Consider the following 144179-nt stretch of genomic DNA (forward strand, 5'->3'; position numbering starts at 1 on the left):
CAGTGGAATTGCTGGGTCAAAAGGCAGATCCATTTTTAGTTTTCTAAATTCTACATCCATTTTTAAATTGGTTTGTCTTTTATTAGTTAGTTGTAAAAGTTCTTTATATATTCTAATATAAAGTTTCATAACATTGTATATATTATACAATACTCTATTATAATATACATTATTGATGATAAAAGTACATTATCAGATTGAGATTTGTAAATATTTTTCTCATTAATTTTGTCAATTGCCTTTTCATTTTATAGTGTTCCTTTTTTTTTTTTAAAGATTTTATTTATTTATTTTTAGAGAGGGAAGGGAGGGAGATAGAGAAAGAGAGAGAGAAACATCAATGTGCAGTTGCTGGGGGTTATGGCCTGCAACCCAGGAATGTACCCTGGCTGGGAATCGAACCTGGGACACTTTGGTTCCCAGCCCGTGCTCAATCCACTGAGCTATGCCAGCCAGGGCTATATAGTGTTCTTTTATTTTATTTTATTTAAGAATAATTTTTATTTTTCAATTGCAGTTGACATGCAATATTATATTAGTTTCAGGTGTAAATCCCAGTGATTGGACATTATGTGACTTACTAAGTGATCATTCTAGTAAACCTAGTACCTCTCTGTACTGATGGTGTGTCCTTTGAAGCACAAACATTTTCAATTTTGAAGTCCAACTTATCTATTTTTTTTGTGGCTATGTTCTTGATGACACATCTAATAAATAAACTCTTTTAAGATGTATTGCTTGTTAGAAATAAATGAATAATTGATGTGAGAAATTTTGGGGTAACAAAGCGATGGTGGATAAAAAGTATTATGTTTTCTCAAATGACAAGATAATGTACTATTTTAGGCTTTCCTTTTAGGGTAATTTTTAAAATGTTTTTACTTAGGATTCTTGTTCTTACATGGGAGGAAAAATTATGCAGGCTACCATTTATTTACATTTTTACTGTTATATATTATTGTTGTGGTTTCCATTTGGACAATTAACATTTTTGTTTAATAATGAGGTATCACTTAAAATCATGGTTTATTACTTGTATAATTCCTAACTTGGTCACAGGTAAGTAAAAAGAAGATAATTAAGCACTAACCAGTGCAGTTCAATTGGTTGGGCATCATCCCACAAAGTAAAAGATTGCCTGTTCGATTCCTAGTCAGGGCACATGCCTGGGTCGTGGAACTAGTTCCAGGTTTGGGCGCATGCAAGAGGTGACTGATCAATGTTTCTTTCCCACATTGACTGATCAATGTTTCTTTCCCACATCGATGTTTTTCTCCCTCTCTTCCTCCCTCCCTTCCCCCACCTCTAAAAATAAGTAAATAAAATCTTAAAAAAAGAAGATAATTAAACTGGTATGAAATTTTACCTCCCAAAGCTAATTCAAAGTTAAAATTTGTTTTAATAGAAAGACCCTTACTATAGTTTAAGTAAAAACAGAAGAATTACAAAATGTTTAGTACATTCCTATTTTTATAAAAAATTGTATAGATATTTGCTTGGGAATAATTCTGGAAGAATGCTAGCAAAAAATTAGTGGTGGCTATCTGTGGAGAGAGTAGTTTTCATGTTTTTGGAAAAAAATTTAGCCTCATTTGATATCTAAAATAAAAGTAGATTATAAAAATAAAGAAGGAAATAACTTCTATACTTTTCTGTACATAACTAAAATTAAATATTTTACAAAATCACAGTTGTCCTAAATAATGTATTACATCATGCTGTTATCCTGCCTTTCTTTTTACTTCATATGCTATCATGCCACTGAATATTCTTTAAAAAGATTATTTGCGCTGGCTGACTTATAATTTATGGATTAGTTACCTTATTTAGCTATGTCTGTTGTTGTTTACAACTTTCACCACTTAAAAATTGTGTTTAGCATTATTATAAATAAATTGTCTGAATATCTTATTATTTCCATAGAGAAGATTTCTAATACAAACACTATTGGACCAAAAGATGTGACTATTTTAAGATGTCTTATTGAATGAATTCCTTTGAAGATACAGTAACACCGAACTGTGTATTCTTTTCGGATTCAATTCTGCCAGTATCACTGCCTGTTTCTACACTTTACTGTCTATGGAAGCAGCAACAAAAAGGGTTGAACCAGCTTGGAATGCACACCACCCTAGAAAACTCCTAAATGTCCAGAAACTTCACTTTCCTTATTTTTAAAACCAATGAAGGGGTTTCACAGCACTGAAATTCTTTAGTTCTCCTCAGGCTATCTGTGGAAGACGTGTTTTCATAGTCTGTTGTCCAGAGATATGTTTTTTAACAAATGAAATGAACTCCTTAACAACACTGTTAAGCATGTGTTGTTGCCTCTGTCTTATAGGTGAAGAAGCTGAAGCCCAGAGAATTTAGGTAATTTGCACCAAATCAGTCAACCAGTAAGGGGCAGAAGTAAGAATCAAACCCAGGGGTATGTGGATCTGAAGCCTGTGCTGTTGAGACTTTGCAATGTTGGACAGAAACAGTATTTTTATGGGCTTGATTATTATTAACCACAGACACTCTTACGTATTCTATACCGACCATTTCTCTCCTAAGAACTTTTATTTCAAATGGACTATGGTGAAGCACTATTAATACACTAACTCCAATATGAGAAAAACAGTATAAACAAACCCACTGGGGATATGGCACTATAATTTTATGAAAAATTTAAGCCCACAAAAATAATAATCTTAGAAACTATAGGAATTCTCTTAAAAATGCTTTCAACTATTATGGCAACTTTTTTTCCTACCTGAAGTCTGTATTGCTCAATCCTGTACTTTCCTAAGTTTTTTTCCTCAATATGTGAAGAGACACCCCATGAATCTGAAAGTATAAGGAAGTGCAATATTTTAACACAACTTTATTATGTGAACTGTTCCCGGGGGATCTCTATCCTTCACAGCCTTTTTGCTAGTTTTCTTGGTCTCTTCTCTCTCTCTTTTTTTTTTTTTGTGAGTGGCAACACTCCACAAAGTCTTGTAGAGCCACTGAGAAGCAGATTTCTCCCTCTCATAACAAAATATCTAAGACAATTCTTTTGTATCTCCACTCATATACTACCAGCTGCAATGTCTTTTGGTAAATTCATCTTTCCAGTTTCAGCAACATGGAGTTAGATCAATTTTAAGTGATGACAGCATAGCCATCTCTGCAGGAACATATGTTTGCCAGACAATGCATATTTAAAACCCTCTCATTTCCAAGGGATGTATAGTTTGGCTGTTTTTATAGAAATCAAGCCATCCATTATAAATTGTTAGTATTTTTATTTTTCTACTTTATTGAGTTGGTTGTTTTTGCTATTTATTCCTGTAGCTTTTATTGAATTCCTACTCAGCTCCATGAAGACAGGGCGATATTTGTCTCACTCATGATTGAATCCCTATCACCCAAGACACAGCTGGTGCCCTATGAATATTTGCCCCCCCCCAGCTTTATTGAGAAGTAACTGATACATAACAGTAAATATCTGTTGAATGAGTGACTGTATTCTTTCTACACTGATCTGAAACAACTTTTATCATTTTAAATATAGCAATTCCTTGCAAAGCTTGGAGGCTTTCCACAAATACTGCCTTGCAGTTGGCAGGACAAACCAAGGTGCTGTAGGAAGTAGGGTGCTGGGGAGAGGAAATAAACAAAACCCTTGACAAATAAAAATTGGTGGGGGGGGATTTGCTTTTAAAGTGAGCCAGATTCAGTGGTTTTAAAGATCTTCTTTGGCAGGGAGGAATGTTTTTTGTTTCCTGAATCACTTTTTAAATTTTTTTTCAGAAGACAACATTATCTACTGACGTACAATCCCTTACAAATGTTATGCTATGCTTATACAGACTACCTTATTGTGCTGGAAATATACTTTTTGCTTTTGCATTCTTTTTGATTCATTTTCTGAATCCATGTTGGGAAATAAATCTGTATAGATTTATTCAGAATTATTCTATTTAGTGAGATATTGAGGATCTATGTCTAGGTCTGTATGACCCAAGGGACAGTTTTTTCTCTTGGTCAATCATAAGGCAATTAATAGGATTAAACTACCATCTTTAGATTCAGTATTAAATCTGGCTCCAATAGGCATAACCTGTGCTGTAACTTTGTACCTACTCATTGATGCAAGAGGGTGTCCTTCACTTTTTTTTTTTTTGCTATGCCCACTGTTTTGTTTTTTTGTCAAGGATGAAGGTATAGCCTTCCTCCACTTATTTTCAGTATCTTCTTTCGTGATTTATAAACGGTGAAATAAATCAGCAATCTCTTATTTGCCTGGCCCTCAAGAATACATATAGGATTCAGAGATGCAAAGCAAAAATGCAACATTAAAGTATATTACATTACTAGGACTGAAAAGAACACAACTGGAAAATACTGTATCAAGAATTGTTAAAAATCATGACGATTTTTGTGTGGGCTCAGCCAACACTTTTTAAATTGGACACCTTCGTCTCCTTGATTACACTTCTGAGTTTTCTCTGTTCTTCTCTTTCTAGTCTAAATAATTCTTATCAGTCTCAGGGACAGAACCTAAAATAATTTTATTTGTGTAGCAGCTGGACAGGTTGGGGCTGAAGTGATAGTGGGTGGTGAGGCTTTTTGTTTGTTTGTTTGTTTGTTTGTTTTTCCTCCTCTTATTCGTTTGGTATGAGAAACACCATCTCTTCCTTCAGAAACACTAACGTATTTCCAGGCTTTTTTTTTTTACTGTATGCAACTTGACCAGGATTCTTTTCATCAGTTTTTTTTTCTCTGCACGCCAACGAATTCCTGTGTCAAAGCAGCAAATCAAACAGCCTTATATAAACACAATCATTACTGAATGTTGCGGAGTCACCCACTCCGTTTTTATGGCAATGTTGGGGCATTCTGCTCTCACAGGCTGAGTCCTTTCTTTGGACACGTGGATTTTCCCTGTGGTACTGTGAAGGATGGAATAACTGGGGGTGAGTGGGGGTGGTGGGGGCAAAGGCACCTCTCCCTGCATCCCAAGAGTGCCCATCTAAACCGCCACTGGCTCAGGCTCGGTTTAACTGGCAATTCTACAAAAGGCACGCGGCCCCCTTCGAGTGATCGAAATCACCTGTTCGAGGCCGCACAGGCAATTATTACTGTTTGCAATCAGCAAGGTCCCGCGGGGCGTCGGGGTCTACGGCGGGTCGGCTCTCCGCGTCACACCGGCCCCATCAGGTGCCCCTCGATCTGCGCAACCGCGGGCAGAACACGCCCTCTCGCGACCGATTTCCCGGCGCAGCTGGAATTGAAATAAACGCCCCCAGGCCGAGGCCGGCCGCGACCAAGGCGGGGGGCACCGGAAAGAGGCGGTGCGGGGCCGCAGGGGGCTGCGGGAGCATGCGCGTGCGCGTTCAAGGGAGCGCGCCTATAAAAGCCTAGCGCGGCGTGAAGCGCTGGCCTGGGCGAGAGCGCTGAGTCGGCGCAGCGCGGGGCGCCGCGGACGCCGCTGGCGGGGCGGGGACGCTAGGGCGGGGTGGCTGCCGTCCACCACCGCGGCTCTCCTGGCTCCCTCCCGCGTTCGAAGGCGGGCCGGGTCTGCGGCAGCCGCAGCAGCCGCAGCGGCCTCGGCGGCCTGCGGAGGTGAAGCTGGGCGGCTGGAGGAGGCGGCTGGCCTGGCGAGGGTGGGCAGGGCTGGGTGGTCGCCGCTGCGGTGAGGTGGAGAGACGGCTCCCCGTCCTCGGGGCGGGTCCCTCAAGGCAGGTGGCCTGCGCGCTTTTTTCTAGGTACGCCTCTCCTGAGGAGGCACCTGCAGAAGTGGCTTCCGTCCAATGCCTCGGCGTCCAAAGGGCTGAGGGAGGACCGGGGTGGGTGCCCTCGGGGTGTTGGGTGGAGGCGCTTCTCGCGCGGGCCCCTGCGGGGATTTGGGATCAGCGCTGATGTGCATGGGACCCGTTGTGCCCTTACTTTGGGGATGCTCCAAAGAGGGGTGGGATGGGTACCTTCTACGCGTGAGGAGGAAGGGTGTGCAAGGGCCACTGACCAGGGCCGTGCCAGGCTCCCCAAGATGACCCCTAAAACCGGGTGACTGTGAGTGGTTATGGGTTAGTTTAAAAGAGAACAGAAAACTAGCTTGGGGCGCTCGCAGCTTGAGAGAGTACCTCACTGCAAATGTACAGTAGGGACAGACTTGCCTTGTAGACCCCAGAGCAAGCAAAGGGGAGTTAGCATTCTTGTTCAAGAAGCTACTTTTCAGTTAGTGGGTGAGAGCTCTAAAAAATTGTGTGTTCGGGATTTTAAAAAATGTTAGTGATAGGGGTTGAGCCTGGTGGTGGGGGATAATGTAAAGAGGTTGGAATGGCTGCCTTACGGTCCCAGTGGGGAAAGCTTATTTTTTTGTGCCATCACCTGACCGTAGAAATTCGGACTGCAGACTACTGTTATGAGAACAGAAGCTCTGAAGCCATTGCTTGATGAGCAGTTCTTCCTCCGTATGTGGAAAATTGAATTTCTGGAAATGTTGCCTGTGTTGTAGATTTTGCCTGCATAAAGGAGCTAGTCCTTGGCACTGATTGCATTACAGGTAGTGAGGTAGAAGCCGGCTGTCTAAAGCACCATTTAGCTCGCTTCTGTGGAAATTTTGAAGGAGTGGGTCTGGATTTTTCAGGGAAGTTAAAGCCTGGATGTGCCCCTATAGTCTTAGTTTACTTTGATGCTTAACTTTTTTCCTTCCCTCCTTCAGGATCCACTGTTTCAATGGTGCAGCTGTCTTCTTTTGGTTGCCAGTCACCTTCAGGCTGTTCAGAGGAGGGAAGAGAGGGGAATATGAAGTCTGCCAAGCCCCAAGTGAACCACAATCAGCATGGGGAAAGCCAGCGAGCCGTCAGCCCCCTGCAGTCTCCTCTCGGTTCTGTTTCCTCTCCTTCTCAAGCGTATGAGACCTATATTGATAATGGACTCATATGCCTTAAACACAAAATTAGAAACATTGAGAAAAAGAAGGTAACTTACCCCCATCCACTCCCCCTCCCAGCTAGGTATATGTACCATTTTAAATATGGATTAAGGGACTGACATTTTGGCATTCAGTAAGGGCTCATAGATTACTTCCTAAAGAATTAACTAACTTTGGGATTTAGCTGGCTGAAAACATATAAACAGGCCAAATATTGGATATATTAAACATTTTCTGTTTGATTTGTCAGCATAAGTGAATAAAAATATTCTTCATAGTAGAATTATGCATGCTACTATTGAAATACTTGAAAAGCTAGCTACCTTGAGTCATATTAATTCCTTGAGTGTGGTATTAATGTTTCTTTTCATAGATTGCCTGATTTTTTAGCTCATTTTCCTGTGACTTTCTGCAGCAGTTGATATTGCAGTATAGACGCTGCAGTCATTGGAAGCTTTAATGATGGTAGAGCCAGAAAATGTTTTAGCACCAATTTTTGTGTTGCTAGGTGATGTTTTAAGATTGGTAGGTGAAGGCATTGTTGAGAGCCTTGTAAAGGGACTCAGGGGTTATAATCAGCCTAACGTTATAGTAAAGATCCAAATCATTCTTCATTTCCTGAGTCATGTGGCCTGTGAAACAGTACTGCATGTTGCTTTGTTGTGTTGCGGTTCTCTGTGCTTGTGATAATAAGGTGAGTCATTACCTCTCTGACCTAGGAACTCTTAAATATTTTTATTCAAGACCTAGTTAAAGTGAGGAAAGTTGCTTTTAATGGAGGAGCTTAAAGAGATTTTTTAAAAGAGTTTGATTAAAACTGCTTCTTTAAAAAAATTAAAAAAAATATATATACAGGGAGGTAGTGCAGAAGGGCCAGTCACTGGTAGCTTCTCTGTAGCCCTGGCTGTGCCAGCTGTCTTTGGAATGCATGCAGTTGATCACAAGTGTGATAAGGCGAGGGTGCCTGGGTCAGCACAAATTCCCTGCCACTAATGGGAAACTAGTTAGCGCAGGATCTGTTGATGGAGACTCATTAACGTCTTCTCCCAGGTGGAGGAACTACGTGTACACGTGTACTTACACTCTCAGGCTTAATTATGCTGCCTCCTTGAATACCTGTCTGACAGTACCAAACGTTTTGTTTCAAGCTTCTAGGAAAGCATTTTAAAACTCTAAAAGTCAAATGGGAAGAGCCTAAACATTGTGGCTCATGTCATTTTTATGGGGACAATTGTGTTTACTAAATATCAAATTTAATATAAAAATAGCTTTATTTTGAGGCTACTATAATGCTAGAAAAGAAATCTTTTACATTTCTGTACTTCCATTAGGAAGTTTCCTATCCAACTAATGCCACATAAATCAACAGGTAACTAATGGTTTAAGCATGAGGTTAAAGCAGGGTTTCTCAGTCTCAGCACTATTGACATTTTGTGCTGGATAATTCTTTGTTGTGTGTGGCTGTCCTGTGTGTTTTAGGATGTTCAGCAACATCCCTTAACTCTACCCACAAGATGCCACTAACACTGTGCATCTTTCTGCCATCCCCCAAGTTGTGACAACCAAAAGTATCTCCAGACATTGCCAGATCTCCCTGGGGACAAAGCTGCCCCTGACTGAGCACCACTCAGTTAAGGGAGTATGACTGACTAGTTAAGTCTCTGTAGTCCAAATACATACAGAAGCTAGTATGAGAAAAGGGTTTTACTACTTAACTTTTGTAATTCCAGTCTAATGTTCACGTGTATAATGTTTTTTCCCCCTTAACTGGAACTCACATGCTCAGTCGCTGCCTGTTTTGCAGTGAAACGGTACTTTTGCAGATGGATAGCTTACTTCAAGAACTTTGTTTTCATAAGAAATAAAGTCTGGTATTTAGTTTATTTGCTTCAGAATTTTATATCAGTCTATAATAGATACAAGTCTCTTTTGTAGCTCAAATTGGAAGATTACAAGGATCGCCTGAAAAATGGAGAACAACTTAATCCAGACCAATTGGTAAGTGATTTTATAATTTTTGGTCAAGCTTGCTGGTTTCCTTTTCTTAGTAAAACTGAAGCTAGACTTTATGAGACCAAAAATTGATAGGCCAAAAAAGAAGAGTGATATCTGGTTTTTTTAAAAACCTTACTATACATATTAGACTATTTATAACTTTGAAAAATGTTATTTAACTTGTCCATACTATACTTGGTAATTGCAAATTATATCTAATTTGGTGGAGGAGAACTTTTGCAATATGGAAATGTAAAAAAAAAGTGTCATTGATGTTTGCCATTTTGACTTGACCACATCTCCTGGCTGAGAAGGGACAAATTAATCTAAAAGTTACTTGCCCTAGCTTGTACATCTATTGTCTTCTCTCTTTTCCAACAAAGATTTTTAGTTGTGTATCATAGACACTGAAAGTCAAGGACTTCTCCCTTGCCACATTGACTCTTCTTCACTGGCCTTGAATTATTGTGATGCAGTAAATTATAATTTTGCTGAGGCACAGATTTGAATTGTGTGAGCTCTGAGAATGATGTGCTCACATAGCTGGTGAGAGGACTTAGCTGGACATTCAGCATTTTAACATGGCTTTGTTTACGAGTAGTCATGGTATGTTCAATAACTTTTTAAGTGATACAACTCTTCTCTGTGTAAATATTATTGAGGAATGTGTTCTATTATGGCAGTATTGTTGACCTGGTGGGAATATGGGAGATGAGGGTGGGGAGATTGGTGATTCTCATGCTAGCTCTCTGAGAAATGTCAAGGACATGTTATATTTCAGAGCTCCAGCCAAACTTTAGTCTCAATATTTTTTTTTCTGTCTTCATAACTACTTGTTGTTCTGTAGTATTAACTTTGATTTTTGTTTTGAGAAATATGCTGCCAACTGCCAACTTTGTATTGCCAATAGAGTAGTTTTCTGAACTCCGGATCCCTATGTCCAGTTGTGTATTTGACATCTGGTTTCACCCTGTTCCCCAAAACCTGTGTCCCCTTTAATCTTAGTTTATGTCAGTTAATGGCTTGATGGTTTAGCATGGAGTTGCCAAGAAACCTGGGAGAATTTCTTATTGTTCTCTTGATACTTTACATCTAGCCCATTGGCAAGTTCGATCAGTTCAACCTTCAAAATAAATTTAGGAACTGACCATTTTTTATAAATTTCTGCTTCTGTTACCCTGGTTCAAGCCATGTCCTCTTTCATCTGCATTGCTGTAATGGCTTCTTCACAGGTTTTTCTGTTCTGCCCTCTCTCTTCAAGTCTATTCTCAATATAATAGCCTCAGGAATCTTGTTCACATGCAAGTCAGATGGTCATTGCTCTGCTCAGAAGCCCCCATTGGTTCCCATCAGGGTGACTATGGCCTAAGCCCTGTAAAATGCTCCCCACTTCCTTTCACATCTTTATTGCCTTTCTTATACTTCTCTCTCCCAGTTACACGCCTTCTTGCTGTTCCTCAGATACTGCAGGTACACATCCACTTCAGGGCTTTGCATGTGCTGTTTCTACTGCCTGAGATGGTTCTCCCCACCCCCCCAGATGTCTAAATAGCTCAATTCCCACCTTCAGCTTTTTATATGAAGGTCATCTCAGTAAGGCCTGTCCTGACAACACTGTACCTCCATTTTCCCATTCATAATCCTTACCTACTTTCCTTGTGTCAGCTTTCTTCATAGAAGCGCTTCTCTGACAAACTAAAGTTTCGTCTATCTCTTCTTCCCTTACCAAATTCCATTAGAAATTTTTGTCTGCTCACTGCTGTTCTTCTAGTACTTAGGATAGTGTGTAGTATAAAGCAGGCATATGGATTATTACATACAGATTTACTAAAATATAAACTGACTGAATATTGGGTTTCTAGATGTTTGTGTACTTTTGAGAAATAATATCTCATACAAGCATTAAATGTTTAAGATAGAAATTTAGAAAATGCAGATGAATCAGAAGCAGAAAAATTATGTAATCTGACCTCTCAGATAATAGCTCTCAGGAGTGTAGTATTTAATTAAGAAGATCTAAGTTTAGGTTTAAAAATTGCTAATAATTCACAGAGTTTAGAAATTAGAAAATATTAAAAAAGAGTTTTTTCACTCCTTTGTTCAGTCCTGATCTTACAAAATAATGGTTTCTAATAGATTCTTATATATCTGTTCAGTTTCGCTAAGCCTATATAAACAAATATTCTTCCTGCTTTTTTCCATTTTCTATAAAACTTGGTTTAATACACATACTTTTGGGGCCTTTACTTTTGCTTTTTCCTTTTTTTTAAAACAAAAACAGACCTTATTTTTTGAGCAGTTATAGGTTCACAGCCAAATTGAGCAGAAAGTATAGAAAATTTCGTACACTCCAACCCCACTTTTGCCCAGCCTCCTTCACTACCAACGCTCCTTACCTGAGGGGCGCACTTGTTGCAAATTCGGTGTTTACCCATCCTCATCACTTCAAGTCCACAGTTTACATTTAGGGCTTACTTTTGGTGTTGTGTAGTCTGTGGGTTTGGAGAGATGTGTGAAGGCATGTATCCACGATTACAGTATTGTACAAAATACTATCACTGCTCTAAAAATCCTTTGTCCTCTACCTGTTTATCCACCCCTTTCTTTTACTGTCATGTTAGTGCTTCCATAATGCATGGCCTTTCAAATTTGGTTGAATTGTTCTGTGAAACTATCTGAACATGCTTTTCTTTTGAGGAGGTGTGAGTTTGGAGTAATACTCTCTATTTTTTTTCTTTGAAAATTGATAGGTTAAATTTTGGTGGGGAGTCAACTTTTCAAACTTTTCCTTGAAATTTACTTATTTCATCCAGTTTCAAAAATTTATTGGCACATATTGGGGCAAAGTAATTTTTTAATAAAATTCTGTTTGTATTTCTGTTTCTAATTTTTGTATAGTTGTATTTCCTCAGGTGACTCTTATTTAAGTTAGGTAGTCGTTTTTTAAAAAAAATTAAGCCAGATTTTAGACTTACTTTGTTTTTTCTCTTTTCCTTTTATCTTTCTGCTTTTCTTGGTTTATTTGCTTCATTTTCTGAGTTGAGTGATTTATTCATTTCCTCTTCCCCAACTGATTCATTTTTAAGGCTGTGATTTTTCCTAGTACATTATTCTAAAACCGTTGAAGCTCCTTAGTAGTACTCTTTCCTGTAATTTGACCCTGAACTTTTCCCCCTTCTTACTTTGCTTTTAACAGCACTTGTGTGTTACCCTTTAATCTGTTAGAGTTGCTTTTTTGTACCTTATCATAAATACTGTCATATATTCTGCAGTTTGCCTTTTTTACTCAGGGTCAGGATTTTTTTTATTGATGCAAACAGCGATATATCATTTGCTTTTCTCTTCTCAGTCTGTAAAGAGGTGGGTGTTTGAGCCCTGACCAGTGTGGCTCAGTTGGTTGGACATCGTCCTGCAAGGTGAAAGGTTATCTGTTCGATTCCCGGTCGCTTCACATACCTGGGTTGCAGGCTCCGGTCCCAGTCTGGGCCTCTATTGATTGATGTTTCTCCCCCTCTTTTTCTCCCTCCCTTCCCCTCTCTCTACAAATAAATAAATAAAATCCTTAAAAATATGGATGGATGTTTGAATTGTTTGCTGTCATGTTTTGGTATTCTACTTTGAGCAATCTTACATGTGTTATTGAGACATAGGTGCAAGATTTTTTCTGGGTACATACTTATAGTGAATTTCAGAGCTAAAAATGCCAAACTGTTTCCCAAAATTATTGTACCAATTTAGTCTAATATTGTTAGTAAATAGGAGTTCCCATTGCTTTATATATTTGTAAAGACTTAATATTATCGGACTTTAAAAAAACAGCTTTATTGAGGTATTCTATACATATCAGGAAATTAACCCAGTGTAACTAGAATTCAATGAATTATAGTAAATTTGTAGATTTATGCAGCTATCATAACAGTTCAGTTTTAGGACATTTTTATAACCCCTCCAAGTTCTCTTTTGTGCCCTTATTTGCTTTCTGTCTCTATAAATTTGATTTTTTCTGGGTATTTCTTCCACATCTGGCTTCTTTGACTCAGTATTATGTCTATTTAGGTTCATCTGTGTTAGAGCATATTGAATAATTCATTTCTTTTTATTGTTGATGAGTATTTTTTTGTATGGTTATACCACATTTTGTTTACCCACTTACCAGTTGCTGGATTTTGGGGTTATTTCTGTTTTGGGCTATAATGAATAATACTAATAATACTGTTATATAAATTTGCCTCTTTAAATTTTATATTTTTGTTACAGTCTCATCTAATTTTGTCTGTTATAGGTAATTGTTTATAAGTCTCTTCTACCATAGTATAAATTTCTTTTTTTAAAGTATATTTTATTGATTATGCTATTATAGTTCTCCCATTTTTTTTCTCCTCTTTATTCCTCTCCGCACGGTACCGCCATTCCTTCTAGCATTCTCTTGCTTAGTTCATGTCCATTGGTCGTACATATAAGTTCTTTGGCTTCTCTATTTCCTATACTGTTCTTAACCTCTTCTGTCTATTATGTACCTACCAATTATGCTTCTTATTCCCTGTGCTTTTTCCTGCATTTTTCTCTCTCCCCTTCCCCGAAGATAACCCTTCGTGTGATCTCCATTTCTGTGATTCTGTTCCTCTTCTAGTTGTTTGTTTAGTTTCTTTTTTTTTTTTTCAGGTTCAGTTGTTGATGCTTGTGAATTTTTTTGTCATTTTACTGTTCATATTTTTGATCTTCTTCTTTTTCTTAAATAAGTCCCTTCATGTATTAAGGGCTTGGTGATGAAGAACTCCTTTAACTTGACCTTATCTGGGAAGCACTTTATCTGCCCTTCCATTCTAAATGATAGCTTTGCTGGACAGAGTAATCTTGGATGTAGGTCCTTGCCTTTCATGACTTGGAATACTTTCTTCTAGCCCCTTCTTGCCTGCAAGGTTTCTTTTGAGAAATTGGCTCATAGTCTTATGGGAACTCCTTTGTAGGCAACTGTGTCCTTTTCTCTTGCTGCTTTTAAGATTCTCTCCTTTCATCTTGGGTAGTGTAATTATGATGTACCTTGGTGTGTGCTTCCTTGGGTGCAACTTCTTTGAGATTTTCTGAGCTTTCTGGACTTCCTGGAAGTTTATTTCCTTTGTCAGATTGGGGGAGTTCTTCATTATTTTTTCAAATAAGTTCATAATTTGTTGTTCTTCCTCTTCTCCTTCTGGTACCCCTATAATTTGGATGTTGGAATGTTTAGAGTTGTCCCAGAGGCTCCTTAGCCTCTCCTCGTTTTTTTGAATTCTTGTTTCTTCATTCTGTCCTAGATGGATGTTTGTTTCTTCTTCTGGTCCAAACAATTGATTTGAGTCCCAGTTTTCTTCCCTTCACTGTTGGTTCCCTGTGTATTTTTCTTTATTTATTTTTGTATAGCCTTCACTTCTTCCTTTATTTTGTGACTATACTCAACCATTTCTGTGAGCATCCTGATTACTAGTGTTTTGAACTCTATCTAATAGGTGGTATATCTCCTTGTTGCTTAGTTCTTTTTCTGGAGTTTTGATCTGTTCTTTCATTTGGACCATATTTCTTTGTCTTGTCACACTTGTTATGTTGTAAGGGGCAGAGCCTTAGTTATTCACCAGGATGGGACAAGTCACTTCACTGTGACTTGTACTGGAAGCACACACTGTGTGCTGTGTACTGTGGTGCTGTATAGGGAATAGTGCTGCTTGCTCAGCTCTCTGCTGGCTTTCAGTCACTTCCCCTGCTTCCTACAGGAGAATTGTACCCTTTCAGGTGCTGCCCTGTTGCTGAGTTCTTGGGTGGGTGGGCTTGTGTATGTTTTAGGACTCCATAGGCCCCTCTAATGTACTTTTTTTGTGAGATTGGCAGTTTTTCCCACTGTAGCAATCCCCACAGATTTTTATAGTCAAGAAGTTTTTGTGCTGGAACCCTGGATTACTCAAGTCTGTCTTGCTCCCCAGTTGTTCCTTCTGGTTTATCCACATGAGAATGTGGGACCACCCTGTCTGCCAGCCACAGCCTTGCCTTCCCAGTCTGCCTGCTGCTGCTTTGCCGCATGTCTTCTCTGCCCTGGATGTCCATCTTTGCCCCTCCTACCCATCTGGATGAATGTTTGTTCTTTAACTCCTTGGTTGTTGGATTTCCATACAGTTCGATTTTCTGGCAGTCCTGGTTGTTTTTTGTTTTTAAGCTGGTTGTTTTCCTTCTTTTGGTTGTGTGAGAAAGAGAAGCGTATCTGCCTATGCCTCCATCTTGGCTGGAACTCCCCCATAGCATGTTTCTTGAAGTTGCTTATTCATACCTGTGATCCTCATTTTGCTACTTGTGTACTATATTTGTATAGTAAATGAATATTGACGGAAATCCTGTTGCTTCAGCAATCTTGAAACTCAGTCCCCTTAGACTCTAGTGATAGGGACTCAGTCCTATTATTATTTTTATCATTATTATTATGGCTCAGATTTCTAGTATAAAATAAAATTTTAAAATTTAATTTTAACTTCTAAACACTCTTTCTACTCTTTTTAAATTTACTTTTTAGAGGGAGGGGAAGGCAGGGAGAAAGAGGGGGAGAGAAACATTGATTGGTTGCCTCTTGCAGGCTCCCAGTTGGGGAACCTGGCCAGCAACCCAGGCATGTGCCCTGATGGGGAATTACACTGGCAACCTTTTGGTTTGCAGGCCAGCACTCAATCTGAGCCACACCAGCCAGGGCTACTTTTTTTTTTATTATATATAGGAAATGGCTAATTCGTAAAGTCTTAAATCTCTTACGTTTTTAAGAAACACTTATTTTGACATATTTGTACTTAGAAGTTAACAGAATTGGTGTTTTCTTCTCTTATTTGGTAGGAAGCGGTAGAGAAATATGAAGAAGTGCTACATAACTTAGAATTTGCCAAGGAGCTTCAGAAAACCTTTTCAGGACTGAGCCAAGATGTGAGTATACTTTCTTTGCTTTTTCTAAAACCAGTTCAACTACAAATCCTGAAGAAAATCTCAGGGTCTACTGATGGTATTTGGTTACCATTTATCTAATTACTGCTGATATTTTATTGTGTTTGGGGGTTGAGGATAGTTACTCCAAAACTAGTGTTTTCAGATTTCCAGAGCCTGAAGAGAACCCACACGCCATCTGAATATGAGGCATTGTGAATAAAGTATTAGTTATCAGACTAATGTGTATTATTTCACTATGGAATTATAGAAATCACTGAGAAGGGAATAAACACTATTTTTACAGATATATTTATTAAAGGCATTTTACAATGTAGGGCAGTAAATTTATATAGGCTATGCTTGTAAATTCAGCATTATTTAACATATTAGGAAACAGAGTATTGGTAGACTCTTTTTCAGACTATGGCAGTTATTACCAGGAAAACTTATGATTCATGTTAGAGTTAGTCTGGTCTCACTTGTTAGGTTCTCTATGCTGGCAATTCAGACTTTTATCTTTGACAAAGTTAATCAGTAATTCATGTGAAGCCTAGAGCATTCAGAATTAATGAAGTATTCTTCACTGTCTTAGAATTTTAGGAGGCCCCTGAAAGATCATGTTCTAACAATTGAAATTTTTTTATAAATTCATTTCTGGTTTGGGGAGCATGCCTCATAAGATAGTCTCTTGTACTTTTTGGTTATTTTCTTCTTGTACGGCGAACTGAAATTCTCTTCTGTGGCATCACAGAAATTCATTCCTGTGGCATCAACCACTTATGCACCACCACTCTCCACACTGCACTCCCCTGCCAAAATCACCCTGCTGCTAAAAACCTAAAACATAATTTCTAGGCTGAAGATATCTACCACCTTGTAATGTAGTCCTGAGTTGCTGTCTTCTGGATGTCTGCCTTAATTAACTCTTAAAGGTAGTGTGCAATTTAAAATAGCCTAGTGTAGAGCCTTCTGTTTTCTGGATACTTCTGTTAATGTAAGTTTAAGATGATATTAGCTCTTTTTGTCAGCCATAGCATATTTTAACTCATGTTCACTCATATATCATTTAATTTTAGTACTTACTGTTAATCCCACAGTTATTCAATATTTATAGTCTATTTTAGATACAGTACTTTTAAGTCAATTTTTTTTTCTTCTTTGATTGACTCTCCCCTCCCCTCTACCCCCAAAGATGTTAAGTTTATTTAGTTTTGGTCCATTTTACTATAAAAAGAGCATATCATCCTTCTGTTTGGATGGTTGGAAGTATATGGTTTATAATACTTAAAAATTCTCCATTGACACTTTACTCAAAGTTACCCTATCAGATTTTAGTTTTCCAAATAGGTGTTTATTTTTTAATCTTGTGGTTTTTTTTAAGACATCTTTTTAAAAAATGCTTTCCATGTACTAGGCACCTATGAAAGTCCACTTAATTTTTATAGCAACCTAGAAAATAGATATAAATTGCCCCATTTCTCAGGTAAGGAGTCTGTGGCTCAGAACAAAAGGAACTTCTTTAAAGTCGCATGGCCACTTACTAGTGGTAGAGTGAAGGTAGGGCCGTAATACTTTTCATTCCTAAAAATGGTGTTCTCCACTTTATACCATGGATATGGTACCTATTATTACATGTTTTTCCACTGCTATAGTCTAGGGGTAAATTCCAACCCATCAAATTTTGTTGTTATGTATGAGATTATTTTTCCTTGTTTGTTCTATAGATTTATTTTCACTTTAGGTGACATGCTTAAGTACTTTGGAGTGTGCCTTCATGAATCAAGACCCTAGAAATGCTTGTCAGTACCATCCGGCCTACTAATTTTTGGTCTTTCCTTTTACTTAAGTGTTTCTTTTGTCAAACTTCTTCTGTGATAGCCAGTTTCACAGTTTGTGTAACGTTTTCTTCCTTCTCTTCAGATGAAAGTTGAAAGCCTTCAGTTCAGCCCAGCCACATCTCTTTGTTTTCGTGATGTGAGCTCTGTCCCCCTTAGTGAGGATTTATCATTCTATTTCATGGTTCACAAAATAAATTTTATTATTCAATATTATTGGTCGATAGCAGTTTAAACTTCCTATCTTCTTTCCAAACCTGTTCTCAACTGGAAGATGAGAAGAAAATGTAATCTGACTTTTTAGTTTCTAGATAAATTTGGAGAAATAGGCTGTTGTCAGTGATTTTTGTGACACGAACATCTGATTATAATCTAGGAGACAGCATGGTTTCTTACTTGATACTTGATTGAGTCAGCAAATATAAGAAGTCCTGTCACTCGGCAAGCTCTGTGCTGGGCACTGGTGCTACATCGGTGAACAACAGATATATGTAGTCCTTGTTGCCGTGGAGCTGAAGCCCAAGGTGGGGGGTGCAGATAAATAACAAGATGATAATTTAATGTTGTCGATACTGTGATAGGGGAGATTCAGGGTGCCGGGAGCCCATAAGAACACCTAATCCAACCTTAGGAGATGGCTACTGAGAGATCTGAGGAAATCATGTGATACAGTCCTGAAGATGTCCTCAACATCACGTCCCTTTCCCTGTACCAGCATGAGACCGTGTCCAAGAGAATCCCACTGTCTTGGGTAGCTGGACTTGCCATCTCTACACTTTTTCTTCTTCTCAAGCAGAAATTGGGAATCCTGTAGTAGTTTTGGTTAACAATTATTGCTGTAAGTCCATACTGAAGTCTTGGAAAAGCTTTTCTGAGCCTTTACCATCCTGAAGACAATATTCTTGCCCATATAACCCCTGGCCAGCCTGTTTCTCATTCTCAGAATTTTATATTCATCCTTTGTCTCTTGTCCCTGATAGTGGCACAAGGCAAATGTGTTGTTATTTTCATATCCTCTAGAAACGAGTTTATACTGCCATAATGAGTCTTTTTCCTGAGGTTTTCCCCTCCAATCTTTATCTGTTAGGATTCATGAACATACAAACCCCTCTTGTAGAGTTTTAAATGCTGATGCTGTATCTAAGTAATTTAATCCATCTATAGGAAAAATCTTGTAGATTTTTCTTTTGTTCTTTTAATCTTTATACCTTAGAAAATATTCCATGTGAAGGAAATATTAGAATCAGAAAAACAACTTATTGGAAGAAAATAACTTTAGGTTTCTTAGTGGAAATAGTACTTTTTATTTTTTAAATGGGAAGCCACTTCTGGGACCGATGTGTTATGCCAGACTTAAGGTAGTATAGTTCTGAGCCTTAGAGTAGACACTAATTTTCTATGTGTTCTATCAGTTAAGTATTGGAAGATATAGCTCCATCCAGACTGGCAGACAATTATGAAAATATCTCTTAATTTTACTTTTAAAATAAACCTGTTTGCTGTGGCTGCTTTTGGCATTTTGTTTGTAAGACATCTTATTCCTGTTTGGTTTTCAATTCCTTATGCTTTAGCAAGTTGTCTTTGGTTGGTTGAAAACTACTGACCAATATAATTTGAATATTCTTTTCTTGGAATATCAGATTTTTAAAAAAGTGATTTATCTTTTTTAAAAAAATATTTATTTTTTTTAAGAGAGGGGAAGAGAGGGAAAAAGAAAGGGAGAGAAACTTCAGTATGTGGTTGCCTTTCATGCGCCCTCACCTGGGGACCTGGCCCACAACCCAGGCATGTGCCCTGACTGGGAATCAAACCACCATCTTTTTGGTTCATAAGCTGACACCCAATCCACTGAGCCACATCAGCCAGGGTGAAAAACGAGATGTTTAAAAATCCCAAAACAAAGTGAAGCATTTCCTTTAAATGTTTGGTCTAAAAGGCTTGATATACATAAATATGGAAAAGTAAAACCTTTTGATTAATATGGACATCAATGATAGGTACTTTGCTTCTCATCATGGTGACATTAGAAGTACTTAGATACAGCCTGGAGTTGGGAGTCAGATATTTGGATTCCCTTGGCTCTGGTTACCTGAGATAAGTTTATTACTCAGTGACTTCTTAAGTAGAAAAAGGAATCAGGTTTAAATGAATTTATCAATTTCACAGTCAGTGTTATATACAGGAGTGGGCAAAAATAGGTTTACAGTTGTAATACAATAATTATTTAATAACTAATAATGCAAGAATAAACTCTGCATTTTGGGTACTCATAACTGTCACCCTACTTTGCCCACCCTGTATATGAGATTTGGGATTAGATTTAGGCAACTCTGGGATTAGATTTAGGCATTTTTAGACTACAGTTGGTAATACGGGGTGGTGGAGAATATCAACCTTAATTAGCATTTGTTTTAACAGCTGCTTAAAGCTCAGAAGAAGGCCCAGAGAAGGGAGCACATGCTGAAACTTGAGGCTGAGAAGAAAAAACTTTGCACCATACTTCAAGTTCAGTATGTATTACAGAACTTGATGCAGGAGCATGTACAGAAAGACCTGAAAGAGGGCTTGAATGGTGCAGTGTATTTGCCTTTAAAAGAACTCGACTACCTCATTAAATTTTCAAAACTGACCTGCCCTGAAAGAAATGAAAGTCTGAGGTAAGATAATGAAAATATTTTTCTGAAATAGAACACATAACACTTCAGCTTATATAAATATAAATATATATATTTAGTAATTAAGAAAACATTAGTTTGATTCTACATGAGAAATGTGGACCTTCCTAGACTCTGACAGGGTTGATAGACTATCTGGGAGGAAAGTGGATTTGAATGACTACATTAACATACTTATTGTGAACTAATTTAAAAAGTAATGTGTGATCATCAAGTTTTAATCTTTATGCAAGTATTAGCCATAACACTAATTATGTATATTCTTAAAATTTATTTTTGTAATTATCTTAGACTGTTGTATTTACCTAAGAGTCTTTGCTTTTTTATTGTTGTACTTAAGTGGAGGTAAATAGAATTTAACTTGGCCAGTATCATTAAAGTATTAAAGTGAGAATTATTTGGTGTTCTTGTGCTGTGAATAAGTATGGAGAAACAAACCTGATGATTTAAAATATAAAACCAGCAAATTGAGGTTACTCATCGTTTCCCCCTTCCAGTTATTTATTTTTTTTAAAGGTTTTATTTATTTTTTTTTTTAAGAGTGAGGGGAAGAGAAGGAGAAAGAGAGAAATATCAAATGTATGGTTGCCTCTGATGTGCCCCATACTGGGACCTGGCTCGCAACCCAGGCGTGTGCCCTGACTGGGAATTGAACTGGTGACCGTTTAGTTCACAGTCCATGCTCAATCCACTGAACTACACCAGTCAGGGCCAGTTATCCATTTTCTATTCTTGCTTTGATGAAATAAATGAGCTGATGAACAGATAATCTGTGCTCTTGCTTTGTTAGATACATATTATTTCAATGTTGTGTCTGTTGAGCCATGCTAAAGCAGAGATTCCAACTGTTATTAGAAATCAGCTTTGTATCAGGAAGACACCTAATAAAACTTTTACCTATACATAGCTTTATTTATTTATTTATTTATGGATTATTTGTATAAAAAGTACTGCCCCCACAGATGTGTGTGCCTCTGAAGCCACTTTGTTCTGCTTCTGCTTTTCCCTGTCAGTGTTGAAGACCAGATGGAGCAGTCATCCTTATACTTTTGGGACCTTTTGGAAGGAAGTGAGAAAGCAGTGGCAGGAACGACATGTGAGTTTTCTCCTCTTTGGACTTATGAAGTGAAGCCTAACCTTTATGTCTAAAAGTTTAGAATGATACTGAGGGTTGAAACTGTGTCAGTCCATCAGAACTACGTGTCTGACTGTACTGTATTCATTGGAGGAATGATCTCTTGGTTTAGTTCTGTTAAAAGCAGCTGTTGTATAATTGCACTGATTAAAATGGAAACTAGGGAGAGTTTTGAAGTAGAAAGTCACTGTGATTTGGAAAAAAGAGCTAAGGTCTAGTGCCAGCTTTCCCAGTAGCTTGACCATTTTGGAGTCCAGTTCTTTATTCTGCATAGTTGTACCTGTTCTATTTAAGAATCTTAAATTTACACGTTGTTAATGTCAAGACTTATCTACTACATCTGCCTAAGAAAATAAGAATAGTTTGGCTTCATAGTTTATTGAAGCATTGTTGTCTGTTGATCTGGAAATAAACTGAAGAGAAAGAGTTCTTTTGACTTCCTAAATAGATATTTGCCCAATGACCAAGTTCAAATGGCTAGACATTAAGTACAGAGTTTTATGTGCCAACTTCACATAATGAAAACTCATTTGAAGATAGTGAACAGTTTTGCTAATAGCGATTGCTTTTTTAAAAATACTTGAAGTATGTGTAACTGTAACAAAATTTCTACGTCCTTTCAAATTACAATCACAGAAATTTATTTCTTGGTTAGAGTGCAAAGAGATGCAAATACTTTGGAAAATAGGTTGGCAGTTTTTATAAAATTAAGGGTACACTTACCAAGCAATTCTAGTACCCAAGAGAACTGAAAACATGTTCAGATAAGCATTTGTACATGAATGTTCATACCAACTTTATTCATAAAAGTCCCAAACAGAACACAGCCCAGATGTACATCAACTGATACTTGGTAAACAAAATGTGGTATATCTGTACAGTGGAACCTACTCAGCAATAAAAAAGGAATGAAGTATTCATATATGTAACAACATGGATGAATTTCAGAATAATTATGCTGAGTGAAAGACGCCAGACAAAAAAATGAGTGCATGTTGTATGGTTCCAGTTATGTGAAATTCTAGAAAAGATATAACTAGAGTGACAGCAGGTCAGTGGTTGCTAGGGAGTGAGGGGAGGGGATCGATTACAAAAGGGACATGAAGGAACTTTTTGAGTTGATGCAAATGTTCTATGTCGTTGTTCTGGCGGAAGTTAACATGACTGTCCTGTGCTTTAAAATGGGTGAATTTTGTTGTTTGTAAATTATATCTCAAAGTTGATTTTCTTAAAAAAAAAAAAGACAAAAATCTATGCCATAGTGCTCCTGTGAAAGGAAAAATAGACCCAAATCAAATATGGGAACTCTGCTTAACTTGGGAATTACATTTTTAGCGGATATTAAAAATAAAATAGACTTTAGACCTATTTATGGTTACAATGACTTTAACATCATTTTAAGATTTCTCTTGAGCACCAAAGAGTGATGTGCTGGGAGTGACATAAAGCATAACTCAAGAGTAAAGTCTTAATCATGGGATTTTTAAAAATCCTTTAGAGATTGCCCACGATAGGGTTTTCTGATGGTTATGTTTGAGGAGCTTTTACTTCTCTAAAGTCTTACTTACTTGGGGAAGATAGAATAATTGTTAGTTGTGATATCATGGGAGCAGATGGGAGAAATGAATTTTTCTTAAGCTCATGGAATAGTGTGTACTTTTGTGACGTTTTTGAGTCTTTGATAAGGATCTCTGATTTTTAGTCATTTTTCAAATAGTGGAAATGGAAACCCACAGAAACTTAAGTGACTTGCTAACCTTTGGGATTCTGATCTTTAAAATTTATACTGATTCAGCCTGACATGAAGATGGACTGCGTGTGTTTACTCTTCATGGGACTGACCAGTTCTTTGAATCCCCTCCAATGCAGAATGTTGTAATGGCACTATGGTTAAGATAACATTATATTAGGATTTCTATTGCAAGTAATTTCCCTGACCTTTTAGGTTATATGATAACTAAGTCTTCATCACTCTTTCTTAGACAAACATATGAAAGATCTGCTGTCTGAATTGCTGAACTCAGGCTATTTTGAAAGTATCCCAGTTCCAAAACACGCTCAGGAAAAAGAAGTGTTGTTGGAAGAGGAAGTGCTAATAAAGTCAGAGAAGAAAAAACAATTGTTGAAGACTGAATCTGTCAAAGAGTCAGGTTTGTTGTGATCTCAGAAATTCTGTCTAGTGGTTGCATTTTTAACACCCAGACTGAGTCAAATCATTGGGAAAGGACTGCCCTACTTTAATTTGTCCGTGTCTACCTGCGTGGACATCTTTACTTGCTGTAGGATGAGCCTCTGTTTGGAAAACATGTCTAGACTTTATTATCATGATTTACCTTCTATTAAGAGTGGACCTTGATAGACACATTAGGTTACACTTTGTTACGAGGGTACTGCACACTGTTAAAATGAGACATTTATTGAGTTTGAATCTCTGTTAAACTATTAGTAGGATAATTCCATTTGAAATTATTTAAAATGTAAGTTATAATGGAATAAATACTATAGTAGAAGAGTCTAAATAACCTAATGTTAACATATTGACTTGTGAAAAAACTGCCAAAATAAATCCAATATTTCCAGTAAAGAAAATGGATTTCTTCAGAATTCTACTTTTCTTGGGTAAAAAATAATTTGAATAAGTGGCATGTTTGCTTTTGTTTGTTGGAGCTGGATTTATTTAAGAAACATCACTTCTAAGGTGGTAGTCCAGGAATGCTTCACAAAGCCAGTAGCAAGATTCAAGTCATTTTTCATGTTCACTTTGTCTTAGTTCTTAATACTAAATCCAGTGTGTCAGTACCTGCACTCCCTTACTCTCCTCCCAACCTTCACCTGACTTGTAGGAGGCCTTTAAGGGCTATTTTTCAAGCTGAGGTAACTAATTTTTACCCCATGGAACTGGAGCTGTAATTCCAACTTGAAGGAAGCTGTGTTTGTGGGTAAGAGGAGACAGTCTTATTTTCTTTTTTTTTTTTTAATATTTTATTTATTTATTTTTAGAGAGGGAAGGAAGGGAGAGAGAGAGAGAGAGAGAAACATCAATGTGTGGTTGCTGGAGGCCATGGCCTGCAACCCAGGCATGTGGCCTGACTGGGAATTGAACCTGTGAAACTTTGGTTCGCAGCCCGCACTCAATCCACTGAGCTACGCCAGCCAGGGCGAGATAGTCTTATTTTCAATCAGGATTGAGTTTTTAATTATAACTTGACTTTAGAGAGTATTGTGTATGAGGAGAGCTGTTAGCTTCAACCAGCCTTTGGACCATAAGCTTTTGAACAACAAACAATAGTGAGAATTATTCTTTCTATGAATATACTCAATTTTACTATCCTTTTTCTATAATTCTTCTGAAATATGCTGCTAGAATGAATTAGTTGTAATCAGTTTGAGAACTTAAGAGTTTAACTAATATTTATTCAATATTTCTTTTATCTTCCCAGAGTCTCTTGTGGAACTTACACATCCAGAGATACAACCACAAGAGGTAAGGTACAGAAAGGTAATTTGCTAATTTTGGTTTTTGAGTGTTTGTGTCGTGTTGTGGTTGGGAGTTAATGCCTTGGAGCTAGGCTGCTTAAACTTGAATCCTGGCTCTGCAGTTTACTAGCTTGGTGACTTTGGGCAAGATGTCTATGTCTGTTATCCTCATGTGTAAGGTTGGGGTAATAGTAATGCCTGCTTCATGTGGTTACTGAGAAGAGTGAAGGAGTCAGCTTGACTTCTGAATCACACTTAGAAGCTGTTATTGTTGTTATTTTGGGCCCTTGTGTTAGCTCTTAAAAATGGGTAGACTTTTGCTCTTTCCAAAATTTACTCAGATTAGTAATAGAAGAGGGTATTTGTTTGTTCCCAAGTGACACTGAAATTCACAGAAGCTGAAAGGAATGAAAGAGGCAAAATCATAGTATTGATTGATATATAATGGAAATAAAGAAAATCTGGTAATTCAGGAAACGTAAGGCTTAAGGTTAAACAGCATAACTTTGTGCAGTTGGATTGCCCTCTGCCTTAATGTTTAAGGGTGTCAGGCGGGCAGTTACGGACACAAACTTTGATACTGTGAGAGCAGTGATCTGTACTTGACTCACGGCTGCTAAAAACTGCACATCGTGGTGCCACATTTACTTGATTCAGGCTCTTTTACCAAGGCTATTCCAATGCTGCCAGTCAGATATAAATCGCTGTTTTTCAAATATCAAAGTTTGTATTTCTGTTAATTGAGGGAAAAGGAATGGACAAAAAAGTAGGACAGTCTTTTCAAGTAGAATAAGGATGGACATTTCCTGTTAGCACAGTGGTACAGACTAATGGATAAAGGAATACTGAGAGGGAGTTCACTGTTCCCCTCAAGGTCTGCTATAAATTCTGTGACTCAGCACATTTTTCCCTCTGGCCTAGTTTCTTAACAGACGCTACATAACAGAAGTAGATTATTCAAGCAAGCAGGATGAAGAGCAGTCTTGGGAAGCAGGTTATGCTAGAAAACCAAATCTTCCCAAATGTTGGGATGTGCTTACTGAACCAGAGTGTGAGGAGAAGAAACAGGAACCCTTTAAATCCTGGGAGTCTTCTGTTAAGCACCAGGAACTAGCAAAGCCTGCAGTTTCCTTAGAACAGAGGAAACAAGAGTTTGCAGATCTCAGGTCCCCTTTGCAGGAAGAACAGAAGAAGCAGGATGTCTCTAAACCCAAGCTAACTCCTAGCCAGTGGAAGCAAGAAGCTTCTAAATCCAAAGCAGGAAATGCTCAAGAGGAACAGAAGAAGCAGGAGACACCAAAGCCTTGGCCAGTTCAGCTACAGAAAGAACAGGATCCAAAGAAGCAAACTGCAAAGTCTTGGACACCTTCTGTGCAGAGTGAACAGGACATCAAGTCATGGAGCACTCCCATGTGTGCAGAACAGGATTCAAGACAGCCAGAGACTCCTAAATCCTGGGAAAAGGATGCTGAGAATCAAAAACACACTTTAACACCACCACCACAGATGTCCCCACAGTCCTGGGGGGTAGCTTCGGGAAGCCTCATGCCAAATGACCAGCTCCTGCCCGGGAAGTTTAATGCAGAACCCAAAGATGTGAGTTGATCTGTATCAGTTTGCGTCTGGCAATGTAGACATAAATGAGCTGTGGTAATAATAACATTTTAGTTTTCTTTTAAAAAAAATCAAACCCATGTTAAATTAATGTACACAGTACTTCACTTAATTCTTTACTGTGTAAATTATTTTTCCCTTGAAAACTGGAAGTAGACCTAGTCCATCTGTCGAACCTGGCCTGAGATGAAATTTCCACAATGAGATGCTGTTTTAATGCCAAAAATTTAATGATGTGATACAGCATCAGCATGGTGAGGAGTTGAGGCAAGCCCATAATGTCAACAAGTGAGAAATGTAAATGCGTGTCACAGGGTGGGAGACTTGTTAATATTATATTTCACTTGTTATTTTCCACCTGGCACATGGGTGGCTTTTTCTGACAGAAGTTACACTTCTTGCTTCTTTTTCACTCATTTGTAGTCACTCAGATTAGCCTGTACTCTTTGAAGAAGGTACATGATGGTTGCAGATATTCCAGTAGTTGGGGAACAATCTGAATTAGTTTTCCATTTCTTTCAAAATAAGAATTTTCAGGAGTTGGAAACTATATGCATTAAATATTCTGGAATTAGCCCTGGCTGGTGTGGCTCAGTGGATTGAGTGCTGGCCTGCAAATCAAAGGGTAGATGGTTCAATTCTCGGTCAGGGCACATGCCTGGGTTGCAGGCCAGGTCCCCAGTTGGGGATGTGTGAGAGGTAACTGATGGTCAATGTATCTTTGCACATTGATGTCCTTTCTTCCCCTCTAAAAATAAATACAACTGTTTAAAAAAACACTTAAATATAAATAAATATTTCTGGAATTAGGTTTTAAGATTTCAAATATAAGGCCTCATTCTGTAAATGATAACCTATTTCAGGAAGATAACCTGGCTTGTAATGAATAATCCTTGGATACAATACTAGTTAGTGTTAGTAAGTTATTTTTATAACTTTTTGTTAAGTTATAATTTATATACTACTATTTAAATGCAAACTTGGCACCACCTTATTTGCTGGGAGATGGGACATTTTTATATTCCCAGTGTTCTTCATCTCTAGTAGTGTTCCTTGCACTTCTGTGCCCTTTTAGCAAAAGTTTTCTGTTAAACCTTTGGTTCTGTAATGGTGTGAAAAACATTTTGCTTGGGGAAATTGAAGCATTAAACTTTATAAATAAATTACTCCTACCTCCATTCTGCCTGGAAGAGAATTTTAGAGTTCCTTGTCTCCTTTTGCTCTCCTTTCTTCCTTTTTTCTTCAAATGCTAATATTAATTTTATCTTCTTCCTGACCCTGCAGGAGATTGATAGCTTTATTTCATTAACCACTATCACATATAGTAATTGTAATATGTTAACCATTTTGAGAAACTGTATTTAAAAACCTAGTTTTATACCTCAATAAAGCCATTTAAAAAACCAACATAAAATTCTACTGAGCATAGCAATGCCTCATGAGCCTTTACCATATCAGAATATCGATACCATGGTATATGCTGAATGAAATCAGGGGTGTTCAGTTGGAAAGGTCAGAACTCACTTAATATGCTTTTATGGAACACACGGCATTGTACTGAAGTTGCAGTGTCTTTCAGTGACTGGGAGGACGCTGCTGTGTATAATACAGTATTATACAGTATTGTCTCAGTATCTGTCTGGCAATCTCAGCTGTCTAGAATGTGAGTAAGGACAGTCAAGGGCAAAATAGAGTTCAAAGACAAAAGACAAGATAACATGAAGTTAAACATTAACACTCATACTTGTCTCCTAAAGAACTTTTCATTTGTACACTTAGGGTCTATTAACTCTTATTTTATATGATACTTTGACAAGTTAACTGCGTGACTTCCAAATCAGAGGTTGGAGAAGAGGTGCTGACAGGGAGAAGCATGCTGATAGCTGTAAGAAGTGAACATTAGGTCTAATTCAGGGTGTGCAGCAATCTGAAGCAGTTTAGCATGAGGGCTAACCACCTGATAAATACCAATAGCCCCTCAAAGTATACTTACTTTATAACAAAATATAACAATGTATTTCCTCAATTCTAGGATGTATATGTATACATTTTTATGTCTTTTTTTTTTTTTTTAAAGGCATGTGCCCTAGATTGGGAATTGAAGTGGTGATTCTTTGGTTCACAGGCCGGCACTCAATCTGCTGAGCCACACCAGTCAGGGCTACAGTTTTACATCTTAATGTTTCTGCAATCAGATACATCTTAGAAATAGAATGTATATTTAATGCAGTAGTAATTATTTCCCTAGGAAAAATAAATCATTGGTGTGTTTTATAGTTAGTTTCATCTTATCCTAGAAGACATAAGGTACCCGATGTTCATAATGAAAGAACTTTCCTATCAGGGAAGGCCTGTTATTTTAGGTCTTAAAAAAGAGGGTGTTGTAGAAAGATTTTCATTAAAGTTTGTTCTGAAGGGGGAAAATGTTTAAAGTTTGATTAGATTATTTAGAAAATGTATTTATGTGGAAATATTTTACCTGAGATAAGTCTAATAAATGAGCATTGCTATGTGTTTTGATTTCATTTAGATGTAACGATAGACTAAGTTTCCTAAATTAGGTTATTGAACTTGAATTTTACTCTTAATATATTATTGGTTTGTCTTGTAGGTGCCTCAGCCTATGCATCCACCTGTAGGTTCTTCCTCTACCCTTCCAAAGGATCCAGTATTGAGGAAAGAAAAACTGCAGGATCTGATGACCCAGATTCAAGGAACCTGTAACTTTATGCAAGTATGAGTCATTATTAAACAAATCTTAAGTGCAATTCCTGGGGCTACTCACTCCTGATCTGAAGCATTATGAGGAAGTTGTTCAGAACATAGGTGCTGGTCCAGAATGAATACGAATCCTGGCTCTGCCACTTCCGAACTCCAAGAGTGTCTGCAAGTTACTTAGCTCTCTGCCTCAGTTTCTTTCAAACATGAGGATCATAGTTTCTATTCCTGTTTGTTGTAATAAAAATAATTAAACATGTAAAAAGCTTAAAGTGCTCAAATACTAGTACTGCTGTTCATCCCCAGTAGTTTCCACTGAGACTGTGAGAACCTCCTCTATGCTTGGTGTGCTGGTAGGTGCCGTTGTGCTGATAAAGTCATAACATGTTATCGCCTCTAAGGAGTTTATATTCCAGTTGTATAAGATCGTGAACTTGTGTTAAGTCAGTAGTTAAATGTTAAATTGTGTTATACAGACTCTCACAGAATTCCAGAATACTGTGATATTACCGAGGGATGAAGTAGACAAATAAGATTTTCTTGTGCAGTAAAAAGATCTTGATTTTTGGAATTAGACCCATGGTTAAATCTCACTTCTACCAATTTACCAGCTGTAGAATCTATGGCAAGACTTTAGCTTCTCACCCTCTACTTATTTGTAAAATGAGGGAATTGCTTATTCCTTCAGATTATCTGAAGATAAATAAAAGAACTAAGATGGTTACTACAAGTGTGTAACTTAAGAACTCAAAATGTTGGAAACATTTCTGGGAGAACCAAGATAGGCAGGTGACAGAAGAGAATAGCTTCTCATCATGAAAGTATTTAATAGCATGAGCTAGTTTGTGGTTGAGATAAAATAATTAGGTACTCATTGTTTGGGGTATAATAAAAATGAGGGCTTGGTTTATACTAGGATTAATCCCTTTGTTTAAGACCGTAAGTCAGGAAGAAAGTTTTCTTTTCCACGGTAGGCCTTAGAATTACTATTATGGTTTTAAAACTTGACATAATCTTAAAGTTTGACCGTTACATTAGTTTTAAATTTTAACTCTTAATTTCTGCCTCTGTAAAGACTCAAGTTATTAACCTTTTAAGATAGTAATCAGCTAGATTCCTATAGCTAATAAGGTATGACCAACATCGTGAATAACTTAATGGTAATAGTTTTAAAATTAATAAACTTTGCTTCTATTCATTAGTAAAAATTTGTCTTTAGGAGTCTATTCTGGATTTTGACAAACCTTCAAGTGCAATTCCATCATCACAGCCGCCTTCAGCTACTCCAGGTAGCCCAGTAGGTATGTAATCATCCTTAAGACTTGGAACAAACAGCTACAGGTGTAACTATCATTTTACAAATAATTTTACTCTAGACATCATAAGGGTTAAACTATGTCTGTGTGTTCATTTATTCTAAGTGCATCCATATGTTATCAGTTATATATGAGTGAATTCCCATTAGGATATTACCATATTTAACCTGTTTGCATTTTAGAGAAAGTCTCCAGATGGGTGGATGGAAATACAGAATAGCTGTTCTGGCAATTTTTTTATGTTCTTGTAGTGAATTCTGCCTGGAACTTGCTTGACTCCATTTGACTTTATAAATCTAGCGTTGAGGCTTTTAGATTCTGATTATAAGTGAAACTACCTCAGTGATATTTAGTGTACTGAGTACCATACTAATTAATGATGGAGCCTAGACTTGAATCTGGTCTGATTCTTCAAACTTAAGATCTTTTGTTCTACCCTAGTGTACCTCAGGGGAAGGGTGATATAATCAAAGACATGGTCCAGCTGTACTAAGAAGTATACACTAACTAGATTATACAGTAATTCCTGGGTGAAGTAAGGAAGAGAGTAATTAACAAAAGTGATGGATATTAATAAGATGAAGCCAAACTGAAACTATGTAACTGAAAAGTAGATCAATATACATAATCAAAGAGGGGAAAAAAACCCCTCAAGAGATAGATGACCCAGCTAAGATTTACTTTGAAACTTGAAACTTACATGTATCAGTTAATAAGATCATGAAAGCTCAAATTTTATTTTCAGATTACTATTACCTGTTATGTTTAAAGTCATATTTCTGTTCTCTTGGAAGGCTTGAAATGCTGCTTTTGCCCATTTAACTTTAAAATGTCATGTGTTACAGATGTAGTTAGTGTCCTATTCTACAATCCTCTCAAAGTCTTTGTAGAGTTCTAATAGAAAATCCGTGATGGACTTGAGACCTAGTTTTTTTTCATCTACTGCTTTTTCCCCCCCTGTAATGTAAAAACTTTAGTTTCCACCCAGTTGATAAGCATAAACCTTTCTCCTCTCTCAGTAGTTTACTATTGATTTCATTCTCTGCAGCATCTACAGAACAAAATCTATCCAGTCAAAGTGATTTTCTTCAAGAACCATTACAGGTAACTTCTCCAACTTAATCTTTCATTTACTCTTCTTAGCTATTCAGGGAAGAAACTCTTGCTTTGGCAAGAATGATCAGACTTAGTGATTCTAATATACATGTCTCATTTTTTAGATTAAGTACAGTCAGTCCTCAGAAGACTCCCTAATGACCATGGGAAAGACATCGATTATAATAGAGAAAGCCAGTTGATTTAGTAAGGAAAGAGCAAACCTGAAGAATTCAGAGGAACCGTGTCTGGGAATCTTACTTGGCTACTGAGCTCCCTACCTGACCTAATACTAAAGGGTCTAAAGAAAGAAACTAATTTTTTTAAGCTCATGGTTAGCCAGTCGTTCCCCTGCTCACCCTTCACACACACACAGCGGTTAACATTCAGAGGAACTAATTATCACAGAACACACTTAGAGGAGATATAAGGGTACCAGATCATTGGGATCTGTATGTGCCACATTGCATTTAAGTCAGTAGTAAGTTCAAGGTTCATTAGTTTTCTGGTCATTATCTTTTTTTAAAAATTTCTCTAGATTCCTCTGAAAGCATTATTGGCAATTTTCTTGATAGTAGCTGCTTTGACAGTAGGTTAAATATTTTGACCAGGTGGTTCAATAGTTGTCTTCCCTTCCAAAAACTTCTGAATAAATACCATTTATTTTCAGTGGTTTATATTTAGTTTGATAAGGTGGGGCTCAATTTTCAAAAATGTATTTGTTGAACACGTTCTCTCAGCCTGGGCATTGCTGAATCTAAAGAGCTCCATTTTATCTGTTCTAGCTGTTAGGGTTCCACATGAGACCTTTAATTGAAAAATAAATTTTTTTTTGAAAAGCCACTCGTCTAGTTTAGTAGTTCTGGTCTGTAACATTATGTTTATTCATCAGTAGTTAAAATGACCTTCAGCTGGCGCAAAGAGCAATAATTTGGAGTCAGGAACTGCCATAATTTCTAAATATTTAATAAATACTTAAAGTATGTGTCTTTATCTTTTTTTGTTAAGTGAAACTTTTAACTAAAATTCAAGTCTTTAATTTTTAAAATTTATTATTTTTATTTTTTTCCAGGGTTTATTAGCGGGGAATAAGAGGGAAAGTGGGGCCAACCAAGGGAGGTTGGGACTCTAAAATTCAAGTCTTTTAAAGCTTAACTATCAAGTGGCCTGAATTGCTTTTAACTTAGCATCCGTGAATCTTGTAGCGGCTAAAGATTTGTTATGTCCTCACAACAGCCAGTCCCACTTATTTAGGGTGGTTGTCTGTGGGAGGGATAGGAGAAAGGCCATGTCTTAGAAACACTCAGTCTCATAGTAGTTTTAATGTTTTGGTTAGATCTGTGGTACATTGTACCTGTTTATTTAGTTATGTAAAATGTTCTGAAGGATATCAAGATTTTTTCCCCATAAGGCCTTTTTAAAACTTGGCCCCCATCTCTTTCCCAAGAAGTTTTATATCCTGATTACCCTTCTGGAAGGATGACCCTTCACTGAAACATGACTAGTTTGATATTGGTTACTATTAATTAGTTTCCAGTTTACTCATTTTATTACTTGGGCTTCTGAGAACCACATTAAAGTGTTTAGATAAAAGGAGTGGATTCACTGATACTTCAGACTTTGTGATTGTTAGGTTTTTATGGGTCATTCTTTTATATCTAATACTGGTTGTACCATAGAATTCCTAGCCTCTCAGTTTCCTGCCCCCCCGCTCTCTTAGTTTTTTATTGGTCACAGTTGTCACAGTCTTAGTTCCTGCTCTTTTTCCTATTCTTATTTTATAAATATTATTAGTGTAAGCTTTAATTTTTTTCTGCCTACCTCTGTAAGACACTGAGACCGCTCAGAATGAAAGCATAGTTACTACGATCCCTGGCAGAGCTGTGCCTGGAGTGTTCAGTGTGCCCTGAGCTCATCTTCCAGTGAACTGCCGTTGAGTGCCAGATTGAAAATCTAGCCCCAGGTTTCCAGGGCCAAGAATCTTCACTGATGGGATTAGATGTGTAGTTTTGTTGCCCAGGCCTGGAAAGGCAGTGTAGCTGACTGCTTGGGTTTGAATCTCAGCTCTGCCACTTAATTTAGTGTGATTAATTACTTAATCATTCTCTTTGCCACTGCCTGATTGTTAGTAAAATGGAGATAGTAGTACCTGTACCTACCTCACAGGCTTATTGGATTAAATGTGTTAGTATGTGTAAAGTATTTAGCATAGTGTTTGCTTTAGTGCAAGGGTGTCAAACTCATTTTCACCCAGAGCCACATCAGCCTCGTGGTTGCTTTCAAAGGGCTGAATGTAATTTTAGGACCATATAAATGTAACTACTCCTTAACAGTTAAACAAGAGCTCAGCACTGCCGCCAGGTAGAAACAAGGTGCCGGGCCGGATAAAACAAGGTGGAGGGCGGGATTCGGCCTGTGGGACTTGTGTTTGCCAGCTGTGCTCTAGTGAATGCTCAATAAGAGTAAGATTAGGAAGCTCAAGGCCCAAGAAATACAAAGTGAACAAAATGTGCTTCTTTTTTTTTTTTTAAAGATTTTATTTATTTTTAGAGGGGAAAGGAGGGAGTAAGATAGGGAGAGAAATATCAATGTGGGAGAGATACATTGATCATCAGTTGCCTCTTGTGCGCCCCCAGCCTGGGATCAGCCTGCAACCCAGGCATGTGCCCTGACTTTTCAGTTCACAGGGTGACACTCAATCCACTGAGCCACACCAGCCAGGGCAAAGTGTGCTTTTTACAATGTTTTATATCTTCCTGTGTCCAGGCTGCTTCTTCTCCAGTTACTTGTAGCTCAAATGCTTGCTTGGCTACCGATCAGCCTTCTTTGGGACCTGAAACAGAGTTTTTGACCTCAGAGACTCCTGAGGTAATGAGGCCAATTGTCTGAATTTCTTTTCTGTCTTAAAGAATAGCAGAACCAGCTTATTTTATGATTTACAGGCATGACCAGCTGAATGATTTAACATTTATACTGTACTAATGTATTGCTTTCTGTAGATGTTGTGGTCCTGGAACTTATATAGGTAACTTTATTGTGACTTTACTATGTAAGTAGACTTATCAGAATATTGCTTTATTGGATACAATAAGTATGTCCAAATTGCTAATGTCAAAGAAGATGACAAGTTCTAGGTAGGATTAGGTATAAAGTTTTTCACTGTATTTTTGTTGAAGGAATCCTTAGAAGAAAAATCTTATTCGTATAACTGTGAAGAGTCAATAACTTTGTAGTGTTACTATTAGCACTTACTCAATTGGAATGATTTACACTCTCTTTTTGGCTAATTTTGTTCAAAGCATGTTACAATATTTGTGCTTTTAAATCTGAAGTGATAGTTTTTGCTAATAAGTTTGAGCAAATCCTGAGATAGAAATAGGAAGATTGGATCATTTTTTTTGAGGGGGGGTGATTAATAAAGCAACTCCTAGGTTTTGTTATTATTTTTTGGTTAATTGTTATATAAGAATATGTATGTATTATAGAATATAAATAATATAGATGGACATTAGTTTTAATGGTACTGAGGTGGTGTAAATTGAAATTACTGGGTTCCTCATTTTAAGAAGGGAAAATATTTGTTACCAGTGAATCATAGTTGTCTGCTTCATAATCTTATTTGGATTGAATTTCGGTATCGTTTTAAGCCTTTGGGTTTATAGTCTGTTAAATCAAGGATGTTATTCTTTTAGATAAGGATTATTTAAATTAGATAAAGCTTGGTTGTCTTTCTTATGCAGCTGACATAAATCCACTAATAAGATTTTAAAATAGGGAACAATTAACAGTGACTGAGGAACTAACTCAAGGTGTATCTAAAGCCTAATTCAACTGTATAAATTTGGAATCCTATTAGAGTCTTAACCTAGTAGAAAATACCATTTCAGGGTTTGAAAAAGGACTAGATACTCATCAAAAGCTCAGTGCCTCCTCTGTTAGACTGGTTGTTAGTGAGACTCTTCCACTCAGTCAGCAAGCTGTGTAAAGCAAATGCTGGTGTGCATCCTCAGCAGATGAGATTTGAAATTGTAAGCAAAAGCTGTTCTTTTGCATTCCTATGTCCAATTGTCATCCTATAGGACTTGCTGACTGATGCTAGTCTGGGGATTAGTGTATGTTAACTGCTTGCTGTATGGTAGGTGATTGGCTGATGCTGCATTTTTCCTCCCCAGGCAGCAGTTCCTCCATGCAAGCAACCCTCTTCACTGGCTTCTCCAAATTCTTCCCTGTCAAAGGGCCCTGAACAGGGCTTCCATTCACCTCCAGCGAGTAGTAGTTCAGTAACTATTAGCACAGCACCCTTTCAAGCCATGCAGACGGTGAGTATGAGATGTGAACGATGATTGCAGTTCATTGTTAAAAAAGCCATTGTTTCTCTCACATCTGTTATTGGGTACTATGTGAGTGAATTTTCCATTTCATTACTCTCATACGGACTGGTAGAATTTACATTTGTCCAATGGAAATGTTGTCTGTGGTATTAAAGCCAGAGTGTCAAGAATTTTGAATGGGTATTTTATCAGAGGATATTCCCCTTTGCAAAAATTAGTAGCAAGCAAAGCTGAGGACTCCTATTAAACAGATGAACTGTGCAGTGAGAAACATAATTTTGTATGAAAATCTTAATAATACTAACCATTTCTAATGTCACACTAGTGATGTTCCATAGTATCAATATCTGGACCTAGAGCACACATGAACACATACTCGGGTGTTCTGTCATAGTTGAAATTTTCATTTGATTCCAGTCTTGACCTCATGCAGGTCTTAGAGAATTGTTTAGATTTGTGTGCTATTTTGGGTTACATAAATTACAAATTGCAGTTTAAAATTTTTATGGTAATATTACAACTAGGATTGTGTGTTTATTCTCTAAACACAAAATAGTATAAAAAAGTTCTTTAGAAAAAAACAAAAAGTCTTAGCCAATAAGTACCTTTCCTGATGGTGCTTAAATGTCCCACTCCTGGTACCTCCGAGTTACCGTCGAGTGGCACTGGGATGCAAGGGGACAGGCTTTGGTCTGAATTCAGGTGTCTGCATTCACTAATCTTATTACTTCCAGCTTGCCCATGTAGAACAACTTAGTTCCTTTGCTTTCCCTCTTTCCCTGTCAGTCCACCCTGCACAGTATTGCCACATTGGTTTTACTAACTTTTTCCTATTCCCAATTAAATGCAAATAGTGGTCCATTACAGAATGAAACTGAAAGTCCTTTGCCTGACACTCAGTAACTTCCAAAGTCTAGTATAACCTGTCAGACTAGTCCCCTGTGCTTGCCTTGTACCTTCTTGTCACATTACTTTTTTTGCTCTTGCCAATCTGTCCTCTCCACATGTTTGAAGTCTATCCAGTATGAATTGGTGTATAGTTCGTTAGTTCATTCATTCATTCATTCATTCATTAAAAAAACCCAGGTAGTTATGGAGCCAGGCACTGTTCTTAAGTTACTGGGGTTATAACAGTGAAAAAGAAACAAGTCTTTGTGCTAAAAAATTTTATGTTTTTTTAAATGGAGGTGGGGGCTACAGAGAAAAGTACATTTATAGCATATTAGGTGCTGTGTGTTGTGAAGAAAACTGGAGCAGTATAAGGAGGCTGGAGAGTGGTAGAAGTGCTGTTTTATAGAAATAGCCAGAGTCTGGATAGGTCATTGCCTGCCACATGAAAGATACTCCGTAAATTGCAGATTTTTTTCATTCATCTTCAGCTTTGAAAGAGTATACTTTTCTCTTATATAGCTTTCATTCTCAGTGAATATTGTTGTGATAGCATAGTAGTAGGAAGATTAACTTTTGTACTTGGATTTTATTATGTTAGAAATCAAATAGAAGGTTTTTCTTTACAGTGGTAAAATATGCATAACATAAAATTTACTGTTTTAACCATTTTTAAGTATATATAATTCAGTGGCATTAAATACATCCACAGTGTTGTACAACCATCACCACTATTTCCAGAATATTTTCATCATCCAAACAGACACTCTGTACCTTTTAAACAATAACTTTTTCCTCCCACCTCCAAGCCCCTGGTAACCCTCTATTCTATTTTCTGTCTCTATAAATTTGCCTATTCTAGGTGCCTCATATAAGTGGAATCATAATATTTGTCCTTTTGTATCTGGCTTATGTCACTTAATATAGTATCTTCAAGGTTCATCCATGTGTAGCATGGATCAGAATTTCTTTTTTAATGGCTAAATAATATTCCATTATATGCACATTTTGTTTCTCCATTCAAATGCTGATGGACACTTGGGTTGTTTCCACTTTTTGGCTATTATGAATAGTGATGCTGTGAACATTGCTGTCCAAATATCTACTTGAGTCTCAGCTTTCCATTCGTTTGGGTCTATATTAGAACTAAAGTTTCTGGATAATATGATAGATAATTCTATGTTTAGGTTTTTGAGGAACCACCTACTGTTTTCTGCAGTGGGTGCACCATTTTACATTTCTATCAGCAATGTATGAGGGTTCCAATTTGACCACAACCTTGCTAATCCTTGTTATTTTTTTTTAAAACATCTCAATGGATATGATGAAGTAGTATCTCAGTGTAGTTTTGATTTCTATTTCCCTAATAACTAATGATGTTGAGTGTCTTTTTATGTGCATATTGGCCATCTGTTTTCTTTGGAGAAGCATTTATTCAAGTCCTTTGCCCATTAAATACAAGTTATTGAATGTTGCAGAGCTTTGCTGGATGTCACCTTTAATTATTTTCTATGAAACTTCACAAATGACTCAGCATACTCTTGTCTTTCAAGGTATTTAATGTTAATGCACCTCTGCCTCCAAGGAAAGAACAAGAAATAAAAGAACCCCCCTATTCACCTGGCTACAATCAGAGTTTTACTTCAGCAAGTACACAGACACCACTCCAGTGCCAGCTGCCCACTATACACATAGAACAAGCTGTTCTTTCTCAAGAGACTGGTAAGATCTTTGTATATGGTATTTTGAAGACTTAGATGACAGCTAATTGAAAGGAAAGCAACTCTGTAGTGACACTTCAGGGGTTCTTTTCCTGAGTAGTAAGCATTATCACTTTACACATTCAAGTGTTGACAAATAATCACTTTTCCTCTCTTTAATTAAGGTCACCATTTTAACTTTTGGAGAGGTGAAACCTCAATGGTTGACTTACGGGCTCATATTTTTAAACCTGAATGCTTTGATTGCCATAGACAGTGATAAAGTTAGATAAAACATTGTCCAGCTGCTTTTATGAAGTTTTGGAAACGATACTGTTAACTCTTGTAGCATAGACAAATGGCTGTTTGGCCTTTTTTCCCCCTTGCAATACAAGCATTGATTAATGTGACAATATAAGTTAGTATGCTTATTCCACTGTTTACTCAGAGATGAGAGATTACTTTTTTCTTTCATGTTCTACATCATGAATAAACCCTGGCTGGTGTGGCTCAGTGGACTGAGCACTTCCCTTCGAACCAAAAGGTTGTCAGTTTGATTCCCGGCCAGGGCACATGCCTGGGTTGTGGGCTAGGTTTCCAGTTGGGGGTGTGCGAGAGGCAACTGATTGATGTTTTTCTCACTTATTTATGTTTCTCTCCCTTTCTTTCTCCCTACCTTCCCTCTCAAAATAAATAAAATCTGTAAAAAAAAAAGGAAATTCTAAAAAAAAGCAACTTTGTAGTTATTTCCTAATTTAAGCAGCACTTGTAGATTTTTAGTGTTGGTATTTTAGATTCCCATTGAGTCTTCTAAAACTTAAATTTGAGCAAATGAATTGTGCATTCTGGGTACTTGATTAATCACAAGAGGTAGTCCATGTTAAATCACTGGACTTAGCCACAGATGACCTTATTTTGTTTTCATCTGTACGGTGAAAACATAGGGCAGGTAATGTACTTAAAGGATATTTTTGTCGTATGCCTTCTCATTTACAGTAGTAGTGAAAATTCATTTTCTTTACTCTTTGATCTGGAATATTTAGCCTTTTTTTCTTTAATTGTGGATGGATATATATAAACAGACATAAAATTTGCCACTGTAACCATTCTTTAAGTATCCAGTTCTGTGGCATTAAGTACATTCAGATTGTTGTGCAGCCGTCACCATCACTCATCTCTGGGACTTCTTTCACCTTCTCCAACTGAAACCCTGCACCCATTTACCAGTAACTCCCCACTCCCCTTTCCCTCCAAACCCTGCAACCACCATCCCACTCTGTCTCTGTGAACTTGACTACTCTGGGCACTTACCTTATGCAGGTGCCAGCACAACACTCGTCCTTTTGTGACTGCCTCTTTCACTCAGCATAATGTCTTCAAGTTTCCTCCATGTTGTAGCACATGCCAGAATTGCTTTTTTAAGGGGCTGAATCATGTTCTATTTAAATATACAGGGTGGGGCATAGTAGGTTTACAGTTGTGAGTATGTGAAACAGAGTTTATTTTTGTGTTATTAGTTATTGATTATTGTCTTATTTTTCCATAGGAACAACTGTGAACGTACTTTTGCCCCACCCTGTATGTGTAGAGCAGCCCCTCTCTGTTCATACCTGTATAGCACCTGTTTATTTTCTTAAGGGAGAAAATTATATTAATGTTTTTGATACAAAGTGACATTTAAGTATAAAGAATATTGAATCTTTACTGCAATTTAACCCTTGGACTTTAAAACTGTTTCCTTAAGCAGCAAATTATCCTGATGGAACTATTCAAGTAAGCAATGGTAGCCTTGCCTTTTACCCAGCACAGACGAATTTATTTCCCAGACCCTCTCAACCATTTGGCAATACCCGGGGATCTGTTAGAGGATGCACTCGTGGTGGGAGACTACTAACCAGTACGTATCGGTCCCCTGGCAGTTATAAAGGTATGCTCTGAATAAAATTTAACTATACTGAATTGTTTTGTATATTTACTTGCTCAAACTGTTTTTACTTTACCTGTTTTTCTTTTTGTAGTTGTAATTATAATGTAATAAAGGAGTCCCTGTTTCTGCAAAATACAGTAGTATTTCTAATATATGTACTCTTCTATAGCAGAGGAAATCTTTATATGAAAAGCAGATTTATCCCATTTACTAAAGTGAAAGGTTGAGTGTCTTTTTTGGGGATGGGGTGGGGGGAATTAATTTTGGTTTACATATTTGAATAATTCTTTTTGTTAATTGACTTGATTGCTCAAAATGTGTCATAGACAATGCCCATTTTCTAGTTATTTGTCTATCAGAGTATGCCACAGATAAAAACATAAACTTTGAGACTACAGTAGTGATATTCTTTTTAGTTTTAAATATGGTTCCAAGTATTCTAGTCATTGCTTGGTGTTAGCAAAGTACTCTACAAACAAGACTTATTCCAACCCCACTTACCCTACACCATTTCCCCTGCTGCCTATAATCCATCAATAGTAAATTCCTACAGTTGGCTTATTTGAAGTCAGCAATATTTTATAAACAGGTGTCTTATTGTGGAAGCAATGTTAATAGACTTTGCTTAAAGAATGCACAAATCTAATGGCTTGTAGGATCAATGTAACTTTTAAAATGGTATGCAATTAGACTATTTAAAAGTTTAGGGTAATTTTGTTCATAATTTTATGTAAGTTGTTTATTTATTAGGTTTTGATGCTTATAGAGGACCTCCTTCAGTTTCCAATGGAAATTATAGCCAGCTACAATTTCAAGCGAGAGAATATCCTGGAACACCTTATTCCCAAAGGGTAAGAATAGTTGCCGTAGTTGAATAGTAGTATAGTTGTTGATGTTAAGCTGGTGTTTTGTATAAGACACTCTTAGTTTTACTTGTAAAAACTGTGAAGAGTTGAGCTGGAAGCATTTCTGGTAACCCATGGAGGATAAACGACAACTTAGAAGGTCTTAAGGACTTTATTAATTGTTTTGTTTGTATTAACTTATTTACTCCTCCACCCTGTAAGAGAAGATAGGATTCAGAAACAAGCTAAATAACTTGTCTGAGGTCACTCAGCAAGTAAACAGTCTAACTGAGATTAGAAGGCAAGTCTCTTAACTCCAATGCCCATGATGTTAACTTTACTGTATTGCTTTAAAGTTAACTTTTCTAGATATCAAGTATAGCAAAATCCTTTTTGTATAAATTTATTTTTTTATTCTGAGTTGAATAGCACAGCAGATTTTCTTTACTACAAATGATAAAACTTTGATAGGAGGATGTTAGATATTCCACTTTAGTAAACCTTGGGAACTCCCTGTCATTGGTCATATACAAAAATATAGACTACATCAACATTTTCAGTTTTATAAGCCTTGAAGTATGGTGTCATGCTGAGTTCTGTTGAAAATGCGTGCAGTACCTATACTGGAAGAGCTCACAGTTATGTGAGGGAAGTGGGAGTGGTGCAAAGGCTGTATTGAAAGGAGGTGGAGAACATACCACGTGACCTAATGTCTTGCGTTTGACCCAGTTTCACCACTTCCCCTGTTATGTGACCACAGGCATGTTACTCAAAATTCTGAGCTCTAGTTTATCTAGTTCATCTGTTTCAATTATGTACGCATCCCACTCTGTTGTGAGAATCACTCTAGGAGATACTCTGAAGGTTAAATGAACTCATAATATACCACAGTGCTGGGTGTATATCGAACATGCACACATGAGCTGTTACTACATGATTCTCAGGTACTGTGTGTGAAGGGAGTACACTGATTAACGTAGCCTTCAGTAATGAACCTGTCCTTTTTTTTTTAAGGATTTTATTTATTTTCAGAGAGGGAAGGGAGAGAGAGAGAGAGAGAGAGAGAGAGAGAGAGAGAGAGAGAGAGAGAGAGAGATCAATGTGTGGTTGCTGGGGGTCATGGCCTACAACCCAGGCATCCAGGCATGAACCCTGACTGGGAATTGAACCTGCGACACTTTGGTTCACAGCCTGTGCTCAATCCACTGAGCTACGCCAGCCAGGGCTACCCTATCTATTCTTAACACCAGTATTCTAATATTTTTGCCCACTCCTTTAAATATCTGCCCAAGGAAACAAGATATTAGTAACAGTGATTGCTATTGGAAAAAGGACTAGGAGTCTGAGTGGGAGACTTAATTATCTCTTATTATGCTGAGATGAGGAACAGAGGACCATGCCACATTTTTTCATTTCTCCCGTTACCTAGCACTGTACCTTTTAAATAGTGTTTTCTAGATGCTTTATAGTTTTTCCAAGTGTTAACCTGGCTAATTGGTCAGGTTGCAGCTACTGTTGTTAAGTATTGCTACTGTTGCCTTATTTGTTTTTCTTGGTGTTTGGCAACATCTGAGCCTTTTTGGTTATTGGATAAAGGGCTAGGAGGATTTATAATATTACAGAATTACCAGCAAATAATCCTGGGTAATAACCAAGTACTGTCTTGCATTTTTGGTGCCAAGGTAAATGTTACATGTTTATTTTAGGATAATTTCCAGCAGTGTTACAAGAGAGGAGGGACATCTGGTGGTCCTCGGGCAAGTTCAAGAGGTAAGGATAGCTAACTGAGTAGTTTATTTACCCAAAACTACCATTTTCTGTCAAGTTCTCCCTTAATACATTGTTTTTAGCATTTATCTTGTTGAGGTTGTATTTGCTTAATTTGTAGTACTGAACACCTGAGGGAGATACTAGACTACTTAGAAAGGCTGTGGAAATTAGTTTTCAATTAATTAAAAGTGTGCGTGTATTTCAATTTTCTTGACATTAGAGCATAATTTAACCTTAGATATACAGGGTGGTGCAAAAAGTAGGTTTATAGTTATGAGTATGTGAAATATAGAATTTATTCTTGTATTATTTGCCCTACCTCGTATATTCACAATGCCAACTTCACGTCTTTTTGTGGGATGTTTCAGGGTGATGGTTTTTGTAATAATGGGCACATGCAAATGCTCTAGTGTCACTACATTGATAGATAGGAATAAGCAACAATTAAGGCACACAATTAAGACTTGAAACAAAAGCAAGAAACTTGTAATACTTTTTAATATGTGAAGGTACTACTTAAAGATGCAGTGTAACTGAGAAAATCAAGAATTACTGAAGACGAAGTTTATCACAGGAAAAGTCTTTCTTTTTTAAGAAAGTAGCCGGTATCTGTGTTGCCTTTGCTTTGCTTCTAAGCAGTGCTTTTGTACAATGCTTAAAACATTTCATGATGTACTTTAACTAGGAAATAAAGAACAGGCATTCATCACGGGGCTTAGTACCATACCAAAATATCCTCGAAGGGCTAGTAGTTCTAAAAGTTGGTTCTTTTATGTAATCTTAGTTTTCCTGAGTTTTTCTACATCAGAAACTTTGAGTAGGTTTATCAGTGAGTAATTAGAACAGTGAGAATTATGAGAGAAAGATGAAGTAAAAAGAATGTTCAAACCTGGGTTTTAGATTTGGTAACCTTAACTGGTAGTAAGTGGTCCAACCTTTTGGGAGCCTTATTTTTTTAATCTTAAAAGAAATGTGGCTACTAGACAAGAACCCCGAGGTCCCTTCTGGCTTTAGAATAGGGGTATAAAAGCCTATTGGCAGAAAAATCTTTGAAAGCACACTGGAGCTATAGCTTATTGCTTATGTTTTGGAATGTACTATAAATGTATCTTTGTCTGTGTTTCAGTAGCCGACTAATGTTAAATGTTGTGTTCAAAGCTAACTGCTTCATTATGAGAAACTCACTGTTGCTAATAAAACAGCAGGGTGGAGTGATTCTTCTCAGGTGAGCAGCCCAGAAAGAGACAACGAAACCTTTAACAGTGGTGACTCTGGACAAGGTGATTCCCGTAGCATGACCCCTGTGGATGTGCCAGTGACAAACCCAGCAGCCACCATACTGCCAGTTCATGTCTATCCCCTGCCTCAGCAGATGCGAGTTGCCTTCTCAGCAGCCAGAACCTCTAACCTCGCCCCTGGAACTTTAGACCAACCTATTGTGTTTGATCTTCTTCTGAACAACCTGGGAGAAACTTTTGATCTTCAGCTTGGTAGATTTAATTGCCCAGTGAATGGCACTTACGTTTTCATTTTTCACATGCTAAAGCTGGCAGTGAATGTGCCACTGTATGTCAACCTCATGAAGAATGAAGAGGTCCTGGTATCTGCCTACGCCAATGACGGTGCTCCAGACCACGAAACTGCTAGCAATCATGCGATTCTTCAGCTCTTCCAGGGAGACCAGATATGGTTACGTTTGCACAGGGGAGCCATTTATGGAAGTAGCTGGAAATATTCTACATTTTCAGGCTACCTTCTTTATCAAGATTGAAAGTCAGTACAGAATTGACAACAAAAAGATGGTGTTGTAGTTGGTGGGATTAAAGGAAAAGTAGTTCTTGACCTTGTTACTAATTGGTGTAGGGAAATATTTTCATTCCTAGAGGAAGGAGGAGGTCCTTATTTTTGTTTTCCTCCCCCAGGTGAAAAATTTCAAGCCAAATGACAATTAGTACACATCTGGCACTTTATAAATTGTGATGTAGCCTTGCTAGTCAAGCTGTGAATGTATATTGTTTGCACTTAATCCTTAACTGTATTAATGTTCAGCTTACTAAACTGACTGCCTCAAGTCCAGGCAAGTTATAATGCCTTGTTGTGCCTCAATAAAAAAGTTACATGCACTTTCAGTGTTCTTATTTGATTAAACATTTAGTTGAGAGATAAAATACTTAATTTTCAATATTCATCATTGATAACTCTTGAATAAGGGTATTTATGGGTTCATACTATTAGGTGAAAATAATAAGCTTTTTATATATAACAGTTCCTTTCAGAGTTACTTTCCTCTGGTATTACACATGTCATTCATCAAGAGATTTCATGTTTTCCATTGGCCAAACATCTTTTCCTTGAAGCTCTCTTGCAGTTGGATCTGTACTGTCCTTTAGTTGGCTGTCTTCAGGTACCTAATATATGCATAATAATACAAGATACAATAGGAGACATACAGATACTACTACTGGTTCACCATCAGTAAGGTCCTCCACTTGCAATTAGTCTCAAGGTATTCCTAATCACTACTTCAGTGTTTAGGCCAATAGCTTTATACTTATTTTTCAGCTTTTGGGCAAGTGTTGACAGCTGGTAAGTACAGCTCACTTGCCACCAGTACAAGATGTTGAATGCCAGATTTTAAAATACTGTTACCCATTATCAATACTTAGAGGCATGAGGCTCACTAATTCTGTTTCTCAAGCATTATTCCTTAGTTTGTTTTATTTCAAGAGCTGCCACATACCTTGAAATAAGTGACTAATTTAGTCTTTCTAGTATATGGGTTAATTGATTTGTAACTGGTTCTGGGGCTACAAAGATGAATGATACTTAGATGTTCAGACACATCAAGCATCAGACAAATCAATTTTACCTCCTGAGAGCAAATCTGTTCTTGGGTTATTTCATTGCTTTCTATCACACCCCTGTTTTTTTTTTTTAATTCTTGTTCTGTATCTGCATTGTTTACTGTTCAGTAGCTAGACCTCCTTGGATCAGTTCATTAATTTTCTCATCTTTTTCTTTTGTCTCTAATTTTCACTTTCTGGGAGACTTCCTGGATTTTATCTTCCTGCCTTACAGTTTTAAATTTTTGCTATGTTTAAAATTTATAAGTACACTTCTATTATCTGAACGTTCCTTACATATGTGTATTGTTCTTGTTTTATGCTTGCATTTTCTAATTTTAAGGATAAAGTTTTTTTAAAAAAATGTCTTTCCCCTGTAGTCTATTTCCTACACTTTTTTGTTTGTTTTAGTCTCTTATCTGTATTGTTGTACTTATTTAGTATCTTGTGATAACTGGTTGACTTTGTATTTAGGAGCGGGGCACCAAAAGATGATTGAAAGCTTTGAATAATGGAGGTGGGACGTGTTGACTTTTGTGGGGAGAACACCAGTGTGAAGTGTGGAAGATCTTTCTAAAGTAGGACACAAGGCCCAGAAGCCATGAAAGACGGACAAATTTGACTTGTGTAATTTATTCCCCTAAAGCTTCTGTTTAGAGAACCTAATGCCAAAAGCCAAATGCTTACCTGCAGTGAGAGGAAATCAATAAGAAAAAGATGGCTCAAGAAGGGCAACAGATGTGAGGAGACAGTTCATACAAAAAAATAAGTATATGTAAAGTTTTAAAGTACATATTTTGGCAAGCATGTGGAGAAATGGGAATTTATACTGAAGGTGGGAATATATTTGGTACATTTTTGGAGAGTGAATTAGCAGTAACTATCAAGGTATAAAGTACATGACACAGAAATTGTTCCTTGAGGGGTTTACAAATAGTTTTGGAATTATGGCAAGGCACACACACACAGACATTTTGTATAGCATTAATTCTATAGTAAACTTGGAGAAACAACCTAGATGCCTGTCAATAGGGAATTGGTTAAGTAAGTCAAAACAGAAGAGAAAGAACAGAAGGTGCAACATTTGTGTAAAAACTTTTAAAAGCATGTGTCTGTGATTACTTGAATCATTTTTTTGCTCGCAGTATGTATAAGAAATTCGATAGTGCAGGCCTTGAGGAAAGGGAGTTGTAGTAGAAGGGAGGAAGACTTTTGTCTTTCATTCCGAATCTTACTGTAGAACTTGAAATGTACATATTACTTGTTTGATAGAAAATCTTTAAGTAAAAGTTAAAATGGTAGATTGCTATGGTATTTACTGTGTCTTGTCTTTCCTCAGATGGTTTAAGTTAAGTCTGGGATAATACATGGAAGAGTGTTACTGTAAAAACCCCAAATACCTTTCATCTTTTACTAATATTTGCATTTCACCTCATGATTTATAGAGTGCTTTTATCTATGTTATCTTATTTAATCCTCACAATGACCCTTGTGAGGTACACACTGTTTTAAGGGATAAGAAAATTGAGACTCTTAGAGATTGACCTTCAAAGGCCACTAGTAGAAGTGCCAGAGCCAGACTTGGCTTTCTCAAATCCTAATACAACATAACATTTTCTACAGTGTTTTTTCCTTCTCTCTAGTCCTCAGGTGCTGTTGTCTTCCCCATGTTTCCCATTGCTGTTACACACACACACATTTTTGGTGCACTGCTCAGCATTGCTATGGCAAAGTGAACACTTCGTGAGCTGGACCAAGGGGAGTCCGTTGCATCTGTCATAGTTTCTCATAGATCCTGAAGTCGAGGCAGGATGACCCCTTTCTACTGTGAAATGTGCAAAGTCTGAGGAATGGAAGAAACAACACTTTGAGGGACAAACACTGATTTGAGATATTTCTTCTTTGGTTCTGGTTAGTGCTACTATTTCTAGCTTCTCTCCTGCCCACAACCACTACCATTTCGTCTTGGTGACGGCAGTTTCTGGCTTCTGTTCAGAAACTTCCTAACCACCTATTTTCCTTCAGCTTACGTATTACTGATTTCTTTGTTTTTTAAAAAGTTCCTCTTTAACTGAGTAGTCTGTCATACTCTTGCAGTAAATTCTACTTGGAGCTTTTGGTTACATGTGTTGTAAAGGAGATTAATATTGACTTCTATTAACAAAATACTAAAGATCTTACATTTATAAGATATATGTACATACTCTTTTTTTTTTAAAATCCTCACCCAGGGACATGTTTATTGATTTTTAGAGAGGAACGAGGAGAGAGAAAGAGAAACATCGATTGGTTTCCTCCTGTATGCTCCCCGACTGGGGACTGAACTTACAACCTAGGCATATGCCCTGACCAGGGATCGAACCCTCAACCTTTTGGCATATGGGATGATGCTCTAACCAACTGAACCACTCGGCCAGGGCATATGTATGTACTCTTTTATATATTTTAGGTGCTATGATGTACAGCCCTGCCAATATAGATGCTTTTCGAGTAGAGGTATTTAATCACAAACTTTGCAGTATTCGCTTAAGATTATTTAACATGATTTAATGGATATATTGTTAAACTTAGAGGTAGGGATTTTGTGCACTGGGTTTTTACTCCCATTTTCTCTTTACCATGTGGGCTAGATTAAAGCCTACTAACATAGACCAGCAGATGAGCTGCTGCCAACAGATGGGGAAGATAGCTGTGATATTCCATTTAGATGACTAAAATGTTAAATCTCAAAAAAGGATACAGTGGCAGGGCTTGGGGTAAAAAGTTACTTTCTGTAATTTGAGCTGTAATCATGCCAGTTATTCTTACTCTGTGCTATTATTTCTAGGGTAATGACATCCACTTATATGGTGTCACCTAACTTATATGCACAGATGACTCACAGTTTTCAAACTCTTCCTCTATTCCTTCTCCCCTGCCATAGCTTCCTATGTGACTACCAGATGTGGATTTCCAGTTGTTACTGGAAACCTCTAGCTGTATGACCCATAAATACAATACTTCTAGTTTAATATGTCCACAGGCAAACTTATCTTTCCTCCAAAATATAATACTCTTTCCACTTTCTCAGATTAGTAACTTCCATTGGCCATCAAAGCTTGAAACTTTAGTATCATCTTTGACTTCCCTTTGTTACTTTGTATATCCAATTAGCCACAAATTCCTGTTTATTCAACCTGTGAAATGTCTCATGTCTGCATTCCTACTGTGGATGTTGCATTTTAGATCCCTTATTTTTCTCACATGTTTTCATTTATTCATTCAACCAGTTCTTACTGATTGCTTATTATGTGCTAGGCATACTGTGAGAATATGTCTCACTATGTCCCATTCATCAAAGGCTGAATAAGGTCTCTCCTGTCTTTTTTAAAATAGAATACAAGGATAACAGTTAATACTGTATCATGAACAATGTGTTTATCTCATTTAATCTTCACTACAGCTCTTGGAAATAGATGAGGAAACAGGCACAGAGAGGTGACGTACATGCAAATCATGGTAATACAAGACAATATGCTGGCTCAAATTCTGCTTTAAAAAAGATATCAATAAATGGAGACATCCCTTCATATTATGCAAAAAAATAAGAAAAGAGGGGACTAGACCAAATATAAATTAAACAAATAGTTTAGGGAAAGCAACTTTAAAACACTTGCAAAGAAATCTGAGAGCAGAATCATAAAAACGTTTTTTTCCTGTTGGACACTACTGTGTTTTAGTAACTGGTCTTCACCGAATCCAAAGTGTACAAAGTTTTCATGGGAGCATCAAGATGAGAGCTGAAAATGTTTCTTGCACTTGGTATCTAGGGGATCAGTGTTGATTTTTGCTTGGCAGTTTCAGTGGGCAGAAACCTGGGGATAGCCTAATGAAACATGAATAGGAAATAGGGAAGTAGAGACGATGAATGAAGACTATTCTTTGGAATGAAAAGTGAAAATGAACAATAATCCCAAAGCATTACTTAAAAAAGATTTTTTTTAATGGAAAAGAGTTTTTACACCAAGGTTGAATCACTGGAGGAAAAAGTTTTACAAATTGTCAACAGTGAGTATGTAGTAATACCCACAATGTAATGAAAAATATGTAGGAGAGGAGATTTATGGAGCAAGGTCCCAGAGGAGATGGGAGAAGTGGGTTCAGATTGGAAGCAAGGAGATTAATTTGTGTTTGAGCTGAGCCTGATGGCTTCGCTCCTCTTGTCAGGGCCCTGTGAAGAGTGGAAGGTGGTGCTGATCACAGACAAGGGACAGGATTGTTGAGCTGAAGAAAACGATATATTTGTAGTGGTGTCATTTTGTGCAGTGGGTCAAAGGTCGACCTGAGAAGTGAATTTAGTTTAATAGTCAAGAAGGATGTGTAGTCAGAAATGAATAGGCTAAGGAGAACTGCAGAAGTGATTGAATTGGGAAACAGGTGAGAAGAGAGAGAGAGAGGGAGAGAGAGAGAGGGAGAGAGAGAGAGGGAGAGAGAGAGGGAGAGAGAGAGGGAGGGAGGGAGGGAGAGAATAGGTCCTAACTTGAACAGAGCATATTGGAAATAAAATTTCAGAGGTCAAGGAGTTTTAGATTAATTATCATGAGGTCCGAGAGAGTGGGTTAATGAAATAGAGTGGAGATGGAAGGCACTGCGTTTTCTAAGTTCCTGGAGTGCTAAACAGTTTGTATTTTATATTGAAATTGATGGGAAATCATCAAGGAAGAAACATGACTCTGAAGGCAACGTGGAGAATGGGTTAAAGAGGGGCACAGCGAAGCAATCAGACATCGTATTGCTAGGCACTTTTGCACTCAAGTGAAGGGTGTTGCCCCATTTGGAGCCTGCAGAGGGGACAGCTTTCGGGCAGGTAAGTTTTCTGCCATGTATATATATTTTACTCTCTCGATTGAACCCAGTTAATTGAACGAATCTATCTTAGATATATTTTGCCCACATATGTAATCAGAACTCTCCTTTTTGGTTAACCTCAGGAAAAACTAGCTCCTAAATATTTTTAGGCCATTGAAGTTGTGGGGCCAGATAGGGCCATAGTGGGCTTTTCACTACTTTTCTGAGGTCTGGAAATTTTTCAGAAAACTCAGGCATGTAATTAGTGTCTCTGATCTATTTCCAGAGTTACATTGTAAATATAAATTTACATTTGTCTCTTCTATCAGGTTGTCAATTCCTTCATAGTAACCCGCATCAAAGTCATGCCCTTACAATGGGGTGCCTAAGTATTTCGATACTCTGTTTAATAAATATGTTGGACCGACATTCAGTGAGTGAATGAATGATGTCTCCCACCGATCGCGGGGATCCTGCCCTGCTGTGGGCTAGAGGATCTCGGGGCTCCAACAAATTCTGCCCTGGAACCCACTCAGCTGTGATGCGCACACAGCTCTCGGACTAACAAAAACTGCCAGCTGCCCATATAAGGTCAACTGGAAGCAGCGGGAAAGAGACACCCAGCCCGTTCGTCTCCCGGGCCGGGGGAGGGGAGGGGAGGGGAGGGGGCTGCTTTCCGTGCACAGCATGGCTGCCGCTGGCCGGGCGGCCTGAGCGGGTCCCCACGTTCCGCGCGGGAGCACCGCAGCACGCCGGCCGCCGGGGGGAGCCCGCCCGCGCCTCGGCCCGGGGGAAGAGGCCGCCGTAAAGGAAGTGCCGCTTCCTCTTCTTCTCCCGCCTCCCACCGGCTGTCGTAAAAGGGTGAATGGAGAGCGAGTTGTGGGGGGTGGACAGGGCGGACAGGGGGCGCGGAGTCGGAGTGGCGCAGCAAGTGGCTGCAGGTGGCGACGGTGGCGGGGGGTGGGGAGTGAGGTAGTCCAGGGGCCGCGGAGGAGGAGCCTGAGCAGCCCTGAAGGAAAACTAAAGCTGCAGTCTGGCCTACTGGTCCGGGGACCGCGGAGCCCCTGCCCGGGGAGATGGACCTCAACCGGATCATCCAAGCGCTGAAGGGCACCATCGATCCAAAGCTGCGGATCGCAGCTGAGAATGAGCTCAACCAGGTGAGGCCCGGGCCTGCGGCGCCCCCCGCTGGCTCCGGGGCTCTGCCCGCCGGGCGCCCGATTTCCACCCCCCACCCCGGGCTCCGACCGGCGCCCACCCCCGCTCCAGGGTGCAGTGCAGCCCCACTCCCGGGACCTCTTCTGAACATCCCCGGCACCTGTTGGCTACCTTCGCATCTTTTCTTGTGTTCCTTTCCCCGTGCAGTTTGTTCAGCCCGCTGGGTCCGCAGAAAGAAGCTTTAGCAACCTTTGCTGGTGTTTTCAGGGTGTGATTTAAGCACGCTGAGTTGGGGACGGGGCTGCGAAAATTCACTTAAATTTCAAATCAGAGTTGGGCTTTTCTGCAGACACAGCCCTTTTTAGGTGCTGCTGTGGGAAACCCTGCCCAGCGCTCGCTGCTGTGGGGTTGGCAGCACTGTTTTGACACTGATTGGCGGAGTTTTGTGCGCGAGCTGGGAAGTGCTGCCGGGAGAGTGCTCTAGGAAGAGGAGGCGATGTTCATGGTGGTATTGCCTTACAAAAGGCACGTGCAAAAGACGTGGTTGGAGGGATTTCTGAAAAACGCTAAAATGTATAAGGCTCTTTTATTCCCCATCCTCTAAGTAACTAGTCTCGACCTTGTTTCCGTGTCACCGCCTAAATTTCGAAATTTTAAAGAGCCCAAACTCTAGCTTATGTTTTCCTCTAAACCTGTAGGAATGAATCAGACCTCTCACTGATAAGTACGAGTTAAGGTCTACTCCCAAGACAGAATGACAACTGTTTGAGGTTGTGATAATCCTTAAAATATAAAGGAATATTCCTAAATTAGTGGTTTTCAAAGTGGTGTCCAGGATGAATAGCGTCAACATCACCTGGGAATTTGTGGGAAATGCACATTTTAAGGTTTCACTCTAGACTTAAAGAATCAGAGACTCGGGATGGAACCTAATTCTGTTTTAATTAGCTAGCTAGGCGATTCTGTGCTTTCCTAAAGCGTGAGAACGACTGTCCTAAGTAAATGTTTCTGTAGGAGCTTGCTAAGGTTTTCCCTGGCTGGAGCTGCCTTAACGGTGCGGGTGTGCACTGCGAATCTTTGAAATGGATTGCTTTAATGGGAAATCCGGGTGGAGTATGGAGTGAGTGTGAATCCAGGATTTTCAACAGATAAAAGGGTGAGTGAAAACACGGACTTCTGTAGAGAAGGTTGAATTGAACAATAGCCTAAAGGGAAAGTATTTCTCAAAAAGAAAAGGACTCCCATTTAGAATAGGGGAAAGTTAAAGTCAGTACTTGTCCCAGGCTCTGCAGAGTAGAAGTACTATATGTTGATGGGCTAGAAAAATAGTAATCCAGGGGTTGGTTAGGAGGAGCAAAGGAAGAATTGAACTTGCAGTCTACTAGTGTAAACAGAAGAGTTGGCCTCTTTGTGACCTCCTTACAGTGAGGCCAGACGTTACTCTAATGGTGTCCACAGGGATCATATCTTTGGTATCACGATGTACTTTCCTGTTTCTGTTAGCATACCTTTGTTTTGTTTCTGATTCCTCATTATATAGGTGCAATTGACTTTATAGAACTCGGGAAGGTAGGTGGGAGGTCCTGTAGAACTAGAAGGGAAACTTAGAACCCAGTCCTATTTTTTTCATGGTGTTTCAATTCAAATTCATTCTATCTGCACTCTGCATTTCCCCATATTCACCCAAGTCATCACAGACCACAGTTTCCTCTGTAACTTCTAAAAGCGTATTGCTGTGCCACGTTTTAGCATTTATATTTTGTATAATGCTTTGGATTGTAATATGTCTTAAGTATTTTTTTGAATCTCCTGTAAGTAAAAGGCTAAATTATGTCATAATTTACATAAAACAGTAAAACACGGTATGTTGGGTGTTGGGTTTTGTATGCTTATCTTTTAGCATCCTGCTCTGTTGGGTAAACAGGTGGGCAATTGGCCGTAAGTGATTAGGGACCAGCTCAGTTATTTTAGTCTGGGTTGCCCTCTCAGCAAATATGATCTGCATAGGAAATGGGGGCATCTTCTGCAGAGTACTGATTGGTTTGTCAGTGGCCATTTAGGAGAGGAAAGCAGCTTCAAAATATAATAGCCTGAATTCCACAGGATAAATTCTTATTTGGAGTTATGTTTTTCTTTGGCCTATTTCTGTAACCAGTGACTAGTTCCTTGCCTGTTATTTGTGATATTGTTTGTATGGGAAAATGCATTTTCACTTTTATCTCGGGATATTAAGAATGCTTCCTGTACATATTCTTCACCATCTCTAGACCCAGAAGCCCCTGTGGCAGCAGCACAGAGAAGTAGGAATGGGTGGATATCTTGCTCCAGTAACTCATCCAAAGAAGTGTTTTCTTTTAATAAATAATTCTCCACATGGCCTAAACAAGGAAATAAAATATGTGCTTTTATTGCCAAGCTTTTATTTCTGCTTTTCCATGCATCTGTGGTATCATTTTTATTGCCCTTTAAGGAGTTTGCTTATATGAATAACATATTTATTGAGTTGTATTAAAGGGACTAGTATAAGACTCTGCTCTCATATAACTTGCATTCCAGTGGGGGATACAGATAGGTAAATAATATAACTTCAGGTCATAAGTGTTCTACTGAGAGTAAAGCCCTAGAGTGTGTTGGGTTGAATAATTAGGGTGGTCATTCTCTGAAGAATGACATTAAGCAGAGATCTAGATGTTAAAATGAGCAGGTGAAGAACTGGGAGGGGAACAGGGAAGGGCAAACTCAGTAGAAGCCCTCAGCTTGGCACGCCGGAGGACTGGAAAAGTTAACATAGTGGGGGCAGTGGCACAGAGAATGGGAAAACCTAAGTTCTTTGCTTTAAATGAGTTCTCATGAAATGCAGTATTTAGCTAAGCAAGTAAACTCTTTATTTTCAGAAAACTTCAAAATGTCTTTTTTTTTCACCCTTAGACAATTTGATGCCTAAGGTGGAAAAGGAAATTGGATAAATATTTGTGAGGAAAGTAGTATGAGAATACATCTTAATTTACCACTGAACGTTTTAGCTGGCCAAATTAACATAGATTGAATCAAGACTGGAAGGAAAAGACAAAAATTGCAGAAGTTCTTTGAAATGCAAACAGTTACAAAAAGAGGAGTTTCAGAATGTGTAAAATGGAAACAATGTTGAACTAAAAGTAGTCTCCACAATAACTATTTTCAAATAAGTAGCATTAATCTAAGTTTAAAGATTATTTTGTACTTATGTGTAATAAGATTTTTAAATAAATACTAAACTATATAGATTAGAACTAAGCTATAGAGATATTTGATTCACTATAAGATCTTCAAGTATCTCAAAAGTTATAGGCTCAAGTTATTTTAAAATGTAAATATAGGTAGTATAGAAGAGTGGGCTGAATCTGTATTAATTTTGACTTCCGTAAATTGCTGTTAAAAGAAATGTTTTCTTTAAAACTACTTTAAAAATCTAGTGGTTTCAATTACAGATAAAACAGGACTTATTTCATATGTAACAGATTTAAGATTCTGAGGTTTATATAGGATGAAAGAAAGAACAATTATTAGATAATTTAGAATTTTACTGAAGAATACAGAAAGGTTTGGAAAGCATAATATTCTTAGATGGAAATGACCAATATTTAGAAGATGCCAGTTTTCTCCAAATTTTTTAGTCAAACACTTATCTTAATAAATGCTATTATGAATAAATGGACATGCTCCTGGGAGACAGTAAGATGAATGGCCTCTCCATATCATTTGTCCAGCTTTATTTATTTTTTTCAAAGTATATTTTATTGATCATGCTATTACAGTTTTCCCATTTTTTTTCTTCCCGTTATTCCCCTCTGACCTGCACACACTTCCCTCCAACCAGCATTTCCCCCTGCCTTAGTTCATGTCCATGGGTCATACATATAAGTTCTTTGGCTTCTCCATTTCCCATACTATTCCTAACCTCCACCTGTCTGTTTTGTGCCTACCATTTGTGCTTCTTCTTTACTGTACCTTCCCCCCTTTTTCCCCTCCCCCTCGCGGCTGATTACTCTCAATGTGATCTCCATTCCTGTGATTCTGTTCCTGTTCTAGGTGTTTGCTTAGTTTGTTTTTGGTTGTTTTTTAGGTTCAGTTGTTCATAGTTGTAATTTTGTTGTCATTTTACTGTTCATATTTTTGATCTTCTTCTTTTTCTTAGATAAGTCCCTTTAACATTTCATATAGTAAGGGCTTGGTGATGAAGAACTCTTTTAACTTGACCTTATCTGGGAAGCACTTTATCTGCCCTTCCATTCTAAATGATAGCTTTGCTGGATAGAGTAATCTTGCGTGTAGGTCCTTGCCTTTCATGACTTTTAATCTTTCCAGCTGCTTCTTGCCTGCAAAATTTCTTTTGAGAAATCAGCTGACAGTCTTATGGAAATTCCTTTGTAGGCAACTGTGTCCTTTTCTCTTGCTGCTTTTAAGATTCTTTCCTTATCTTTCATCTTGGGTAATGTAATTATGACGTTCCTTGGTGTGTGCCTCCTTGGGTCTGACTTCTTGGGACTCTCTGGGCTTCCTGGATTTCCTGGAAGTTTATTTCCTTTGCCAGATTGGGAAAGTTCTCTTTCATTATTTGTTCAAATACGTTTTTAGTTTCTTGCTCTTCAGTTTCTTGGCACCCCTGTGATTCAGATGTTGGAATGTTTAATGTTTCCCCAGAGGTTCCTAAGCCTCTTCTTGTTTTTTTTTTTTTTTTGAATTCTTGTTTCTTCATTCTGCCCTGGTTGGATGTTTATTTCTTCCTTCTGGTCCAAATGATTGATTTGAGTCCCAGTTTCCTTCCCTTCACTGTTGGTTCCCTGTACGTTTTTCTTTATTTCACTTTGCATAACCTTCATTTCTTCTTTTTACGACCATACTCAACCATTTCTGTGAGCATCCTGATTACCAGTGTTTTGAACTGCGCATTGGATAGGTTGGCTATCTCTTTGTTGCTTAGTTGTTTTTCTGGACTTTTGAACTGTTTTTTTTCACTTAGACTATATTTCTTTGTCTGGGCACACCTGTTACATCGAAAGGGCTGGAACCTTAGGTATTCAGCCAGGACGGGGCATTGTGGCACTGTATGTGGGGGAGGGGTCTGAGAGGCAACAATGCCATTTGCTCAGCTCTCAGCTGGCTTTTTAGTCACTTTCCCTTTAGCCCACAAGCAAATTGGGACCTTCTTGTGCTGATTCCTAGGTGGGTGATTTTGTGGATGTTCTAGGACCTTGTGGGTCTCTCCAACGAACTCTCCTGTGAGGCTGGGAGTTTCTCCCACTGTCACAACCCCTACAGGTTTTTACAGCCAGAGGTTTTGAGGCTTTCTTTTCCCGTGCTGGAAGCCTGGGTTGTTCAGTCTGTCTCACTCCCCAGTTTCTTCTGGTTTATTTGCACATAACTGTGGGACTGCCCAGTCTTCCAGCTGCCACCTTGCTGTGGGCCCTCTCCACCTCAGCTGCCCGTCTCTGCCTCTCCTACCAGTCTGGATGAATGTTTCTTCTTTAACTTCTTGGTTGTCAGACTTCTATACAGTTAATTTTCTGGCAGTTCTGGTTGTTTTTTGTTTTTAAATTTGTTGTCCTTCTTTAAGTTGTACAAGGAGGCCAAGTATATCTACCTATGCCTCCGTCTTAGCTGGAAGTCTCCATTTGCCCAGCTTTAACCTTACTGAGAATTATGAGTCCTTTCTGGGAATGTCAGAGGGAAAGGCCAAGTACAAGCTCTGGGGATGTGGCAGGGTTGTAATATAGTCTAGGTACCAGATATCTGGTGGAAATACATTCAGAAGGAATGGGGTTGCTCTGTATTTTTTTGTGCTTCTAAAGTCACCCTGGCCAAACTCAAGAGTACATCAAAGTAGAACATGTCCGTGGGGTGAAATGGCCCAGGCAGCAGGCACTTCACCAGCACAGGCTCACTGGGGCATTGTTAAGTTTAAAAGATGCTCCAGCACCGGAGGGCCTCCTGTTGTCAGCTCTTTTAGTCACAGGGCTCCAGTCCCTCTCCACAGCCCATGCACAGCTGTCTAATGCTATCTTGTCCATTTTCTTCTGTGTTGGAGCTTCTGTTTTCTGTAGCTTATGTTTTTCTGTTTTTGGTTTGTCAAAAATAACAAACAAAATTGAAGCACAAGTAAGCTGGGAAGAAACACTTGCAATGTATAGGTCAAATGAAAGGTTGAGATTGTAAATCATAAATAGCTGTAAGAATTTATTAAGACTAAAACAGATATTCCATTTACAGAAGGATAAAGAGAATAAGGAATTTGTAGAAAAACAAACAGCCAACAAACAGGGAAAATTCAACATAGAGGAAATGCAATTTAAAATATGAGTAAGGTTTTAAAATTTTTGAAGGAATGATAATCTCTATATTGGATAGATGGACACACTCTTATGCTACTGTTGTACTGTAAATTGCCACACCCTTTCTGGAGAGCATTTTGAGCATATATATCAAAACAAACAAACAAAATATTCATGCTCTTTTATTCATGAATTTATTCTAAGTAAAATTTTTTGACTTGAAGTATTTTAATAATCTTTATTTTGGAGAGTTTCTCTCACTTTAAAAGTTTTATTTACAGTAGTATATGTAGTAACAGGTGCTAATATTTATTCACTTATATTGCCCTGTTTTGTAAAGTATTTCTTTGTAATTTCAGTCCTACAAGATTATCAATTTTGCCCCCAGTTTACTTCGGATTATAGTCTCTGACCATGTGGAATTCCCAGTTCGCCAGGCAGGTGAGTTGGTTTTTTATCTTTTATAAGTTTATTTATAGTGAAAGTAAAAATAGAGTTTTATTTTAATTCTAAATATCTGTAATTTCTTGAAAAAATAGGAAACACACAAGGAGTGTTTCTAATGGTTTATAAAAATCACTTTCTGCCCTGGCCAGGTGGCTCGGTTGGAGCTTCGTCCCGCACACCAAAAGGCTGTGGGTTCTGTCCTGGTCAGTGTGTATGGGAGGCAACTGATTGGTGTTTTGCCTGTACATCGATGTTTCTCTCTGTCTCTCTGCACCCCTCCTCTAAAATCAATAAACAGACACATGGACAAAACCAAGGGCGAGGGTGGAAGCAAGGGAGGGAGGTGGGTTTGGCTGGGGTGGGAGGAAGTGGTGAGGGGAAATGCAGACAACTGTAATTAAAAAAAAAATTAAAAAAATAAAATCAATAAACATATCCTCTAGCAAGGATTAAAAAAATAACCATAAAAAAGTAAACATTTATTTGAAAAATGTAACTTTCCTTTCCCCTGGAAACTTAGAGGCAGATACTGAGCTCTTTAATCTCCCCTAGCCTTTTCCTTCCTTCTCACCCTTCTACCCAGCAATTCCTTGCCTCTGTAACTTTGCCATTTTCCCCCTTATCTTTCCTAATTTTAATAGCTTCATCTGCCCCCTGCCTTTTTTCTTTTTTTTATGATTTCTGGTGGCTTTGCCTTCAGGCCCGCAGTTTAATATCATACATTTGTGTTTATGCATTTGAGCTCCATTTGTGCGTCAGATCATGGAGCCAGTGCATTGCACAGGTGTTCTTGACTATGTGATTGGGGAACAGGGCTTTTCTGAAGATTTTACTTATTTATTTTCAGAGAGAGAGGAAGGGAGGGAGAAAGAGAGGGAGAGAAACATCAATGTGTGGTTGCTTCTCGCACGCCCCCACTGGGGACCTGGCCTGCAACCTAGGCATGTGCCCTGACTGGGACTCGAACTGGCCACCCTTTGGTTCACAGCCTGCGCTCAATCCACTGAGCTACACCAGCCAGGGCGGTGTGTGGTTTTTAAAAAAATAAGCTTGTCATTAGAACCCAAAAGGTCAAAAAATGGAGAAAGCAGCCTTGGAGTACCGTGAGACCTAAAAAGATAGTAACTTTAAGATAATGGGGGTAAAATAATAACAACTAAATAAAAAAACAAATAGTTAAGGCTTTTTTTAAAAAGCCTTTAAGTAAGTGGCATTATGTAAGTGGCATATACTCATTGTGATTAATTTGGGCAATATAGAAGAATACCAAGAAGAAATTTAAAAAAAAATTACTCAACATTCATCTCTCAAGGGACCATCATTAAGACATTTGTATGTGTTTGGGTAGAGGGATTGGTGAACAGTTTTACAGAAATGGGGTTGTATTCTACATGCTGATAAAAATGATAAAAGTGTTTAATTTTACTTGTAATAACAGATAAAATTGTAAGGAATCATTATACTTTGAGGAAATATTTATAACAATTTGTATAATTTCCTGAGAGATCCCTTTGTAGTTAAGAAAAATCTATAGAAAAACACTCATATTGGAATTATTTTTTACTTTAATAAGGTTTGTAATACTTCTCTGTAAGTTTTTTCAAACCACTGCTCCATTTTATTTAACCTTTGTTTTATAAAATAGGCTGTTCTGAAACCACATTTTGCTAAATGAAATCTATTTTAATAACCAAAGTATTTATAGGACCATTGTGAAGTTTCCATGGAAACTTTTTGGAAGTAGTATTTTTAAAGATCTTAAAGCAATTTATTAAACTAGTATTTCCTCCTTATGTGGCATATAAACATTACAAAAACATAGAGTTTACACGTTAGACTGCTGTCAATCCCACCCTGAGAGATGGCTGCTGTCAACTGTGGTGCATGGTTTTCCATGGTTTTCCAGTCCTTTTTTTTCTTCTGTAGATAATGCCAGCAGCCTTTACAAAGTTACAAAGATCTGTTTATGTTACACGTGCTATTTTATAATTTCCTTTTTCTTATTCAACCTTGTACTTTCGGGGATTGATCCATGTTAGTACATGTGCATATGCTTTATAACAACTATTCAGCATTTGTTTGTACACGACTACGATAGTTTATTTAAACAATATGATATTGATGGACATTTCCTTTACTGTCCCTTTTCATTGTTGTTCTTATAGAGACAGTGCTAAAATGAGCAGCATCCTTGCACATAATATCTCTGGATGCTTGTGGGAATACTTTTATAGAATAAAATATGAGAGATGGAAATGCTAGGTCAATGCCTACTATGGATGTTAACATTCAGAACTTTGAATTTTATCACCAAATTGCTTTCGCTTGCATTTTCTGTCAGCAGTGCATTAGAATGCCAGGTTACCGATATGATCATAAAACCATTATAATCCCTATAGAATTTGTCTTGAAAATAAAAAGCAACCTTCAGACAACAAAGATATACACATGGTAAAATCATGGACTGACTTATAATTCAGCCATTAAATACTTTTAATTTTATAACTATTTTTATTAATGGGGCACCATATGAGATAGCCTATATAAAAGGCATACTCTGAGATTTATAATGGTAAGATTTTCCATTTTTGCTGGCTGTCATGTTTAACATTGAAGAGATTAGCCTTTCGTGCCCTGTAAAGCTGAATGAAAGTCATCTTTTTGTTGCTGCTACATTAGCATTTTTTTCTCTAACTTAGCTGCCATTTACTTGAAGAATATGGTGACACAGTACTGGCCAGACCGAGAACCTCCACTGGGAGAAGCAGTATTTCCATTCAACATTCATGAAAATGATCGCCAGCAAATACGTGATAACATTGTGGAAGGAATAATTCGGTCTCCAGATTTAGTGAGGTACGTTATACCATATCTGTATGATTAGTATCTGTATGATTGTATACACAAAAGTGTATATGGATGGGGGAGGTTGGATTTAATCATCAGCCTCAAATTTCGTTGGTAAGCTAATGAAGACAGGCACTCAAAGAATATTCTTTCACTTGTTTGTCTTTATGTTTGTAATCCTTTGCAATATTTTGGGAAAGATTTAGTTGCTTTAAATTGCCACAAAAAAGAGTTAAGGCAAAAATCATACTTGATTAAAATTGTTGTGTAAATCCCCACTGTGTAAATAACTTGTGTTCTTAGTTATGATCTCTTGACTTTTTCTTGTCTGCTTTTCTTTTTCCTGACTTGGGAAATTGACTTTTGGAAGTTTTTAACCTACCACTTACCTTAACACTTAACCTATCTTTTCATTCATTTTTGTCAACTGAGTATCTTTTCCTTTGGAGCAGACAGGATAGAGTAGGCATAAGCTAGAAGAATTGTCGGTGGTTTTTCACATTCACCTCAGGTGATGTTCAGGAGAACTTGGTGTGGTGATGGAAATCTTCTTGACCCACACTGTCTGGTATTTAGCCATGTGACGTACTTGGTATTGAGTGCTTGAAATGTGTCCAGGGTAACTGAGGAGCTGAACTTTAATTGAACTTTGATAAATTTAAAGTGTGACCAGGTAGCTAGTGGCTGCCCCTATTTGTTGGACAGCACAGCTATGAAGTCGAAGTTTGCAATCTTAAGAGAAGAGAAACAAACTCTTTGCAACACGAGCTAGTAATTAGATTTTTTTTGAAAATGGAGGAGGGAAATCGATGAAAGTGAGGTAGGGGAATGAAATTGTTTAATGTCAAGAGATTAGATGCAGCTTTTTCCCTTGGGCGTCCCCTGCACACGATGACATAAGCAGGAGAAAGGGAAGAAAGGGTGAGGGAAAGAGTGAGGAGGGAGAAGGAACATTGAGCTCTTCTTTGTACAGTTATTTTGCCTGTTGAGAGGAGAAATAGGTTTACTGATTAAAGAAAATCACCATTGTTCTCATGGGTTGCCCACATGCCAGCCTGGGCAGTGGCTCTCGCCCATGGTGTCATCACGGATCCATGTCTTGTTGGAATATTGACATTTTCAAGTATCTCTGAGTCTCGCAGTTCTTCTGCATGGTGTTGTGTGAAAGGAGGGCCGTTCATAGCCATCCTTTGCTTGGCTGGAATGAAAAAATGTTGGGAGGGTCAACATGATGAGGAAATTTTAAAAACCGAAAAGTTTCAGTTTTATTGCATACAGATTTGATGTGTTGGTTGTTTAGGAACAGCTGCTGGTGACACAGGGGGACCCCTTGATCTTTATAATGAGACAGTTCGTTGTGGCTTGCCTTCTTTTATGTCTTGAAGACTTAGCTTTAATCACTTTTGAAAAAATATTCTTAAAGTTTATTTAAGAGTATTGCAAAGAAAAATTTTCAAATAGATTTGGTAACATACGGGTAAGGCATTATTTTGTGTGTTTCATTTCAGTGAATTCAAGTTGTTGGCTGTTCGACTCAACACGCACACACACTTTTTTGTTTTATTTTTCATTGTGGAATCCTAATTAGTCAGGCTCCCTTTCTCACCATTTGCAAATGACCATGTGAGGACATATTGGTAGTTTAGAGAAGAGAAAATTTTTTCCTCATTTTCTTTTTAATACCAATTATGGTTGGGATCCTGTTGAGGAAATGAATACTGACCTCACATCTTTTATTGTTTGGCTCTGTGGTTTTATGAAAGGGATCCTTTTTTTTCTCTTTTATGTTTTTCCTGTGGCTTTTTTTTCTTTATGTCTTTGGGAATAGCTCTTAGATTTCCTCTCCAGAAATTGCCAGCTTGTTTCTTATACTTAAAGGACAACATTGAGTATTTCAGGAAGCTTAGATAGATAGGTGCAGCATTCTGTGTTGGCTGTTAACTGAAAATGGATGCTTCAAGGTCTCGGCTCACAGACATGCTTCCCATCATTCTGTAGGCCTCTGTTTTACGTATCGTTCTACATTTTTAGGCTAAGTTCGCCTACTTGAAATGTATAACACTTTATTTGTTTGTTTTCCTCTTAGGCTATGGTAATCAAAATACAAAATATAATAAGCTGGGAGATTCTGCAGAGCTAAATACATAGGTTTTTTTTTTCTTTTTGAAAAACTGTAATGAACTTATTTTAAATCCTTTCTTCCCAAAACTGTATTTAGGATAAAACAGTTTGAAAGGTTGTATTATTTATTTTAGGAAATGACCTGTTTGTTCTTTTTATATACAATTAAATTGAGGTATTGAGGAGTTTTTTTCTCGATAGTACTGTTTTTTGTCCTTCCACCCCAGATATATAACTATATAATATAGGTAAATTAAAGTTAGGGTGCTTTTATGTAAAATATTAGAGGTCTTTGAAACCTGATATTTATTAACTACTTAGATTTTGGACTTTCTTCCCCCACCTTATAGAGTCCAGTTGACAATGTGTCTCCGTGCCATCATTAAATACGATTTCCCTGGTCACTGGCCAGCGGTAGTCGACAAGATAGACTATTACCTGCAGTCTCAGAGCAGCGGAAGCTGGCTTGGCAGTTTATTGTGCCTGTATCAGCTGGTGAAGACATATGAGTAAGTTGATCTCTGTTGGGTGAAGATACCAGCCTTGTGTCATTTAGGAAGAACTAAATTGCATAGAGGGTTCTGCCGTGGGTGTTCTGTGGAATCAGGTTAATTTGGCAAGTGGTAGGTGAAGCACAGTTAAACATGTTTATTTACTACAGTTATTTAAAGAACTTTTAGTCTGCCAGTGTACATTGCTGATCTCTGAGGCAGTGATGTGATAATGCAGTGCTTTTCAAAATTTTTTGTTAATTTCAGGTGGTCATTTATTAACAGCTTTCCTTGGAAACTCTGATATAGAGGCACCTTAGCATTTGTCTTTAAGTGAGCACCTTAAGTACACCAAATATTAATATTTACTTTTTGGATGCAAAATAGAAAATGTTAAAGTTTTTTTGCTAGTGACTTTCTTTTCTATAAAAATTGCTTGGGAGGTGGGGACAGGTGTCACATTTAATTGCGTTACTTTCCTTTTTCTAAGAGGATTGCTACTTGTGCATGAAGAGTCCTGTACTATTTACAAACTAGTTAGTTCATACTCTGTAGGATTTTTAGAAGATATTTTAGATTTGTAGCAGTTGAAGTATCTAAGAGCACATAAGTTTGTAAACTATTTTTATTTTTCAATTTAGGATAGTTCAAGATGAAATGTTTTTACTCACATTACTTGTTATATAATAGGAGTGTCTATTTAAACAGACATATCAATTTGTATTTAATGGGAAGAATTGTGGTATGATGAAAATTAATTTAAGGAGTAGAAAAGTTTATTTAGGAAAGTTACAAAATAGTCTTGGATTCTTTTAAACTAGTCCAGTTTTTTCTGGAAAGATTTTTAGTTTCTGCCTAAAACAGTGATGTGCTCTCTTAACGTTCTCCCAAGTTTATTCTAACAATCCAAACAGAAAATGCAAGCCAACGGTTGGGATGTTTTTGTTTTCTTAGGTTTATATAACTTAAAATATATATATATATATATTCATTATTTATAATTCTTTTATAGGGGAAACTATTTTTATCTCTTTTTGTCTTTGCTCATGTAGATACAAGAAAGCAGAGGAAAGAGAACCTCTTATAGCGGCAATGCAAATATTTCTGCCTCGTATTCAACAGCAAATCATGCAGCTCCTTCCCGATTCCTCACATTACTCTGTTTTGCTCCAGAAACAGATTCTGAAAATCTTCTATGCACTTGTTCAGGTGAGTTTCTGTTGTCGAAGACAAATGTGGTACCATGCTGTCTGCCTGAGACATGAAGAGTGCTCAGTTAGTGTCAGTTACTGGTAAAAATTATGTATTCTCACAGGTAGTTCTTTTAAAAAACTCCTTATGAGAAAACAGGCTCACAGAAATTAACTTGACAGTCCAAAGTTATCTGAGTGGCAGAGCTGCAATTCAGGGCTTGCATGCCTTTTATTCCAGTGTCTGAAGTGCTGGGTGCTGAAGAACCAGGGTAGCTGACTGCCCTGGAACCCGATGACGTCACTCATCTGTCCATAGCATTCTGCCTGTAGATTAGTTGTGGTTACAGAAGAAGAGGAAGGAAAGGAAGAGCTTTCCTCTTTATTGGGAAATCTTATTGATGGTAGTTTCTTTGCATGTGACCTAATTTAAAGCTAATAAAGAAGATTTTGTGCCTCATTTTTATTTATTTAAAATACTTCCTTTTTCTTATCTAAAGGGTATAAAGAATATTAATGTGGGAATCTAAAAAAGAATTAGAATAAGGTAGAGATGATAAAGTGTTTTAAATATAAAAACATTTAAAATTTAATCCTTGAAAGTCTTGGGTAAATTATTTAGATCTGGGTAGAGGAAGGATAGTTATTGTCGGTCTAAACTGTTTGATGATGAATGAGTTAAACCTCCTTTACATGCTTTTTAGTAAAATTAGTGATGGCAAGAAGGTAGTTTTGTCTGGCCAGAGAGCCAAGATAGTTTGGTTTTGCTCTTGGCTTCATGTGTGACTTAAATATTTTTATACTGTTTCAGAGTATTTCGCTTCAATAAAGATTTATATTTTTAAACCTGTCTTTTAAACTTTTAATGGAGACAGTTTGAGGCAGATTTTGTTTTCTGCTCAGCATTTTCTTGGGGAGAGAGGGGAGGGAGAGGAAGACAAACCTGTGACGAGCAAAGAAACTTGGATACTAGGAAGATAGATTCTCCACCCTGTATTTTTTCTTTTTTAAAGTAATGAGAAAGGATGATTCATGGTGCCTTTGCTTTTTCTTTAAAGTGCTGTTCAGAAGTTTTCCTCAGGAATATCACTTTACTTTGAGGCAAACATTTTTCATTCAGTGAGATGCCATTAGATGTACTAATATTCCATTTATTCTGAGGTCAGAATTCCCTCTCCTGCTGGGAGAAGTATAACCAGGAATCAGGAAGTATGACAGAGGCTGATGAAATAATTTTCCTCAAGCCTCTACCTCTACTTGAGCTGCGAGGGCAAAGTCCAAAACGTTTATTTTCTCAATGTATACATGCTAAAACCCTAAAAGACCAATGAAAATCTCAACATTTTAAACCATTTTTGTAATCTATTATATGCTACTAAAGAAATATGCTCCCACTGGGTATCCTGGCAGCAAGGATTTAGAAGGCTTTAAGAGGGATAATTATAGTGATAATGCATTTATTTATTCAAAAAGTATGATACAATTCATTTGACTTTGTTCAAGCATTTATTAAATATTGTGCACAGCATTTGGGTGTTTCATACATACTTCAGAACTCAGTTTGTCCAAAGGTGAACTCATTGTCACTTTCCCCAACCCTCAGCCTGCTCCTCCTCTGTTCCCTCTCTCAAGCCCGAACTCCCCACTGCACTTAGAATAGAGTGTGAACTTCTTTTATTCATTCATTCATTCATTTTTAGAGAGAGGGTAAGGGAGGGAGAAAGAGAGGGAGAGAAATATCAATGTGTGGTTGCCTCTCACATATTCCCCACTGGGGACCTGGCCCGCAACCCAGACATGTGCCCTGACTGGGACTCGAACTGGCGACCCCTTGGTACGAGGGCTGGCACTCAGTCCACTGAGCCACACCAACCAGGGCTGAACTTCTTAATATGGTTTATAAAACCCTTCATCTCTCCACCTTTTCTTTTACCATTTTCACCTTTGTACTTTACCCTTCAGCCATACTGAAATTCTTTCAGTTTTGTGAATATCTCATGCCCTTTCTTCTGAGCCTTTAAAATACTAAATTTCTACCTGGAGTACTCTTCTTCCCCCTTATACTCTGGCCGATTTGTGCTCTTTCTCCATGTTTCAGCTCACGCTTCCTTCTTCCAGAAAGTGGTTCCTGATACTACCAGGCTGGGTTAGTGGTTATCTTGTGTACTGCTCTTATCCATACACGGCATCACGCCACAGGGTAATTCCTTGTTTGTACACGTTGTTTTCCCCAACCAGAGCGTGAGGACAGAGACTATGTCTCTTACTTATCATCACGTCCTTAGCACGTAGCAGGTTTGGGAATGCGTGGACGCTGAGTTGGTGTTGCTCATCTCCCTTCACTCACAGTGCAGCAAGGGGAACCCACAGTCATAGAGTGGCTGTGGTATTATACCTCAAGTGTAGAGGAATATGGTTGAAGAAAATGTTTCTTGAGGTAAAGATTTTCATTAAAGTGGTTAAAATGAATTCTCACCACAGGACAGGTAGTTATGTGAGGTGATAGAAGTGTTAACTGAGCTTATTGTGGTAATCATTTCTCAGTATATACATGTATCAGATCATCATCTTATGTCCCTTAAATACAGACTCACAGTGTTGTGTGTCAGTTATATCTCAATGGAATTGGAGAAGGAGTGGTCGAAACAAAGAGTTTGACAAAGGGGTAAATGGTAAAAATCACTAATCTGGAATCTCATGCTGAGTAAATGAGACCTTACTGTATTAAAAATATTTGTTTTCATTTTAAAAAGTAGCTCAGAGAAGTAATTCATGGCATGTATATTTTTAGATTTTAGAATTTTAATTTGCACACATATGTTAATAGGGCTATTTTAAATGAAAATTTTAGGTTGAACCATATGAAATTACTATTTTCATGGTCAAATGTTAGCCATTTCATGTATTTCAACCTTCCAGTATAGATGAAATTGCTAATATTTTTTTTGAGTGGAGGAGCTATTGCCTGACGGTGATGTTGTTCTATTGCAGTATGCGTTGCCTCTTCAGTTGGTGAATAACCAAACCATGACGGTGTGGATGGAGATCTTTCGAACTATTATTGACAGGACAGTTCCTCCCGTAAGACAGAGCTTCTGTTCTTAAGAAAACTTGGGAAAACTTGGGCTTGGAGTACTTGTGGTAGACTGATTCCAGCCTATTTGGAAAAAAAAGTTACTACTGTAGTAAAAATAATTACTAATACATAGTTTTATATTCAGGAATATTTATAGTCAGGAATATTCAGGTAAGCAAAACTAATAAAATAACTGTATTCAATTCCTACTAAAATGATTAAAAAATTTGAAAATTGGTATTTATTCCTCTGGCCTTTTTTCTTTATGTCTGTATGTAACCATATTTTACTTGTAAAAATAGTATATGTAGTTACTGTTTTGAAATTTATTTTTCACTTAAAATCTTTTATAAGTATTTTTGTGATTATGAATGTTTTTATGGTGTCAGTTTTGTTGAATGCTTCATTTGCTGGATGTTTAGATTGTTTCAGTTTTTTAATGTTTTAACTGTAAGGGTGTTGTTAAATTTTTATACACATACATGATTGTTTTCTTTGGATAGATTCCTTGTAGAAGTGTTTAAAGCTTTGACAGATCTTGCAAAGTATTCTCCAGAATCATTGCTCTGGCTTATACTTTAATAAATAGTAACTGAGAATATCTTTTACATAAAATTCTAAGTTTGTCAGTTTGACAGGTAAAATATAGCAACTCATTTTTATCTGCTATAATAATGATGCTATAATTATCAAATTAACTGAAATAATTAAATTAAATTAAAATATATCAAATATTTTAAGATTTAAGTTTGTCTTCAGATACGCAGTATTTTTTCTCATATTCATATCTTGGGACATACTGTGTTTAAGTTTAATTTATCTACCTTAATGCACAGAACATTTGCATTTTTGCAAATATACACTTGTGTTACCATCACTTAAATAAAGATATAGGACCTTTTTGTTATCCCAGAATTTCCTCAAGTCACATGATATTTTGTATTTGTTTTCCACTTATTTGGGCCTTTTGAAAAATAGGATATAGATGTGAACAACAGCATTGGCTAGTTGAAATTTGCTTATTTAATTTCTAGCTGGCAATCTTATTCCTACAAATAAGTAGGAATTTGCATTTGTATGGCAATCTAAATTCAGAATTAATGTTAATCTATAGCAAGATTTATTCTGCCTCTGTTATTCACATAAACCCTTTTATTATGCAGACATTTAATCTGGGTGTGTTTGTCCTCTTAGGAGACCCTGCAAATTGATGAGGATGATAGACCAGAACTAGTCTGGTGGAAGTGTAAGAAGTGGGCTCTGCATATTGTAGCTCGTCTTTTTGAACGGTAATGCTGTTTATTAGATTTATGATCTTATGGTCCGTATTTCAGTATTGGATATAATAAACTTGGATAGGTCTTTTGATTGTCCACAGAATATGGTTATTTGTCTTTAGTGCCATAGAGGACAAAAAGTCACCTTCTGTTTTAAAGTAGGTTTAATCGTGATCACTGACTTTGAGATGGTGCTGGGTTTTCTCTGAATCATTCTATTTTTTCTATAAAAAGATTGGAGAAATGACATTGTTTAGCTTATTAGAAATATCCAGGAATTGTACAAGAAGGTGCTTGGCCATTCAGCTCCATAGGAAACTTAGTCAAATTTAATTATGGAAGCATTTATTGAAAAATACGTGTTGGATATATTTTTATTTGTAATATTTACCCTTTAGGAGATCTTTATTAACGACGTAGGTAGAAGTTTCAATCTGAAGTTTTAGTAAGACCCAGAGTCAAAGTGCAGTTCATCATGATTTCATTTTGGGGCTTGTGAAAAGTAGGGAAAGTGTTAGTTTTCTGCCCCAATAGAATATCTTTCAACAAGGGATTGTATTTAAGCTAGTGAACATGCTTGTTTTTAAAATTTACTGTATTTAAACATTTTCTCTTTGTATTTTAAGCTATGGAAGCCCAGGAAATGTCACAAAAGAATATTTTGAATTTTCTGAATTCTTTTTGAAAACCTATGCGGTGGGAATTCAGCAGGTAATAAACTTATGCTTTTTTTTTTTAAAGATTTACTTATTTATTTATTTTTAGAGAGGGAAGGGAGGGAGAGAGAGAGAGAAACATCAATGTGCGGTTGCTGGGAGTCATGGCCTGCAACCCAGGCATGTGCCCTGACTGGGAATCGAACCTGAGACACTTTGGTTCGCAGCCCAAGCTCAATCCACTGAGCTACACCAGCCAGGGCAACTTATGCTTTTTAAATGGAAGGATGGTTACTACTGATAGTAGTTAAATTATTTCTGTCCATTTAAAAGTAGGTTACAAACATATTAATACGCTGTGTATTTATAGGGGGTGAACTGGCAGCTCTGGAATTTAATATAGTACAATTAGTTTTAAAACCAGGTAGCCTCGGGCAGCTACCACATAAGTTTCCTCCCAGACTCCCAGATGCGACATGCAAACCTTTTCGGTTTGTTGGTACTGGTATAACAGTCACCATTATTAGGTTGGATTCTTCTGTTAACTTTCTGACCTTTTATAAGTTTTTTACCTTCTCTTTCTTTGAGGCTTACCTCTTTGTTCCAAGCTTTTTTTTTAAATAAGAGTTAATGGAATACAAATTGTTCTATTTCAAGAGAAGTTGAGCTCAGAAGTTAGACTTTCAGCTGAGAACTTACTATTTTTTTATGAAAGTTTGGGTACCATTTTATACAGTAAAAATTAGGAGTTCTTGAGAATAATATTTAAAAACTACAACAAGTGGACATGAAGATTAGTTGATCTGTATTGCCATTTGAATCATGATATTTTTGTTTATATTTCAACAAATAAAATTTATTGACTATTGAGCACTGTCTGGGTCAGGAACATATTGAAGAAGCAATGATTGCTCATATGTAGTGAAAGGCTTTAATCATATAGAGGATGTTTCTAGATTTTTACAAATTTATACATATAGGCTTCTTTATTGTAAATGATATAAAGTTAGTGTTCAAACCTGTCATCTGAGGTGGAATACTTCCTTTTATAGATTATCATTTTGTCTGGTATCATTTTATGGATTATCATTTCTAAAAAATACCTTGCAGCAGTTCAGGAAAGCTATGGCTGTAATTTTGTCACAAATTATTTTATTGCCCCGTGGAACAGTCTATAGGGAAAATTAGTGAATAATTATTACAATGATCTGTTCAGCAGTTCACTGTGAATACTAGCATACTCAGGAAGCTGGCCAGCTTTGCCTTCTGCTTTCTCCACTGCTGTTAAACCCGTTAGGCTTCCTGAAGTTGATGTCCTTTTAAGGTGTGTTCAGTAGAATTTTTCCAGTCTTAGATAGATGTGAGCGTGCCTAGGCACACATACATTTAAATGTCATGCTGTTGCAGCCATGTCCTAAACTCTTCGTACCTTAGTTATTTACACTGCACATTCCTAGCATTTAAAAGTAGTTTTCGTATAAAAAAAGTGTATCAAAACTGTTCTCTTCTTTACTCTTTTGTCTCATCCCCACCACCTTCACTGTGTATGAGCCACACTGAGTTGGGAACACGCTGTTCAACCGCACCCATCTTTAGCCTGCGTTGCTTGCATTGCTGAAAACCACATAGGTCCTGGAAGGACTTCAGACAGATTTTTATAAACTTGAATTTTATATAATTTGAACTGAGTTTATGTTCTGAATTTATAAATTTTGTACATGTTTTGAAAGAACCCTTTTTATTTAATTCACCAGTTCATTCATCGGCTTGCCATAGGGAAGAGATCTGGAGACCAGGAATTAGAAAACTGACTTCACTGTGTTACCTCTGACCCAGGGTCCTTGGAACAGTTATGGCTGCTTTGGGCATGGTCCCTTCCTTGTAGATAATCTCTCTCTGTTAAAAAATAACTTCTCAGTTTTGTGTTATGTTTATAAAGACTTTCTGTGGACTGAGATTCTAAAATAAAATTCTTCCATATTTCCTTCTAGGAATTTTAAGCTTTCATTTCTTTTGTTGTTGAACTATTTTCTTATCTGGAATTTATTTTGGGATGAAGTTTAGTTAGCTTCATTTTTTTTTTTTAGAGGGCTAATCAGTTGTCTTAATACAATTTTTTTAGATAACTTATAATTTCTCTTCGTTTGCAGTGCAACTTTGATAAGTATTAAAGTATGCCTGTGGTGATTCTTGCTGTCTGGTTGTTTTTGGTGTTCATTTAGTTAAGTCTGTTGTTGCTGTTTGTTTAACAGGAATCTTAATTTACTTGAAGAGCTACTATGTGGAGTACAGTGTAGATATACTCTGAGTAGATCCACAGGTTAGAAGTAGGACAAATGGCTGGAAATCACAGTAAGACATCATTCCAATATAACATGGATGTATCTAATAATTAAATTTGCCCATCAGTTTTCTCACAAAATATTGAGTTTCTTATAAACCTGTTAGTCTTTATCTTTATGTATTCCAGGTTTTATGTCATGCCTGAAGTGCTCCTCCCCTTAAATTTAAAATTGTACATGTTGTCTTATATTTTCTCTTCCTGTTTCCCTGTAGGTACTACTAAAAATTTTAGACCAATACAGACAGAAAGAGTACGTGGCCCCTCGAGTTCTTCAGCAAGCCTTCAACTATCTCAACCAAGGGGTGGTTCATTCTGTAACGTGGAAGCAAATGAAGCCACACATACAGGTGAGTGTCGGGAGCCGTTCTCCAAATATTCTCTGGTTAAGTTAGGTTTTCTAAACAAAGAAAGTACTACTAATTCATATTTTATATTGAATATATTTTTATTTCCACTAATAATTACAAATGGGTGCAATCTTATACTTATTTGAAGGACTTGGAAATTTAAGTATTTGAGAAGAGTGAGAACTTGAAGTTTTATGAGTTAGAAGGCTTGGATTCCATTGATCTTGCTTAACTGTTTACTTAAAGATAGAATTTCACATTGTTATTTAAAGAACAAATGAGAATGAAAAATTATGGGCCATTAATAAATAAAGTCTTATTTGCATATAGACATTTTTGAGTAATTCAACAATGTTAGGAACTGAATTTGTTTTTCCTCTTAAACTGTAAATTCTTAAATTCTGTAATCTCTAAGATGGTATCTAAAAAAGAAAATAAATCCTTTTTCTTTGCCTTTAGTGTCCAGGATAGAATTTGTTTAGTATTATCTTATGACAGGTTTTAAGAAATATCATATGATTTGCATTGTTTTTTTGTGGATATCTTAATATTTGTCTAATCTCCTTGATCAAAGAGGGATAATTTCTTTGCTATGAAAAGATACTAATTTCATTTTATTCATTGTGTTCCTATAAAGTAAGGGTGAATTGTGATAGTATTTTTTTCTACTTGATGCCTTTGGCCTTACTTTTACATGGCTATAATGTAGGATTAAGAAAACTCTTATACTTAGGCTGAATTTTTTTCTCTTAAAAATATTTAAGAGGTGATTCTGTTTTTAAATATGTAATTAATTGTTAGCAAACAAAAGCAGTGTACACACGGATGTGGTTTTTTTCTTTGCCCCTGAAACCTGCATTTGTAGAGTAGGAAATTAGGTTTTTGAAAATGGAAGAAGGAAAGAACATTTTAATATTGTTGCTAGGTTGACATTTAGGACCAAATTGGGAATGAAAAACAGTTCACAAAAAGAAATACAATAGTAAATATAACCTTGCTTGATGTTTATTTCTCTTATGTTTAATACTAATTTGTTAGTAAAACTTTATTATCCTTTCTATTCCTTCAAAGAAGAACATTTACATTCATCTCTTTCTTTATATCATTAATCAATCGTTTAAAAACAGTCTTACGTTTGTCCTCGCCCTCGGCCCCTGCCCCCACCCTAGGCTCTTGCTTTCCTGTCTCACTTCAGCCACTGCCAGCTCAACGGAAAACAACAGTTGGGAAGACTAACGGTGTAAAGGCATTCAGTAAATACATTATTAGTGTTCCCCAGATCTGAATAACATATACCCATTGGTGGTTGTTTTTCTTCCTTTGTAGAATATCTCTGAAGATGTGATCTTCTCTGTGATGTGTTACAAAGATGAGGATGAAGAGCTGTGGCAGGAGGACCCGTATGAGTACATAAGGATGAAATTTGGTAATCGAGATGATTTTATTCCTCATTATTTCCTGGGTGCCTAAAATATTGTAGCTGAATTTATATTTTAAGCAGATTTTATTACTTTGTTAAATTGTCAAAGTTCTGCATTGTATAATAACCTTTGAAACTCGTGCGAGTTTCATGTTCTGTAGAACTGGTGAACTTTTGAGGCCTTTGGGTCCGGGAGGTGAAAAGCCACTTTATTTTATCCCTCTTACGGGTGCTGAAGCAGTCTTAGGGCCGTCTATAACTTTTCTGTCGTGATGCTGATCTGCAGGGGTCACCCCTTTCTGTGTCTTTTGGGATACCCATTTACAGATTGGGTCGTGCTCAGTCTGGGAGATCCTTGGGATTTCTGCATGTTTGAGGAGCACCTCAATTTAGTTTGCTTCTTTATCCCAGAGACTGAGTACTCCACAAGCGAATGAGGTTATCTACAGTGGCCCCATTGTGTGGCCTGGTTTCTGGGGTGGGGGGTTTTTTTAGTTTCGATTTTCCTGGAAGCTGTTGAACGGTGTAGATTGCCTGAGTTCATTTCCTTTTATCCCCAGTTTGAATTAATTGCTTCATGGAATACTCAGGCACTTAACATTAGCAAAATGTTATTTGTACCTCTGTTTCTCCCATGACTTAGAGTGATCCGAGGGCAGGGGCTTTATCTTATTTGCTTTATTGTGCATTCTCCATTCCTTCTGCATCTCTGCATACTAGTGTTTGGTCCTAGTATGTCTTCGATAAATGTTGAAATAAATAATTGGTAAAACTAGCACTGCCCAGGGCATGTGGAAGGTGCTGTGGCAACACAGCGCTTTCCCTTATTGGGCCAGGTGTCTCTGGCTACTTGAGTTAAGCCTACTGGTATAGGTGCTAGATTGCTTTTCCAGTGCTTGGTGTTAGTGTTATTTGATTCAGTAAGTGAAGAATGCCTCTTCTCTTGGAGACAAAATACAGGAAAAACGAATGAATGAGAAATAGTATTTACCATCTGCTTCATTTCTTCATTCCACCTTTTCCTTTTAAAAACCATTACACATGGGCATGATTTTTCCCCATCCTAGTGCCTTTGTTTTCCTAGGAGCAGAGTGATTAGCCAGTCTCCTATCTTTTTCTGTTGTATTTTTTTTTCCATCACCATTTATCCCCTTTGTACCTTCTTTCCCCTGCAGTCACCACACTGTTGTCCATGTCCACAAGTCCTTTTTCCTGAAGCCCTCCACTCCCTCACCTCCCTGCCCCCAGAGCTGTTATCCTGCTCTCTACCTATGAGTCTCTCTGTTTTGCTTTTTAGTTAAGTTTGTTCATTAGATTCCACATATCAGTGAAATTATATGGTATTTGTCTTTCTCTGACTGGCTTATTTCAGTTAGCATAATGTTCTCCAGATCCATCCATGCTGTCATAAAAGGTAAAACTTTCTTCTTCTTTTTTTCATGGCCAAGTAGAATTCCATTGTGTAAAGGTTGCATAGTTGTTTTATACACTCACCTATGGATGGATACTTGGCCTGCTTCCAAATCTTGGCGATTGTAAATAACACTGCAAAGGTCATACGGGTGCTTAATGTTCTTTTGTGATGGGGGTCTGCGGGTGCTTAATGTTCTTTTGTGATGGGGGTCTGCGTCATTATGGATGGAAATGAGACATTCACACACAGATTACCGGAAGGATTACCGAATCTGGTAGAGGAAAAGGGACAACATGGCTTTTCTTTCTAGGGGAGCAAAAGCCTCCGCCCTTGCTCCAATGAGCTTTCATTGTCTTAGTGGGCCCTTTACAAGAAGGTCATTAACTATGCACTGGCTCGCTTTAGGTGGTTACCTTTTATAGAAAACAAAGGAGCCAATGCTGCTAATCACATCACAGAAGAAGGATATTTGCAAATGAAAAGGCAAAAGTAGTTGAACCAGTTACACTTATCCTTGGAAGGTTTAGCGTGGTTTTTAGGAAGTTGCTTTGCAGTAAATGTCCTCAATTCAGGGTGAGGGAGTTTTAGCAAAAAGCGAGACTCATAGCGGCCTAAGTACATTGCAGGCCTAATTCCCCACAGGAGAACCTATCTGTGGGTGTGGGTCCTGTGTATCTCCGAGTGCGAGCTGGGCCCACGCCACGCAGAGTGGTCTACTACACTTTTGATTAGTGTTTTGGGTTCCTTTGGATATGTTCCCAGCAGTGGGATTGCTGGGTCAAAAGGCAGATCCATTTTTAATTTTGTGAGGTATCTTTATACTGTTGTCACAGTGGCTGCACCAATTTGCATTCCCCCCAGCAGTGCAGAAGGGTTTCCCTTTCTCCACATCCTTGCTTATTGATGACAGTCATTCTGACTGGTGTGAGGTGATGTCTCATTGTGGTTTTAATTTGCATCTCTCTGATCATTAGTGACGATGAGCGTCTTTTCATGTCTTTCTATCTTTTTCAATGCATTTTTTAAATATTTAGCTTTTCTGTAATACCTGTTTTTTTGGTAATGTCAGAGTAATTGTTGAGCTGTTCAGTAAGTTACCATTATTTCTTTTTTTTTTAACACTTGGTGTTTTTCTTTTCTTTATAGATTTTTTTAAAATTGATTTTTGGAGAGAGAGGAAGGAAGGGAGAAAGAGAGGAAGAGAAACATCAATGTATGTTTGACTCTCACATGCCCCCTACTGGGGATCTGGTTCACAACCCAGGCACGTGCCCTGACTAGGAATCGAACCGGTGGCTGTTTGTTTTTCAGGCTGACATTCAGACCACTGAGCTACACCAGCCAACACACACTTATTCTTCTTACCAAATAAGATACTGTTTTTAGAAATAAAGTAAGAGCTATGAGTGTTGACAGATTTTACATTTTATTGGTTAATAGAGAATATGGATAACTCAAGACTAGCTGAAGTGCTTTTTCCTTAACCATTTCCTTTTTATTAACCATAGATGCAATGGCTAGTTTTGATTTTTATATTTTACTTTTGTATAATATACATAGAGAAGAACAATTACTACATTAGTTTTCTTTTTATATTTTTGTCACTTGCAACTGTTCATATGAATGAAACACTCCTATCTAAATGTATTGACTGATATTAATAATAAAGTTTTTAGATTCGGTAACAAGTACAAGAACCCAGGCTTTGATGTTAAGGCAGCCTGGGTGTGAGTGCTGGCTTGGTCATCTCCTCCGGGCACTGTGGGCAGGTTACTGAACCTCTCTGAGCTGCAGTGTTTTCAGCTATAAAATGGGCAGTGGTAAGAGTGCAGATGGAATAAATGGGATGGATAATACACATAACTAGTTGTGTTAACAGCTTAGTGTGGAATACTATTGGATACATGCTGGTTGAAATCTTGGTATTGTCACAGGTGGGCACAGGTAACCAGGTTCTTGGTGATCAGGACAAAGAATTGAACCAAATACCTGGAGTTTATAGCAGAGAACATGGGAGCAGGCCAACTCCAAGCAGAGATTGACCTCATGGGCTGGAGGGACTCTATTCTTATAGGGCGGATCCTTCCTGGCTAGTTTTGGTGGGCTTTTACTGAGTATGTACAAGTCGTTGTATTACTTTAAAGCTATTGCGCATGTGGTCTCCCATGGTCCTCCCCGATTGGCCACCAGGGAAGAGGGTCCCACAGTGCTACCAAATTGACCTCCGTTTCTCCTGGGGTCCCCCTGTACTAGGGTTACCTTTCCCTTTGCCAGAGAATTTTAGCTCTCCATGTTAGAGACTGTTGAAAAGGAAAGGAATTATTTATTCAAGTTATACAGATTTAAGAGTAATGACTTAGTGTCTTCATCAAAATCCCAAAGTCCCTTGAAACACCCACAAACACACACAGTCCTTCCTTCCCCCTTTGCCCAGTCTGGGGTACCGTATCTCAGGAAAGGAAATAGAAGTCCATGGCTCAGGCAGCTCCCAGTTATTCCCAGTAATCCGAGCTCGGCTGGTAGGCTTCCCTCGCTTCCCGGCACCCTCAGCTGTGTTGCGGGGATCTCCAGCTAAAGCCGTGTGGTGGTTCTCTGCTGAAGCTGAGTGGTGATTCTTCTCATGGCTGTGAGGGGGTCCTCACTCTACCAAAGGTGCTTGGTTCCCTTCACTGCCACAGCCGCATGGTCCTCCCTTCAGTGGCTGCCGAGTCTGGGTTTAAATATCCTTCCAGTTTTACTGGGCTGCCATCATGAGTCTGTGCAGGGGTGGCCCCATGTTGTGGAGCCAATCATCTCCAAGCTCTCACGCAGGCGCTGCAACTAGGGGGAGTTGCCTCCCAGTTACATCTTGGGGGGAAGTTCCTTCCATTCCCCTGGCTCAGAGCATGGCCACAGCTATTTAACATATCTATGCAACCAGTTAAAGGTTATAGATGTGTTAAATGACCACACTAGAGGTTAGCTGCAAAGGTTAGTTGCTATGCAAAATAGCTATCAATGGCCCTGCTCCATGTGTCCCTTCCCCCAACTCACACCTGTGGTGGAGGATGAGGACATCCTATATACCTTTCTAATATTTCCTGGACACCTTGAGTTCTGGACCCCATTACAAATCTTTCTTTCTGGGGCCCCCTGGATGCACCCTCCTACACCCAGAGCCTAGAACAGTGCCCAGCACATAGTGAGCACTAAATAAGTTTTCACTGTTTTTTGCTAGAGGTACAGCAGTTGCCCTGTCCTGAGTGAAACAAATATCCTAAAATGGGTTGCTTTTTCAAATATGATTGTCTAAAAAGACAGCCTGTAGAGTTTGATGCTTTTGTGCATAAAAACAGTGATAGCCTCTTAGCTCTTGTATGGGGTCAACCAGTGTTGTGTGTGGGCTGTTTTGTTTCTTGGTTTTGGAATAGTGATTAATCAGGTTTAAAATATATAGGAAGTAATTATATTTTTACTAACATGGTTTAACCTTTTAACATCTTAGATATTTTTGAAGATTATGCTTCTCCTACCATAGCAGCCCAGACACTCTTATATACTGCTGCGAAGAAAAGAAAAGAGGTACATAGTTATTCTTTGTAAATCCTGTGTTGTTTGATACTTTAATATAACCCTAGTAATTGAAAAATGGTATTATTTGTTATAATCTATCACTTTAAGAATGCTTTCCTGTCCTAGTAAGTGCAAAGTGTTATTTTGTTTTATTTATAACTACTTGATAAAACACAATAAAGTGGCTTTAATTTTGAAAATTTGTGTTTTGTATATAATATTATAATAATGCGGTGAAAGCTAATGTACACTAAAATGTATTCTTCTATTTCTTTAGGTGTTGCCAAAAATGATGACATTCTGTTACCAAATCTTAACAGACCCAAACTTTGACCCTAGAAAGAAAGATGGAGCCCTGCATGTGATTGGTTCCCTAGCTGATATTTTATTGAAGGTTAACTTGTTTAAAATTTAATTTACTTAAAACAGTGAAGCACAGGCAGATGAGAGAATATGAAAGTTATGGATAATTTAAAACTAGTGATTGCTTCTGCATGACTGAGTTGACTGTAAATATTCTTTCTGTCACCTGTTTCTTTAGTTAAAAGGAACATGTGATTTTTTGTCAGTGTTTCTGTATGAAACTGTTGCTATATAAAAAAAACCATGAAATGGCTTTATTTGTTTCTACAAAAATCAGTCAGTATCAAATAGTATTTAAGGTACAACTTTTATCTTATTTTAAAATAAGCAATATGTAGGTGAAGTAATTTTACCAAATTGTAAATAGAAATATGTTAAGTGTAAGTTATAATAAATATACTTTATTGGAATGTGATTTCTGCATATGAAAAAAGCATTGATAAGTTGAAACCTAGTTTCTGTTTCCTAACAGAAGAGTTTATTCAAGGACCAAATGGAGTTGTTGCTGCAGAATCACGTCTTTCCATTATTGTTGTCTAACCTGGGGTATCTTCGAGCTAGAGTAAGTTTTTCGTATTTTCATTACATATCTTAAAATGTTTATTTGTAAGGTAATTATTGAACTAAATGTTTTTGAATAAGTTGACATATATTAAGGTGAAATGAAGTCAGATTGTTTCTTATGTCACATAAGCTGAATAAAGAACAAACTAGTAAATAAAGGGATTTGTGGATTTTAATTCCAGCTGTTTTCATTTTCCACCCTAGCCTCACTTCCTGCAGATGCAGAGCATGCAGTGAGGGGGATGATGTTATAGCCACGGTGCAGAGTAAATTCATACACCGATTAATTTTCAGTGTCCAAAAAACAGCATGGAATTCTAGTTTGGCTAAAAACCTGATTATGATTTCTAGTATGTAAGGTACATATGCCTTAGTAAAGTGGAGAAAATGATAATCCATGTAAGCTTATTTGTGTTCTAAGTGTGTATTACTCCTAGAAGCAATGTATTTTATGGAGAAATAGAGCTTTAATTCAAGAGCCTAGTATGTATCTTTATAACTACATCAACACAGAAAAATTTCTTGCTAAACACAGCATATGTTATTAATGCCTTATACATTCTAAAATATTTTATAAATAAGATAATCATCACTAGAGAAATATTTGGGCAAATGTAGATTAGAGATGTCAAGCACGCTCAAGTATTTTTATAGGTAAGCTGCTCTCTCTGAGATTATGTATAAATTGTAATTCTCTTGATAAAAGTCTTTAGTAATTCAAATTAATTACTGTTGATTGTATTTAATGCACATAGAAAAATTAAAAAAAGTAATAATATGGTTCTGTGGTCTGACAGTTTAAGATTTGGTCATCTATACAAGGTGTAAAATTCTTCAAACCTCACGTGAACGGAAAAAGGAGGTTTGGTGGGATGTAAGAGGAAGCGGTGTTTCATGTTTGCTGCACAGGCTGGCCTGTGGATGTCAAACATTGGTTTCTAGTGGCTTTAACATATAGATAATCAATTAGGTATGGATCATAATATTTATTAAAAGCATAAACAGGACATTTTCTTTTCTCTTTTTTAAGGCATGTTCTCTGAATTATTCAGTTTTTCAACACATGGTTCACAAACTTTAAGCCAGTTGAAGCATAGGGGCTAGGCTAGGATTTATATTTGAAATCGGGGGGACTTTCTTCTTTATAGACACTTAAATTTGGCTCTGTTTTCTTTTTCCTGTGAAAAATGCTATTGCATATAGGTAATTTAAAATAAATCAAACTGCCTATTTAAAAATAAAATGATTGGGAAATTCAGTAGTTAGCAACTTATATGCTACCCTCCAAAAAATAAATAGCACTCGGTAGAATTAATGATATGTAAGTTATGCATGACATTATTACAGAATGCCATAAGCCTAATAGTTTCCTATTTACATTCTTATAACATAGTCCTGTTGGGTACTTCATGCGTTCAGTTCTTTGAAGTTTCATAATGAGCTCAATCTGAGAAATGCAGTTGAACTGGCGAAGAAGAGCCTGATTGAAGATAAGGAGATGCCTGTCAAAGTCGAGGCTGCCCTTGCTCTCCAGTCATTAATTTCCAACCAGACACAAGGTAAAGCCAGAATTACCTTTTAAAAGGTCTGCTTGCTTGTTTGTTTGTATTTGGACGTGGTCTTCTCAGATAGTTTTCTTCAGTTGCTTCCCTACTGAGGGTGATTTTGTAAGCCTTAAGATTTTGGGGTTGAATTTCTCAACTTCTGCCCCCTCAGAATTTAATAGGAGTTTATTCTTGACCTTTTTAGGAATTCTTTTTCACTGTGGTTTCCAGAAAAATTTTAGATTAGGGAACAAGTTGATAATTGTTGGGCATTATGATAGACTGGGAATTCAGAGACTTGGTGTCTAGTTTTGATTGTGCTACTAATTTGCCACATAAACCTGGGCAAGGCACATGGTTTGTTAAAGCTTAGATATCCATATATTAAAGTTTAGGGGGTTGGGCCAGATGGCTTCAAGATTCTTTCAACCCTAAGATTCTATGGTTTTGCTACTTTTGAAAGTAGCAACTGTCATTTCTAGTAAGTGATAACATAGATATTTCATTTGTTTAGAAGAATATTCCTTTCCAAGTTCAAATAAACCTTTGGAAGTAAGCATGAACCCAGTTTACCTCTATTCAACAGTGTTTGAATGGAAGTCTGAATATTGTATAAGGATACATGGGGAGGAGGCTGGATAGAGATGAGGTGGGGCAGGGAATGGGCACCATCGGTACTGGGGATAGTTCTATGTGCATATTTTTTATACTGTGTCATGCTAATGACAGAACATATTTGTAATTTAAATTTCTCAGTGGGGGCTGTCGGCATTTTGGGCAGGACAGTTCTTTCCTGTGCAGGATTGATTATCCCTGTGTTGCTCCGGGGAATATTAATGTGTTGATGGAGAATGTTTTGGTACAGCATTGTAACTTACTGAACACAGAACAAGAATCTATCTAGAACCTGTTACACTGTGTCACTTTACCTTGTGAGCAAGTTAATTCTTTTTATCACTTGTGATGGCTAATTTTTTAGTGATTTTGTTTGTTTTATTGCATTAGCTAAGGAGTATATGAAGCCACATGTGAGGCCTATTATGCAGGAGCTATTGCATGTTGTTATAGAGACAGAAAATGATGATGTAACTAATGTTATCCAGAAGATGATATGTGAATACAGTCAAGAAGTAGCCTCAATTGCTGTTGATATGACCCAACAATTGGTAAGACTGGGAAAAGTTTTATGTTAGTTTGGTATAAAAGCCTTGAATAATCTAAATAAATTAAACTGCAAAATTTAGAGTTCAGTTTTATGTGTAACTACAATGTTAATATAAAAATAATTGCTCTTCTAATCTTGACAGTTAATTTCTATATTTCATTAGATTTGAATCTAATAACATTTAAGATGTTCTGCTGTCATCTATAATATTCTGAGATTTCATAATGACTGACCTTAATGTGAGCCTTCTAAATTTTCACTTTCTGGGCTTTGAATCATGAAACTCATTGTTTTTCAGTTTTAGGCAATTTCTTATATTACTTCCTTTATTACTTCCTTGATGAATTTTTCCCTGCTTTTTTTTTGTGTGTGTCCTGTAGTTCTGATGTAGAATATTGGGCCAGGACTGAGGTTCTGATTTTCTTACCTTTCTCTGCCGTCTGCCATATCTGTTCTTTTTGTCTTCTCCTAGGTGATTCCTTGACTTTGTCTTCTAAACCTTCTATCAAATTTTTCATTTGAGTATTACTAGATTTCAGTTTTCCTAGATTTTGGATGTACTTGTTTCATGACAACCAGAAGTTAAATACTAGCTCTCTGACTGTAATAGCTAATGTATATTCTACTCCAGCGACTAGATAAGGAAAAAATGGCTATGTTTAAAACATGACAGGTTCTGTCATTGATCACTTGGCAAAGTGCATGACTTTGCCGACATTTATGTGTGTGACACTGCTCTCTGCTCACTTATAGTGAAGAGGAGTGGGTACGACGATACTGATTGTTGAATGTGTTTGTTAATTTCATAGGCAGAGATATTCGGTAAAGTTCTTCAAAGTGATGAATATGAAGAAATCGAAGACAAAACAGTAATGGCTATGGGAATTTTACACACCATTGACACTATCTTGACAGTTGTCGAAGATCATAAGGAGGTAGGATTTATTCGTGTTTTATTTTGTCATTATAGTACATTAACTGAAATTCACATGGTCAGTGGGCACACATTTTAAAGTCTTGACTTTTAAATTGATATTGAGTTATGTTGCTAAATGTTAAAAATTATCCTCAGATTTTAAAAACATAATAAAATGATTGAGGGGAAATATTAAATGTGGTTATAAGTATGTACTATATCCTTTTGTTCTGAACTGAACTAAGTTCAGTACATCACATCTGCTGTGTGCCGGGCTAGGTTTTTAGGGAATACCAAACTGAGTAAGACTTGAGTTTCCCCTTCTGGAATCCATAGTCTAGTCTTCTTGGTAGAGAGTGATAGCCATTCAGTCACAGTGGCAAGTGTTAAATAATGTAACAAAATTCTGATGTAACAATTATTGTGAGGGTGGAAGGGAAGAAGAGCTTAAAACATAATTTCTCCTAAGCTGAATTCCAGAACAATTCAGGAAAAGAGCTGTGCAGACAGTCATCCAGGGCTTTCCCACCCGTCAGCCGGTAGACTCCTACCCGCTGCCTTCCTGAGTTAGATGGAGCAGGCAGCTGCAGTGTCCTCTTGCAGAAGAGGAAAACAAGGTTTGTGTACTCACAAGGGACGTGTTCAGGGTCACCAGATTTTGGGTTTGCAGTCCAATCGTTCTGATAATGTATTACTTTATCCCCATCTAAAACCGCTGCTTTCTTCCTCAAGTATCACATAACCTTTCCTTCATTCAAATTAGATTTGTGTTCTTGACCTCTGTGAGCTCAGTTAACTTGTTTGGCATTGAGGGCAGCTCTTGTTTTATACAGGGAGGACTTAGGAAGCAGGTGCCAGTTCTTTAACTAACATTGTTAAACTCTGTGGCTGTTGATTTATCCTGTGTTTATCACAAAGCAAATCAGGATTACCAAATCCTTAAAAACGGTTTGATATTCTTCGCCTGGGTAGGCCTTCTTTCACCTAAAAGGCTTAATGTGAATTTCAATTTCCATATTCATTATTTTATTTTAGTTTTGCATCCTTTTGAAACTGTATGGCCCTCTTGGGGACAGTGAGGTGTTCCAAATTAAATCATAACAGTATACTTGAGGGTAATTCCTTTACCTTATTTGTAGAACTTATACTTTAAATTTGAAGAGACCTGAGAAATCACCTAGCCCAGTTTTCCAAAGTGTGTGTGGAGGATGGAGAGTAGTAGAATGAGCGGCAGGATTATTTTGAAAACTAAACAGCATTTTATATTTCTGTTTTAATTTTTTACTTGATATTAAATTGATTTTGAATTTCAAGTAAAGTTAAAGGAGCATGTGAACTTACTGTGATTAATTATCAAGGGAGGCGAGGGTTGAAACTGAGAGCGCTAATCAAATCCAGCTTGCTCGCTTACACATGAGAAAACTTAAAGCCTTCAGCTAAATGACTTTTCCAAGGTCACAGATTAGTGATTTCCAACCATTTTCTCTTATGCCACACACAGACTAATTACTAAAATTCTGCAGCACACCAAAACATTTTTTTTTGGCAATGTGACCAAAAAAAACCCAGGTATAATTTTGATTCATTCATACCACACGGCTATTGTTGTGGTGGCTGTTGTCATCTTTTTATTTGACAATCTAAGGGAAAGAGGTCAGTGCCGCTGACTGAATAGTCAGGTGTTGCATGTTTTAAAAAGATGCAACTTGTGGTACTCCATCTGAAAAGTGCCATCATAGATAATTAGGGGCAAAATAAGGACTGGAATATTGTCTCCTGGTTGCCTGTCCTATGATTTTAAATTCCAGGTGTCCAGGCAGCGAAAGACAAATGCCATATGATCTCACCTTTAACAGGAACCTAAACAACAAAACAAAGAAACAAGCAAAATATAGTCAAAGACACTGAAATGGAGGACAGGCTGACAGTGACCAGAGGGGAGAGAAGAGGGAATTTCAGGGGAAAATGGGAAGGGTTTACAGGAACAACTTTAAAGGACACATGGACAAAAACTAGGGGAAGGGTGGTAATGGGAGGCAAGTGGGGAGGGTTGGGTGGGTGGGCTGGAATGGGAGTAAAAGGCAGAAAACTGTACTTGAACAATGATTAAAATAAGATTTAAAAAAGTAAAAAATAAAATCCATGTTGTTAAAAGCAGAGTTTGAAAACAGTATTTTCTCAAAAGGGAATGTCATATGTATGTGATTAATATGCAAATAATGTGTGAAGAGCACAGTTAAACGTCTAAAAGCACATCTTAAGCATACGTGGCTTTGCTTAATGGTTTTAAATATATTGACAGATTTTTAAACTGGGAAATTTTGGATTATTTGAACTTGAAGACAATTGTTTAAGCTGAATATTGTTTAAGACAATTGTTTTAGCTGAATATTATAGAATACTTGCGAGAGTTGAACTCTAGGATACTTAGATGAAAATGTAACATAGAGTGGGTTTTCATTTTTTTTAATTTAAAAACTGTTTTTGTACAAACACATATTGAAAAATCAAAGATGTGAAAAGGTATTCAGTGAAATTTCACCCTCTCACTCAGCTCAGTCATTTATCTGATTCTCCTCGCAAGGAGGAAGCTCCTTTACCAGGTTTTTTGTGTCCTTCCAGAGATTTTCCTATTATAATACCCTGGCAACGAGTGAGTAGAGTATGTGCATTTTTCTGTAATGAAAATGATAGCATATGGTTTTCATCTGCCATTTTTTACTTACTGTTTCTTTGAGTCTTCCATATTAGTCAATAAAGTTACATATTTGTAATAGTAGCGTAATATCTCTTTGTATGAAATATCAGATTTATTTAACCAGTCCCTTGGTAATGGATTTAATTATCTCTTGTTACGTGGACATTCCATTGTCCTAAATCTATGTAAATCCCTACTTTTCTTTTTTAATCCTCACTCGAGGATATATGTGTTGATTTTAGAGGGAGAGGAAGAGGAGAAACATTGATGAGGGAGGGAAACATCTATTGGTTGTCTCCCGCACACACTGCAACTGGGGATCAAACCTGCTATCCAGGCATGTGCCCTGACCAGGAATTGATCCCGAAACCCTTTGGTGTACGGGATGATGTTCCAACCCACTGAGCCACTCCTCCAGGACCAAAGTCTACTTTTAGATCACTGCCAGTCTGACAGATGACAAGTGTTAATCCTGTGCTTAGAATTTGTACTCTTTTATGTACTAAACATGTTTTTATAAGGTTAAAGTCCGTTTATATTTCTTTTTTGTAATTTTTTGCCTTTCTTTTTGTTGATATGATTTCATGTGAGGGAAATTTTATCTGTAATATCATTTGAAAATATTTCCCTCACTTTTTCATTTATCTCTGACTTCTACCTGCTCTATGCAGACATTTTTAATTTTTGATATCAAATGACTCAATATATTTATTTCTGGTTTCTGGGCTTTGAGTCATTTTTTTTCTTTAGGATTATACACAGTTCTTTGTATATCTTCTAGAATTTTTCATGTCTAAAGTTTTAATGTTGAAATCTTTATTAGGAATTTATTTTGGTATAAAATATGAGGTAAGAAATTAATTTGGTTTGTAATTTTATTATGGATTTAATTCTCATTTCCATAATTGGTTTACATTTCAGAACTTTCTGGTATTCTTACATGTTTAATTTTTCACATGAAGTTTAGAATTAACTTGTCAACTTCTCTGAAAAAAGCCCTGTTGGCATTTTTATTGGGATTAATATAACTTTATAGATAAACTTCAGGGTTATGATGAATTTTAAACTGTTTAACACTTGTCTTTAGGTTACTCAGCAGTTGGAGAATATCTGTCTGCAGATCATTGATCTCGTGTTACAGAAACATGTGATTGGTAAGTACAGAGGTTGAATAAAGATGTAAATTGAGAATTTAAAAAAAATCTAATGAACTCTCAGTGCATTTTTAGCCCTTTAAATTCAAGAAGATAGACAATTTTGAGAGAGAAGATGGCATTCTCTTCAGTTTTTAGATGTACTTTCTAATATTTGTATTTTTATTTAGAGAGAAATTTTGATGCATCCAATAAAGAATTTTTGGTCTTAGAATTTTTAAAGGGCAGAGAAGTTAAAAGTTTACATTTTTAGAAACCGAGAACCGGGGTGGGGTTCAGGTGAGGTCACTTGAATCTGGGATGGAGAATTGTGCAGTGATGGCATGTCTTATCGGAAGCGTGGCTTCATTGCTCTGCTGTCTGTTCCAGTGCCTGACTTCTGAGTGGAATTAGTAACCGTGCTGGATTTTATAAGCCGATAGGAGTTTGTAGAGGAGGCTACTTTTCCATATAGTCAAGCCTTTTGAAGATGCTAGTCCCAAGGCATTTGGACTTGAGGGAGATGCACCCTGTGTAGTCCACAGATAGAGAGAGAGATGCAAGAAAAGCCTGTTACTGCTTAGGAGCAGTTGTCGCCCAGCTTGAGCATGTACTTCTAATATATATGGGTAACGTTTGCATGTACATTTATAGGCAATATACATATATTACTTACAACATTTCCGTACATAAAAATAGAAATGTAAAAGGATGAGGTTAAAGGTGTTCTAGTACATTCTTCTCCCATCTCAGTGGATCATCTTGCACACTGCCTAGGGCACATGCTCCTTGTTTTTGAAGTCATTGTTATAAAGCAGTAGTTTTCAAACTTTGGTGTGCATAAGAGTCACTAAGGAGCTAGTTAATGTGAAGATTCCTGGACTTCACTAAAGTGAAGTAGTCCCAGAGATTCTGATTCTTAATTTGAGGCAGTGCCCAGGAATCTGCATTTTTACTGACTATTCCAGGTAATTCTCATGCAGGTGAAATAGTAACTTGGAGGTGCTTTCTATTAATAGGACCCCTAGATGCAAGTGCCTTTCTTTACTTTCTTACTAGAGCAAATGCAAAACAGGTAACATAATCTAGTAGCCAGAAAAGAGTCGTCATTAGTAATTGTAGGAAATTTGTGGCTATTTTTTAAGCCTGGCTATTGTGGAAATGAGGAATTCTTAATGAAAGTGTTACAGTAATAAACAGTGATTTATGACATGATCAGAGTCTTAGTTAACTTCTTACTGCACCCAAGGCCAACTTTTACTTTTTAGCAAAGCATCAATTTGTATAAAGCAGGTAAGGGTAAGTGAGGTTATTACTCATCCTTGGGGGATGTGTTCTAAGACCTCAGTGGATGCCTAAAACTGTGGGCAGTCCCAAACCCCGTATGTAACTGTATTTTTCTGTACATGCATAGCTATGATAAAGTTTAATTTATAAGTTAGGCACAGTAGGAGATTAACAACAACAATAATAAAATAGAACAGTTATAAGAGTATACTGTAGTAAAAGCTATATGAATGGCTTTGAGGCCATTGTTAAGTAAAACAAGGCCATTATGATGGAACACAGAAACGGTGAGACTGTGACAGTCAATCTGGTAAGCGGTGGCTACTAAGTCATGGATTGTGGGGGGTGCTCCGTCTGTAGAGCCCCCGCTGGCCGCTGTGGATGAGAATAAGTACCAAGACATGATCTGCCTGGAAAGGAAAGGTAGCCAATCTCTCAAAGGAGAAGGGCCAGGAGCTTGTTCCTTAATGGGCTTTTATTGGGTTTAATGTGCATAGGAATACAGGGCGTATATGTAAAGCTCATTTGTCATTGTCAGGCAAGGCAGTAATGATCAAATAATAGATAACATTCAAAGAACTATGAGGGTTTATTCTGAGTCAGGGTCGCTTAGCTAAAGGGCTATAAAACTTTGGTGAATGAGCTCATTTCCTGCTTGGACCCTTATCAGAAAACTGAGGGCATTCTTAGTAAACCAGGTTTCACAGGATTTTGTACATTCTTTCTTAGGCCTGATTGCCCTGGGGAACCTGCCCTTTCCAGCACAGGGCTGTAACCACCTCCAGCATTGTTTCAGGCTTAAGTCAGGCAGGTGAAGTAAGGCAGCTAAGAGATTAGGAGACTTCTTACAGACAGACTGAAGACTCAGGCTATGTCAAAGCTGAGGGGCGAGGGTCCATGACCCCCTTTTTCTATATCCCCCCAAGTCCTTCCCTGAGGGCCCCTTTGAGACCATGCCTGTCTTAGGTTGTCCTTCCCTTGAGGAATCTTAACCATCATTGGCTAACCAGTCATCTGCCTGGGGCCAAGCAGGGTGAAGTAAAAGGGGGCAGATTTGGCATCCCTGCCAGGAAGATAAGCTTTGTCTCCTTAGTGGCTGTTGGTCCCAAGGTCTTTCTACTTAGCCTTAACCATGGGGGGTTACAGCTTCTGAAACCAGGCAGGGCGGTTCCCAACATTGGGTGGGTAGTATATACCGTGTGGATACTCTGGACAAAAGGATGACTCATCTCCAGCAGGACAGAATGGGATGGTGTGAGATTTCATCATGCTACTCAGAACAGTGTGCAATTTGAAACTTAAATATGTTTACTTTTGGAATTTTTCGTTTAATAGTTTTGGACTGCAGTTGACTGTAGGTAACTGAAACCATGGGAATAACCATTATAACTGTGGATAAGGGGGGGACAACTGTTTTGGAATTATTTGAGTCTTATGCTAAGACACAGATAAGAGATATAAAAATATCATATACTTAATGGTGAGAGAAGTGGCAGCGGCCAGGCAGCCTAGGTGTGCAAAAGTTCCTGATGTCACAATGCTCAGGAGGAAGACCCCCTTCAACAAGGGGGCAGCGAAGGAGGAGATCAGCGAGGTGGTCAGCTAAAGCTGCTTTTGCAAAGTAGAAATAAAGTAGAAAAAGGTGGCAGAAAAGCATAACTCTGCAGACAAAAAAATGCAAACAACAGGGGAAAGGGGAGCAAAGGGAAGACAGGCTGAAGTGGCTCACTAGGAATTGAAAGTGGAGACACTGAAAACGGGAGCCTGGCCTCCGTTGAAGCAGCTGAGAAAGAGGCATGTCTGATGGGTGTCACATGCCGTGTCTTACCAGTGCTCCCTGTCTCCTTTCCTGTGCAATCCAGAGGAGTATTTTTATCAAGTATTCTGTTAAGGGAAGTTTTTGTAGCTCTAGAATAATTTTTAAGGAGCAGGAAACTCCACCTCATCCCATTTTTAAGTGTGAATGCTTTTTTTTGAGAGGTGAAATTATTTACTGGGTTTTTTTTCCGGTATAACCAGAAAATAGTGATATATTGAATATGGGAAGCTTTGATTATCTTGGGCGTCAGCTAACAGTTCATAGATGGAGTAGTTTTTATATCCTGTAAGGAAGAGCATATGGAGTGGTAATTTGGAGTCAGTTGTGCATTTAATATGAACATTAAATTGCTTCTGTTATCATGTTTTTGGTAGAATTGTTTACTTAAAGAAAAATCACTCCTTGATCTTGGCTGTCCCTGTCAGAATCGTATGCACTCTAACAGCTTTGGAATGATGGTCCAGTTTTCCTAGTTACTTTGTTAATGTGCTATGAAAGATTGGAAATTTGATTATGTAGAACATATGATATTAAATTGTGAATTTGTGGGACTTTGATATAACAGCATGTTGACATTTGAAGCTATTGGTACTTGAAACTCTATTAAGGAAATTAGCCTCCATGTTTTCAGCTGGGAACTCACTGGAGTGACTCCTTAGAAAAGAGCCACAACTATGTGACTTTTTAGGTGCGTGGTATGTATGTTAGGAATGGTGTACAGATTGAAATATCTGTGTACTTAGCCTCAAAACAACCAATAGTTATGAAAGAAAAAATTGCTAGATACTTAAAATGCATCTACAAAGGGAGGTAGAGAAGTTTTTTTTTTTTTAAGAGAGGCAGGTGAAGTTCATTTTATTACTATAAATTTGTTAACCTCAAATATCAAAAATATTATTTCAAAGGCAATCAATATAAAATGATTCATGGGATATATTACAATTTTTCATATTAAGATTTTCAAATTGAATATGCCTTTTATACTTGGTGACACATTTCAGTTTGTAGTGGCCACACCTCTGTCAACAGCAGCAACACCACCACAAAACACACAATCAGAATACTTTTGTAAGAGTTCCTTTCAGCCAATAACTGAAGACATGCATGGAGGTTAGATCTCAAGGGACTGAGAAAATGCTCTGGAGAATGGCATTTTGGCAGTTCTTTTTATGCATTTAGAACCAAAGGAGAAAATATAAGGAAGGTTATGTACAATTTATTAGTGGTAGATTAAGGAGGTGGGAAAAAGCAAAGAGGAGAAATCTCCAGGATTGCATAAAAAGTAAAATGGAGAGATGCATATACTTCTTTTGTATTGATGAGTATAGGATAGTTAACATTTAACATTTACACTGAATAGAGATGGTTAGCAGGCAACAAGGGAACAGTGAGAAATTTTGTGGTCATTGTGCTCTGGCCTGTGGTTATGTCATAGGTGGGCACAGGTAACCAGGTTTTTAGTGATCGGGACAAAGAATTGAACCGAACGCCCAGAGTTTATAGAAGAGAACATGGGAGCAGGCCAACTCCAAGCAGAGATTGACCTCATGGGCTGGAGGGACTCTATTCTTATAGGGAGGATTCTTCCTGGCTAGTTTTAGTGGGCTTTTACTGAGTATATGCAAGTAGTTGCATTACTTTAAAGCTACTGCGCATGTGGTTTCCCATGATCCTTCCCAATTGGCCACCAGGGAAGAGGGTCCCACAATGCTACTGAATTAATCCCCGTTTCTCCTGGGTTCCCCTTGTACTAGGTTCACCTTTCCCTAAGCCAGAGAATTATAGCTCTCCATGCTAGAGATTGGTGAAAAAGAAAAGAGTTATTTATTCAAGTTATGCAGACTAAAAGTAATGACTTAATGTCTTTGTCAAAATCCCAAAGTCCCTTGAAACACCCACAAACACGCACAGTCCTTCCTTCCCCTCTTTGCCCAGTCTCGGGTACCGCATCTCAGGAGAAGAAATAGAAGTCTGTGGCTTAGGCAGCTCTCGGTTTTTCCTAGTAATTTGTGCTCAGCTGGCAGGCTTTCCTTAGTTCCCAGCACCATTGGTTGTGTTGCCAGGATCTCCAGCTAAAGCGGCGTGGTGACTCTTCTCTTGGCTGGGGCGGGGGATGGGGGGGTGATCCCCCTTTCTGGGAGAGTGAGGGCAGCAACAGCAGCACTGACAGGGCTAGCACGGAGCTCATCGGAGCTCATCGTGTCTTGGCCAGAGCAGTTGGCTGCAAGGCTGGCTGAGTCCCAGCGGTGAGAGCGCAGGCGCAGCATGCGGAGGCCTGGCGGTGGCTGCGGCGGCCGGGCAGTGACCCGGTGCTCCCTGGTGGCCCCTTCTCGCAGCCGTGGCTGCAGGCGGTAGAGGAGCCGCAGGCGGTAGAGGAGCCGCAGGCGGCTGAGGAGCCAGGCGGTAGAGGAGCCGCAGGCGGCTGCATCATGGACAGTGTCTGCACGGCTACTGGAGTCCCCACTCTGCTAAAGCCGCATGGTTCTCGAGAAGTTTTTTTTTCTCTTTTAATTGCTTAAGTATTCTAGAATTATAAATATTTGCTTTTCTTCCAGGTAGCAGCAAGAATTATTTTGTGATGACTCATCTCTACTTTTTAGGATATTATTATTGCCATTGGAGATGTCAAAATTGGGAAGGTGATAAGCTTAAAAAGAATATGTTCACTTTTATCCTTACTTACGGAAGAGATTGTAACAGAAAATTCTCCATTTAAATTTAAAGTAATCTTTTTTTTTAATTTTATTTTAATCATTGTTCAAGTATAGTTTTCTTCCTTTTACTCCCATTCCAGCCCACCCACCCAACCCTCCCCAAAATTTAAAGTAGTCTTGAGGAGGAAAACTGTGAAGTAAGACAGAAGGGAATAGTTTATCCCAACCTTCTGTAATCCAACTATACCAGCATTTGATTTGAGCAATTATAGCATCAGGATGTTGAGAAAAGGAAAGGGACCTATTTCTTAGGAGCCCAGAGGAGAGGAGAAAACCGTGGTTCAAATCACCTGTCCCTTCCCAAGTCCCAGGGTGATGGATAATCTCTCTTACATTTCTAGCTGTGATGCATTTAATGCTGATGGCCCTTTTGAACCAATATTTGGCCACACAGGATCTCAGATAAAAACAAAATGTATATGGTTCTGGAAGATGTCACAGGTTGAATCTGTTCTTCCAGGATCCCAACCACAGCAGTCTGACCATGTTTATGTCCATGGTCCAGTCTCTTTCCATTATCCCACTTGCACTTTCTTCTCTGCCTGTTTTTGTTGCTGATTTAAAATTTTATTCACTAGAAGCCAGGCTTAGCTATTACTGCTTTAACTGCTTTATCACGTGCACGAAGTCAAACTTCGTAAAACCATCCTGCCCTAACATTTAGTCTTCTGGATTGAGAATGATTGCAATAACTTCTGGTCAATTTAAGCATAACTGGAATTTAGGGGGAGGATATTTGGTGGCTGAGGCAGCTGGATCAATGGGAAGGCTGGAGTTGGGTAGAGCCAGCAGGGTTCTGCCATAGAAATTGTCTACTTAGAAGGCCGGAGCTGCCTTTGTCACCACTGGGTCCAAGGCTGCTGCCCATCACAGTCTGGACTCCAGCACAGCCTCAGGAAATCATCTGTAACAGCTTTGTGCCTTCTAGTTTCTCCCTCAAGTTTCAAAGTCCTGGTCTTGAGTGGCCAGGTCCTATGCCCACACTGTGGTTTCAAGAGTGTGGAAGGAAATACTGGGCCCTTTTTTTCCCCCCAGAGTTTTTTAAAAAATTATTTTTATTGTTGTTCAATTCCAGTTGTCCCCATTTCCCCCCATTACTCTCCTTTGCCTTACCCACACCCAACCTTCCATATTCATTCCTCGCACCCCACCCTGTGATCTTTGTCCATGGGTCCTTTATACATATTCCTTGATAACCATTCTCCTACTCTCCCCCGTTATTTCCCTTCCCACTTCCCTTTGGTCACTGTCAGTTTGTTCTTTATTTCCATGTCTCTGGTTATATTTTGCTTGCTTGGTTTGTTGATTAGGTTCCACTTACAAGTGAGATCATGTGATATTTGTCTTTCACCACCTGGCTTATTTCACTTAGCATAATCTCCAGTTTCACTCATGCAGTCGCAAAAGGTAGGAATTCCTTCTTTCTTTCTGTTGCATGGTATTATATTGTATAAATGTACCATGTTTTTTGGTCCACTCATGTAGTGATGGGCATTTAGGCTGTTTCTAGCACTTGGTTATTGTAAACAACACTGCTATGAACATTGGGGTACCTAGGATTTTTTGAATTGGTGTTTCAGGGTTCTTAGCTTATAATCCCAGCACTGGAATTGCCAGGTCAAAAGGCAGTTCCATTTTTAGTTTTTCTAAGGACATCCCATACTGTTTTCCACAGTGGCTGCACCAGTCTGCACCGCCACTGACAGGGCACTAGGGTTCCCTTTTCTCCTCAACCTCACCAACACTTGTTTCTTTATTTGTTTATGATGGCCTCTCTCACCGGTGTGAAGTGGTATCACACTGTGATACCTGCATCTCTGAGATGGCTAGTGATGCTGAGCATCTTGCCACATGTCTCTGGGCCCTCTGTATGTCCTCCTTGGAGAACTGTCTGTTCAGGTCCTTTGCTCATTTTTAATTGGATTGTTTGTCTTTTTGGTGTGGAGTCGTGTGAGTTCTTTATATATTTAGGAGATCAAACCCTAGATCATTGGCAAATATGTTTTTCCATACGGTTGGTTCCCTTTTCATTTTGCTGATATTTTCTTTAGCTATGCAGAAATTTTTTAATTTGATGGAGTCCCATTTATTTATTCTTTATTTCCCTTGGGCCCCTTTTCTGTCTTTAAGCTTCATGTTAGGAGGAGGCATTTGCTCTTTTTTGGTCATCTTCCAGGGTAGGGATGATCAGAACTTTCAGAAATTTATATTCAGATAATTTGTTGTTTTTCAGGTGATTGTCTTACATAAATTATTTCCCAGTATCTATGATTTATATTTTGCTTTCATTAAGGCAAATATCTACATTACTAGTTTTTGAATATATTGTTTTAAATAATGTTACAGGGGAAAAAAAAAACTTCATTCAAGCTTCCAGGGTGAATATTAGTTCCTTTTAATAAAAGGAAAAAAAAATGAAGTTAGACTTTTTAGCTCAGTGACATGGAAGGACTTAATTAGGAATTTTTACATTGAGGTTGGTGTTTTCTGATCGTATGTTTAGATATAATTCCCTTCTGACTTAGGTAGTAATAAATATATGTGTGAGTACAAGAACCTTCCCTTTGGACTCTCCTACTTTATAGTGCGTATGGTTGTCTTGATAGATTGAAAAATACTATATACATTTTGTTAGTTACATAAATTGACAAAATGCTGTCCAGTATATAGTTTGTAAAAATATCTGAGACAGGCGGATATTTTAGCCTAGCTTATTAAACTCCCCAAAGAATATTGATTACTTGTAAATTCAAAATCCTTGCCTGAGTGATACACAAAAAATCTGTTCCTTCTTGAATCTATTTCTATTATAGTTTTATAAGCATAAGCTATATTTTATATATTGCAGAATATTCAGTACTATATGTAAGTTTAGTAAAAACAAATCGTTGCCTTGTTGAGTCAGGGGCGGGTCCGGTAAGAAATGGAAGGTGGCAAATACAGGCAGCGGAAGGTGCGGATGCCGAGGTGTGAGCTGTGAGAGGCCTGTGTGTGAGTGTGTGGTCTCAGTCCTCCTGCGTGGTCTTGGTGTTTAATTTTTTGCTTTTTCCTAACATTCTAACTAAAGATTTTCTTTTATTCTAGAATTCTATGAAGAAATTCTCTCACTGGCTTATAGTTTAACCTGCCACGGTATTTCCCCTCAAATGTGGCAGCTTCTAGGAATACTGTACGAGGTTTTTCAGCAGGATTGTTTTGAATACTTTACAGGTATGGTTTTGACCATGTAACGTTTTTGCTGTTTCTTGTCTACACATTATTTCATTTGACACTTGAAATAAAGACATAGATGATTTCAGTACTAATCAGAAAATAATTGTTCTTATTTCCCTGATGAGCAAAGGATGGGGCTGTTTTAGCAGTGATTTTCGGCCTCAGGAATACAGGCAATAAGAGGGAGCCTGTGTTTCCTGTTGTATCTTAAGTTAGTTTGCAATCAGAGTGATTCAGTTAATACTTTCTCAACACCGACTCTGTTCCACGCGCTGTTCTAAGCTCAGCAGTGCAGCAGTAAACAAAATAGCCCTTGCTCTTTTGATGTTTTCATTCTAGTGGGGGACAAAGGAATGTATAGAAATGCCCAGACACGCAAGAAAACATGTAGTGCGTGAGGTGGTGATTGCTATAGAGAAAAGAATATTCAGAAAAATCACCTCATCAAATGATGAGCATTTAATTCTTTCGGATCCATATTTTCTTCATCTGTAAGTAGGGCACATGTGTCGTTTTTGTTTCTAGCATTTCATAGTTGCAAGGGAAGATAGTAATGTGTGGGTGCAACAGAAATGTGGTTTCGGTGGCAATAATTTATTTCTACTCCTATTACTTAAGTCTCATTGGGATTTGGAAATTTTTTTTCAGACATGATGCCTCTTCTGCATAATTATGTGACAATAGATACAAATACTTTACTATCAAATCCAAAGCATTTAGAAATACTTTTCACGATGTGTAGAAAGGTAAGCATGCCCTAATCAGCTGTTGTAGTATTGAGTGTTTTAAACTTTTGGTTTGTTTCTTATACGTTTACCGTATTTTGCCGTGTGATGATGTGTTCCCATGTATAATGCACACCCACATGTTTGTGCGCATTATACAGAGAATTATTATGCCTGTTATTATACCCATGGCATGTAATCATTGCACTCATGTATAATGCGCATCCTTATTTTTCCCTCAAAAATTGGGCAAAAGAGTGTGTGTTATACCTGTCAAAATATGGTAGTTCTTCTGTATTGTCTTCATCACCATATATTTGCTATTTTGTGTTTTTAAAATGGAATTTGGAATTGCAATTTGAAAATTCCATATGGTGTTGTTCTTAAGAATGTTTGCCGCTTTTATAACTGTGTGCTTTATAATATTCAGAGGTAACTGATTTTCTTTGTGTTTGTTTCTTTCAAAAGTGCAGACTTGCTACTTAATTGAAGAAAAGTGCTAGGAAAATAACCACACAGTTGGCCAGTCATTGATTTTTCTTTGAATTGACTGTACATATTGGAAGTCACTAGATATAGGTCATTTGACCATAAATAACATAAGACAGAAGATTGAAATTGTTGGAAAAACAGCATCATTTAGCTCAGTCCAGGATAATTTATAAGCTACATAATGGCAACTGTTATATTTGTACACAAACCTTGATTGTCTACTGTGCTATCTTTGTCACAGGTTAGATTTGGCCTCTATTAGCTGTATCTTGGAATCATTAATGACTAAGGAATGTTTCCCTTCTGTAGGTGGATATACAGTATGTACATACATACACATAAAACTGTATTGCATGCAGCTAGCAGAGTTTAGAAAGCTCAAATGGCCAAACCTAAGTTTGTCCTTGGAGTTGGGAGCAAAGTACTAGTGTACAGCCTGTTTTCCTCACCAGAAGGGACGTGGACCTGAGCGCTGAACCGATAATCAGTGTATCTGAGTTAGTTCTCAGTTCAGTTAAAAAGACCCTGGAAGATTTGGAGAAGTCACTGAATTTCTTCACATACAAACTGAAGGAGCGGGATCATGGTTTTTAAAGATTCCTTTAGTGCTAATAGCCCAGCTTGTTAAATCATAATCACTTGGCATTCTTCAGTTTTCCTAAGTTACAGAAACAGCTGCTAGTGAGGAAAAGAGGAAGGGAAAGCAACAAGCAGGAAACAAAGCTGTCCTACATGTTTCCTTATAACTTAGAGCTGCTTTGTATTCCAGCAGGAGGATAAAAGTAGTGTTCACAGTGATGGACTTACCCTTGTCAAGTACTGACAATGTTTCATCTTCTTGGTTTTAATAATCATTAATAGTTATTGAACCCTTACTCTGTACCAGGTGTTTCCTAAGCACTTCATACATACTAATTTATTTAATCTCTAGGAGGTTGAACCACAGTTGCTTGCAGTATGCCTGCAGTTTAGTACATTGTCCTGACTCACTGTGTGTTGGAGCCACAGCTGAACCCAGGCATCCTGGCTCCAGGGCCAGACTTAGTCTGATTTTTAAATTACTGAAATATATTTTGTTTCTTTTCCCTTTGAGGGGGTGGGGGTGGGAAAACAAACCAACAAACAAAAACCCAAGTAAGTGCAATTTTGGGAAAAATGGAGTGATTTTTTTCTTTCTGTATCATACAACCCCATGAGGTAGGTATATTATTATCCTCCTTTTACAGAGAGGAACAGTAGGACTGAGGGAGGGTCAGTAGCTTTTCTAAAAATACCCTTTGGAGCTGGAGTTTGAACTGAGGCATTCTGGTTCCAGAGCCCATTCACAGATCTGGATACATGGCCCTAGAGGTGGAATTGTAGATTTATGTAAATAGGGTTGATTCTTGGCTTTAGCAGCTATCTGCTTACTATTCAGCTCACTGTTCCATCTGTTTTCTAGCTTCTAAAAATTTTATAGCTGTCTTTTTTCCTTGCCTCTGTCTTTGTGAATGTACATCTCTGAAATCTCCTTATTATCTTTTTAATGGCTTTTTGGGGAGGAAGAAAATTAAATGGGAGTATTCAATCTGTCATCTTTATCTGGAATTTCTTTTTAATTCAGTTTTCTTAAATTGTATTTGTCTAGGAAATTATCCAGTTCATCTAAGTTTTCAAATATATAGGGAATAGAATATTCCCCATAGCATTCTTTTATTTTTAGTCTCTTCTTTATTTGCATTTATATTTCTTTCATTCCTCATATTTTACTATTTTGTTTTCTTTGCCTTTTGAAACTATTTTTTAAAATAAAAGTTGTCTATTAAGTCTTTTTTTCAATGATGTGTTTTTGGTTTCTCTCTGTTACCTCTTTTGTCTGTATATTTATTTTCTGTCTCACCTTTATTCTTTGGGTTAAGTTTGTTCTTTTTATGTCTGGTGTTTGAACTCTTACTAATTTTTCCATTTTTTCTCATTTCTAACATAAGCAGCTTCTGCTTTCTTCTGGCAACCTTAGGAAGTGTATAATACCAAATTATGATTATTATTATGAAAAAATGGGTGCATATGGACAATTCAAAAAGATTGGGAAAACACAGGGTTTGTTTTACTGTTTAAAAGGAAGGTTTAAAAAATTTTAAATTGTTTTGTTGTTTTGGTGCCTTTAAAATAAAAAGGACTCATGGACATGGACAGCAGTGTGGTGATGGTGGGGGAAATGGAGTGTAAGGGGACTAAATGGTAATGGGAAAAATACAATAAAGATTGAATCAAAAGAAGAGAAGCCTCAGGTATCTAGATAACTACTAACTCATATAATTTACTTTATTACACCAAAGTTAAGTGAATTTTTACTTTTTATGAGGAATTAGATAAAGAAGATAGACTTTATTTTGACTTTTCCTCTTTGGGTTGACAAGGTAAACTTAAAAAGCAAGCAAAGCTATGATTTTAATGGCTAAATTTTTATGAGATATTTGCTTCGATAGAATTTTATGCAGTGCCACTCACTGCTGAGCTCATTGTGATTCTGGCAGGTGCTGTGTGGAGATGCAGGAGAAGATGCAGAATGCCACGCAGCCAAACTTCTTGAAGTCATCATTCTTCAGTGCAAAGGGAGGGGAATTGATCAGGTAACATGTGTGGAAAGCTTCTTACTTGATGTTTATATTTAAACTTTACATTTCTGATTGATGTGTTTATATTATGATGGAAATTTCAAAAGATAGCCTATAGTTTGTGTTTGCTGGTGGAAAATCCTATTTAAATGACAAAGAAAGAGTCTACGGCCATACCACCCGGAATGTGCCCGATCACGTATGATCTCGGAAGCTAAGCATGGTCGGGCCTGGTTAGTACTTGGATGGGAGACAAAGAAAGATACTCATACAATTTGGAAAGTTTACCTTACATTTTAGCTGAGAAAGAAATTCACAGAAAAATATGTAATAATCTAAGGGGCCATCAGGCAAAACATAAAGAAGATACATGTATAAATTTTACACAGTTGGATTCCCAGAGATTTGAGTTTTCTCTTTGTTTTTGTGTGTGCTATTGAAGTATTCGCAGGTTCTTTTTTTTTTTTTAACCAGAAATGAAAATACTATGTAAAAAAGAAAAATGTTTCTGTTTACCGATTATTTTTCCTGTTTACCTTAAACATGGATAGGCTGAGACCATACTGGAGTTATTGCCACCATTTAGGTGTGGGGTTTTTAGGACGACCTCCACCTTAACTGTAATCTGCCCTGAAAAGCGAAGGAGACCCCCTGGCACTGCTGTAGAACCTCTCGTTGTCCGTTTCACCTCTCTGTGTTTTTTTCTGGAATATAAATTTAATATGTCTAATGATGATTTAAATAAGCAAAGGTTTTATTGCTATTGAATATCTTATTTATTGATTGTATTTTTTACCAACATTCATCTTTCTCTGTGTCTGGTTGATTCTCTTTTTGTTTATTTCCTCTAGTGCATTCCACCCTTTGTTCAGCTTGTTTTGGAGAGATTAACACGAGGGGTCAAAACTAGTGAGCTCCGCACTATGTGTCTTCAGGTTGCAATTGCTGCCCTGTACTACAACCCCGATTTGCTGCTGCATACCTTAGAAAGAATTCAGTTGCCTCACAACCCTGGACCTGTAACTGTACAGTTTATAAATCAGTGGATGAATGATACAGATTGTTTTCTTGGGTATGTGTTCTCTTGATTTTTCACGGCATTTCTGTTTCTGGAAAGTTGAATTTTTAATATGTGCATGTAATAGCATACACTAAGATAATCTTCATATCTTAAGAATTATTTTTAGTGTATTAAAATGTTTAATTTTTAGAGAATGAAGATTGTGTTTCAGCAGTATAATCTCATAGAAGGAATGCTGGCTCTGAAAATTTAGGGGTAGCCCTCCACACTTATTTTTGACTTGCATGTATTGCTCTGTCTGCACGTAACAAAAACTAAGTGTTCATCCAGGTTCCACGACTGCAAAGTGTCTAGGGGTAAAAACATTCAGCATGGAGTCAGGTTTCTAAGGAAATGACCAGTCTGGTAGCGTATAATGTACTGTCCCAGGATATCGAACACCTTGCAAGTCTCAAGGGAGCCCTTTCTCAAACGTGAGGTCAGGATTGTTAGATGTGGCTCAGGCGCTGCCCTGGTAGGAGAGTTTGGACTTAGGTGAAGCACTGTCCTAGTTTTCTGACACCGACAGAGTGAGATTCCAAAGTGGTTATCTGCCCACCTCAAGTGACCTGACACTCAGTAGTGAGCCAGCACATTGTAGTGATCGTGTTATGCTAGAATTTGAGCTAGATTGTTGACTGATTTGCTTAAAGCATTAGAAATAGTGAATGTTCTTTTTAAACTTTGTAAGATACTATTTAGAAAAAATTGGACTAGGTGTGGGGAAAGATTTCCAGCAGGAGAAATAGGACACTGCTAAGTGGTGGGGAGAGAGTGGTAGAGCAGGAGTGGGGCAACATTTTATAAGCTGCTCCATTTCTTCACATTATTCTATGTGTAGGAGACTGGAATTGGGCCCTGTTTTAGATTTCTTACTTAGACCATAAAGGGATGAACATGCTTTAAAAGGGAATAGTGTCTAAAGTTGACTGTGACAAAGATTTAGGGAGTAGAGATTTGGTCATTCACAGGTAGCAGTTGGTTAGCTCATCTCTTTGTTGCCATCTATAAGGGGTTTTCCCAAAGATAGAAACGCTGTCTCAGCTGTTGCCGAGGTTGGGCGTGCTTGGATTGTGCTTCTTCGGGTTCTTCAGAGCCCCGCTTTATAACCGTCTTCCTTGCTGTGATCCCTTCGACACCAGGTATGCACTACCAGTTAGGGGCTCGAGGATGAGAAAGCCCTCAGGACAGGCATGGCCCCCGTTGGAGCACACTACCCTGGCGGCAGTCACTTGGATGAATCAAGCAATGCAAATAATGAAGGATAACAGAAGCTTGTAACACATTCATTATTAGGTTTATTGTATATTACTCCCATTTTAAACAAACTGAATCACTGCAAATGAATTTTTTGTTCATGCCACAATTTTAAGTGTTATACCTTATAGTAGTCCTTTAATTCTTAATATTTTTAGTTTTAAATAACTTAGAAGAATCATTCAGTAGAAAAATGTATGTAATATCTATCGGTCATTTTTCCTTCATAATTAAATTTTTCTTATCTTGTGGCAGAAGACATTAAGTAGATTTACTTACAGACATTAAGTTCAGCTTATTAGATGCTGAGTTTTTGAAATAGCGGTTTTGGCGCCTGGGATTAGTGTAGAGTATATCTGCCACGGAGCCTTGTGGATCAATGTCATAAAGACAGAGTCTAAGGAATGCTTCCTTTTTTCCTTTGCGTAGGAATTTTATGCTGTCAAATGCAGGTATTCCTGCTGTAATAAAACTTGTTATGCCAAGGCCCTGATACAGCATTTATATTAACCATAAATCAATATTATAGTAAGATTCACTATACTAATTGCAGACTTCCGTAGGTCTTTGAAGGCAGTAATTGGTTTACAAACTTCATTTACATGGGATTTCGTGTAGTACGAAATGGGGGATATGTGTGTGTGATGACGATGAATGAACCTTAGGGTGCACCTTGGACATTCCTTTTTTATTTCTTCAGAATTTGTCCTCATTGCTCACAGTCACGTTTACTTTCCCCTCATCATTTGTAGGCATCATGACCGGAAGATGTGTATCATAGGACTGAGCATCCTCCTGGAACTGCATAGTCGACCTCCCGCGGTGGATGCGGTGGGGGCGCAGATCGTGCCCTCTATCCTTTTCCTCTTCCTCGGGCTGAAGCAGGTCTGTGCTACCAGACAGCTGGTAAACCGGGAAGATCGCTCAAAAGCAGAGAAAACTGATACAGAAGAAAATGGTAAAGTCTTCTAATTTCTGTGAATGCTATAATTGAATTTGATTTGAGCATGTATTTTCTTTGGATCTTAGTCTATTTGAAGTCATTAAACAGATTTACATTCTTTGGCCTGTTGCACATTTCACAGATATTTTGAGTTTGGTTGACTTTATTATATCATGTGATATAAATTTGTATTTGTTCACTTTTTGACACTTAAACGATTTATTATTGAGCCTAGTGAATGTTGTTATACCCTGGGAAATACATTTATAACAGGATTCAATGGTCTTGACAATAAGTTAATAACCCAGTATTTATTTATTTACTTTTTGGTGCCAACAGGCTCAGTGAAGGCAACAGTTATGAGTTAAATGAACCATTAGATTTAGGAGTGTCAGCACAGCAGCTTAGTGGGGTACCTGATTTTTTTTTGGTAATGATTCTTAGGTGGCTCATCATCAAAAAATTATGATTGGGAGATATTTGTGGTTTCCATCTTATCCGTTTAGAATAAAGTGCATAAATGAAGGTGATTTAGTTAGTGAGAATAAGATTGTTAGAGTCAAGAATGTTAGATCTTTATTTTATTTAATGATACTGTGAAACTGCTTCATGGGGCCCGGGAAGTAACACTGTTCACCTCCAAATGGGGGTTTTCCTCTCTGGTTTAAAGAAATTATTCTGGAAAATACACAAGTCTATTTTTTATGCTAAGTTCTATGAAATTCTATGTAGGTCTTTGGTAGTAATTTTTTTTTTGCTAGAAGTTTTATGGATTTTTTTTTTGCTAAGTATATGCCAACAATTATAGATTTTCTTCTCTTTCTGATTTCTTGTACTGACCACTTTTTATTGATTTATAATTAATAGGACTTGAGGGAAATTTTTCTGTAATATTCAAGACTTTCTTGATGAGTTTCTCACTAAAGTATAGAATAATTAACTAACAAAGGTACTTCTTGATGTCTTTGTAATTATACCTTTGCCATATATATATATGTTTATATACAGACACACAGATGTGTATATGTGTACATATGTGTGTATATACATTTATGTATGTGGTATATATGTATATGTGTGTGTGAATATATGTTTATGTATGTGGTATGTGTGTGTGTGTATATATGTGTCTGCATGCTTATGTATTTGGTAAAAACAATGGTTTCCATATTTCTAAGACTGCCTTGCAGTTTTAATCCAGGTGTTTATTGTCTGCTGGTTATTTACAATACCAGTCTAACTGGAACAGATGAGCACTGAAAACAGAGTCCATGGTGATAAACAGTTTATATTTCAACTTTTTAACCCACATGTAGCTATTTTATTTCTCCTTTACATTCCTATATTTTTCTGTTTCTATTAGCAGAAATGGCCTCTTCACTCAAGCATTTCTGAGCAGTTCATAATCAGCTTAGCTCATTGTTAAGTCCTGATTTCTCAGCAGGGGCTCATTGTTATTTAAAACACTTATGTACTTTAGTTAGGTAATTGCACAAATAGGTGGAATCACTAGCGGTGTGAAATCTGAATTCCTTTTGATACAGGGGCTAATTTGTTGTGACTGAGACCATTAGCAGCATTGCCACTGATGATGTAGTAACAGTTAGTTTCACATTAAAAAAATAAATAAATAAAACACATGCACTGGACTGCACAATCATTTTATATCTTTTTTGACAAAGTTAATTGGGGTATCTGCAGTTAAATAGTATTTTATATTAATAAACTTGAGGCAGCCATAGCAAAACAATAGTAATGCTAGGCTGGACCACAGATTTAGGCATAGCTGGAAATTGTTTTCAGTGAGGAAGATAGTCATTTTCAGTTTAGGAAACAACAATAAAGATAAGGTTTATTTTTATAATTTTATATAAAATTATGTAGTGCTGTTTCCATTTCTAGAATGTCATTTTGTAATTTTTGTTTTCTTTATGGAACTTTATATTTTGTTTGTGTATGTTTTGATTCCTTTGCAATAATTCATGGATTCACAGAGGAGATTTCAAGTGATGAAGAGGAGGCGAATGTAACTGCTCAAGCAATGCAGTCGAACAATGGAAGAGGTGAAGATGAGGAGGAAGACGACGATGACTGGGATGAAGAAGTATTGGAAGAGACTGCCCTTGAGGGATTCAGCACTCCACTTGACCTTGACAATAGTGTGGATGAATATCAGTTTTTTACCCAAGCTCTGCTAGGTATGTCTTATCTAATCAGAAAAATTTTATTAGTACAGATATTGTGTTTTATAGTTACATAGTATTCCTGTGGTTGTACCATAGGAATACTATGTCCATAATTTATGTCCACCAATGAACATATGGATGTTTCCCAGGTTTTTTTGCTGTTACAGGCAATGTTAAAGTGAACACCTTTGTGTCTAAAAATATTGTTTCCAACATGGCAATGATAATAGAATGTATTGGCATTATTTAGTCTTTCTGCAGATACTCCTGATGAAGGTAGAACCGCCTCTATGTTTCATTGAAAGTTAGTAGGAACTAGAGAGTACGGGGAAGGCCGTTCCAAACTCGGGAAAAGAAGAGTGCAAATGTGGAGATGGGAATAGGGAGGGTATTTGCCTCTAGGCGTGGGTGTGCATCATAATCTGCAGAAGCTTTTAGGTCTTGGGTGGGATCTTGGGATATATTTTAAAATGCTCGAGTGATGGGCAGCCATCTTTGGATCAGTATTTGGTGGAAAGAAGCACATCGGTGAGATTTTGAGAAAGCAGCAGAGAATTGGGTGTGGAGAGGACACAGTTAAAGATGTTAGGCCCATATGTACAGTGGTTGACGAGGAGACTGATAGAACTGTGATGGAAATAGGGAGGTAAAGAGGACTTGGGAGGTGAAGTGGTAACTTTAGTTTTAGTTGTGCTGAATTTGAGGCACAAATCTTGCCTCAAATTGAATTTTGAGTTCTTGGTGTAGGTGCGATGCTGAAGCTGCAGGCAGTGTGAGGATTCTGGAGGAAAATGGTGACAAGTGGGTATGGGTGTTTTCCAAGATCTGGATTTTAGGGAGCATTCATAGTTAGTAAAACCCTAGGAAGAAGGCTAAGGGGGCAGAGAGCTAGGTAAAGCAGAGGTTTTTAATATCCAGCTGGCCTTTGATAGCCCCACATAGTTGGCTACTGACTGGATCCTCAGAAATAATCTATTGGAATAAGTTTCATCACTTTGTATTTGTCTGTATTTTTGTCTCTTGCTATCTGTGATCATTTCATTGTAATTTGATCATGTCATTATTATTCTCTGAAATAATTGTCACTGGACTCTCTTATCTTTTCCTCCTCCACCGGCCCTCCTCCCTCCAAATGCCACAGCTGTGCAGAATCGGGACGCTGCCTGGTACCAGCTGCTGATGGCCCCGCTGAGCGAGGACCAGAGGCGAGCGCTGCAGGAGGTGTTCACACTGGCCGAGCACCGGAGGACGGTGGCAGGTCAGATTTGAGTGCTTGTGTCCATGTGCCAAAGTCAAGCTTACTTAACAAGCCTGGTGGCACTTATATACTGTTTTTTCAGTTGTTAGAGGCCAAACTTTCAAGATATAAGGACTTATTATTGTGTGATCTTTTTAATCACTCATGGTATCTTAGCTTTACAAAACACTGCATCAATATGTGTCTTTCAGTGGTAGTGTTGTTCACTTCCTCCTCTTATTTTGGAGCCAAAGGTAAGATGTAAGGGTTGGGATGAGTCTTGCCGAGGGGGAGTTAGTCAGCGGATATCGCTCCCAAACATCTTAAGCACAAATGACCAAAGGCACTTTGAGCTCTTGCAAGGACCTATATTCCTGGAAATGGAAGGCTCCATTATTCTTTGTTGGGCTTTACATATTGGTGATTCTTGTTGATTTTTGGGTTTTGAGCTGGAGACATTATTTTACATAATTATTTGACATTATTATGGTCACTCCTAGAAAATCAGTGGAAAAGATTTTGTAATTAGAAAAATATTTTTGGGAGACTTCATGGAACAGGTATCTGGAGTTTAGAACCCGTGCTTTCTTCATTGACTTAGGTTTTTAGTCCCGCACAGGTGCCCCTCCTGGCAGGAGAGGTCTGGGCATCCTTTCAGCAGGAGAGCCCGTGGAGCTAGTGGAACTCAACCTTGAGACTTGTTTTCAGTTTGCTCACAGTTAGCAAACAGTTTTTCCATGATGGTAAACATTCTTCCCCACTGACCCGAGTCTGTTAAAGGCTAGTGGTCCGTAGGGCAGGGTAGTTAATACCACGAGTGATGTTCCTTCTCAGTGCGAAGTATAAAGAATCTGCCTCCTTTGAGGCTATTTCCAGCTTTGTCACCTGAAATACTCTTCTTTTTTTCCCCCCTTTCTCTTGGCAAATGCTAGAGGCGAAGAAGAAGATTGAGCAACAGGGAGGCTTCACGTTTGAGAATAAAGGAGTCCTCTCTGCATTCAACTTTGGGACTATGTCCAGCAACAACTGAAAGATGGAATATCCACCGACCGAGACCAAGCATCTGCGGGATATTTCTCTTGGCCAGGGGAATTCCCGGGCGCCAAGGGGAGGGAGGGCCGGAGCGGCTGTGTGACGCCCCCTGCTGTGCCGGCTACTGCCTGGTGGAGGCAGTACTTTTATCCACTCTCCCCTCTGACCTTTCTCACCCTGAAATATGTATTTTAAGCAGCTACTGTATGAAATTAAAGGAAAACATAATCATTGGACTGAAAAGGACATGTCATATGCTCCAAAGGATGAACGACCGAGGTGGTTTAGCGGATCGGATTAATTGCACGTCTCAGGTTTTTGCCATGCAGAATCAATGGATTTATGCGGATAACAGTGCCTTCTGTTGTACATGAATTATCTGAAAACATTTTTTTGGAGTGCATTGCGATTTTTTTTAAAGCATAAAACATATTTCTAGATATAATGTAAACCTTGGCGATATGTTGACTTATTCTGCATTTTACTATGTGAATTTACTGTTAGGCAGTTAGCTACAAGTCACTCTGGTTTCAAAAACATCACCACTCCCCTTGCTCACCCGGCTGCTGGGGCTTTCTTCAGGGGCTGTAACATATGCACTGGCTCTGGGTTCTCATTGAGCAGTTTTGTGGCTTTCCTGGTAGTGTCTTATTTCCTCTTCCTTCGTGCTTTTTAGCCCTGAAAGGGTGGTATTTCTTTTGGAGTCAGCAGATATGAGTATCAGTTTCACTCATAACCTGGTAAGTTCAGGACTTGAAAATTCTTGGCAGGGCTCTCTTTAGTCACTGGAATTAATAAGTCCAAGTGTATTCTGAATCATGTACTTGATTATGCAATGAATTGACCATTATATTCAAGCACATTGAACTTCTGGGAGGAAGGTGCTACATGAGCACACTGTCTTTCTGGGTGGGGGCTTGCGTTTTTAATAATTTACCATTCCAGCTCTGTTAGACCCAGGTCCAAAACATTTTGTAACAACGGTTTTTATCTACAAAAAAGACCCAAATCTAACTCCGTACATTCTCACACATCTGAATTTCCTCCTGCCTGATTCATTTTAGTCTTCGTTAGAGCTCAGTGTGACTTCTTAGGTTTTTCCAAGTCAGTGCCGTTGGTCGCTGCACTCTTAGGTGGTAATACTGTGACGCAGCCCATCGAAAGGATTGCAGATGGAAGTTAACGGCTGTTTCTCTGAGCTGATTCAAGACCAGAACATGGATCACAGTGTTTTCATCCAGTAACATGAAAGTGTATCTCCAGAACTTAATCTACTACTGTATGTGGTGCAGTTTTCCATTTTTGTGAAATGCCTGTGGCTTGTATTGCCCATCAGTGACTGGAGGAGTTTCCTCCAGGTGCTTCCTATCATGCCGTCTCTTACTAATACTAACTCTCTTTAGAATTTCAGGTTATTTAAGTAGTTTTTACAGGAGTAGCCTAAGAAGCTATGAGTTTCAGAGTTAAATGATCCTCTGATTTCCTCTGTCCCTCTGTTCCCAAGGCACTGAGGTCGGATGTGCCAGCTGGTGGCCCAAGAGAACAATGGCACTGGGGGAAAGTTTAGCTGTCTTAAGCTTTGAAACTTCTTATTCTACCCCTGCCCCAAACCTTTTAATGTTAACCGAAATAGTATGCCTTCACACTGGATTGTAAAAGGCACGTGACTTTTATTTTGTGAGGTATTGTCTTCTGCAGTATGAAAGGGAAGTAACTGTTAATGTGTATCATCCTATCTTGTTTTTGAAGCCAGGGTAGTTGTATAATTTTGTTACCAGCAGTGCTAACCTGAATGTGATCTCGTTATCTTGGAAGTGCAGGAACTTACATGAATGTACTGTAAAGTAAAATGCGGACTGATTCCAGGATCCTGAACTTTCCTGTGTGTCATGATTTCTGGAATGTGGAGTTTTGTTGAAATGTGGCGGGTGGTTAAAAATCTGTCAGTGTTTTCCTGCCTTACTGGAACAAGGTGGCAGTTGGCCTGGGAGGGTGAGCAAGACTCATCAGGAGCAGCTAAAGAGTGGGGTGTCGCCCTGGCTGGGCGGCTCAGTTGGTTGGAGCGTCGTCCCATACATCAAACCATACATCAAAACATTATGGGTTCGATTCCCAGTCAAGGCACATACCGAGGCTGTGGGTTTGATCTCCAGTTGGGGTGCGTATAGGAGACAGCCAGTTGATGTTTCCCTCTCACCTTGATGTTTCTCTCTCCCTCTTCCTTCCTTTCTCTCTCTCTAAAAAAAATAAAACAAAATAAACATATCCTTGTGAGAATAAAAAAGAAATGGGGCGTGGTTGGGAGCGAGAACCCATCTCACCAACCAGGACATCTACATGAGTGTGACGGAAGCTCTGAGAAAGCGAAGGTCCTGTCCACACCAGCTGGGCGGGAAAAGAACGCGTGCTCAGACGGGCTGTTTTCTCACGGGCTGCCATTGATTAGGAGCCGTCAGGACTGAGTGGAATGGTAACTGCTGGCCTGTGGGTTCTAAAATACTCACCTAGCGTGACAGTAAGCTCCTCTTCCCACTTACACTTTCTGTGAAGACCACGTGGAACAATAAATTGTTGATCAGGGAAAATGACTAAGGTAGAAAACAGTTATATTACGTCACTTAAGTAATATAGTGAATTACAGTCCAGTTTTCTGTTCAGCAGTTGAGACTGAAAACTATAATAAATTCATCAGGAAACTTGGCTGTGTGATCAGATACCACCAGAGTTTGTGTGCATGCACGCACGCGCTCCTTACATGGCAAACTTCCTGTCCGTTTCACACTCTCCATTGAGGTCGATGTGCCAGGGCCGCTTGGGCAGTGCACTGGTGAGTAAGGCCAAGAGATCAGTGAACGGAGGGTTGGACTCTGCTTCAGGAAGAAGCACCACCTGAGGGCGACTGTGGGGGAGAGGCGTGTGTGCAACAGCAGTGACTGGCTGGGCCCTGGAGAGTCGGGCTGTTGTGGAGAAAAGGGAGTTGGAGGCTCTGCCGGCGAGGGGGGAGGTGGGTGAGTGCCCACGCTCCCCGGCGGGCACACGGGAGGACGTGCACCTTGGATATTGCTGAACTTGAAAATTACTCAAGTAGATGGGTTGCCAGAGGGTTTGAGATTTGCAGGCGGCAAAGGGCAACTAAGGCAGGAGTGAACTTATGGAGCGTTTTTCCCAAAGGACCTCTGGGATGAAGGGAGAAGCCACGGAGGATGAGAACTACACAGCAAGGCCTCACGGGCAGCTTCCAGCCGTGGCCCAGTGTCCCTCCCACACAAAGCTCTTCTCAGTTTAGAGCGACCTACCTTTCCTCCTACCCAGCAAGGGAGGACAGTGCCTGCCTTTCTCTTCCTTTGCCACCATTTTCTCCCGGGAGCTGGTGCGGCCTGACCCACACCCCGCTGGTTTCAGACAGCCTGACTCCTCTCTCCTCAGCATGTCAGTGGGTTAGAATTCCGTCAAAATGGGTGAGCTCCGACCTTGGCATGAGCTCCTCCTTTTTGATTTTTATTTCACCTTGACTTGCTCATCGATTATAAGTTTGAGAGCAGAGACTATGCTTTATACAGTATTTCATATACGTTTTGTCTTCTTTATATACCCTGGACCTGGTGGCCAAGCATAATGCCTACAAACAAATGAATGTGCATTTAGGGTTCTGCCAATGAGGTTGGAATTTAGAGGCATCTCTGAGGCCTCAGATAAGGTATTAGGGTCAGGGAGGTTCCTGTGGAGGCCCCTGGTTTTAGGAGAAAACAAATTTGCAGCGGCAGCAGCTGGGTGGTGAAGCAGGTGTGTGTCACTGGAGGTAAGATGTCGCCTGTGGATCCCTGTGGTCCCTGCTGGCCTTCCTGTCTCTAGATCCAGTGCACAGGGGTTTTTGACTGTTGGTTTGTTGTTTTTTGTGCAGCAGCGTTCCAGGCAGCCGAGTCCTCTCTTTATCAGACCCCTCTTCCTTAGTTCCCATGACAAAGAACCCCTTTCTCCTAACTCCAGCAGTTTCTTTCCTTCCCTTATGGGTTCATTATCCTCTCTTCAGTTCTAAGAGCCTATTTATTTATTCATCAGATATTTATTTTGCAGAAAGTCCTTCTGAGATTGCTCCTGGGCTCTCTTCTAGTGTCTTGGCTTTAGTGAACACTCCTGACCTCCGCCCTGGCATTCAGACTTCTGGAACCAAGTGCCACCTCTTGAGGGTGGCAGGCATCTCAGACTCCATGGGTGCAAATGGAATCGTCTTTGTGCCCTCTGTCTCCAACCCTGCCCTCCCTCAGCCTTTCTTGATTGGTAGTGCCAGTCACCTGACCTTGTTAGACATCTGGGTGTCGTCCTTGATGACTCCCACTTGTTCATTCCTCATACTGATGATCTTTTTAAAAAAATAGTCTGGGTTCCTTTCTATGTTATCTTACTGTGGGCCACCACCATTCCTTGCTAGAATATTCTAGTGCCCTCCACACCTGTTCTTGTGCCCCACCTAACTGCCCTCACTGATTCACCAATGAGGCCGAATGATTTTTCAAGATGCAGATTTTGATTGTATCACTAATATGAGACATTAAGATCTCTCACTGGTTTTTAGGATACAGATAAATCATTAAACTGCTCCAAAGTTTAAACTATCCATCCTTTGCTACTTTTTAGTGCCTTCCAGCTGCCTTTGTCCCTGCTTCCAGTTCACTGGTTTCTTCCTTCTGGGGGTTCACTGATGCGATTTTTTCCTCCTCTACTCTTTACCCAATAAATTTCACTTTCAACTTTGAACATAAATATTTCCTTAGACACACTTTTTTTGCCCTTAGGGCTCCTATATCAACTTTGAATCACTTATCCCACTTATAACCAAATAATTGTGCAATGCAAGCTTCTTGAGAACCAAGACAATGTCCTACTTATTACAGAAACCCAGCCCCTAGAGTAGTGCGTGGCTTGTGGTGGCCTGTGTGATCCAAACCCTCTCAAAGGAAGACTTCCTGGTAATTGTGAAACCACAGAAGTTGGTTGGCCTTAAAATATCCCACTTGGAATTGAATTATCTGCCTAGTTGTAGTCAAACAAATATGTAAAAAAGGCCAATAATTACGTCTCCCCTTTGATTTGGTGATGTTTAAACATTTGCTCAACATTTATTTGGTGGAGTTAGGGAGAAATTGATTTATTAATAAAACTTGTATTTTCAAAATAAGAAATGTATGCATTTATCAGTTTTCCAAACCAGGTAACTAAGTTTTGATCTTTCCCAATAACCACAACTACAAATTCAGTTCATAATTTGTTAGCTCCCCGAAGTTGTGCTCGTGTCAGACCACCCTCAGCTGGGTGCTGCCGGGATTGGGAGCATTTTTACATATAACAGAATGTCCAGCAGGTGGTGTTTAGTTCTTCATGAGGGGATGGTCTACTTTGGTGGGAACGAGAGCAGTTTTCATATCACTAGCTAAGTGAGGAGTTGCTCCATGGGGCCACAGTTCCGATGTGTCCAGTGAGGTTGGAGCGCCCCTTGCAGCTGGCATCCAGGCCGCCGCATGGCCGGCCGGCCGGCCCTCCCCAGGGCTGTGGTTGGGCACCAGGGCCAGACGTTCCCTGAACCAGACACAAGCAGGTCGTGGACTCTCCCAATGCGCCTGCAGCTGACAGGCTTCCAGCCTCTTCTTTCAGCCCAGGTTTGAAGACTAGGGCATAACCTAGAGCAGTTGCACTGCCAGGTTGCTGCTTCAGCAGTTGCTGCTTCCCTTCCTGCTCGTTCATGATCCTGTCACCTTATATCGATCCTCCCCTGGGCTTGTCCTTTGCTTGGTGGCTGTGTTACAGGCTGCGGGAAGCAGAATAATGACACCCCACCCCTACCCTGAAGATGTGGAAGTCCTGATCCCCGGAACCTGTGAATGTGTAACCTTACGTGGCAAAGGGGAATGAGGTTGCAGATAGAATTCAGTTCGATAAGCAGCTGACCTTAAAACAGGGAGTGTGGTGTGGTTACCAGGTGTGCCCAGTGTGATCACAGGGTTTCTTACAGGTGGAGGCGAGAGGCAGAAGAGAAGGGCCCAGTGATACGTGAGGAGGACTGAGGCAGTCCTGGCCAGCTTTGAAGGGGTGGGAGGTGGGGCCATGAGCCCAGAGGCGGCCTCTAGACGCAGGCCAAGGCTAGGACATGGACTATTTCAGAAAGGAATGCAGCCCTGCCAATGCCTTGACTTTTACCCCAAATGAGACCCAGCTGGGACATCTGACCTCTGGGACTGTAAGATAACAAATCTGTGTGCGTTAGGCCTTGAGTTTGTGGTAATTTGTTACGGCACCAACAGAACAGAATACACAGGCCCTGATGGGGGCAGATGCACGAATCCCAGCTGTGAAGACTGAGATGTTAATATTTTGGGCTGGGCATTTTAATTTCTAAACCAAGACCATGTTTTACAGTATAAGTGGTGATGTGGCCTCTTGCTACCTAAGTGCAATCAGGAAATTACTGGGCCTGCTGGGCGTTTTCCTCTGAAACCAGGACAAACTTTCTGCAGTGGATAGAATTTAAAGAGCAAGTAGAAGGTAAAAATAAATGTGCATTTGGATTATATCCCATAGGTTGTGATTGTTAATGTCCCTCTTATAATATAGTACAGCACCTAAACTAGTGTAAAACATTGTATTTTGTATTTAATATATTCATTCAGCAAATGCCTCATGGTTCCTGACATTTTCTGAGCCTCCTTAGTAAGCTTTCCTTTCAGTTCTGTGAGAAACAAAGATTGTTTTTCATTCAATTCCTTTCTACTGAATTTAGCTAGGGCTGGTTGCTGTTGCTTACGACTACGCAGGCTGATGGACGTAGGAAAGAGCTCTTTTTCATCTAGAGAGTCGTGTGGCTCCAGGTGGACTGTTGTTCGCTTGTGGTGCAGCCAGCCTCCGAGACGGCCCGCAGCGATGCTGGTGCTGTTCCCACTCACACTGTTCCAGTGTCGGACTGTAAGCTCAATGGCATGTAGAAGGAGTTACCATGTCATTTCCAAGGTTAGGTTATGAAAAAACTGAGACTCACATCTGGGGCATACGCAAGCTGTCCTGCACTCTTGCTCACTCTCTCCACTGAGTTGCTCTGGTGGAAGCCGCGGCCCGAGGAGCCCGATGGCGAGACCCACACGGGTAGGAGCTGGCACCTCCTGTCCACGGGCACAGGAGAGAAGGAGGAATTCAGGTGCGTGACCCTGTCAAGTCTGCAGAGACCGCAGGCCCGGCTGACAGCTTGACTAAAACCTTACCAGGAGCTCGGTCACGTCACTTGACTAAGCCACTCCTGGATTCCTGACTCTCAGGTACTGCCTGTTACAGGATTGTTGTTTTTAGCTAAGTTTGGGGACAGCTTGTTATGCCACTATAGGTGACTAACACATTGCTCATTAAAAACTCTCCTACGCTTTGCAGTACGTGAATAAAGACAGTACACCCTGAACTGCTGGGAATACAGTCAGTTATTTCTCGTACAGGCGCACTGGTGAGGGAGTGCTGGCACCCGATACAAAGCAGAACTGGGTCACCACTAGGATTCCTCCCCAACCTGAGATTCCATAAGAGGTTGAAATGGAAAAGTGAATGTAACTGAATTTCCCTAAGGTAGTCTTATTGTCTGCTTTCAAACTAAGCTTTATCTAAAAACATATGACAAAATCTGTAGCTTAGATTCAGTTTACATCTATATTCAAATGTTAGGCATTTGTTCTCAGGGACTATCATTTATTTTTAGTCAGTTATTTTTTAAATTTAATCTTTTTTTAAAAAAGGTTTTATTTATTTTTAGAAGGGAGGGAGAAAGAGAGGGAGAGAAACATCAATGTGTGGTTGCCTCTCATGTGTCCCCCACTGGGGACCTGGCCTGCAACCCAGGCATGTGCCCTGATTGGGAATCGAATTGGTGACCCTTTGGTTTGCAGCCTGCACTCAATCCATGAAGTATACCAGCCAGGGATAAATTTAATCTTTATTGTATATTTTTTCATTACCATTTAGCCCTCTTACACCCCTCTCTCTCCCAGTAATCACCACACTGTTGTCCATGTCCATGAGCCCTTTTTCTTTAGTCAGTGATTTTTAATATGCAAAACTTTTTACAAATGAAAAACCATGATCTAATTTATAGGCTATATTTATATGGGCACAAACCCCATTTGCAGCCATGGCTGAATTAACTTCTCACATATTCAGACGTTATCTCTGGTTACACTGACTCCATGGGTCAGTTCCTCTAAGCCATGCAATTGAGATGGTTCTTCAATAGATCAGTTTAACGTGTGTGACCAACTTGCATCGCCATAAAGCTATTTCCATCTCTTTGAAACACATTCACAAGCCTGGACATGCCTCTCTGCCCTTGGGCTGTATTTTTATTTTTATTCTCTCATGTTTATATTCAACTTGGAAATCTGATTTTCAGAGACATCTGGGTTTAGGGTTGGCTGTGGGGTTTGAACAGCAGAACAGATTGCTCATGTAATATAATAACACAGGCATTCCCCTCCCTAGGTCTTTTGTTGAGCTGCCACTTGGTGATGGTTATTTGGTGATACTGTTAATTTTATTCTGCCATGCGGAGAACCCCTGAATTAGAGCAATGGATTATGCTGTCAGTCAGGTTTGACAGAACCTCTATGCGGTTTTGTAATGGAATGAAGTCAACACGGTCCAATGGTGCTAACTGCGCTAAGTAGTATACCTTATTAATTAAAGAGCTAAAATGTTAAAATGCTGTAAAGTGCATTTCTTTATGGTGGATCTATTTTTCCACTTCATGCTTTCCTAAGATTGTAAATGTGGTCCTCAGGGTAAATTTTAACTTCCAACATTCTCAAAGTAAAGTTTAAATGCGAAGTTCAAAAGCACTTGATGATCTATGTGCATATGTGTGTATGTCTATGTCTGTTTGTAGGTGTGTGTGTGTGTGTGTGTGTGTGTGTGTGTGTGAGAGAGAGAGAGAGAGAGAGAGAGAGAGAGAGAGACATAGAGAGCAAGAGAGAGAGACCTTTTCCTCTACTCTCTTAGGTTCAATAACTGGGTGCTTGAGAATTAAACTAAGAAAAGACAATTAACAGGAGGAAAGATACACAAGTTTTATTAACATTCATGTCCATGGGAATTCACAAAAAAGAAGTGAAGGTTCAAAGAAGGGGTTAGATTTGGGGTCTTATATACCATTTTAACAGAGGAAAGTAGATCTGTGCTCCAAGGGATGGTAAGCCATGGCAGAGTGACTAGGAAATATATGGGGAAAACTGATGGAAGGTAAAAGTTCTTTTAGTAAAGTCTGTTCATGCAAAGGTGTGTTGGTGTTGCCTGTTCGTCTCTGGTGGTGAGTTCTTCTTCCCCTCATGGTGGGGGTGTGTCCTTCTTCCAGAGGGAGTTTATGCCTGGCTTCCAGGTGGATGAAGGGACTGCAGAGACCTATTGTTGCAACTCTTGGTTCTCAATTGTCCTCTCAAGATAATTCTTATGACAAACTGGCATATTCTGGGGTACGTAAATGCACCTTTGCATTGCTGTCTGTACTCACGCACCCTGGACAACCAAGTGCAGCTGTCAGGCTGTTCACCTTCACCTTGAGGCTGCCTTTGTTCTGTTACCAATAGCAGGCAGAAGAAGGGTGACTTTTCTTGGCCCCAGAATTTCAAAAACGATTTGTCCATGAGTTTCTTGATGGTCTGTAAAACATTCTAAAATTCTTAATTCTTGGTATGTTCTTTCCTGCTTTTATAAAGAATATTTATGGGCCAGTGTGACTTTTAAAGGTCATGGACACCAGTTTTGGCAAGCTTTTATGCTTCATTTTTCTCATTTATTGTCCCCTTCAGTTTCTTATTTTTCTTTAGATTTCTCCTTATCTCTCTCTAGTCTTATCTGAAAATTTAGTTTGCGTTAGAAATGTGCCAAGCTCATTAAATACCTGCTAGAATTTTAGAGATGGAATGATTATAGTTGGGTTCACCCTAAATATTTTGACCTTTTAGTAAAAAGGAAGGAAAAATGAAGGGAGGAGTGTAGATGTGAAAGCGAGATGGGTAATGGTGTAAATCATGTTGCCATCATTTGGGGAGCTAGGAGCAAAGTCAGCCCCTTCCAATGACAAATTCATGTGACCTACACAGTTCCTAAGGTGCTGACAGCAGAGCAAGCCATGCATCGTGTGCGTGTGTTTATGGGGTAGTGGTGGGGCTGGGGGGTGATGGCGCCGATGTGGGGAACGCCATGGTGAAGCACATTGAAGATGCGCCTCTCTTTCTTTCCCACCCCTGCCTCAATGGCCTGCTTTGTGTCGGGTGCACTTATTATTGTCAGCAGCTTGCAGTCAGTACTTATTATTTTCTTACTTGATACCCTGCCACTTTTTCTCAGTAACTACAGAATATAACCACTAAGAGACAATTCATACAGCCCTCAAGGCAGAGAATGGAGTTGACTTAATCATCTCGTATTACGGTTCTCCAGAGACCGAACCGATAGGGAAATTATATACCTACATGTGCATGTATAAATATATGTATTTTATATACTACATATAAAAATATAGGTATATATGAGGGGGGACCCAGAATTTATTTATAAAAAATTGTGTGTTTTTTCTTACATTTTAAAACTTCAGACACCTCCAAAGTATTCTCCATTTGATGCAGTACACCTTTTGAGACTTTTTGTTCCCCCTACTCAAAACAGTTTTTGAACTTGTTGATTCTGATGCCTTTTAGGGCTTCTGCCTTTTTTTTGTTGTTGTTCACCTCTTCCACATCAGCAAAATGTTTCCCTTTGAGGACTTTTTCATTTGGGGAAACAAAAAAAGTTGCTCAGGGTGAGATCGGGTGCACAGGGAGAGTGGGACGCAGGGTTAATGCTGTTTTTGGTCAAAAACTACTGAACACTCAGCGTGGTGTGGGCAGATGCACTTGTAAATCACCCATCATGAAAAGGGAAAACATGTTGAGTCTTAAAAAAAAAATATTCACTGAAGCCAAATGCAGCCTCTCACAACAATGCCAGTTGGTGCACTGATACAGATGGGCTCCTAGGACACTCACCTAGTGGGGGAAGCCTGTATTAGAAGGGGACCACCCTCCAGAGGACAGTTCTCATTTTTGGGGGTCCCCTCATGTATGTGGCTTGTCCAGAAAGTATGCAGCCATGTAATATGAAAAATAGAGACATTTATTGAGGAAGATACAAGATACAAGACACATTGTACATAGGACAATGATGCCTCAGTCTCCTTCAAAGTAGGCACCAAGGGACCTCACACAGTTCTCCCAGTTGCCATCAGCTGTCCCATCGTATTTTCTTGAATCTTAGCCATGGTCTGAAATCTCTTTCCTTTCAAATGTGATTTTAGTTTTGGGAAAAGCTAGAAGTTGCAGGGTGCCAAATCTAGGATGTAGGGGAACTGAGTTACCTGGGTGATTTGATGTTTTGCCAAAACACTCTGCAAGGGACATGATGCATGAGCAGGTGTGTTGTGATGAAGCTGCCAATCACCAGTTGCCCATGGTGGTGGCTTTCTGAATCGCCCAAATAGTTTCTGCAGAGGAATGTTCAAGCTTAATGCAAAATTTGATGCAGATTCAGTGCTCTACTCGCTCAGTCATTTTGAATGTGATGGTCACACAGTACACATGCTCATTCAATGGCATCTACCGCTCCCATTGACTAGTACAGTGAAGTCATCATTGTTCATGCATGTGTATTCTAATCCACTCTCCTTGGTTGCCAATTTACATCGATGCAATGCAAACCATTCTCATTATATTAACAATGGCTAGACTTTTTCTGGACAAACCTCATATCTTACATTTCAGGATACTTTCTATAATTACATTTTAAAATATGTGTTCTATTCTACTGTTTTGATTTTCCTGTATGCATATGTAGGGTATCATTTGCCTGTCTTCTATATTTATAATTTTTGTTTCTAGTCCTTTTGAACTCTTTCTCTATTTTGGTTTCATTTTGCTTGCTTTGCCAATTTTTCCCCTTTCTCTTACTGTGCTTTCCATAATATCTACTTTTCCCTGTGTTTTAAAATAAGTTATTATTTATGTGTTTTTTGTTTTCTTTCCTGAGTTCTGCCCATTCCTCTTTCTCTTCTTCCTGTTTTCTATCAAGCCAGCCACATCCATTGTCTCTTCTATTTCTGCTTTCCATCTTCCTTTATTATTTTGATTTTATTTGAATGCAATTCTTATCTGCTCCATGACGACTCTTTCTGGTGGATTTCCTTTTTCTCATGCTAGTGTATTTATTTATTATTATTATTTCATGTTGTATTGTTTATGCTATTACAGCTGTCCCAGTTTTCCCCTCCAAGTCCCCTTCCAGCCAGCCTGCAAATTTTCTTTATTGCCAGGACACATTTGCTGTGTTCCCCATATTTTTCTTATTGTGTAGAATTTAAATAATTGATACACTATCAGTTATTTTTGTAATTCATATTTGAATGCGTTGTAGGTTCCTGACCTGGTACCTGCAGGCGACAAGGGAAGCTGAGTGAGTGAGCAGGGGCAGGGCTGCCGCCACAGACGGTGCAGCGAAAGGCTCTTCTTTACGTGGCTCAAGTCTTTCTTCATTACTCCCTTATGCTACTCTCTGTTGTGTTAAGTAGATAGATTCTGGTATATCTATTAAGTAGATATATTTTCATTCCTTTGTTGGTTCTTTTTACTTTATATTTTTTGAATTATTTTTTTGTGGTTGCTCTGAGGATTACAATATGCATTTTAACATTAAGCAATGTAGTTTAGAACAACACTAACTTAATTCCAATAGTATATATATATTTTGCGTCAGTATAGCTCCTCTCTCTTCCCCTGGTGGTGAATTGTTTTTCTCTTGCTCTGTTAGAAGTTTCCTTTGGCAGTGTGAATATGATTTGTGTAGCTGTGGATCTGTTTGCACTTATATCCCACCTAGAATTTGTTGAGCATCTCGGCTCTGTAGATTAATGCTTTTCATCAAATGAGGAGAGTTTTAGTCATTATTACTTTAAGTCTTTTCTCTGCCCCTTTTTCTTTTTCTTTCTTTTTATTTATTTAATATTTTAAAATAGAATTTATTGGGGTGACACTGGTTAACAAAATTATACATGTTTCAGGCACACAGTTCTACAACATATCAAATGTACACTGTATTATGTGTTCACCACCCCAGGTCAAGTCTCCATCTATCACCATTCACCCTTCCTATACTTTCCACCACCTCCCCTCCCCCCACCTCCTCCAGTGATCACCACGCTGTTGTTTGTATCCATGAGTTTTTTCTCTTTTTTTCTTTTTGCTCAATCCTTTCACACCCCCTTTCTCCATCTAATACAACAAACAATTCAATTTTAAAAAATGGGCAAAGGGCCTGAACAGACACTTCTCTAAGGAGGAAACACAAATGGCCAAGAGACATATGAAAAGATACTCAGTGTCAGTAATCATCAGAGAGATGCAAATTAAAACCACAATGAGATACCACCTCACACCCATCAGAATGGCTGTCATCAATAACTCAACAAACAACAAGTGCCAGTGAGCATGCGGAGAAAGGGAACCCTTGTGCACTGTTGGTGGGAATGCAGACTGGTGCAGCCACTGTGGAAAGCAGTATGGAGATGCCTCAAAAAATTAAAAACAGAACTGCCTTATGACCCAGTGATTCCACTTCTGGGAATTTATTTGAAGAAACCCAAGACACTAATTTGAAAGAACATATGCACCCCTATGTCCATTGCAGCGTTATTTACAATAGATAAGGTTTGGAAGCAGCCCAAGTGCCCATCAGTAGAAGGGTGGATAAAAATACTGTGGTACATTTACACAATGGAATACTACTTGACAGTAAAAAGAAGGGCATCTTATCCTTTGCAACAGTGTGGATGGACCTGGAGTGTATTACACTAAGTGAAATAAGCCCATCAGAGAAAGGCAAGTTCCACATGACTCCACTCATATGTGGAGTCTAATAAACGAAGTGAACTGACAAGCAAAATAGAGACAGACTCAGAGAGCAGGCTGACAGCTGTCAGGAGAGGTGTGGAGTGGGGTGGGGTGGTTCTTTTTTCTTTAACTCTGCTCCTCTGAACTTTCACCTTGTTCATTACTGTATCTACAGTCTGCTTTACACTCCTCTGCTTACTCCACCCAGTGCTGTACCTGCCTGGAAAAATGATCCCTTCATTTTTAGAGAGTGCGTTTTAGCTGCTGCTTTTGATAGTGCCTGCTCTGGATACCTCTGGGCACCTTCCACCTTTCCCTCTCTTCCCCAGCGCTCGGAACCTGTTCAGTCCCGGTCCTGCCCACAGCGTCTCCCTCAGGGTGCTTCCTCCCCTCCTGGGAGAACACTTTTGCTGGTGATTTCTGAGTCCTGTTGCTGCTACATCCCTCTGTGCTCTATTATTCTCATTTCTGCCCTGTGCCTGGACTCCTGAAGAGTTCTGCTGAGCTCAGCTGCTTAAAACACCTCTATTCAATTTAGACTTAGTAGGGTTTCTGGGTTTCCTAGTTTCAGGACAATTGAATTTGTGGATTTAAAAAAACTCTCTGTGGTTTTTAAGAGAAGTCCTAGGAAGATTCATAATGAAACTACCACCATATTTACACCAAATGTCCTATAGGTATGTTAAACAAATGTCGAGCATATTTTCAAAATCCATTACAGTATTCAGAAGAAAGACAAGACAGAAACAAAGCTGGCGCAGAGCCAGAGTCGGATGCTGCGATTGTGTTTACTTCAGCGTGCACCTTTCAGAGGGGTGGGGATCGGGGTGATATTACAGGAGGTTGGTCACGTGTCTATGTTGCATTTTGAGCAGGATTGCGAAAACCCCTTAACAGGGCCAACTTCAAATATGAGAGTATCATAATTTCTCAGTGAGTTTCTTCAATTTGTCTTAGAGAAGTAAGTCAGAGAGGCAAAGAAAGACAGAAGGCAATGGAGTCTTGCAAAGGAACGGAAGATGCAAATGGAGAAGACAGGTGCTTTGGGCTAATGGTAGGACCAGAAAAAAAAAAAGCGGATTTTCTTTCTCCAATTAGACAAACAAGGACATAAAACCGGACAGATGTTTTTTTTTTTTTTTAATAAAATAGTTTCAGAGCCTTGTGATATTCTCAGAAAAATTTCATTTTAGGTTTATAGGCCAAGAAGAGTAAGTCAAGTGATAAACTCCAAGTTAAAGAGGTATCATGTAATTCTTTTAAATCTTGCTATGCATTATACTGTGTATTTAACTAGTATTTATTTTAACAAAAAGCCATACATGGCTGGCTGTGAACTTCATTATGTATCAGTTAACCATTCCAAACTCTTGTACGCATCACCGTCTACCAGATGACAGGGTCAGCTCTGCAAGTCCTGTGCCTTGGAGAAAGGCCCAAGCAGCCTCTGCAGCAACAGAAATGTCCAGAAGTCTGAAGTGCCTCCCAGACCTGGATTTCAGATATACTACAAGAAGGGAGAGGAGATATATTTGTAGAAGGTGAATCCTTTCTGTAATTCTTCAAGCCACAGTGTAGATGGGGGCCTACTAATTCTTTTTTCTTCCTTATTCTTTTTTAACTTTGTATTTACTGTTGACACTATTACAAGGTGTCCCCACCCCCACTCCTGCCGTTTGCTCCCCTCCACCCAGTCCCTGCCCCTTCCCTCCGGCCATCACCCCGCTATTGTCTGTGTCTATGGGTTATGCATATATGTTCCCTGGCTAATTCCTTCAGCTGCCTGCAAATTCTTTGTCCCTAAATCTAGTCCTAACAAACCGTGATAAAGTCACCCTGGCGAGATGGGAAGGCCTCCCACAAAATGCTGAGCGGAGGCGGGGGAGTGACAGCAGGGCCTGCTGCTGTAATGCGGCCTTCTCCAGATGGGCCCTTTCCCATTAGGTGAGGAGCATGGTCCTGCCACGTCCTCACTCTCCTTTTGCAAACATCACAATGGTCGGCTTTATCATAAGGATTAAGATCTGCGGTTTAAGTGATGTAATGTCAACAATCCTTACTTAATCCTATGTCGATGCAACAACTGCTCTATGTGCTTCGATTTCGCTAACTGTGGTGGAGGAGTTTGCAGATCCTTGAATTCCAACAACAGCAACTGCTTCACTTCCAGTGCAGCTGTCGAGCTGTGAATCCTGTTTCACAGCCGCTTTACGGAACGGACTGATGTTCAGTTACTCTGAAGACGACAGGCCTGGCTTCATTTTTCTGTGCTATATTAAAAATATGCATTAAAATACATTTATATTTAAAATTTATTCATTTTTTATTTTGAAAACAAGCAAACCTTGAGTTGCAGACCAGTTTGTTGCATGATTTTTCATGATATTTTAAAATATAGTAAATAATATAGCCCCTGATTATTTGTACTGGTTTTTAAAAAGGATATTTCAAGAACCTTTATAAGGAACCTTTATAAGGTTCCTGAAATGGTAAGTGATACCTACATATGAATGTATGGTCCCTTCATGGTATGTGATACCTACATATGAATGCTGCTTTTGAATTGGGCTCAGAGTCATTTAAAAAATAATAACATGGATGTGTCTCCTCCCTTACTGTCAAACTGAGGGACTGTAGTAGAGAAATAGTGTGTGGGTGGGGAGAATTAAAAATAAATGCCTTGAAGTCCTGAGATGACTGCAAGGATTTAAGATGAAAATGTAAGAGGCCACGAGGCAGCCAAAACATCAGTAACAACAACAGCAACAACAACAATCTCCAAACCAAAAAAACCCCAAAAAACCAGGCCTGGACATTGTCCATTTCAGGAAATACAGCACGATGGCTGGGTTACTGTGTCATCTGCCCTGAAGCCACAGCCCGTCTGCCCGCCACTGTGTACCACACCACAGCCCTCTTCTGAAGAAGACGAGGGAGGCCAGATGCCTTTCTGGGGATTTAGGCAAAGCCACGTTCTAGAGACAACCTCCACAGGGGATGCTGACAAATTGATCAATTTGAGGCTTTCATTGTAAGTAATATGGATTCCAGGAGACAGGCAGAAATGGACGTTTTCTGTCAGTGTTTGCCAAGATTGGTGCGGGTGTTTCCCGAGGCCTGCTGTGCAGCTGAGTCTTGGGGACCACGAGTGACTGAGTGGCCAAGAGGCAGGAGCTGACCTGTCAGACCCTTGCTCCTGATCCCTAGTGAGAGACCCTCATCACTGACCGGGACCAGGCATGTCTCGAGTAATTCTCAAAGCCACTACATAACAGGACCTGGGCTCCTGCTTCAGGGCCTCTGTCAGCATTTCAGGTTTCTTCCCAGACCAGAGAGAGCTAGAGGCTGCAGGGGTAACAAAGAAGACAAGCTCTGGAGGCCCCGGGTTCAGACTCTTGCCACTGAGCCGAATGTCAGCCACTGTCAGATCATTTAGCTCAGATAATACAAACATGGCCTGTCCCGTGTACCAATAGAGTTCCTACAAGGGTTCAATAAAATCAGAACCTGTCGAACATACTAAGATTTTTGAAAGTTGTAAAAGGCTGTACAAATGTTATTACATTTTATCTCTCGGCTAATCTGCGTCTTTAATATTGTCTATATATTTTGCCTCCCCAGGGCTGCAGGTAGGATGTGGGATCCCCAGAAAGTATTTAGTAAATGCTTGTTGCATGTGTGATCATCTGGAAATCATGACCCTCGTGGTTCATTCAGAGGTGGAGCCACATTCAAAGAACAGTGCAAATAGGAATTCAAATCACATGCAAATCCAACTCAGAACGCTGAGGCAGTTTCTACTAAAACCCCCTGTCCCTCCTATTCATTGGCACCATGCACCTCTGGGGCCTGTCACTGTCCCCTCACAGAAGGACCCTCTCCCTCACTCTTCCTGACCCACCTCAGTGCTCTCTCTCACCCAGCCCTGACCCACCTCACCCAGCCCTGCACTGGGCCCTCCACGTGGGTGTGGAGAGGATGAGGCTCCTTTTCACTCTCACTACTACTGCGAGAATAGCCTTTCATCTTCATCTCGTTTTCTGAATTCTGCCTCCTGATAATCCAAATCTTGCTTAATTGTGCCCAGAGGAAGAGGGAGGGACGGAGCAGTGGGCAGAACCAGAGCCTGATTTATTTGGCAGGAGCAATGGCTGGTGACGTGTGTAGCAATACAGTTTTTGTTGGGCTAGAGAAGCTCTGGCTTGTTTCTGGCAAGCAGAGAAAGGATGATTTCATCTTTGTGTAAATTGATTTCATTAAACTAAGAAGCCGTAACAGTTTGGCGTCTGTCTCACTACAATTTTTTTCTTTTTCTCTTTTTCTCTGGTCTCTCTATAATTTGTTGGATTACAAACAAATTAATAATTTGGGGGTCAACCAGAAGCTGTGGTTTGCTGAATCATCATTCTTTTGTTCCATTCTAAAAAACCTTGCTACTTATTTATAGATAGTGTCAAAATAGAAGGTTTGAAATTAGGATGAAAGTGATGAGCTGGATATTTAGTAGCTAAGACAGGCAAGGAGGCTTGCATCAGATTTTCATGGAGGCCACTGTCTGAATTATTCATGTGTCTCAGGTCTCAGCAGTGTTTGGTTACCATCCTTTATTCAATCTTTTTTAAAACATGGGGAATTCATGAAATCCAATCAGAAATTATGGAGGGCTCACTACATACCCAGCACTGTCAGTACAGGTGGCAGCCCAGGTGATGGAGACCCAGTGCTTGAGAAGCCTGCTTGCGCTGGGTTCCAGCCACTGTGCTGAGCAGAGGACATCACTCCTGCATTCACCAGCTTTGTTCGCCAGTGCTGGGGATCAGTGCTGTGTGGGAGCTCTCAGTAAACAGTCAGAAGCATGCTAGATCGCAGAACATGCCTATGTATCATTAAGAGCGGTACAGCAGCATTCCACAAAAAGCATGATACATGGATGAGAATGATGGTATCTCATTTGTGTGTAAATAGAAGGGGGTATTATGTTTTGCAAATGAGGAGACTGAGTTAGAGAGAAGCCAGATGGGATATACTCAGATATACCAGCAATATTTAGCCAAGGCTTTCAGTTAAATGTTTTTTCTTAATTATGCTGGTCACAATTATTTTCTAATACAGAGTATTTGTTCATTAGGATACACAGAAGATTATCGTCCAGCAAATTTTCAAATCCCCTTCTCCCCCAACCTCCATGGGTACTGTGTGCCCCCTCCTCCCCTGCTGCACTTGACTTTGCACTCAGCCACCTGGACTGCTTTAGCCAATGCATGTGAACAGACGTGAGCAAAGGCTTGAAATGTGCTTGCCCATTTGGGCTTGCTCTCTCAAGCTCCTGCCTTTCACCTTGAAAAGAATGTGCTGTCCATACTGCTAATCTAAGAAGGATGAGTGACGAGGACCAGACCCGGACCCAGCCTGCAGCCAGGAGTCAGGCCCTGCTAAGCCCTGCCCATGTTGGCTGAGCCCACAGATGTGTGAGGGGACAGCCTATTGCTGCAAGCCACTGCCTTGTCCGGGTTTGTTGTTAGCTCATTGTTTTGGTAATAATAAACTAATGCATACTTTTGTAAGGAGCAAAATAGTTCTGGGTAGCACCAGTAGCACACACTGCTTCTGTACGACGCAGACTGGAAACAGGGTGAGAATGGAGGCTGAAGGGTCTGAAGAAATGGTGCCAGACTGGAAATCAGAAGTCCTGGGTAGTAGGGATTCTTCCGCTTTTAATAATGTAATATCTTATCCTTATGAAGTGCAGACTACGTGGCAGGAATGTTTTAAAAGCAGTTTTATTAACTCATTTAATCCTCACAATGACTCTATGAGTGTTTTATTAGTCTCACCATAGAGGTGAGGAAACGGAGCCACAGAGAAATTAAGAAACTAACGGAGATCTCAGAGCTAGTGAGTGGCTCAGCTGAGGGTGGTGCCCAAACAGGCAGTGTCGTTGGGTGTCGTCATCACTCCCAGGTGCCCTGTTCACAGCAGAGGTACTCTGCTCTCCACCAGCTGGGACACCTGCTCCTGACGGCTCTCACCGGAGTCCTTCTCTGAGCGTTGCCCTTGACCAAAGGGAGTGGCCTCACCCAAAATTCTATCCATTCCTGAGGGTAGCACATACGACGTCTGGTCAATCTGAGGCCAGAAACATTGTCAAAGTCCCTTTGCCTACTACATTTAGGGCAACTTGAAGTCCCTTTCCAACTCCTGCACTCTCTGCAAGATCAGATTAGTCCTTTATGGCTCCTTCATTAATTACCTCTGCCCAACCCTGCTTTCCTCATTTCCTTTCAGGTGCTGGTTTTAAAAAATGCTCCCAAACAAACCTGCGTACAATATCCATTGCAGAATCTAATTCCAAGGAACCCAGTCTGAGACAGCAGCATCCCAGAATCCAAGTTCTCAGCCACTGTACAATATTGCCAGTCACCACTGAGCTTCATTAGAAGTGGGGGGAATGTCTGTTTTACTGAGAGGGTTAAAGGTGGTAGCATTTAATTTTCACTTCACTCTGGAATGTGGCCATCTGACTTCTGCCCTGCCCTCCCCACTCCATGAAGCCTCCTTCCACTAAAGTCATTGTGACTTTTAATGGCAAAGCCCAGCTGGTATCATTTATAGTGGACTCTGCTGCATTCGATTCTATTACTTGTAAACTTGGTCTTTTGGTGATTGTTTTCCACAGGATTCCGACTCTCCCTCTCTTGTTCAGCTACCACCTACACCTTCATGGCTCCCCACCCCAACTTCTTCCCCGAGCTCTGGAGTTGTTCCCTAAGCAGTTGAATCTGCATTACCACTTGGTGTCTCCCAAGATCATCAAACTGAGCACTTCCGAAGTGGAAATCACCATTTTCTCCAGCAAACTTGCTCCTCCTTCTCTATTTTGCTTTGATTGGTGATTCCATCTCTCCAGGCCACCATTCAAATACAAGGGTATCTCTCTTGAATAGTTCCTCTTCCTTTTAAAAAAAATATTTTATTAATTATGCTAATACAGTTGTCCCATTTATTTCTCCCCTTTATTCCCTTCCGCCCTGCACCCTCCCCACCACTCCGCCACCAGCATTCTCCCACCTTAGTTCATGTCCATGGGTCATACATATAAGTTCTTTGGCTTCTCCAATTCCTATATTATTCTTAACCTCTCCCCTGTCTATTTTGTACCTACCATTCATGCTTCTTATTTCCTGTATGTTTTCCCCCATTCTCCCCCCTCCCTACCCCTGCTGATAACCCTCCATGTGATCTCTATTTCTGAGAATCTGTTCCTATTCTAGTTGTTTGCTTAATTGGTTTTTGTTTTTGTTGTTTTGGGTTCAGTTGTTGATAGTTGTGAGTTTGTTGACATTTTACTGTTTGTATTTTTGATCTTCCTTTTCTTAGATGATCCCTTTAACATTTCCTGTAAGGGCCTGGTGATGATGACTCCTTTAACTTGACTTTATCTGGAAAGCACTTTATCTGCCCTTCCATTCTAAATGATAGCTTTGTTGGACAGAGTAATCTTGGATGTAGGTCCTTGCCTTTCATGACTTCAAATACTTCTTTCCAGTCCCTTCTTGCCTGCAAGTATCCTTTTGAGAAATCAGCTGGTAGTCTGATGGGAACTCTTTTGTAGGTAACTGTGTCCTTTTCTCTTGCTGATTTTAAGATTCTCTTCTTATCTTTCATCTTGACTAATGTAATTATGATGTGCCTTGATGTGTGCTTCCTTGGGTACAAAGTTTTTTTGGAGCTTCCTGGACTTCCTGGAAGTCTATTTCCTTTGCCATATTAAAGAGGTTCTCCTTCATTATGTTTTCAAATAAGTTTTCAATTTCTTGCTCTTCCTTTTCTCCTCTATGATTTGGATGTTAGAATATATAAAGTTGTCCCAGAGGTTCCTAAGCCTTTCCTCATTTTTTAAAATTCTTGTTTCTTCATTCTGTTCTGGTTGAATATTTATTTCTTCCTTCTGCTCCAAACCCTTGATTCAAGTCCCAGTTTCCTTCCTTTCACTGTTGGTTCCCTGTGCGTTTGCCTTTATTTCACTTTTCATAGCCTTCACCTTTTCCTCTACTTTGTGACCATACTCAACCATTTCTGTGAGCATCCTGATTACCAGTGTTCTGAACTCTGCATCTGATAGGTTTGCTATGTATTCATCACTTGGTTGTATTTTTTCTGGAGCTTTGATCTGTTCTTTCATTTGGGCCATATTTTTTTGTGTGTGTTGGCCTGCTTGTTATGCAGTAAGCAGTGGAGTCTTAGGTGTTCACCAGGGTGGGGCAACGCACATTGCTGTGTTGTGACACTGTATGTGGGGGAGGGTCCAAGGGGGAACAATGCCGCTTGCTCAGCTCTCAGCCGGCTTTCAGTTACTTCTTCTGTTACCCACAAGCAAACTGGGCCCTTCTGGTGCTGATTCCCGGGTGTGTGGGTTTGTGTATGTTCTAGAACCCTGTGGGTCTGTCCAATGAACTCTCCTGTGAGGCTGGGAGTTTTCCTGCTGCCTCAACCCCCACAGATTTTTCCAGTCAGAGGTTTTGAGGCTTTATTTCCTTGCGCTGGGGCCCTGGGTTGCGCAGTCTGTCTTGTTCCCCAGTTGTTCCTCCTGGTTTATCCACACACAAAAGTGGGACTAGCTGCTCCTCCAGCTGCCTCCTCGCTCACCCCGGTCCTCCAACCACTGTCTTGCTGCAAGTCCTCCCCGCCCCAGCTGTCCATCTCCGCCCCTCCTTCTGGTCTGGATGAATACTTCTTCTTTAACTCCTTGGTTGTCAGACTTCCATACAGTTCAATTTCTGGCAGTTCTGGTTATTTTTTGTTTTTAAATTTGTTGTTGTCCTTGTTTTGATTGTGCAAGGAGGCAAAGTGTACCTACCTATGCCTCCATCTTGGCCAGAAGTCAGCCTAGTTCCTCTTCCTTACCCCCATACTAAATCGATGAGTCTGGCAAATTTTAGCTATATCCCCAAACTTCTCCAATATGTCCTTCCTCTCCATTCCTTCTGCCTCTGCTCCACTTGACACCCTCATCATCTGTCATCTGAACAATTGCTATAGCTTTCTAACTGGCCTTCTTGACACTTTTGAGGAAGCCTTGCTTTCTCAAAGTCATCATCCAAACCACAGCCTATGTGATCTACCTAAAGGGGAAATCTGATCATGCCATCCTTCTGCTTGAAACTGTTTAGTAGCCCTCCCTGTCTACAGGATAATGTCTGTCCTATAATAAAGAGCTCTTCATAATCTGACAATACAGTGCAGGGGCTAAGGTGTGGGTTTTAGAATCAGACAGTTGAATTAGACTCCTGGCTCCACTATTTATTAGTGGTATGGCCTCTACTAACCCCTTACACTTAACCTCTCTAACAGAATGGAGATATAATGAAGATATCTCACATTATCTCACTACATTTCCACACACTTCCCTATGTTTTCTACCCATTCTTGCAGCTAGGTTGGGGTCATGTGACAATTGACTGGGCGTGGCATGGATGGAGAGCCTGTGACCCTTCTCAGTCTCCCCTTTTCCTGTTGTGACAGCCTTCAAGGCCACGTGTTCAGCTGGCATAGCCAGTGTGACCAATTGCTCTTTTACCCGTCAGGGTACCTGCTGGACCACGGGCTCCCAGAGGACACACCACCCTTTGTTGTGGCACCTTGAGCCCTAGAACAGTGTTTCATCCATGTCAGGCGGTCCACAAATGTTTATTGAATAAATCCTGGGACTTTGAAAATAAAGTATTTTTTTTTCCTTAAAAATTTGTAGAATAGATTTGTACCCTTGTATTAATTTGCTAAGGTTGCCACAACAAATATCACAGACATGAACAACAGAAATTTATCTTCTTGCAGTTTTGGAGGCTGGAAGTCCAAGACTGAGACGCTGGCAGGTTTCCCTCCGAGGCCCCTCTCCGTGGCTTGCAGACGGCCGCCTTCCCACTCTGGCCTCCTGCGGTCTCTCTGCTGTGCATGCGAGTGTCTGGTATTTCTCTGCGTGTCCAAATCTGTCCTGTTTATAAGGATACCTGTCAACTGGAACAGGGCTCACTGTTAACATTAACAGCTTATTTTACCTTAATTACCTCTTTAAACACCTCATCTCTGTATATGGCTAGAATCCAAGGTGGTAGCTGTTAGGACTCCAACACATGAATTTTGGAGGACACATTTCAGCTCGTAATAACTGTCACCTGAAGATCATCTTGAAGTGACACCAACAGACCAGGGAACCTTTTCCTCTTGGGAGAAAATGACTTGTAATAGAAATGATCAGGACAGCAGAGAGTAGCATTTATTGTTGGTATGGCATGATGATGGTAGCCCACACCTGTCCATTCACTATATGCAAAGTTTCATGCTAAATTCTACAAATACATATCTCTTTCAATCTCAAAACGGAAGTATAGGAAGATTAAAAAATGTGTCTTAGGATATACAGCTGAAAAGTAAGTGGTAGAGCAAGGACTTTGAGATCTGAACCCACATATATGCCTTCTTCCCCATCCCAGTGAAATGTCACCAGTGCCCCGTGAGGGAGTACATACTTCTTTTTAATGATAAACTAGCAAGCATTTATGCAATGCTTTCTACGTGACAGGTATTCTCTTTGGTTATTTCATGTAAGCTAATGCACTTAACCCTCACACCAATGCTGTGCTGAAGGTACTATCATATCATTGTCCCACTGCCAGAAGTCACCCGCAGGGAGGAGGCAGAGGAGGATCCGAGTCTAGGGAAGTCTGCCTGCCACAGCCAACTGCCTCTAGAAAGGGAGGATAAGTAATCTGGCCTGGGGAATGCCACTCAGATGGGACAAGACTGACATTTGTGCCTGGGTCTCGGCCTGCAGATCCAGCACTCCCTCCATTGCCCGGCACCGCCCCTCTGCCTGTGCCTTCCCCTGCTTTGTGTTTTCCTGCACCTCCGTGGTGACGTGAACAGGCCTCCCAGACTTGAATGCTGAAGGGACAAAGGGTGGAGGAAATGTTCCTTTGCAATGTTATTGGAGTAAATTTGTTTTTCCTTAGACTGGTTAGCTGCAAGTTTAAAATTTCAAAACATAATAGTCTTTAAAAAATCAAAGTGTTGCATTTGGAAGGGGTGGGAATGTTCAGCAGGCTGGCGGATGTCTGCACACTCTTGGACTTTATTATATTTATAAAAGTTCTATCTGTCACCAGGCCTCTAGGAACATTTGCACAATTTAAAATATATGTAAACTAGAAAAATATGTTGACATAATGTCTGCCCTAAGGAATTTTTTCATAATCACAGTTTTAATATAAATATTCCCACTTGGTATCCCTCCCCAGGCAGAAGCTGGAGTACAAGGATCAGACTTTCGGTGTGCTGAGAAGTTAGTAAGCAATGCTTTGTCCCAACACAAGATCACTTCAGACTAGAGCTCCCCATGGACAGCATCTCCAGCCTTCTGCCTTCTGCTTCCTCAAGCAGGAGCCTCATCTTCCCACCCTTGCAGGCATCTGTGGCTTTGTGGTGCTGTCCCCTTTCTAGCCATCTTCAGTGGCTCCTGCTGCTCACCGCTAATGCTGTAAGACCTGGTCAGCACCTGGATGCAGGCAACTCCCCAGGCCCCTGTCGCCCCCTCCTCCTAAGTCCCTGTGCCCCGACATTTGCACCTGCATTGTTTTCCTATCACAGGTTACTCCCTGCGGCGCCTGAACCCATTGCCTACTACACAGCACTAGCCTGCTCCCAAGCCAGCCACTGTGTGAGGACGTGATAGAGCCCTCATCAGAAGTGGCTTGTCCTGGAGCCAGCTTTGTTTCAGCTGCAAGCCCAGGGTCCTTTTACAGAGTCCTCACTGTTATTGGTGCGTGTGTTTTGCGTGTTTTGACATCTATCTTAAAACACCACGAAAGGCAGGATCTGAAGGTAAGAGCCAACATGTCCATGGCAGGCATCAATAAGTGGTGGTTTCACCTCTTCTTTTACTTAAAACAAATTACCTACATTGCCTGGCCTGTTAAATGAGAGCCAGTATTGAGGGAGAAGTTACTAGAGAAAAACTTGCAACAATTTTTTTGAAACAGTTTTTATTGTGGTAAAATATATATGACACAAAACTTACTATTTGACCATTTCAAAGTGCACAGTTCAGTGGCACTCAGTACATTCACAGTGCTGTGCTAGCAGCACCACCCTCTGTCTCCAGAGCTTTCTCCTCTTCCCCATCCGAAACCACACACCAGGCACAAACACCTGCTTCTACTCTCCCCTGCTCCCCACTCCTTGTTACCCCTATTATCTGTCTCTATGAATTTGCCTATTCTAAGCACCTCATATAAGTGGAATCATATAATATTCGTCCTTTTGTGTCTGGCTTATTTCACTTAGCATAATGTTTTCTAGGTTCTTCCATGTTGTGGCATGTGTCAGAGCCCATTCTATCTTAAGGTTCAATAATATTCCATTGTATGTGTATGACATATTTTATTTATCCATTCTTCTGTCGGTAGACATTCGGGTTGTTTCTGCCTGCCGGATGTTGTGAATACTGCTGCTTCGAACAGTGGTGTAAAAGTCTCTGTCTGAGTCCTTCTTCCAATTATGTTGGGTATATACCCAGAAAGCAGAATTGCTGGATCATGTGGTAATTCTGTTTAGCATTTTGAGGAACTATCATGGCTTCTATTTATCTCTTTACTCTGTGTTTTTCTTCATCATCTTCTCCACTCTGCCCACAGGCGGCCCTCCCTGTATTTCTGCTTTCTAAGCACCGGAGAGAGGAGGCAGTTGTGTGATGAGGTTTGCTCTAGTTTAGAGTGCGCTGCGAGAAAGGCCTCTGGATGGCCCCACCTCAGACGGCACCTGTGGTCAAAGAGTGGGTTTGTTTGGATGAGTTGTGTTTGCATCATCAGGGCTACATGATCAAACCACCTCTGAACATGTATCAAACTCCAGCAAAAGCACTGTGGATATTGCAACATTCCTGAAAATTAGGCCATAGACAGGCACTCCAGGAAACCCTGGGTTCACAAGAAAAACCCCAGAGGGAATCACAGACCAGTGATCCTTTCTTCCACCCTGGGTGGAGCTTACTGCTTTTCTACAGATTTCCTCCACGGTCAATCCCTATTTTCAGTCCAGCTTTTCATTACTTGGCCAAGTTTGGTGTACTTGGAAACTTCCAAGAGAGCGTTTCTCCTTGAAACTTTTATCATGAAAAGATTTGTGCATTCTTTATATTCATAATTTAGAATATTGAGTTCATTATATTAAGCAATATTCAATCTTGCTTTAAAGATGACTTCTCCCTTTTCCTTCCCTCCCAGCTTGTAGCCTATGCTCCTGGGAGGGTGAGACAGTTGCCACGCCCCCTGACCACTGCCCCCCTCACCTGGCCCCCAGTAATTTTATTCCAGAATGTGGAGAGGAGGGAGGGGAACAAATTCCGAATTGAATGGTACTATCAGAAGGTGGTTTGTAGTCTCTGGCCTACAGAGAGGCCAGATGACAAAGCTGATTCCTGTGGGCGTCTTCCTGGTTTGTCTGCTTACAACCCTCTTGACATGGGTGGTTCATTCTCTTTCATTTCTACAAGTCTCTCCCTCAGTCTGTGTGTTTCTGGTGTCAATGATGCGTAGATTTTCACTGTTGGAGTCCCATTATCCTCTTAGGCAGCAGAAGAGAGCCACCCCTCTCCCTCGTGGTCCATGGGAAACACTCAGGCTGAACTTGTCCTAACAAATTCTGAGGTGCTTGGCGGTGGCTGATGTGGCCCTCTACCTTTCTGTGCAGGTCCCTGTCCCTGCCCCTTTTGTGAGTCGGGCATAGTCCCTTGTGTCCCCATAGCTGAAAGGAACACATACAAGGTTCTCCAAGTAGTCCTGGTGAAGCTTTTAACCCTGGGCTTGAGCTGAGGGGAGAGCACCCATCTCTCCCCAGTAGGGTAAGAGTCACAGAGCGCCCACTGTTTTCTCCGAAGAAATTCGCCGACAGCGCCCTCTGTGTCAACATACCCTCAGCTCTTTGAAATTGATTCATTATGGGGGTCTGTCTTATGCTGTCTTAGAATCTGGTGTGCACTGTATCTTGGTGCCTTAGTTGAAACTTCTAATTTAACAACCTTATACTTATTTACCCTTCCATTTGCTTTGCATCTGAAGCATTTTCCAACACCTAATGAAACTCTTCTCCCCCAAGAAATGCCATTCTTCTTTTTTTTTCCAGTTGCTTTTGAAGCAAAACCTTGTCAAAGGTTTGCCAAGAATCTAACTTGTTATCACAGGGAATGTAGATTTTCTTGCATGGTCTCTGGCAGATAGTGAGCACTCAGTGGATGTTAGTTCCCGGTTTCCTTTGATACTGATCAACTCTCCACAAGGGGTATTTCTGAAAAGTTCGCTGCAGTGTGGAATCTGAAACCTTTCATGCTCTGGTACATTAAAATCCATTGGTTATCTTATACTGTGAATGAAGCTTTTATGCGGGGATTGTTTTGTAATATCACGCATTGTTCATTTCCAAAATAAGATTCATGGAGTTACACAAATCTTCCCAATGTTAGTGCACTTCATTATTCCATATAAAAAAAATCACATAGGTTGATATCACCACCAATCCAAAAAAGTCTTTGAGCAATAGAAAGCTGATGGTGACTACAAATGAATACAATAATGAATACAATTGTTCCAAGATTCTGACTTGCTTGGAAGTTGGAATTTTATCATTGGCAACAGATACTATTAGTGATTTCCTTGCATAGATGGGCTCACTGTTTATTTTTGAAGAAACTGTCTGCCAAATACCCACGTCTGAAAAACCATGAGTCTGTCAGTGTTTCTGTGGCATTAAAACTGTGTCCCGTGAGAAGAAAGCGACCAGCTCAGCTACAGCCCAGACGGGCGTACAGGGCTTCCCTGGGTCAGCCCTTACTCTCTGGCTCTCGGATGAGCCTCAGGTGTCCCTTCCATTCTGCCACACAAAATATGAAAAAGATGTGTACTCAAGAGCTGAAATTTCATAAAATTAACAATCTTGACGGCCTCAAGGACATTCTTAAGGGAAACTGACATTTTAAAAAATCGAGAGTGCCTGGTGATGAAGAATATGACTCCTAGTACAATTCGCTGCCATGGCTTTGGTTCATGCTAAGGGGTCAGCAGCTTCAGCCACCATTGCTTTTGCACCTTCCTTACAAATCTCAACGCAGTGAAAAGGGCAGATAATCTATTAATATGATTATGAAAACAGTTTTGACTGTGTGAACTTCCTAGTCTCGTGGACAACCAGGGAGCCACAGACCACACTGAGAACTGCTGGATCTAGAACATTCCCTCAGTTAACAAAACATCTTTTATGAGATTGACATTTTGGCAAATTCAGGTCAATTCTGTTAAAGAATGTCTCACAATTTGGATTTTCTGATTGTTCCCTCATGCTTAAAGTTTAGGTTAAATATTTTTGGCATGAATACTTTACAGGTGATGTGGGCTTCTTATTCTATTTCATCAAGAAGTGCTTACTGTGAGTTTGTCTCATTACTGATGATTACACACACACACACACACACACACACACACACACAATTCAATGGGTTAATTGAGCAAGTGAGAACACTCTTTTAGTGGCTTCTGGCTCCTCTTAGCATGTCTTTATCAGTCTTCAGGCAACTCCTTGCTTTCTGGTGTATGATATTCAAGATTCACTTTCTCCTTTCCCTGAAATCCTGAAATCAGCCATTTGTCCAAGGAGCTTCGGTTGCTTTTACTGGGAATGTGGCATTTAGAAATCAAGATTTGGGTACTATTTGCATTCACTGTTACCAGGGGGTCATTGCTTTTAGGCTCTTTCAGTAGATGGATCTAGAGTTTACATATATATTTTTAAATGATTAACTTTGAATTACTCATACATGAAACAATACGGACGAATTTCAAAGACGTTCCATTGAGTAAATGAAGCCCTAAGAATGTGGTCTGCAGAGCAGAACCAGAGTCCTGGGGTCCCCTTGGCCCAGCGGAGCACAACCTAGATCAGCTGAGCCATGGCCCACCTTCAGATCTGTGAGTGAAAACTGAAATGGCATTTTTTGCAAACCACCGAGATTTTGGGATTATTTGCTGTGTGGTTATTTGTTTGTTATTGCAGCCAGAACCTGAGGAATAAGAAAGCAAGCCAGGAGTATGTGATCTTGGAATTTAAGAAAGTGCTTCAAGGAGGGTAGTAGCGATGAAACATTTCAAATGCCCCTGTTGAATCTCTGACATGTTGACTGGGAATGGACACTGAATTCAGCAGCATGAATTCATTGGAGAACCTAACAAGAACAGTATCACATGGCTGTGGATGGATAGGTGGAAAGTCTGAGTAGAGCGGGGTTAAGAGAGAGTGGGAGATGAGGAATTGGAGATGGTGAGTTGGAAATAAATACCCTTTTAGGAGTTTTGGTGAAAAGAAATAGAGCAGTAGCTGGCAAGGGAAGTGGGACCCCCCAAAATTTTAAATCCAAGATGGGAGACACATAGCGTGCTTGCATACTGATGGGGCGGTCCAGAAGGGAGCAGTGAGTGAGGGGGACAATGTCGGGAGTGATGTCTGAAGCAGCAGGAGTGCCTGGGGTCCGTGCTCCAGAGGCTTCTTCGGGGCAGACTCTATGGAGTGTCCACCCCAGCATCCCCCTGAGTGCTGAACTTCCCGTACACTATAGTTGAGCTACTGGAGTTGAGCATATTTTCCGAAAGCCTGGTGAACAGCCCTGACTGGGGTGACTCAGTTGGGTGGGTGTGGTCCTGCACACTAAAAGGTCATGGATTCAATTCCTGGTCAGGGCACATGCTTGGGTTGTAGTTTTGGTCTCCGGTTGGGGCATGTGGGGAAGGCAATCAATTGGTGTTTCTCTCTCACATTGATGTTTCTCTGCCTCTCTTTCTCCCTCCCTTCTCCTCTCTCTCTAAAGAAATAAATAAACTTAAAAAAAAAAAGGCTGGTGAACAGCAACATGGTACCAACATTGCAGGGCCTGAAACCCAGTTCAGGAGGTGGGCTGTCCTCAAATGCTGATGCAGGCCTCGTGCCTGATAAATACTCAGGTCAGCACTTTCCTCCTTACCTCCAAGCCCTTCCATTTGTACACCACTTGCGAAGAAGTGGCAGATTTCATTCATATAGGAAAAAAAACAATGATGGGCCAGCAACTGTAGCTTCTAATCCATTAAATGTCAGTGGGACCCATGCCAAACTGTTATGGTTCTTCAGTTCAATCCGATTTACTTCCCTCAAATGGAATTCTTATCTCTCTGCAGAATATCTTTTTTCCAATAAAAACAATTACCAGCATCATCCAGCTCCCTAAAGACAATCTGAAATTATTATGATCTGTAACTATTGTTTTCCTACACACCCTTCTGTAGCAATCTCATGAAAAGCCGTACAGTATCACTCCCTCCCCCAGCTTCTGCAAAGATTTCTGGAGTGCTCGCAATGCATAAGATGCTGTGAAGTCCTCTGGGTACCAAGTCTTCAAGGATGGGGTGATGTAACTTACTTCTTTCATATCATCCCTAGAGCCAGATTCCCAGTAGGAATGTAGTGCAGGCTGCCTTGACTGTTCTCCATCCAATCATTGCATGGCATGTCTTCCCAGCTGAAGGATTAACAGATTTACAGCCATCCAACCAACCAACCAACAAACTAATCAACCAACCAACAAGTGAAAGGCAGAACACATCATTAAATTTGAATTTCAGATAGAGAACGGCTGTATTTTAGTAGTCTATTTCTGGAGGATCACACGAGTCTCCTCTTGGTAGCACTCTCCATTTGGATTACCCCTGCAGGATTTGGCCACTTTCAAACATCTCAGTTCAAAAATGGATGCTTTTTTATTTTTGGACATTAAAAGCTGACTTAGAAATGGAATTGAGCCCAGGTTGCAAACGTAGAGAAAGGTATAAATGAAACCTGAAGTGAAACCAAGCATAAGTGAATAAAACAGTAGGTTTTTCTTCCTTCCCTGCCCTTTATCTCTTCTGCCACAGAAATGCAGATTTCTCAGCACCAGTGTTAGCAGCCTGTGCCCCCAAAGCGCCACCCTGAATTTCGAGTGAGAGTGAAGCTTCATTGGTTGCCCGCTTGCTGGTGTGGAAACAAGGCCTCCAATTGCTCTCTTCTTTTCCAGAGGCACAGCATGGCCTCATGAGAGGGTCCACCACTGCGATTGTCATCTAGGTGGGGAGAGCGACTCCTGGTGCATCCCACTCACCATCTTCCCAGAATCCCCTGCCCCATCTGCTTTGCTTAATTCCCAAGAGCTCAGCTCAGCTGAAGAGAGCTGCACTGTGAGGTACTGGAGTAGCTGGTGAGGATGACAAGCCAAAATGAAAGAAATAGTCAAGTCTTTAAACATACACTGCCATGGCACGACCAGTTCCCCCAATTCTGTTTTTCCCTGTGGAAAGGCTGCTGGTTGAAGGTCAGGTGGATCAGTGCAGGTTTCACTGCTAAGAAAGCCTCAACAAAAGTCTCCTGCCCCTTAATGGGGTGGGGGTAGAGCGAGGCGGCTAGGAGTGGACCCAGACTGAGTACTGACTCAGAGTGGAGAAAAGTGGACAAAAGATGGTGAGTCTTTGCTTTTTATTAGAGGGATCCAAAATAATTTTCAGCCTTCCTTGAGTGGAAGCTTCATCAAGTGTAGTTTTTCTAATGAAAAAAAAAAAAAAAAGGTTGAGGGGCTCTGGCTGGTGTGGCTCAGTGGACTGAGTGCCTGCCTGTGAACCAAGGGTCACCTGTTCGATTCCCAGTTAGCTCATTGGGTTGCAGGCAGAGTCCCCAGTAGGGGGCGCATGAGAGGTAACCACACATTGGTGTTTCTCTCTCTCCCTCCCTTTCCCTCTCTCTAAAAATAAATAAATAAAAATTTTAAAAAAGATTTGGGGGAGGCACAGAAGGAAAGCAGGGCTATTTACTAGTAAATTTCAGAAAGAAAAAAGGATAAATACAAGAAATTGAAAGTAATATTTAAAGTCAATCTTTAGTCTCGACACTTGAGTAAAACACAGAAAAATAAGCCAACTAAATTCTAATAGGTATTTAATTCACTCAGACTAGTGTGTGCTTGCTGTGTACTACTTCCTGGTCCAGGTGATTCTATTTGTGATGAATCAAATCATGGTGCCTCATTAACACACTTTTTATTTGTGGAGGAACAAGGGATTCATGATATTTGACATCCAGATACATAAGGCTGCCCACAAACTGCTAATTTCATTTTTAAACATCCATGCGATGTTCTTCTAAGAATTCAATGAACACATAGGTTTTTATTATTTATTTCTGAACTAAAGTTTCATTTATTTATTTAATGTTTTATTGATTATGCTATTACAGTTGTCTGAGTTTTTCCCCTTTTGACCCCCTCCACCCAGGACCCCCACTCCCTCAGGCAATCCCCCCACCATTGTTCATGCCTGTGGGTCATGCGTGTAAGTTCATTGGCTACTCTGTTTCCTGTGCTGTACTTTACATCCCCATGGCTGTTCTGTAACTACACTCTGACCAGTGTGTCAGAGAAGTTTCTTCCTGCATTTCTAATGACAAGAAAAGCCTTATTTTAAGAGGACTTTTTATGAGGAAAAGAAAAAAGCATTTTTTTATGACTCCAGCAAATGGATCTAAGGGGACTGCCATACTAATATTTACAAAATGGATATACTAAAGGTATTCTGGTTCTGTTCTGAGGGTTATTAAAGCCCGTGTATGCATATGCTATACTCATTTTCTCAGTTCTCTTCTTTCTTTTACAAATTTTAAAGAATTACTGGTGGCCCACTCAGCAGCATGGGGTTCCCTGTGAGAAGGCCGAAGTGCCCCAGCCCCTGGTAAATCTGTGAAGCCTCCTGCACGCCACCACTGCGGGGACGTGGCACTCCCTGGGTAATCAAGGGTGAGGACAGCCTAGCCCCTCCAGATGCCACCTGCAGCGTGCTGACCAGGGCATAAGATTCTTTATTTTTTTAAATAAGCTGCAGCTTGCAAAGTGAAGCAGAGGAGTTTTATCATTTGTGCCATTTTTCCACCACCGTGCGCTCTCTCCGTGATCTGTAGCATCTTCCAGGATCACCATGGCCACGATGACTCTGCTAGGTTAGGTGGGCTGTCAGTAATGGGCCACTGCCTCCTCTGGAGAGCCTATAACCTCTTATGAGTTGGTAAGAGCAAAACACTGTTTATAAAACCACTGAAGTTCTTCACTCTCTCTTCTGGCACATTGTTCTTCCTCATCATTATAGAGTCATACCATCAGTTACTCAGTTTGTAAGTTAGCTTGCTCTCTAAATTTTTCTCCTTGCCTGTGGGGGTGCTCTGCCTGCAGGCTCCAGTGCCCCCCTTCCCCCACCCCCAGGCATGCATAAGAATAAGTCTACCGTGATCTGCTTGGGGAGTGGCTGATCTCTCAAAGGAGAAGGGGCAGGAGCCTTTTTCTCAAGGGGATTTTATTGGGTTTAATTTACACAAGAATACAGGTAAAGCTCATCAGTCATTGTCAGGCAGTAAGGATCAAACAATAGATAACATTCACAAAACTCCGAGGGCTATTCTGAGTCAGGGTTGCTTAGCTAAAGGGCTATAAAACTTTGGGGAATGAACTTATTTCCTGCTCGGACCCTTATCAGAAAACTGAGGGCATTCTTAGTAAACCAGGTTTCACAGGATTTTGTGCATGCTTTCTTAGGCCTGATTGCCCTGGGGAACCTGCCCTTTCCAGCACAGGGTTGTAACCACCTCCAGCATTGTTTCAGGCTTAAGTCAGGCAGGTGAAGTAATGCAGCCAAGAGATTAGGAGACTTCTTACAGACAGAATGAGGACTCAGGCTATGTCAAAGCTGAGGAATGAGGGTCCACCATCCCCTTTTTCTATAGCCCCCCAAGTCCTTCCCTGAGGGCCCCTTTGAGACCATGCCTGTCTTAGGTTGTCCCTCCCTTGAGGAATCTTACCCATCATTGGCTAACCAGTCATCTGCCTGGGGCCAAGCAGGGTGAAGTAAAAGGGGGCAGATTTGGGACCCCTGCCAGGAAGATAAGCTTTGTCTCCTTAGTGGCTTAGGGTCCCAAGGTCTCTCACTCAGCCTTAGCCATGGTGGGGGTTTGGGGGGTTGGTTACAGCTTCTGAAACCAGGCAGGGCAGTTCCCAATACTTGCCACTGCTTAAATTTAGACTATTTTACTATTTACTTCTAGCTTCAAAAAAAAAAATAAGAAAGCAACAACAGTAATGATGGCCACAGTTTTTATGTGTAATGAAATTGCATACCTAAATAATATAATTCATACAAATTAAAACATCTCATTTGCTTTTTGGGGTGTTTTGGTAAAACTTTTTGTGGGTCCACATGCTAGCTAATATGACATTTTGATATTATCAGTGACTCATTTATTCAAATATCTGAATTTATTAATAAAGCAAATCATTGTGCAGCCACTTCTAAGGGGCTAAATTACTACGCTGGAACATAACATTTGAAGATACTGCTTTAAATGAGTCTGTGTCAATTAAAGCTTGAACATTTTACCTAAAATTTTATTTGAGTGATATTTACTTTAAAGGGACTTTTAACAATATAATTATAATAATATTACCTTTCATTTGTCTAGTGCAGTATATGTGTTAAAACACTTGTGCACATGATCTTGTGTGATGCTAGCACGTACTTTTAAAAAATCTGATAGCTACCCAAAACCCCTTTGAATTATAAGATAAAGTGAACAGACAAATTTATGCTTTACAGGTAGAGAAGCTAAAGCAAAATAAGCTTAGTGCCTTGACAAAGATCCCCAGGGAAACAGTTCAGAGTGAGAGGTAGAATCAGGTCTCTGTT

General features: G+C 39.2%; 2 protein-coding genes across 18 annotated transcripts; both read left to right on the plus strand.

The window, feature by feature from the left end:
* The first annotated feature begins 5476 nt into the window (after window positions 1-5476).
* CAPRIN2 (caprin family member 2) lies at window positions 5477-45270 on the plus strand. 16 transcript variants are annotated; one of them, XM_045829903.1, is made up of 19 exons: window positions 5477-5595; window positions 6695-6954; window positions 8843-8905; window positions 15746-15832; window positions 20086-20324; window positions 21356-21438; window positions 23460-23627; window positions 24918-24961; window positions 25876-26550; window positions 29180-29302; window positions 30506-30587; window positions 31651-31706; window positions 34464-34565; window positions 35870-36016; window positions 38470-38638; window positions 40361-40543; window positions 41294-41394; window positions 43095-43158; window positions 44361-45270. In XM_045829903.1, exons 2-19 carry the CDS (start codon window positions 6709-6711, stop codon window positions 44927-44929), a joined length of 3201 nt encoding a protein of 1066 aa, XP_045685859.1. In that variant the 5' UTR covers window positions 5477-5595; window positions 6695-6708; the 3' UTR covers window positions 44930-45270. The 16 variants fall into 16 exon arrangements, with proteins under 16 accessions (XP_045685859.1, XP_045685860.1, XP_045685866.1 ...); XM_045829904.1 differs by having other exon boundaries at window positions 40364-40543; XM_045829910.1 differs by having other exon boundaries at window positions 44317-44531.
* A 6417-nt stretch (window positions 45271-51687) lies between these two features.
* Window positions 51688-110296, plus strand: IPO8 (importin 8). Of its 2 annotated transcripts, none has more exons than XM_045829235.1 (25): window positions 51688-51988; window positions 58654-58735; window positions 61441-61597; window positions 64060-64218; window positions 65253-65409; window positions 68382-68471; window positions 69661-69755; window positions 70370-70454; window positions 72956-73090; window positions 74417-74516; window positions 79409-79485; window positions 79754-79870; window positions 80312-80401; window positions 81797-81962; window positions 82953-83113; window positions 83922-84047; window positions 87814-87880; window positions 96764-96889; window positions 97541-97638; window positions 100626-100721; window positions 101558-101778; window positions 103776-103981; window positions 105961-106164; window positions 107294-107410; window positions 108322-110296. In XM_045829235.1, exons 1-25 carry the CDS (start codon window positions 51905-51907, stop codon window positions 108417-108419), a joined length of 3114 nt encoding a protein of 1037 aa, XP_045685191.1. In that variant the 5' UTR covers window positions 51688-51904; the 3' UTR covers window positions 108420-110296. The 2 variants fall into 2 exon arrangements, with proteins under 2 accessions (XP_045685191.1, XP_045685192.1); XM_045829236.1 differs by having other exon boundaries at window positions 61458-61597.
* Window positions 110297-144179: the final 33883 nt, after the last annotated feature.

Source organism: Phyllostomus hastatus, unplaced genomic scaffold (genome assembly GCF_019186645.2).
Source record: "Phyllostomus hastatus isolate PE091 unplaced genomic scaffold, TTU_PhHast_1.1 phas_scaffold_93, whole genome shotgun sequence".
NCBI lineage: Eukaryota > Metazoa > Chordata > Mammalia > Chiroptera > Phyllostomidae > Phyllostomus > Phyllostomus hastatus.

Bases quoted from the DNA above. Each gene is read 5' to 3' on its own strand.
- CAPRIN2 (XM_045829903.1), top strand. From the start codon at position 6,709: ATGGTGCAGCTGTCTTCTTTTGGTTGCCAGTCACCTTCAGGCTGTTCA. The intron at 21,439-23,459 runs GTGAGTTTTCTC...ACTCTTTCTTAG, and splicing joins AGCAGTGGCAGGAACGACAT to ACAAACATATGAAAGATCTG. The intron at 36,017-38,469 runs GTGAGTATGAGA...TTGTCTTTCAAG, and splicing joins CCTTTCAAGCCATGCAGACG to GTATTTAATGTTAATGCACC.
- IPO8 (XM_045829235.1), top strand. From the start codon at position 51,905: ATGGACCTCAACCGGATCATCCAAGCGCTGAAGGGCACCATCGATCCA. The intron at 58,736-61,440 runs GTGAGTTGGTTT...TCTCTAACTTAG, and splicing joins ATTCCCAGTTCGCCAGGCAG to CTGCCATTTACTTGAAGAAT. The intron at 64,219-65,252 runs GTAAGTTGATCT...TTGCTCATGTAG, and splicing joins CAGCTGGTGAAGACATATGA to ATACAAGAAAGCAGAGGAAA.